Raw genomic sequence first — 132,372 nt, forward strand, 5'->3', positions numbered from 1 at the left:
TCTGTCCTCTCCCCCATGCTTTTCAACATTTACATGCAGCCGCTGGGAGAGATCATCAGGAGGTTTGGGCTGGGTGTTCATCAGTATGCGGATGATACCCAGCTCTACCTCTCTTTTAAATCAGAACCAGTGAAGGCGGTGAAGGTCCTGTGTGAGTGTCTGGAGGCGGTTGGAGGATGGATGGCGGCTAACAGATTGAGGTTGAATCCTGACAAGACAGAAGTACTGTTTTGGGGGGACAGGAGGTGGGCAGGTGTGGAGGATTCCCTGGTCCTGAATGGGGTACCTGTGCGCCTGAAGGACCAGGTGCGCAGCCTGGGAGTCATTTTGGACTCACAGCTGTCCATGGAGGCGCAGGTCAAATCTGTGTCCAGGGCAGCTGTTTACCAGCTCCATCTGGTACGTAGGCTGAGACCCTATCTGTCTGCGGACTGTCTCGCCAGAGTGGTGCATGCTCTGGTTATCTCCCACTTGGGACTACTGCAATGCACTCTACGTGGGGCTACCTTTGAAGGTGACTCGGAAACTACAACTAATCCAGAATGCAGCAGCTAGACTGGTGACTGGGGGCGCCCGCCGAGACCATATAACACCGGTCTTGAAAGACCTACATTGGCTCCCAGTACGTTTCCGAGCACAATTCAAAGTGTTGGTGCTGACCTTTAAAGCCCTAAACGGCCTCGGTCCAGTATACCTGAAGGAGCGTCTCCACCCCCATCATTCTGCCCGGACGCTGAGGTCCAGCGCCGAGGGCCTTCTGCCGGTTCCCTCATTGCGAGAAGCAAAGCTACAGGGAACCAGGCAGAGGGCCTTCTCGGTGGTGGCGCCCGCCCTGTGGAACGCCCTTCCAGCAGATGTCAAAGCGATAAACAACTACCTGACATTCAGAAGACATCTTAAGGCAGCCCTGTTCAGGGAAGTTTTTAACGTGTGATATTTTACTGTATTTTTGCTTTCTATGGAAGCCGCCCAGAGTGGCTGGGGAGGCCCAGCCAGATGGGCGGGGTATAAATAATAAATTATTATTATTATTATTATTATGGGATAATGCACATAGTGACTTGAGATCTCGATCACACGCAGTCTGTAGTCCGCTGGCAGTAGGAATACAATATGGGCATGTCTTTAAGTTAACATCTTACATTAAAACCTGACAGTACCAAATTATCGAAGGATTTTCACCAAAGCCAGACTAAACGTCTTTCCTTCTGCAGTGCTGGATGGCAGGTTGCGAGGAGTTCCCTACCAGGACAGACTTTGCTCGTGTGCTCAAGACATCGATTCCATAAAACGTATTTTGTTGCACTGTGCAAAATATGAGCAAGCCAGGGCTGAACTGATATTACCCTTGCTGGTACCTTTCCTGGGAAAATCAGAGGCTCACTATGTCAGGTTCCTATTGGAAGACCGGACAAATGCTAGAACATTAGCAGTGTCAAAATTTTTATCGGTGGTTGCAAGAACCAATGATCCCTATATTGTGAACAAAATGCTTGTTTAACCTGGAGGTAGGCTGTATGAATTGTGTATTGCTTTGTAACGATTTGTTGGGTCTCTGGACCGTAATAAAGATTGATTGATTGACAGCGTTGATTTTCTGCCCTTTAGCCAGAACAGCTTAAAAAAAAATTCATTCACAAACTTTTTATCGCTAATAATCAGTTAAATAGTTTGAGGATCTATACAACTGTGTAACATGCAGGAAACAGCATTTTTAGAGAAATCAAAGAGGAAAGTCGGGGGGTGGATGTGGGTGGGTTCTGTGAGGGGAGGGAGGAAAAATGGGGGGAAATAAGGATGATATGTTTCTGGAGAATATGTTTTGTTTTAATTTTCAAGAAAAGTTCTAAAAAAAAGAAAGAAAGAATTCAAGTCTTAAGAGAGCTCCTGCTTTGGGCATGTCCAAAGTCTGTCTTGGGGGCTTAATTTGGCCTGTTGGTCTGGTCGGTTTAATCTGGCGACTGTGACAGTTTATTTCCTTTGGTAAAATCCTAAAAATACCTCAACAACTCAATCCTAAAAAAGGTCAACAACTTTGGTCGGCCCTCATGGCCCTTCACTTCATCAAATCTGGCCCTCTTTGAAAAAAGTTTGGAGTTTGGACACCACTAGGCCATGAGGACATGGCAGCTCCTACCACCACTGAAGTCAAGGGGGAAAGTTCTCTTTCTGTCTCGCTCACACCTGCTTAAAGGGATCTCACCTGGTGTTGGAAGACAAGACTGGCCACCTGACTGATGCATGCTGGTCCCAGCTGCCTCCAGAGCTCTGGAGGAAGCGTCTCATGGGCTGACGGACCTGAGATTGACCTTCACGTTTCACCATTCTCAGGTTAGACAGTCCTTGACACGCCCCTCACCTGGGAAAGGGCTCCCTTTGTCCTTCAAGTGTGGTCACTGCGGGAAAACAAAGACATATTTGAAAGCATCCTAATTTGGAGAAGATGGGCTTACCAGATTTCAAAAACCAGGATGCCCCGAAAGTCATTGAGCTTTTGTTAAGAACCCCCGTCAAATGCCAAAAGAACCATGATTTTAAAATGGACTTGCCTAAGATCCAGGCCAAAGCACTGCTTTTCTGAAATTTCCTCTGGACATCAGGTCTGCCTTTAAAATCCCAGGAATAGTAAACAGCTTTGGAATAGCCTGGACAGGACACTTGAAATCAACCAAACCTGAGCTCTTAGCTCAGTCTATAGAGCATCAGACTCTCAGACTGAGGGCTGAGAGTTTGAGCCCCATGTTGGGCAAAATATTCCTACATTGCAGAGGGTAGGACTAGATGACCCACGTGGTCCCTTCCAACTCTACAATTTTATCATTATATTTATTAATAAAATGATCCACTGTTCTTCGCTGGTAGCTTACAATTCTCAGAACAACTAACGGTCAAACCCTTTTATTGATTCATTTGTAAAATACTTCTGTGCTGCAATTTCTTTAAAAATATCAAAGCGGTTTGCACACGGACAAAAAAAAAACCACGTAAAAATTTGAAATCATAGATCATCCGTTACAGAATATGTTTTCTTCATTGTCGGCAGGAACCTGGCAGCATAGAAAGGTTTTCAGCAAATTTGTGAGCAGGATCTGAGTTAGGAGCGACAGTAATTAGATTACAATACTGTGGTTATGGTTTAATAGATAGAAGACAGGGTGCGGCAGAAAGGGAGAAACAACAAGTCCATGGAAAACGGGGTGGGAAGTAGATAAAAATGAAATGAAAGACAAAGTTGTGTTTTGATTGTACAGTGGTACCTCGGGTTACATATGCTTCAGGTTACAGACGCTTCAGGTTACAGACTCTGCTAACCCAGAAATAGTACCTCGGGTTAAGAACTTTGCTTCAGGATGAGAACAAAAATTGTGCGGCGGTGGTGCAGCGGCAGCGGGAGGCCCCATTAGCTAAAGTGGTGCTTCAGGTTAAGAACAGTTTCAGGTTAAGAACGGACCTCTGGAACAAATTCAGTACTTAACCCAAGGTACCACTGTACATGTTAAGAATGTTGGAACTTAACAAAATGTTCCGTAATTGGAAAAAAAGAGAAAGGCTTTCATCAAATGTTCAAAGGTTAAAATAGAAAGTGTCTGGGTGCGCTGGGCTGTGGGTGGCAGGCAGTGTGCATGGCCCTGGCGCCGAAATTTGTGGGTGCACAGCCCCTTCGTGGGGAATTTTGTGGGTGCATGGGTAACTGGGGCTCCAAGATGTCGGCACCCATAGGTGCTGAATCTCTATTCCAGAGGGTGGGGCAATTGACATTCAGGACTCCATGTCAAATGAGCCTCACCAATGCAGGAGACAACGGCCGACGCCTCTACAGATCTCGCTGTTCAAGGTGGGAAATAAGAGTTCAGGCGGTCCCTGGTTTAAGTTGTTCAGGGCTTTGTAAATTAATACAAGAACTGTGAGCCTGGCTTGGTAGCAGATGGGCAGCCAGCGCAGCTGTTTGGAGTCCAGAATTGGCTTTCTGAGAAGAGGGACCATCTCTTTAAAGGCGGCGGGCAACACTCCATCCCACCCATGTGTGTTTACCCTTGACCCGTTCAGTCTGGATAGCTTTAGCAAGGTGGGATAAACAAGGATGGTGACAGCAGTCACGAAATTAAAATTCTTCTTGGGAAATTGCTTCTTGGGAGAAAAGCAACGACAAACCTAGAGAGCATCTTAAAAAGCAGAGACATCACTTTGCCAACAAAGGTCTGTATAGTTAAAGCTATGGTTTTCCCAGTAGTGATGTATGGAAGTGAGAGCTGGACCATAAAGAAGGCTGATCGCCGAGGAATTGATGCTTTTGAATTATGGTGCTGGAGGAGACTCTTGAGAGTCCCATGGACTGCAAGAAGATCAAACCTCTCCATTCTGAAGGAAATCAGCCCTGAGTGCTCACTGGAAGGACAGATCCTGAAGCTGAGGCTCCAATACTTTGGCCACCTCATGAGAAGAGAAGACTCCCTGGAAAAGACCCTGATGTTGGGAAAGATGGAGGGCACAAGGAGAAGGGGACGAAGGAGGAAGAGATGGTTGGACAGTGTTCTCGAAGCTACCAGCATGAGTTTGACCAAACTGCGGGAGGCAGTGGAAGACAGGAGTGCCTTGCGTGTTCCTGTCCACGGGGTCACGAACAGTTGGACACGACTAAACAACTAAACAACTACAACAATGAACAGAATGTTGGGACATACAAGCTGCAGTCACTGAAACCAATCCCACAGCACTGAGTTGACCATGCTTTTGGAAACCTTGCCTGGTGCTGCTGAATCTGAATCAATGCGGAGCTGATAAACTTTGTCCTCAAAGTGTTTAGCCAGCGGGTTACAGGCGGACACATTCGGAGATCCGCACTCTTAGTTAGGCGTGACCAGCATCCAAACCACCTGGGAAAACACTGCTAGCACTGGGTGTCTCCCAAAATATACAGTGGAGGATCTCTTTGCTGCATCGACAGCCTGATCATAGACTCATAGAACTGTAAAGTTGGAAGGGCCCATGGTGGTCATCTAGTCCAACCCCCTTGCAATGCAGGAAACTTTCACCCGACGTGAGGCTCAAACATGTGACCTTGAAATTAAGGGCCTTGTGTTCTACCAACTGAGCTACTCCAGGTTTATGATCCTGAAAAGGAGATCAGTTATCTCCAGAGTGAGATTTACCCCAATGTAATGGAAACAAGCACTGAAGAACTGACGCCTTTGAATTATGGTGTTGGAGGAGACTCTTGAGAGTCCCATGGACTGCAAGAAGATCAAACCTCTCCATTCTGAAGGAAATCAGCCCTGAGTGCTCACTGGAAGGACAGATCCTGAAGCTGAGGCTCCAATACTTTGGCCACCTCATGAGAAGAGAAGACTCCCTGGAAAAGACCCTGATGTTGGGAAAGATGGAGGGCACAAGGAGAAGGGGACGACAGAGGATGAGAGGGTTGGATGGTGTTCTTGAAGCTACCAGCATGAGTTTGAGCAAACTGCGGGAGGCAGTGGAAGACAGGAGTGCCTGGCGTGCTCTGGTCCATGGGGTCACGAAGAGTCAGACACGACTAAACAACTAAACAACAACTACAAAAATGGAAAGAAGAAGAAATTCCGATGAAAGAAGAATGGCAGACAAAATTAATGGACTATGCAGAATGGGAGAAAATGAAGGATTCGAAACCTGCGGGACCAGAGATTTACAGAAGATTGGAAGAAGTATATGAATTAGCTGAAAAGCAACTGTAATCAACAAATTACCCTAGTAGGACTACAAGAAGTTTTGTAAGGAGAAATATATGAAGCGTTACAAAGTAGAAAAAGATAGAGGTATTGGTTATGAGTTTGAAATATAATAGGGAAGAAAAGTAATGCATATTAGATTGGAAAATTTTCAGACAGGATTGATGGAAGTCAAAAAAATTGAATAAGATGTAAAAGTATGTTTAATTACTGTTGAAAATGATATGTTAAAAAACTATATATATATATATATATGCTTTCGTAGATTTCGTAGATTTCGTAGATTTTCACGGGTTCATATATATATATATATATATATGAATGAGTTTTACTTCACTGGGTACATTTCATTGCCGGTAGCTCCTCAATAAACCAATATCTATCTTATCGTTAACATCCTTGGGTAGTGCAGAAATGCACGAATAAAATAAAGGAATTGTAATAAACAGATATAGAACCTGCCAGGCACATTAAGAAAGGCATAGACAGACTTCAGAACTGTGGGTTCTATTTAGGGGTTATTGGGGGTTTTTTTGTTCCACTATAATACTGAGGTTGGTTAACCTGACCTGAGTATAAAACAGTGGCTTGGGGCAGAGTTAATTGCCTCTCCAGACAGTGTGTCTTACACCGGGATGACCTACACATGCAAGCAGAAATTTGAGTTTTACAGATCAGGGATTCTAAAAGCCTAATTTGGGGAAGGCTTTCTTTCTTCTTGTTGTTAAAGAAGTGGGAGACAAAAAACCTTTGCTGACCTGTACAATCCTCATATAATGTCTGTCTAGTAGTTTACGGATAGGGAAGGAATTCTATTCAGTTTCCATTTAAAGCCAAATGCATCAAATTCCCACTTTTTGAAACATCGAGAATCGAAAACACAGCCATCCTTCAAAACCCACACTTATCCAGATTTTGCAGCACAGATCTCCTGCCCAGCAGTGCTTACAAAAGTACTGCATAAATGTTTTTTTTTGGGGGGGGGGGGAATGTGTGTGAAGAAGAATCTGCTAGTGAAAATAACATACAGAAATGCATCACTGGACAATTAGATTATTTGCAAAAATGTATGTGTTAGTTGGTAATATCCCATGCAACAATGTGTGTGTGTGTTTTTTTTTAAAAGGGTAAATTCACACCAAAATGCTGAAGAATTCCCATGTGGTTTTTATTTATTTAAATCACAAATGGCCACAGAAATGCAGAGAAGTGAATTTCAGACTGGGAAAACGAGGCACCGAGAAAACTGAAATTGACAGAGCTTTCCATCCATATGGAGGGCTGGAACCCTGAACAGGAGCGAGTGCTAGGAGATGAGAATATGCAGTTGCAGATCCTATTTGTTTTGCTTAAATTGTAGATAAACAGCTGCTCTGGGGTTGTTGTTTTTTGCTCAGTTTTGTGTGTATGTGTGTGCATCATGTTTTACTTTGGTTGCCAATATTAATGTCTAGTTTTAAGATTTATTGTTATTGGGTTGCAGCTGAGGCTAGTCCAACTCAGAGTAGACCCATTGAAATGAATGAACCTAATGTCAGTGGGTCTACTCTGAGTAGGACAATCATTGGCTACAACCCATTATTACAAAACAATTTATTAATAGTCATTTACATGTTCCCCAGGACAATTTGCAACAAAACTGCCTTGAGATCTACGGGTGAAAGGTGGTATACAAAATAAATATAAAAAAAACAATAACAATAACAATAATACCTAAAACACCAGCTAAAATAGTTTTGAAAGCAGTACAAAAAACAATTAAAGATGGCTTTTAAAAACAATATAAAAAATGAGCACAAAGGCTCATTTTTCATTCAGTTGATAAATATTTGTATTTGCATTTCTGTATTTTTTAATATTTGTATTTCTGTTCTGTTCCTGGGTCTTTAATTTTTTTTAATTTAGATGCATTAATTTAATGCATTTGCACCCCCACCTGTCCTCAACAGAGCTCAGGGCAGTCCTGCGATCTTTGGATGAAGGGCAGTCAACAAATTTACCGTATTTTTCACCCTATAGGACGCACTTTTTCCCCTCCAAAAATGAAGGGGAAATGTGTGTGCGTCCTATGGGGCCAATGCAGGCTTTCGCTGAAGCCTGGAGAGCGAGAGGGGTCGGTGTGCACCGACCCCTCTCGCTCTCCAGGCTTCAGGAAGCTATCTGCAAGACTTGGGAGCCCGGCGGGAGCGGAGCGTGCCCCGGGCTTCGGGCAGATATCCGCAAGCCTGGGGAGCCCGTGGGAGTTCCCGCCTGGCTCCCAAGGCTTGCGGATAGCAGCCTTTTCTGGGGGCTGGGGTCAGGGGAAGCTCGGGCTCCCCCGCCCCAGCCCCGCGCCTGGGGGGGGGGAAATAATTTTTTTTCTTTATTCCCCCCCCAAAAAAACAACTAGGTGCGCCCTATGGGCCAGTGCGCCTTATAGGGCAAAAAATACGGTAATAAATAATCATGTTAATAATAAATGGTTCCTTCCATACCTCTTTGTGAGGCAGGTTAGACTGAGAACGAGGGACAGGCCCACAGTCCCACAGTAAGGTTTGTGGCTGGGTGGAGATTGTGGACTTGTGGATTTATCAGGAGAAATTTGCAGGCAAAACAAAGGACATTGGACAACTTCAGCATTTTATATTGCTTGCCGGGATCAGAGCAAAGACCAGCTTTAATCCTGAAAGCCTTTTCCGGCAACAACCAGCCAAATACTTCTGGAAGGCATATAGCTCAGGGGCGCATGCAGAGTGCTAGGTGCTGTCTGGTTAGTGCTGATCTCAAGACAGGGCCTTGTTGGTGGTGGCTCCCCATTTGTGGAACGCCCTCGCAGATGAAGTGCATAGCCTCCGACATTTCCCCAATGAAAACAGGGACACCCTATTCAATAATAATAACTATTATTATAATTTGCCTATTTATAACCCCACCTATCTGACTGGGTCGCCCCAGCCACTCTGGGCAGCTTCCAACATATATAGAAACATAATAAGACATTAGACATTTAAAACCTTTTCCCTATAGAGGGCTGCTTTCAGATGCTTCGCGGGGGTTTCTCCAATGGAAACAGGGACATCCTATTCCATACCCTCCAACATTTATCTGATTCAAATAGGGACGTCCTAAGGAAAAGCAGGAGATTCTGAGGTCAAATCAGAAACCGGGACGGCTTCTGTAAATGTGGTGTTGTCCCTGGAAAATAGGGACAATTGCAGGGGCTGGAGGTGCAGCCGCCTGTCTCCCTCATTTAACAACGTTCAGGATAAAAAAGGTACCTTTTTTCATATGTGGTGGACCTGCCCCAAGGTGAAAGACTTCTGGGAGAAGATTTATAATGAATTGAAAAAAATGTTGAAATATACATTTATCAAGGAACCAGAGGCCTTTCTTCTTGGAATAACAGGTTTGGAATTGCCAAAGAAAGATGTTAAATTATTTTTGTACGCCACAAAATTCGCTGCTCGAATTTTACTAGCTAAGAACTGGAAAACACAAGAAGTACCAACAGTGGAAGACTGGCAGTTGAAGATGATGGACTTTTTGGACCTAGCTGACCTGACTGGAAGAATCCGCGACCAGAAAGAAGAGGAATACCAAGAAGACTGGAAGAAATTTAAGGACTTTTTGAATAAATATTGTAATATAAATAATTAGAAGTCACTTGAAAGTACCAAATAGGCCTAGGACTAAATTAGGATGCAATTATATAAATGTGAATTAGATTGGTAAGAAAAGTGAATAAGATAGATAACAGTTGGAAATATTTTTGTTTAAGAATGATATTGGAAAGCTGTTACATGCAGATTCAAGGAAATTCAGAAGGGAGGGAATAGAGGAAGTCAACCAACATGTAATTAAGGTTGGGTTTTTAAAGGATTAAGTTCGTTTTTATTTATTTTTTTTGTATTGTGGTGGGTAGGATGGTGTCTTTTGTATAGTTTTCTTCTTTGACGTACTTTTCTGCTTTTGTTTTCTTTTTGTTTGTTGTTCTGTTATGTGGTGTTTGTTATAATTGTGGAAATATATATATATATATATATATATATATATATATATATAAAATATATAATAACATTCAGGATATGATTACCAGATTTTTTTCAATGAATCCGGGGACACTTTTATTTTATTTTTTGAAGCTGAGTAGCAACAGGGAGTCAGTAGTGGGGATGGTGAGGCAAAAGACCCTGGGCCCAAGCATATTGTATAAAGCTGCAAATCCCTTCTTTCGCATCCTGTGAAACATAAATGTGCAGAGTTTTAAAAAAACTGGGCAAGGGCGTGCCCCCTGCCCGTGATTCCTGAGCCTTCCCCAATCTCCTGCCCCCTTCCCCCTTTGTTTTGACAGATTGGGGAAGGCTCAGGAGTTGCGGGTGGGCAGCCGTTGCCCAGGAGGGGCGCAAGGCGCGCAGTCTCTCTGCCAGGCAAGGTGCAAAGCCCTTCTTTCGCACCCTGTGAAACATAAATGTGCAGAGGGTTTTTTTAAAAAAAACAACAACAACAACTGGGCAATGGCCGCCCGCCCGAGCCTCCCCCGGTCTGTCAAAACAAAGGGGGAAAGGGGGCAGGAGATCTGTACCGCTGGACGTCCCCGGTTCCCTTTTGGCAGTGGCGGCGGCAGCGCACAGCTCCTGAAGCCAGCCAGAGCCAACTGCGCTACCAGGCTGACTCCGGGCTGCTGAGGCTGCTGCTCCCACGTTTCCCGGGGACAGATTTGCAAATCTGGGGACATTCCGGGGATGGAATTTGTCCGGGGATAGATTTATGAATCCGGGGACTGTTCCTAGAAACCGGGGACGTCTTAGATCAGTAGGAATTTTAAAACATTCTTGTTCGCCCCAGGCATTGAATGGCTGAAAGGGAATGTCCCCAGAAACCTTCAAATTATATTAGCTGTGAGGGTATGTGGTTGTTTTAAAATGCTCTACAATTAATGAAAGAAAGAAATTTATAAATCTCCCTTCGTCAAAAGATCTCAGGGCGGTTCACAGAATAAAATACGAGATCAAGAGCAGTAAATAACTAAATCGAAACAACGAAATGGTAACCCTCCCCGCTTCCCGCAGATATATTTAAAAGGCTGTAGGATATTAATCAGCCAAAGGCCTGGTTGAAGAGGAATGTTTTTGCCCGGTGCCTAAAAATATCTAATGAAGGCACCAGGCGAGTCTTCCTGGGGCTAACATTCCACAAACAAGGAGCCACTGCAGAAAAGGCCCTGTTCTCATGTTGCCACCCTCTGGATTTCTAGCGGAGGAGACACGCGAAGAAGGACCTTAAATGTTCTTGGTTGTTTTTAAAAATATTTTCCATTTTGCTTCACAGCCTTGCTGTTTTGTCCCTCAGGCCTCTTTTAGAAATTGGTAAATATAAGCCCAGAGATGGAAAGAAAACAGAGTCCCTACCAGAGAAGAAGGGCAGATTAAGTTGATGGACTATGCCGAACTGGCCAAAATGACCAGAAGAATCAGAAATCAGGAAGACCAAACTTTTAATAAGGAATGGGGACAATATATACCGGTAACTTACCTGAAGGACCATTGCAAACAACTGAAATTATTAGTAGGATTGGAATAACACTTGTAGTTTAATGTTGAATTTTGGCTATAGTGGAGATTTAATAGATTTGGATTAATAGACAAGATGCAGAAGGAAAAGGTTAATATAAGGAAAAAAGAGAGAAGAGGGAAATCCAGGATATTCTGCCGAACTCTCTTTTTATTTTGGTTGCTTGATAATTGTAAATTTCAAAATTTGGAAAAACCAAATCAATTTTTAAAAAAAGAAATTGATGCTGATGATGATAATAATAATAATAATAATAATAATAATAATAATAATAATAATCAGCACCATTGCACTGCAGAAGCTCCTTGCTTTAATCCTCAGCATCCCTAAGGAGAACCAGGACTATTTCCTGCCTGAAACCCTGGACAGCTGATGCCAGTCAGTGTCAGACATGCTGAGCTACATGGACCCAAAGTCTAGTTCACTATAAGGCAGCTATGAAAAATCTTTTTAAGATTCCAGCAAGGCGTTGCCGACTTACCGGGCCTGTTTGCGCCAAGCATTGGGCATTCATGGGTATCCTGTTCATGCATAATGCCGGTAGGTTCCATCCCGTCAACTATTAGCTGCCGGTACACTAAAAACAGGTAGCCACCCAAGTAGCGAGGGCTCACCATTGCAGGGGGTTGGGCTGGATGACCCCTGGGGTCCCCTCAAACTCTACAATTCTACGATTTGAAGAAAGCTGGGAGAAGAAGGGCACTGAAGGACATTAGGGGGGGACTCCGCCAGAGGCTATCTAATTAAAAATCAAAGTTCGTTTCTCTTACCTGGAGATGCACATTGCGGGGGGAGCACACACCCAGCCAGCTTCTTCCTGCCTCTCCTTATCTCTAGCCCCCTTACCTGCTTTTATGAGCCCTCCGCAAGCCAAGGCGGCTCTTGCGACTTGCCACACCAACGACCGGTTTCCTGTTTCCTCGTTGAAACGTCTGTGCTGAAATTTCCATGACACCACTGGACAGAGCGAGGCAGCAGAAAAGGCCTTGAGAATGAAGGTTGTGTGTGTGTGTTTCTCAAAAGAAAAGACTTTTAAGGGGTGAAAGGAGGAGTTCAGGGCTCATTTGAGGGGGGAAGTCACAGAACGATGTGAGTTTCACTCTTTTCTTTCGTCAGCCATGTGGGACTGTGTGGTGCAGCACATCGCCTTGAATCACGAGGTCCCTGGTTCAGATCTTCCCTCCTTGAAACAGGAGGAGAGCCAGTATTTTCCTGCGCAGAGGTCTCCCACCGAGGGGGAGCACCAGACCTCCCTAAGGGGTTTCGTACCCTATGGGATGATTCATGTGTTTCAGGCCTTCAACGGTGATTCACCAGAAGTGCCTATTCATCTCTGATCGCGCCAGCTCACCAGTTCTCTGCATGAGGGGACTGGAATGATGAACAATGAAACAGGGTTTCGGGTTTGATTCATGCGCGACAGGCGACGGCTTTCGTTCCTCATAGGTCATGCGTGGTACAGCACATGCAGAAAGCCCCCCAGTTTGACACACACCCCACCCCAGCATCTTCAGTTAGAAAGGTCAGGTGGCCGTTGAGGTTGATGGCCACCACACAACACCTTGCAGGAACGAAATTCAGGGTTTATCGTTTGTGCAAAGAAGGACTTCTTATTTTCAACTCCACAGTGTTTTTCCCCTCAAACCTTTCCAGCTGCATTGTACAGTGGTACCTCGGGTTAAGAACTTAATTCTTTCTGGAGGTCTGTTTTTAACCTGAAACTGTTCTTAACCTGAAGCACCACTTTAGCTAATGGGGCCTTCTGCTGCTGCCGCCGCACTGTCGGAACACAAATTCTGTTCTCATCCTGAAGCAAAGTTCTTAACCTGAGGTACTATTTCTGGGTTAGCGGAGTCTGTAACCTGAAGCGCCTGTAACCCGAGGTACCACTGTAACCCGAGGTACCACTGTATCTTTATCTACAGTGGTACCTCGGGTTAAGTACTTAATTTGTTCCAGAGGTCTGTTCTTAACCTGAAACTGTTCTTAACCTGGAGACACCACTTTAGCTAATGGGGCCTCCCGCTGCCATCGCACAATTTCTGTTCTCATCCTGAAGCAAAGTTCTTAACCCGAGGTACAATTTCTGGGTTAGCGGAGTCTGTAACCTGAAGTGTCTGTAACCTGAAACGTCTGTAACCTGAGGTACCACCGTATCTTTATCTATTATAAAAAGTTTCTCTGTTGCAATTATTTTGTCGTTTTCGCTGCTTTCATCTCATCTCTTGCCCCCGCAATTTCATTTCATGACTTTTAATTTCTTGCCCTTTTCCTGGTCCCTTTCTACTGGGAAGTAACTGTGGGCCACGGCGTGAGGAACCAATGGCCCCCCCAGAAACTGTGGGATTCTAGAGGCCATCAGCCCCCAGCCATCATGGTCAATACACAGAGAACCACGGGCTCTCCACTCTTTTTCTATTGCAAAGCATGTATAGAATCATAGAACTGTAAAGTCGGAGGGGACCTCCATGGGTCATCTAGTCCAACCCCTTGCAATGCAGGAATCTGAACTAAAGTATCCATGGCAGATGGCCTTCCAACCGCTGCTTAAAATGCTCCAAGGAATACTCCAAGGAATGTATTTCAGCAGGGGGCCGGTCCACTGTCCCTCAGACCTTGTGGCGGGGCCGAACTATATTTTGAAAAAAATATATGAATGAATTCCTATGCCCCACAAACAACCCAGAGATGCATTTTAAATAAAAAGACACATTCTACTCATGTAAAAAACATGGCCTGGATCCGGCCCCTTTTCTTTTCTGGGAAAAGAAAAGGGGCCGGATCTTTCTTTTCTTTTCCTTTTCTGGGAAAAGCTGGATGTGCTAAATTTCCTTTTGTCTTGCAGTTGTGAAAAGCATAAGACCAGGGTGTTTGGGGGGGGGGGATGTAGCTGTGTTTATAATAGAATTTAAAGACCTCCCCATAACCTGTACTGAAGATTGGTCCTATTAGCTAATAGAAAAAGATCGTTGTTGAAGAACTTCAGAAAAATAGCTTTCCAAGTTCTACGGCATGGGTAGGCAAACTAAGGCCCAGGGGCCGGATCCAGCCCAATTGCCTTCTAAATCTGGCCCCCGGCCATGTTTTTTACATGAGTAGAATGTGTCTTTTTATTTAAAATGCATCTCTGGGTTGTTTGTGGGGCATAGGAATTCATTCATATATTTTTTTCAAAATATAGTTCGGCCCCGCCACAAGGTCTGAGGGACAGTGGACCGGCCCCCTGCTGAAAAAGTTTGCTGACCCCTGTTCTACGAACTACACTACGGAGGTAAACCTTATGCCTGCTAAGCTACTAACTTTTTGGCATGTTAGGTGCTTTTAAATCATCTAATAATTTTAAACATCTAATATTCAAGGAAGTTACTGATGTGTTCATTTAACATATTTTGATCCTGTCTTTTAATACGATTGTTTTCAATGCAGCTCCTAAATTACACACACACAAGAACCTAAAGTACAACAAAGTTGTTAAACAATAGAAAATGATGAATTCGCAGTTCCACCAAATTTATTTAAAGCAGCGGAACAGCAGTTGCTCAATAAAACACTAAAAGATGCCAGCAGGTAAAAGAACAGTATAGCAGCCATTGCAGTATAATGGTTAAAGTGTCAGCCCATGATCTGAAAGACCTGGGTTCAAATCCCTGCTCAGTTTCCTTATGGTATAAAAATCTCTGGAATTTAGTTATTGCAGAGCAAAGTCAGCAAATAGGTTGTGGGTCTCTAAGGGACAGGAAGAGACGACCCTGATAATGCCTAGTCCATTTAATGGGATTTCATTTTACAGAGTTTTCAGATTTACAGGCATGTCTCCCTGTGCTGTGAAGAAAGAGACAGTTGTCATTTATTTCAGACTGGGTGTTATTATTTGATATGTTTAGGTTTTGTGTGCTGCACCTTTAGTTGGATATATAATGCTATTATTATTATTATTATTATTATTATTATTATTATTATACCACCCTTTATTTTTGTTGTTGTTTAGTTGTCTCCGTGGTCCTATAATAATTTTACAAATATATTTTAAAAGAAATCATTTATATCACAGTTTCTAAGTGGCGTACATGGAGACAGAAAAGGATTAGAAAAGGGATATAGCATAAAATCGGTGAAAACCAACGAATAGAGAATTCGTTTAAAACCCTTCCTGAAATTAAGAAAAACGTCTTCACCAAACACGAGAAATTCAAGCCTGTCTGATCCCAGCCAGGAGGGAATCCCACAGAATTGGGGACCCACCAGGCGGCATGCATGGTTCCTGGTGGATATGAGCCACACATTCCAAAATTGGGGTGCCAGGAATAAGAATGGCCGTTCTTTGGTTACCATCTGCCCAACTTCAGTAGACGAGGACACCAGAGAAGAGAAATTTCTAGATGATTTTCACAAACAGGTTTGTTTTTAGGGCACATACCTGTCTTCAGAAGAGTCCTGCTGCCCCTTTTGTTACTGATCTAGTTGTGTCTCCCACATGAAAAAGAAATAAAGGGCAGCTTCCCTGGACTTTGGGGGTTAGGAACCTTGGAGTAATTGAGTAAATACCTTGGTAGTCATAACACATGAGCCATTCTCTCATCAAGCCACAATGTGCTGGGGAAACAATTCTAAGGGTATAGGAGAAGGGGGTGGGCAGGCCGGATTTAGGTTTGATGGGGCCCTAAGCTACTGAAGGTAATGGGGTCCTTTATATGTCCAGCTGTCCTTTGTCAACAACAAATTGCCACTGTTTTCTTGGGTTGAATATATGCTTTATGGTAATTCACGGACCTAATAGGTATCTAAAGCCACTTGCACATAACAAAATGTGTATTTTATCAAAGTAATTGTTGAACTGAAATGCAATTAAGAAGTATATTAATAGTGAAATATACTGCAAGACTGCAAGAAGATCAAACCTCTCCATTCTGAAGGAAATCAGCCCTGAGTGCTCACTAGAAGGACAGATCCTGAAGCTGAGGCTCCAAGACTTTGGGCACCTCATGAGAAGAGAAGACTCCCTGGAAAAGACCCTGATGTTGGGAAAGATTGAGGGCACAAGGAGAAGGGGTCAACAGAGGACGAGATGGTTGGACAGTGTTGTTGAAGCTACCAGCATGAGTTTGACCAAACTGCGGGAGGCAGTGGAAGACAGAAATGCCTGGTGTGCTCTAGTACATGGGGTCACGAAGAGTCGGACATGACTAAATGACTAAACAACAACAAGAGTAAAGGTAAAGGGACCCCTGACCATTAGGTCCAGTCGTGGCCGACTCTGGGGTTGCGGCGCTCATCTTGCTTTATTAGCTGAGGGAGCTGGCGTATAGCTTTCAGGTCATGTGGCCAGCATAACTAAGCCACTTCTGGCAAACCAGAGCAGCGCACGGAAACGCCGTTTACCTTCCCGCCGGAGTGGTACCTATTTATCTACTTGCACTTTGACGTGCTTTCAAACTGCTAGGTTGGCAGGAGCAGGGACCAAGCAACGGGAGCTCACCTCGTCGTGAGGATTTGAACCGCCGACCTTCTGATCGGCAAGCCCTAGGCTTGTGGTTTAACCCACAGCACACCCGCATCCCTCAAGAAGTATATTAATAGTGAAATAATTATTAAGCTCAAACCGTATGTAGGTTTTATTTTATTTGCTTTTTATCTTATATTTTGGAAATGTACATTCAGGTGTTTTTTTTCCTTTAATTTTTGTTTGGGGGGGGGCTCCCAAGAGAGTGGGGTGCTAAGCTATAGTTTGTTTAGCTTACATGTAAATCTGGCCCTGGGGTGAGTTGCTGGCAAGCCTCTGTGTTGCCAGAACATTTTTTGTCTTTTCGACAAGCCTGTCAGAGACATCATGGCTCTAGTCATGCTGATTTGAGTGAGTCTGGTCCAGTATGACTAAGTCAACACTAAGATCGTTGGGCTCTGTCTGCCTTGTCAATTACACATATGATCTCCTGATCTTGATGTTCAGGATATTACACAGTGGGAAGTGGGGGTCCCCAATGCTTAAGAGCTGGTGGTTACTGTTGTATCAGCAACATGGCAGGGGACAGTATTTGGGCCAGTCCTGTCATTGGGCATTGTCAGGCGGCAGCTGATTTTGGGTGTCATGAAAAGGCAGAAAACTGTTAGTTATAATTTGTTTAGTTTTGCTTTTTGCCAGTGAAGAGGAAAGGCATGTATGGGGTTTGCTGCCTTGATTACCACAAAAACTTCATTAGCATTGGGTGGGGGTAAGCAAATCTGTTTCCTTTCCATTTCTCATTTTTCCAAAGCAGTTCTTTCCCCCATGAATATTCCTGCTGAGAATTCCTCCCTATATACGTGTTGTTGGCTGCCTTTTTGCCTCATATACACAAAGCAGTTTTCCATTTTCATATGCGACTTTTGTGTGCATTTTTATGTACAGTACACTTCATGTGGTGATACGATACGATAATCTTTATCCCATACAGAACAAGGAAATGGGGGGGGGATCTACATAAGACATTCAAAACCAACAAGCCTGCTATCCCAACCTGCTTAGCCCCCTAAAAACTGTGATACCCCATTTTTAAATACAATATACTCCCATAGAGCCTCCTTACACTGCGTTTAAAACCAAAATTGCATTTGGATAGAAACTGTTTCTCAGGCAGCTAGTCCTAGTCTTTATAGCCCTGTACCTTCTTCCAGAAGGCAGAAGCTGAAAGAGATCATTTCCGGGGTGTGCACTATCCTGCGCTATCTCTGCAGCTTTCTTATGGCACCTGGAAGCATAGATTTGATCCAAGGTGGGAAGAGTGCACTCAATTATTCTCTCCGCAGTCTTTACAACCCTGGACAGCATTGTTTTTTCCCTGGCCATGCAGCTCCCAAACCAGACACAAAGACCCTAAGTTAATACACTCTCAACAGTACAATGGTAAAATGCCATCAACAGGTCCTTTGAGAGATTGTTTTTCCGGAGGATTCTCAAAAAATATAACCTCTGCTGTGTTCTCTTCATCAGGTCTTTGCTGTTTTCTCCCCAGGTATGCAAATTTGATATGCAAATTTAGGAAGATTTTGCTAACTGATTGACTGATTTCGTGACAGCAGTGCATGTCATTAACACAGGACCAACTCATAAGAAATCTGAGTTTCTTGATACTGAGGGTTGAAGTATTGCCAGCTTTCTGTCTCCCTCTAATACTGGCTTTTTGACAGCCACCTGCCACACAGAGGTTTAGCAGATGGAACTGCCTGCGCCATTTCTCTCTACAGCAGAAAAGACTCGATTTCCTGCCATTAAACAACTTAATTGACCTTGCAGTGTGGGAAAGGGGTTTGTGAGGGTGGTGTCAGCTGTAGATCTATTGATCTGGAGGGCGGAAAAGAGCATTTTGGTGCGTGGGCTGATGAGGGAGAAACCGAAATTGAATTGTGGGAGGGGTCACTCAAAGGTCTCCCAATAGATTTATTTGCAAGATCTCTTCAAGTATCTCTGCATGAATCATTGGGGAGAGTGATGGGCCGGATGTGGCGGAACATAGTTGAGTTAACATGGAAAATACTCAGCTGAATCCAACAAACTCAATGGGCATGACTGGCTGAAGCCCATCGATTAGTCCATTGATTTCAAGGATGACTTAGTAGTGCATGGGTAGGCAAACTAAGGCCCGGAGGCTGAATCCAGCCCAATCACCTTCTGAATCTGGCCCGCGGACAGTCCGGGAATCAGCGTGTTTTTACATGAGTAGAATGTGTCCTTTTATTTAAAATGCATCTCTGGGTTATTTGTGGGGCCTGCCTGGTGTTTTTACATGAGTAGAATGTGATGTGCTTTTATTTAAAATGCATCTCTGGGTTATTTGTTGGTCATAGGAATTTGTCCCCCCCCCCTTCAAAATACAGTCTGGCCCCCCACAAGGTCTGAGGGACAATGGACCGGCCCCCTGCTGAAAAAGTTTGCTGACCCCTGCCTAATCTGTCCCGGTTGCCCAACGCCAGGAACACATACTCTAGATTCACACACACACCCGACTGGACAGAGAGCCTGGAGATAGAGAATCTCTATAGACCACAGCAACTCCCTGACCCTCAAGTCTGGCCTGATGTTGCACTGAGTACCCAGGTGGGCACAGCTGGGTGAGACCAACTCCACCCTGTTCACCCACCTAGGTTTCAGTGATACATGTCAGATCAGTCTCCACATCAGTAATCAGATCATGGATGAAGGAGATTTTATTACAAACCGACCTGGCATTTAACAGCAGCAGTTGCAGTCCTGAGAGCTGGCTGATATGATTACCACAATCCCCCAGGTTGGAGGAGGGGCTGGCACACGGCACAATCACTAACTGCCTGGGCCGCGTGCCCCTTACCCAGCCTGCCCCTCCTCCCACAACATACCTCCCCCTACCCAGAACCACTGTAAGTGGGCCTTCCCCTGCTCTCCCCCCTCCTCTCCTCCCAGGCACATTCCACCAAGTGTCCTTAACTTCAGTTTTTTAAAAAAATGAAAACTCACCAGCATTTTAGTGCTAATTTTTCCTAATGCATATGCCTTTTTGCCTAATGCGTGCCCTTTTGTTGCACAGCAATTTCCCACCTGTACATTATTTTCACAGATATGTGCATTTTTTCATGTACACCTTTCCCTAATATACTCACGACTGGGCTGGAGAACTGCATTGCAAAATTCAGAGAAATGCACTTTTCGAGGGATGGCTGCGTCACAGTTTTATTTTTGTTTCAGAAAGTGTGAATGAGGTAGAATAGGCTTTGAATGGGAACTGAGTCAAATTTCTCTTCATCCCTAGTGGGCAATGGGGGTGAATTAGGCAGCTGTGATGGCAGGGTTTTGTCCTGAGCAGGACCTAGTAGTTGACGGAGGAGCAGAGCAAAAACGGGCAGAAAAATAGGATATTTGGGAATGCATGCATAAGGGGGCAGATACCCACAAGGCCTGCTTAAAGAATTAAGCTGACCTTCATCAGTCAGTTACCCTGCAGGGTTTTTGCAAGGATAACATGGGAAAGGACCTTGGGCCAGTCACTGACTCACAGCCTGACCTACCTTGCAAGGTTGTTGTGAGGGTGAAGGACAGTATTGAAATTTAATAAATAGTAATAAAATGGGGAGGGGGATAACTACGTAGGCCGCTTGGACCAACCTGTAGGAAAGATGGGATATGAACACAATAAATACGGTATTTTTCCATGTATAAGACTAGGTTTCCCCCCTAAAAAATAATGCCAAAAATTAGGGGGTGTCTTATACACAGATACATCTCCCCCCATTTTCTTAAATCTGAGTCCCCCCAAATACATGGGGCCATCTTACAGATGGAAAAATATGGTAAATAGATATTCTGAGCTCTGCAGAAGAAGGGTAGCATAAAACGAAAGGACCATGGTGCTGATAACACCAAGGTTGCAGGTTCGATCCCTGTATGGACCAGCTGCATATTCCTGCATTGCAGGGGGTTGGACTAGATGATCCTCAGGGTCCCTTCCAACTCTACAGTTCTATGATTCTATGATTCTATGATTCAATTGTCTTCCTGGGTGAGCTGCAGATTTGTAAGCTCCTTGGGGCAGAGGGCCTGGCTACCCATCCTTTGCAAATGCTGAGCAACTTCACTTTGATAAAGAGGAGCTGCTGGAGGTTCGTTGGGTTTACCTTACTTTAACCCCCTCCCCGAAACACACACACACACACACACCCTCAAGGAATGTGCCTGTTTGCATACTTTGTGAGGATGCAGCTACACAGCCGCACCCGCGCTCTATGGGGCCCAAGGCTTCCCTCCCTCCCTCCGCCCCACTTTCCTTCTTCTGAAATGCTCTGCTGGAAATTTTAGACCGACTTCCTGCCCGGACACAAAGAAATCGAGCCACAAGTGCCACAATCAGGTGCTCTTGAATGAGGGCCCCTTGGCAGCTAAAAATAGGCAGGTCCCAAGCCACAGATATTAAACCCGAGAGCATGTTTGGCCACCTTGCTGCTCTTTTGTTTGACAGGCGCGCCAGTCCGGGTTTTTACAGTTGAGGCGAAGCTTCACGTTCTTCGTCCCTCGTCACTCTCCCCCCCCACGCCCCCAGCAATGATTGTTTTTTCTGTGGGGTGAAACAAGCGATGGTTGCCTTGCCTTTAAAGGCAGGAGAGAAAGGTGCCGCTATCAAAATAGACAGACATTTGATCAGAAGCAAGGGGGGCTCATTGGAGGGGGGGCAGGTCTCCGAGGCAGAGAGTCTCCTTTCTTGCAACTTGAAGCCATGAGTTCGAGTCCTACCCTCCGGAACAAGCTTGTTTTCTTCTGCTCCGGAGGGCAGGACTCGAACCAATGACTTAAGAAGAACTTTCTGACAGCAAGAGCGGTTTGACAGTGCAGCAGTCTCCCTTGGGTGGGGGACATTGACATCGGTCCCTTGTCATGGTCAGATCACTCTCTGTTGAGATTTAGGCTGCCAGCGCGTTTTCCCCTCCACAAAGGCAGGGGACCTGGAGAAGAGGAGGTTAAGGGGTGATATGATAGCCATGTTCAAATATATAAAAGGATGTCACCTAGAGGAGGGAGAAAGGTTGTTTTCTGCTGCTCCAGAGAAGCGGACACGGAGCAATGGTTCCAAACTACAAGAAAAAAGATTCCACCTAAACATTAGGAAGAACTTCCTGACAGTAAGAGCTGTTTGACAGTGGAATTTGCTGCCAAGGAGTGTGGTGGAGTCTCCTTCTTTGGAGGTCTTTAAGCAGAGGCTTGACAACCATATGTCAGGAGTGCTCTGATGGTGTTTCCTGCTTGGCAGGGGGTTGGACTCGATGGCCCTTGTGGTCTCTTCCAACTCTAGGATTCTATGATTCTATGACCTATTTGGAAGGTCTGCCCTCGGAGGCTGATGGAGCCAGTGGGGTCTGGGGGGGGGGGTTCCAGCTGATATGACTGGTGCCCCTGTCAAAGCCCTGGCCGACCTCTGGAACACCTGAATGGCTCAAGCCCTGAGCACCCTTTCCCACTTCATGGAGCCCGTTTTGGCCCCCTGGTATTCTCCAGAGCTGAGGGAGAGGAAACAAGCTGGGAGACTCCTTGAACGCAAGTGGAGGAACCATCTGAATGAATGCAATCAAACACTGCCACTAGCCTACCATGTGGCAGTGAGGGCAGCAAAGACGGCACACTTTGTTGCCTCCACTGCATCCTCATTATGTTGTTCGGCAGAGCTTTTCCGGGTTGTACAGGGCCTTTTACAGGCTGGCCAAAGGAGGTGGTAGAACCAATGGTAGTTCGCTATGACCTGTTTGCAAAGCAATTTGAGGATAAAATTGCTTGCATCCACCAAGACCTTGACTCTGCTGTTATAGCAGATTAATCTCACGGGGTGTCCCGAGCACAGTCTAGTCCTGTTGTGTTGGATGAGTTTCAGTGGGAAAGGCTCGAGGATGTGAACAAGGTGCTTGGATCAATCAGGGCGGCCAGTTGCGCTCTAGGCCCTTGCCCCCTTGACTGATAGAAACTAGCAGGGAGGGAACAGCTGGCTGGGCCAGGAAGGTGATCAATGCCTCTTTACGAAAGGGTGTGAGTGGTCTCTGCCTGTTTGAAGGAGGCAGTGGTAAAACCACTCCTTAAGAAACCTTCCCAGAATTCGGAAAACCTAACTACCTACCTCACTAAGGGGCGCAGGTGGCGCTGTGGGTTGAACCACAGAGCCTAGGACTTGCTGATCAGAAGGTCGGCGGTTCGAATCCCTGCGACGGGGTGAGCTCCCTGCTCCTGCCCAACTAGTTGCTTGGTCCCTGCTCCTGCCCAACTAGCAGTTCGAAAGCACACCAGTGCAAGTAGATAAATAGGTATCTCTGCGGCAGGAAGGTAAATGGCATTTCTGTGTGCTGCTCTGGTTTGCCAGAAGCGGCTTAGTCATGCTGGCCACATGACCTGGAAACTGTACGCTGGCTTCCTTGGCCAATAAAGTGAGATGAGCGCTGCAACCCCATAGTTGGTCATGACTGGACCTAATGGTCAGGGGCCCCTTTACCTTTACCTTTTAACTAACTACCAGACAGTTGCTAACCTCCCTTTCTTGGGCAAGGTTCTGGAGCCAGTGGCTGCAGACCAGATCCAGGCACTTTTGGAAGAAACCGATTTTCTGGAGCCATTTCAATCGAGGTTTAGGCCTGGTTTCGGCACAGAAACTGCTCTGGTCTCCCTGTATAGTGTGCTCCATGAGATCTCACGAGGTTTCGATGAGATCTCATGAAATTTTGGTGCCGCTTCTGCCGCCAGAGGCTGCTGCCTCACCCATTCATTCATTGCCCCTGGTGGCAGTTTGCCTAGAGCTTTGGCAAAGAGATTTTGCTTTTCCCCAATCTCTCCTACCTGAGATATTTTGAATAGAGATGCCCGCGGTTTAGCTTCAGCCGCCCTCAAATGCCCAAACTCTTTTTCATTCCTTTCTGAAGCCCTCTGGATGACTTTAAAGCTGCTGGGTCCCCTTTTAGTGCAAGCGTACGTATATTTGTAATGTTGTATCAGCCACTTTTGAAAAAATGCTCCAAGCCACGTGCACAAATATATAAATTGCAGTTTAAAATATAATGAGATTTAAAAACATACACGATAATACTAGCATCTTCGATATGTGGTCATTGGTAGCACCGCAGTCATTCTGCAAACTTGTAAATTTAACAAAGAAGTTTTTCCAACTGGCTCTCTCCCCTCCCCCCTTTTTTTCTTCATGCTGCAGAATATATATTGGGTGTTTAGGTCTGCAGGTAGAAATATGTGTTTGTTTGCTCAGAGCTTTGTGAGTGTCCATTTCCCCTTTCATGTGCGATGTGCTTTTCTCACACCTTCTCCACTTACGCTACTCCCACACACGATTCTTTCACATACTGTCACCTAGAGAAGCGTCCGGTGGGGGGGGGGGCAGGGGCACGCGCAGATAATGACCCACTTGCAACAATGCTTCTAACTTCCTTCCCTTCACAAGCTGGAACCTGAACAGAGGCTAGATCAGCAGGCCTTTTGAAATCGCATTTCTGTTAGTTGTTTCTGGTGCTTGTCTAGTTTGCTTGTTTCAACCAAAATACATTTGGAGTGGGGGGGGGAAGGTAATGGGTGCGTCTTGTCCCATAATAAAATACTCTCTCATCCAGGGCCGTCTTTACCCGGGGGTACAAGGGGTGTGGAGCACCTGGGCCAAATTCTGGGTAGCTGAAGCTACCTAAGCTCTTAACTATCTACCTGTTATGAAATAAAAAATAATTTTGATCAAGCTGACATTCAAAGCTGGCCGCCGCCACCTCCCCCCTAGCCGCTTTCTCCTCCCCGGAGTCCCGCCTTGCATGGAGAAGTGTTGCTCTCTTGCCCGTCGTCGGCGCAGCTGCTGTGTCCCTCTTCTACTCCTGAGGAGCTTTTAAAAGCTCCTGAATGTGAAGCTGCGTCCCTTTGCGGAGCTTGGGCACCCCGTTTTTGAGGGACGATGGCGGCGAGACTCGGAAGAGCAGGACGCCGCCAACGCCAACGCCATGGCCTCACCTGCTACCATGGAAAAGTATATCTTGGGTGTAGACATGGGCAGCACTAAATTTGTGGGTGCTGGGCAGATCTTTGCACCATGGCGGTGGATATGCTAAAAACGGCCCTACTCTCGTCACACCTCCTCTCTCCGTAACACAGCTGTGCACAAAGAGCCCTGCTATAGGTGTATAATGAAGGCTCCAGGTGAACTTCCCTGGGGAGAGCGCTCCACAGACATGGAGCCACTGCAGAAAAGGGCCCGTTCTCGTATTGCTCGCTGGATGTGCCCGAAGCCGTGAACAGTGGCAGACCCTCCAAACGTTCCTATTTTCCAGGGACATCCCTGATTTAGAGAAGCTGTCCCGGTTTCTTATTTGATCTTGGAATGTCCCACTTTTCCTTAGGACATCCCTTTTCATTGGAGAAATATTGGAGGGGATGGAGTTATCTGACCCCCAAGCCATCTGAAGGCAATCCTGTATAGGGAAGTTTTTTTAAAAAATGTTTACTGTTTTGTTTTTATACATGTTGGAAGCTGCTCAGAGTGGCTGAGGCAACCCAGTAAGATGTGTGGGATATAAATACAGTGGTTGTTGTGGTTGTTTTTTAGTCGTTTAGTCGTGTCCGACTCTTTGTGACCCCCTGGACCAGAGCACGCCAGGCACTCCTGTCTTCCACTGCCTCCCGCAGTTTGGTCAAACAAATACAGTGGTACCTCGGGTTAAGAACTTAATTCATTCCTGAGGTCCATTCTTAACCTGAAACTGTTCTTAACCTGAGGTACTTCTTAGTTAATGGGGCCTCCCACTGCCGCCGCACGATTTCTGTTCTCATCCTAAAGCAAAGTGCTTAACCCAGGGTACTATTTCTGGGTTAGCAGAGTCTGTAACCTGAAGTGTCTGTAACCTGAAGCGTCTGTAACCCAAGGTACCACTGTAGTATAATTATCCTTAGGACGTGATCCCCATGTAAATGGGTGGTTGCCTGTAATTCCAAATAAAGTAATAGATATCAACATTCTGATCCACATGTAAGTCTGGGAGGTGCTGTGTGGGTCTGTTTCTGAATTTGCAAGGATCAAATTCTTCAAGCATCCCTAATTATTATTAAAGATGGAAATGTTTGAAGTTAGGTTGTCTCTGAATCCCAGATACTGGAGCGAAATCAACTAGGGATGGTATATGCTTCGAATTATGTATTTAAATGTGAATTTTCGTGCAGAATGAGAAACGCCACAGATTAACTAGGAAGCAAGGTGGAACAGACTTACAAATAAACATGAATGGATGCAAAAGTGAAATAGACTAAAGACAAACCGTCCCTGCATGTAATGGCTAATGATAGTTTCTCCTTCCACTCCCTGAAAGCCAATAGTGACATGCAGTGGCCAGAATACTGGACTTGCAAAGGCACAAATCCTTGCTGATCTATAAAGCTCATTTGGTGACCTCATTGGGACAATCACAAGATCTTGGCATGACCTACCTCACAGGGTTGTTGTGGAAAACAAAAAGGGAATATAATAATAATAATAATAATAATAATAATAATAATAATAATAATAATATAACAACAACAACAATGACAATTTATTATTCATACCCCGCCCATCTGGCTGGGCTTCCCCAGCCACTCTGGGCAGCTTCCAAAAAAATATTAAAATACTGTGATACATCAAACATTAAAAGCTTCCCTAAGCAGGGCTGCCTTCAGATGTCTTCTAAAAGTCTGGTAGTTGTTGTTCTCTTTGACATCTGATGGGAGGGCGTTCCACAGGGTGGGCGCCACTACTGAGAAGGCCCTCTGCCTGGCTCCCTGTAACCTGGCTTCTCGCAGTGAGGGAACCGCCAGAAGGCCCTCAGAGCAGAAGAATGGGGGTGGAGACGCTCCTTCAGGTATATTGGACTGAGGCTGTTCAGGGCTTTAAAGGTCAGCACCAACACTTTGAATTGTGCTCGGAAACATACTGGGAGCCAATGTAGGTCTTTCAAGGCCGGTGTTATGTGGTCTCGGCGGCCACTCCCAGTCACCAGTCTAGCTGCCGCATTCTGGATTAGTTGTAGTTTCCGAGTCACCTTCAAAGGTAGCCCCAAGTAGAGTGCATTGCAGTAGTCCAAGTGGGAGATAATTAGAGCATGCACCACTCTGGCGAGACAGTCTGCGGGCAGGTAAGGTCTCAGCCTGCGTACCAGATGGAGCTGGTAAACAGCTGCCCTGGACACAGATTTGACCTGCGCACCTGGTCCTTCAGGGGCACAGTTGCCCCATTCAGGACCAGGGAGTCCTCAACACCTGGGATGGAACCAACCATACAAATGGCATATTGAAGAAAAAGGTAGGATTAAAATGTAAACAGACATGCTGGTGCTCAGACCAATGATTTTTCTGGCCTCACTTTGCTATAGCTCCAGAGAAGCATATTTATTGACAGTCCTTTGGGATTTGTGGGAATACAGAGAGCTGTGGGCGCTGTCGCAAAATGGCTGCTATGGAGGGGGTAGCTATTCACAAAATGGCTACCCGTCACAAAAACCTGACGGAAGGCAAATGGATCCATTTCTAGGTACCAAAACCCAGCGCAACAGAGTGATAAACATCAACCCAGCCCCAGAAACAAAGAGAGAAACCCAGGAGAGAAAGAAAAAACAAATTAGTCCTAAATTAATCCTAGTGACTGCTGCTGTCCCTCACAAAATAACATTTTTTTCTGTCCCTCCCTCTTTGCCCTCTAACACATTTTCTCCAGGCACTTTCCCTCTTTCCTGCCTGGCTACCCGGGTGCCAAAGCCAGGCTGGCAAAGTTCACAGGGTGGAAGGAGGAAAGAGTGACGCCCATTTCACTTCCTCTCTGTTCTTTTTATGGCTGTGGTCAGAACCTCCCCACTTCCTTTTCCATTTTTTTAAAAATAAAACCCCCACAATCATCAGCATTTTTTAAAATAAAAATATATATATAATATAACGGATATTTTATTTTCCACAGCCCTGTAAATACAAAGAGAAAGTAAGATGGTATTTGAAGCATAGATAGGTCGTGGTTATATTATTATTTTCTATTTCTCCCCACTTCCAAAGGAGATTAAAAAAAATGTGGGAGGAATTGCAGAGGCCTCATAGGTGCTGGGGGAGACCATCTCAGGTGCAACGGTGCTCATGTGCACCAGGTTGGCAATACCAAGATTAGAGAGCAGTTGATTTCAAAGGGCTTCACTTCTGTGGCAGAAATGACTGGCAGAATCCGAGACCTGGGAGAAGAATCGGTGGAAGAGGACTGGAAGAAGTTCAAAGATTACCTGCAGAAATACTGCAAAGTTTATGAATGTTAAAATGATGTTGGATATGAAAATGATACAGTTTGAAAAAGTATGTAAAAATGTAATAGTAAAGGGTAAAAGACTAAAGCTATATTATGTCAAAAGTAAAACAATATGTTAAAAGTGTTTAAAATACAAGGAGGAAGACCGGAGACATGAGTTTAATAATTAGAAATAATTAGAAATGAGTTCTAAAAGAGGGTAAGGATTTGCTGTATCTGATTGGGTAAAGAGGAACACAAAAAAGGGAGGCATGAGGAAGTCAAGAAAGAAGGTTAACTAAGTATGAATTTAAAAATTGGAGTTTTTCTTTTTCTTTTTAGATTGGTGTAATTTTATTTTTCTGTATTTTTTATTTTTCTGTATTTTTGACTATGTTTGTTTTTCTTCATTTGTGTTGTTGTTATGTGTTCTTTTTTCTGTAAAAGCTTAATAAATATATTTTTTTAAAAAACAAAAACCGAAGGGCTTCACTTCTGAAATAACAGAGAGCCACCCTTCCAATTCTTACACCTTTTGGACTACACCTGTGCAGGTGCATTATCTAGTCCAAAACCCTGCAATACAGTGGTATCTCGGGTTAAGTACTTAATTCGTTTCGGAGGTCCGTACTTAACCTGAAACTGTTCTTAACCTGAAGCACCACTTTAGCTAATGGGGCCTCCTGCTGCTGCCGCGCCACCGGAGCACAAATTCTGTTCTCATCCTGAAGCAAAGTTCTTAACCTGAAGCACTATTTCTGAGTTAGCGGAGTCTGTAACCTGAAGTGTATGTAACCCGACGTGTATGTAACCCGAGGTACCACTGTATATAAAAGGACGTGTAAAATTTTCCCCTACCTGTACACAGTCTCTGTATAGGATATTGACCATAATGGATGCTTCCGCTGGAAAGAATAGACTCTCTCACTCTGAGCTATATATGGAAGAGCTTGACGGCTTGGCCTCTCTGAGATCTCTATCTGCCGCTGTTTTCACTATCAGCACAAATCTGGGTTTTCTGGTCACTCGCCAAGGGAGGGGCAGGGTATGATCATAATCGGGGACTGGGTTCGCAAGGACGCCCACACGCTTTTTCCAGTGTGGTGGGGCAGCTGCCACAACCAGCAGAATGCTCTCAAAGGTCAGCCCTTTAAGGCAGGGTTGGTCAGGAGATGAGCGATGCAGCAAATTTAAAATTGCACCGGAAAGTTTGCAAGATGAAGAGCTTTGCTTAGTGGTAGAGTATAGGCATTGCAGGCAGACAGTCCCCGATTTAATCCCCGGCATTGCCAGCGGAAAAAGAGGTACAGTGGTACCTCGGGTTAAGTACTTAATTCGTTCCGGAGGTCCGTACTTAACCTGAAACTGTTTTTAACCTGAAGCTGAAGAAGATTGGAAGAAATTTAAGATTTATCTACAAAAATATTGTGATTTAGAGGAATGTTAATAAGGATGCTTGGTTATAAATAATTGGCCATCACTAAATTGGATCGGAAATTGACGATAAATGAGATTAAGAGAAACAAAAATTTGTTGGAGAATTGTTACACCATATTGAATTGAGTGGTTATAAATTTGCAAATAAGATGATAATTTGCTTGAAAAAATTTATTAACGATGTAAGTGGGAGCGGGAGACGTGAAGAAGTCCAAAGAAGTTATGAAATTTTGTTAAAACAAAGCAATGCTGTTTATTATCTTTGTATTTCTTTTATAAAAAACCCTAATAAATATTTTATATATAAAAAAAAATAACCTGAAGCACCACTTTAGCTAATGGGGCCTCCTGTTGCTGCCGCCACGCGATTTCTATTCTTACCCTGAAGCAAAGTTCTTAACCCGAGGTACTATTTCTGGGTTAGTGGAGTCTGTAACCTGAAGCGTATGTAACCTGAAGGGTCTGTAACCCGAGGTACCACTGTACAGGGTCTGTAACCCGAGGTACCACTGTACTTCAGCCTCTCAACCCAATACAGTGGTACCTCGCAAGACGAATGCCTCGTAAGACGAAAAACGCGCAAGACGAAAGGGTATTCGTTTTTTGAGTTGCTGCGCAAGACGATTTTCCCTATGGGCTTGCTTCGCAAGACAAAAACGTCTTGCTAGTTTGTTTCCTTTTTCTTACAACCGTTAATACCCAGGGAATCCGCGCTCCGTAAGACGAAAAAATCGCAAGACGAAACAACTCGCAGAACGAATTAATTTCGTCTTGCGAGGTACCACTGTATTGGGTTGAGAGGCTGAAGTACAGACAACCCACCTGAGACGTTAAGGAAGTTCCAGCCAGAAAGAGCAAAAAATTCCTTGAGACAGAATTGCTGAGAAGTAAAAGGAAAATACTGTCGAAAATGTATAAGATATTATTAGAGTGGAATACAAAGGATGAAGAGGGGGAAAGTGTTATGATTAGATGGGCCCAGGATTTGAGACATAATATTGACTTTGAAAGGTGGGAAAAATTGTGCACAAGAACAATTAAATTCAAAGCATGTGTGTCACTTAAAGAGAACTTAATGAAGATGATGTATCATTGGTACATTACGTTGACTAAACTTACTAAAATGTATAGAAACCAAGATAAAAACAGTTGGATATGCAAAGAGGAGGGGAATTTCCTTCATATGTGGTGGATTTGTACTAAGGTGAAAGCTTTCTGGGATATAATATACAATGAGTTGAGAAAGGTTTTTAAATATAACTTCAACAAAAAACCAGAGGCATTTTTGATAGGGTTAGAAACGTACTGGGATCCAATGTAGATCTTTTAGGACTGGTGTTATGTGGTCCAGGCAGCCGCTCCCAGTCACTGCATTCTGGATTAGTTGTAGTTTCCAAGTCACCTTCAAAGCTAGCTTGCTTTCACATTTTTAAAATTGCTATTTTTATGTTTCTCCTGCTAACCATCCTGAGCCCCATTTGGTTGATATAAATTTGGATGACATGAATTTAACAAACACATGGAAACCCAGTAGTGCACTCAGCATATAAGGGCAAGGCAGGATCCCTACCTGAGACCCCAAAGAGTGGCTTTGGTGGAACAGTTACCTGGCTCAGAGCAAGACTTTTTCACAGGTACTTTTTGTCCCTTGGCTAATCTCATCACCGCATGGAAGCCAAGCCAAATTGTGTGGAAATACTGGTTCGGGACTTGATATAATCAGAGAGATGGTTCTGGTTCCTGTTTTCTAGGGCTCCTTCTCCAGAAAGCCCTTCTCAAATTTGGCCTATTTGAGCCTCTTTCCAAGCTAGAAACAGGATGGTGCCAGAGAGTTCTCATGAATACAGCCATCTTGGAGCATCACGTGACGTGTCATGTGTTGTTCATTAGCCCATTGGCCACATCCAAGATGGCAGCACTGCTTGTCACAAAGCCCCAACTGCCATCTTGAGTGGGTGTGCTCTAGCAGAGTATAGGTGCCCATTTCACATCAAAATGGAGGCAAGCAACCTAGCTAGCCTTGTTTTGTACCCAACTGATTAGTCCTGCAGACATTACGAGATTATGACTCCCATCATAATCAACACTCTTGACAACCATATGTCAGGAGTGCTCTGATGGTGTTTCCTGCTTGGCAGGGGGTTGGACTCGATGGCCCTTGTGGTCTCTTCCAACTCTATGATTCTATGATCATACCTCATTATTGGCTTTGATGACTGGAGCCAGTAGGAGCTGGAATCCAAAAACATCTGGGAGAGCGGAAACAAGTTCCCTACCCCTGAATTATCTACCACTTTCATTCCCTTAGCAAGGTACCCATGTTGTGAAAGGTGTTGGGATTCATCTGCTTTGACATTGCTCCTAAAACAACAACTCCTGAGAACGCTTCATCCTCCAGCTTGTTTATATTTCAGAGTGTGAATCACAGAGCCCATTTGCAGGAGATGCGGAAGGCACAAACAATGTGAAAACATACCCAAATCAAGTTTCACATGGCCTGGAGTCTCACTGAAAATGTTGTTGCTTTTTAAACTCGATGCACCAGCTTCCATGTATACAGCTACCGCCGCTGCAAACAGTCTGGCCAGAAGCTTAACTGGTGGATGAGTGCACTTAAAAAACTTTTTTTTTTTTACTAACTGCATCAAAACTGCAATGCACAACAGAATTAACTGCTCAATTACAAATCATGGTATTCCGGAAAATGGGTCATATGAAAAATACTCCTATAAAGGATTACGGTTAAGTGGAAGGTGTTGCTCTTAATTAGAGTTTTTACTCTGCATTCCATAATTCCCTAAAGCTTCTCCATTCCTCCGCAGCTTTATTCCTGCTAACTCTTCTGTACATAAAAGCCATTCTCTCAATTGAGGAATGCCTTTCGATTTCCAGTACAGCTGTACCTCGGAAGTCGAACGGAATCCGTTCCAGAAGTCCGTTTGACTTCCAAAACACTTGGAAACCAAGGCGTGGCTTCCAATTGGTTGCAGGAAGCTCCTGCAGCCAATCGGAAGCTGCCGAAGTCGCGCTGGATGTTCGGGTTCCAAAGGACGCTTGCAAACCGGAACACTTACTTCTGAGCTTGCGGCGTTCGGGAGCCAAAATGTACGAGTGCCAAGGCGTTTGGCTTCCAAGGTATGACTGTATTCTATATCCTGTATAAACTATTGAAGCTGCAAGGCTCATATGACACAATGCTTCTTTTTCTCTAAGGGTTATCCCATCTGGATAAGACCGTTTTAAAAACGGTTGAGCTGGCTAAAAGTGTTGGACTGGGACCTGGGAGAGCAGGGTTCAAATCTCCACTTAGCCACTAGCTGCCTTTACTGCCTCATCAGGAAACGAAAGTTGGGTCTGTGGCCGCATTAACACAAAAGATGGTTGAACTGCTGGGTTAGTCGGGCATGATTGACACCAGTCGTCAACAAGACACTAGAAACTTAGCTGAAACATTCTCTCTTTTTTTTAATAAAATAAGTTATAGTAAATCTTTAAATTAAAATACATTGCCTCTAGGCTCAGAAATGCTCTTGAGCACGTAAAAAAAGGCAGCAAGCATCTCTCGTCATCCTCTCCATTTCCCAGAAAATATGCTCTCAGCCACGGCCTCTGATGGAAGATGAGTAAGAAAAAACTGTGGTGCAGTGCGATAGTCTCTTTGCAAATGTTTGGGGGGCGTTTTGGGGGGTTAAGGTGCAGTGCAGAAGCCTCTTTCCCTCCAGAGTGGTTCCTTTACAAAAGAGGAGCTTGCTACGAGTCCAGGAGGTCTTCCTCATCACTCCAGTCGGGAGGCGCATCCGTGCCAAAGTATCGGTCTCCAAAATTTCCTAGAGGGAGGCAGGAGGGAACGGGAATTAGGAAGAGCTACGAGAAACCCTTGTGGACGTAGGAAGTACGCTGAGCTCTGTCTGCACTATTCAGAGATGTACCCGGAACGTTCCCGTCTGGCAAAAATCCCAAAATCCTTCTGCTCGATTCTCATTCTTGAAACCTGTTTCATGCGCGTTCAGCAAATCCTAGAGATTTGCTTTTTTTTTTTTTTATAAATTTTTATTGGGTTTTCAAATTTTTAACAACAAACAACACATATGACTTCCCCCCACCCCCCCACATACATCCCACTTCCCCCATTTAATTCAGCAAGTTCTTATTCCTCTCTCTAAACTTAATCTCATTATTCTCCAACTTAGTTCATCTTATTAAACCCCATATTATTACCCTATCTTCTTATATGCAATAAATCCTTTTTTCTAAGATCAATCAAAATTTATATACCAATCTCCCCTTTTTTATATTAAAGTATAAATCAAATTTACAATATCCAAAAATCATAAAGTTTTTCAAAAATCTGTTTTCCCCCCTCCCTCCCTGCCCGGGTATCTGTTCCTAGAGATTTGCCACCTTCTCGAGGTGGTGGCAGGAGCGTGCTTGAAGCCTTGCCCACTTCTCGGGTGTTAAATCTGGCAGAGGAGAGTCTCTTGGATATTTCCACCACCCGCGGAAGTGTGGGGAGAGCTGGCCAAGAAGAGGGCTTTTTCTGAGGCAGACCCTAAATGGTGGAACTCCCCACAGAGATGAATCTCCATTGTCCAGCTTTTGTCATATGCCGAAAAGAAGTCTGCTTTGTGGGACCCACTGGTTTGCCCTGGTTGGAATTATTTTTCTTGTTTTTACCATTATTATTATTATTATTATTATTATTATTATTACATTTCTACGCCACCCATCTGACTGGGTTACCACAGCCACTCTGGGTGGCTTCCAACAATTGCAAGACCACAGTGAATCATCCCTAGCTAACAGGACTAGTGGTCAGGGATGTTGGGAATTCTAGTCCCAAAACATCTGAAGGGCCGAGTTTGCCTATGCCTGCCTTATTCAAACTGTCTGCAGCTAGGAAATAAATAGTAAGGATGGGGCGGTATATGCAAAAAACCCCAAACAAAGCAATGCTAGGAAACAAACCCTTATTTTCTGCATCAATGGTGGTGGTTAGGAATCACGGTGGACGCTCGGGTTGCGAATGTGATCTGTGCGAGATGCACGTTCGCAATCCGCAGCGTTCGCAACCCACAGCGGCGCGCCTGCGCATTCATGGGTTGCGATTTGGTGCTTCTGTGCATGCGCAAAGTGCGATTTAGTGCGAATGCGCAACCGCCGAAACCCGGAAGTAACCGGGTACTTCCGGGTTTCAGTGGGTCCGTAACCCCAAAAAATATGACTGTATATTATTGCTTGCAAGCAGCTCTGAGCCATCAGAGAATGAACAACTCAAAAGCTTTTCCAGGGATCCGACAACCGTAAGAACATAAGGAAGAGCTGGTTGCTGGATCAGGCCAATGGCCACTCCAGTCCAGCATCCTGTTCTCACAGTGGAAACACACAATTGGGATCTGAGCAGAAGAGAACCTCTCCCCTCTTGAGGTTTCCAGTAACAGGCATTCAGAAGCTTCGCTGGCTCAAGACCAGTGGCAGGACCTCCTAACCCTGGCCACTCACCAATACCAGGGATGATGCGGAAGAGGTCGTTCACTTTCTTGTCCACGGCGGTCGTGATTATCTTCACCTGCGGGAAGGCGTAAGCGACAGAGTGGACGCCCATCTCGGCCATCAGCAGGGAGAGGAGGAATATCTTGTCCTCTGGGACGTCGTGGTCCTAAGAGAAAGAAGAGGGTTTCGGCCACTTAGTTTCACTCCCCAGCTTGCCCTTTGGGCCTCTGGGTGTTACGGAACTACAACTCCCAGCAACCCTGGTCACCGGCTGTGCTTGCTAGGGCTGGTGGGAATTGTAGTTCAGCAACATCTGGTTTTCCCACACCCAGCTTATGCTTCCGGTGGATGGTCAGATGAAATACTCAGATGAAATACTCAGTGCTGTTACCACTGCCCTTCCCTCCCTCCCAACAGCCTCTTTCCTTCCTTCCCAACAGCCTCTTTCCCTCCCTCCCATCAGCCTCTTTCCCTCCCTCCCATCAGCCTCTTTCCCTCCCTCCCATCAGCCTCTTTCCCTCCCTCCCAACAGCCTCTTTCCTTCCCTCCCAACAGCCTCTTTCCCTCCCTCCCATCAGCCTCTTTCCCTCCCTCCCAACAGCCTCTTTCCCTCCCTCCCAACAGCCTCTTCCCTTCCCTCCCAACAGCCTCTTTCCTTCCCTCCCAACAGCCTCTTCCCTTCCCTCCCAACAGCCTCTTTCCTTCCTTCCCAACAGCCTCTTTCCTTCCCTCCCAACAGCCTCTTTCCTTCCCTCCCAACAGCCTCTTTCCTTCCTTCCCAACTGCCTCTTTCCTTCCTTCCCAACAGCCTCTTTCCTTCCCTCCCAACAGCCTCTTCCCTTCCCTCCCAACAGCCTCTTCCCTTCCCTCCCAACAGCCTCTTTCCTTCCTTCCCAACAGCCTCTTTCCTTCCCTCCCAACAGCCTCTTTCCTTCCCTCCCAACAGCCTCTTTCCTTCCCTCCCAACAGCCTCTTTCCTTCCCTCCCAACAGCCTCTTTCCTTCCCTCCCAACAGCCTCTTTCCTTCCCTCCCAATAGCCTCTTTCCTTCCCTCCCAACAGCCTCTTTCCTTCCCTCCCAACAGCCTCTTTCCTTTCTTCCCAACAGCCTCTTTCCTTCCCTCCCAATAGCCTCTTTCCTTCCCTCCCATCAGCCTCTTCCCTTCCCTCCCAACAGCCTCTTTCCTTCCCTCCCAGTAGCCTCTTTCCTTCCCTCCCAACAGCCTCTTTCCTTCCCTCCCAACAGCCTCTTCCCTTCCCTCCCAACAGCCTCTTTCCTTCCCTCCCAATAGCCTCTTTCCTTCCCTCCCAACAGCCTCTTTCCTTCCCTCCCAACAGCCTCTTTCCTTCCCTCCCAATAGCCTCTTTCCTTCCCTCCCAATAGCCTCTTTCCTTCCCTCCCAATAGCCTCTTTCCTTCCCTCCCAATAGCCTCTTTCCTTCCCTCCCAACAGCCTCTTTCCTTCCCTCCCAATAGCCTCTTTCCTTCCCTCCCAACAGCCTCTTTCCTTCCCTCCCAACAGCCTCTTTCCTTTCTTCCCAACTGCCTCTTTCCTTCCCTCCCAATAGCCTCTTTCCTTCCCTCCCAACAGCCTCTTCCCTTCCCTCCCAACAGCCTCTTTCCTTCCCTCCCAATAGCCTCTTTCCTTCCCTCCCAACAGCCTCTTTCCTTCCCTCCCAACAGCCTCTTTCCTTCCCTCCCAACAGCCTCTTTCCTTCCCTCCCAATAGCCTCTTTCCTTCCCTCCCAATAGCCTCTTTCCTTCCCTCCCAATAGCCTCTTTCCTTCCCTCCCAATAGCCTCTTTCCTTCCCTCCCAACAGCCTCTTTCCTTCCCTCCCAATAGCCTCTTTCCTTCCCTCCCAACAGCCTCTTTCCTTCCCTCCCAACAGCCTCTTTCCTTCCCTCCCAATAGCCTCTTTCCTTCCCTCCCAACTGCCTCTTTCCTTCCCTCCCATCAGCCTCTTTCCCTCCCTCCCATCAGCCTCTTTCCCTCCCTCCCAACAGCCTCTTTCCTTCCCTCCCATCAGCCTCTTCCCTTCCCTCCCAACAGCCTCTTTCCCTCCCTCCCATCAGCCTCTTTCCTTCCCTCCCATCAGCCTCTTCCCTTCCATCCCATCAGCCTCTTTCCTTCCCTCCCAACAGCTAAGTCAAAGCTGTCCCACACCACCTGCCTCCCTTACCAGCAACACCCTCACAGCCATCATGGCTGCCGCTCCTGTAGAGACCGTACAGTCCATGAGGATCACGTGATCTTCACTGATGTCCTTTGGAAGCCTCAGATAATGCAGCTGGAGGAGGGAGAAGGAGGAAGGGAGCGTTCAGAGATGGCAAGCAGGGAGGGAAGTGTCCCCAGCAGGACTGCCCTGCTCATTCCTTGCATAGGGTCACTGTTGGCAACCCATATCCCCCAAGACAAAAGTTGGCGAGTACCATCAAGTGAGCCCAGAGGTGGATGTAGACTAGGCCAGTCTTCCCCAACCTGGTGCCCTCCAGCTGTTTTGGCCAACAACTTCTGGAAAGCTCTGGGTCAGAGAAAGCTGCAAAGCATGGCATGGCATTGTCGGCAATATTAAGTTTTATTCATGCCCACTGTACACCACTGCCCAAAAGGTCCCAGGACGGGTTACAAAAATATCAGAATTAAAGACTGACAATGGTATCCAAATAATATCAGCGCAATGCTTGGACAACAGAACTTTCTTCCTATGTGCACCCAGCGCCCTTCCCAAATCTGCTCTGGATGGGTTGGGGGAGCCCCTGGAACAGATTAAGGGGGTGCAAGGGGGAAAGGGAAAGGGAGAAAAGTTCTCTTGCAGGAGCACAGATCCTTGTGCTGAAAGGACACGTTAGCCGGATACAGCCCCAAACTCAGTCTCATTAAAATCATAAAATAACAAGCCACAAAACTGACCAATAACCGTATTAACAGGACCACAGTGCGGAGCAACAATGCCTTGAGTTTTGAGGGTTTGGGATACCGCCAGAGAGGTGGCCAAGTAGCTCAGGCCACTACCAAGCCCTTGCCCCATACCAGGCCTGGACATTTACCTCTGGCTCCCCTGTATACCGGTTGGTCTGGATGAGGATGGTGCCAATCCGGACATCCTTACAGACGGCCCGCAGCGCTGGCTCCATGGTCTCCCCAGCCCTCAAAATGGACACGCCAGTAATCTGGAAGACAGAGGACAAGGTGAAAACCTGCAAGTATAATTCCTCCAGCTCTCTACTACCAGTGTGGTGTAGTGGTTAAGAGCGGTGGACTCGTAATCTGGTGAACTGGGTTCGATTCCCTGCTCCTCCACATGCAGCTGCTGGGTGACCTTGGGATAGTCACACTTCTCTGAAGTCTCTCAGCCCCATTCACCTCACAGAGTGTTTGTTGTGGGGGAGGAAGGGAAAAGGAGATTGTTAGCCGCTTTGAGACTCCTTAAAGGTAAAGGGACTGCTGACCATTAGGTCCAGTCGTGGCCGACTCTGGGGTTGCGGTGCTCATCTCACTTTACTTCCCGAGGGAGCCGGCGTACAGCTTCCGGGTCATGTGGCCAGCATGACTAAGCCGCTTCTGGCGAACCAGAGCAGCGCACGGAAATGCCATTTACCTTCCCACCAGAGCAGTACCTATTTATCTACTTGCACTTTGATGTGCTTTCGAACTGCTAGGTTGGCAGGAGCAGGGACTGAGCAACGGGAGCTCACCCCACCGTGGGGATTCGAACCACTGACCTTTCGATCAGCAAGTCCTAGGCTCTGTGGTTTAACCCACAGTTCCACTCGCATCCCCTTGAGATTCCTTAGGGTGGTGGTAAAGCAGGATATCAAATCCAAACTCTTCTTCCTCTTCTTCTTCTATCTCACCATTCTGCATTTCTTAGAACGTGGCTGGGCTAAGTAAAAAGAATCACCTCCAGGGTGATCAGGCTGTGTCGTTGCCATAAATGAATACAAAGGAGTCGCTGCCTTGTTCTTCCGTTTTCAGGCGAAGTTCTGTGGAGTTGTGTTCATGCCTGCCTTCGACAAATGACTGAGCTGAAAAAGCTCCGCTCCATTTCAAAGTGGTGCCCAGACGGGGTTCAGTTCGAAAAGGGGTTCATCTGTAACGTCAGCCATCTCTCATTGCAAGTTCCAAACCCTTTCCAAGTAGAAAGCTTCTTTCCTTTGAGAAGGGAGGGGGTAGCTGGTGGGGAGGTGGGCTTGCCAGAGACAGGAGACCTCTTTCCATTCAGTTGTTAAGTGGAAATCAGGCTGCAGAATAGTACAATTTCCCCAGGACAGTCATTTCCTGCTGGCAAGATTGGTACTTGGAGTTACTCTGCCTTCTACATTGAGTTGGGAGGCAGTGGAAACGGCAGTCCCATGATCCCTGGCAAGAACTGTCAGTGCATGCTTCACCCTCTGGTAGTGTGGGTTTGTTAAGGGACGTGGTTGGCGCTGTGGTCTAGACCACTGATCCTCTTGGGCTTGCCGATTAGAAGGTTGGCGGTTCGAATCCCCGCGAAGGGGTGAGCTCCCGTTGCTCTGTCCCAGCTCCTGCCAACCTAGCAGTTTGAAAGCACACCAGTGCAAGTAGGTAAATAGGTACCGCTGCGGCGGGAAGGTAAACGGTGTTTCCATGCGCTCTGGCACTCGTTACGGTCCTTCGTGCACCAGTAGCAGTTTAGTTCCGGAAAGCTGTCTGTGGACAAACGCCGGCTCCCTCAGCCTGAAGACGAGATGAGCGCCACAACCCCATTGTCACCTTTGACTGGACTTAACAGTCCAGGGGTCCTTTACTTTTTTTTTAACCTAGTGTGGATTTGTGTGTGTGTTTTCTCTAAGAATACTTGATCAAACGCTGAAATCTCCCCACCGCTTCACTCTAAGCATTCTCGAGAATTATTCTTTTTTTAAAAAACAACAACCCAACACCAATGTTTTTCAGGAAGACTTGGTGGGAGTTTGTCATCCTGCCCAGCTGTTCTCCGATAAATTCAGGATCCTGGAAAAAGAGCCTTTATTAAGGTATTACCAAATGCATTTGAATTGAATCAGTTAATTAATTTTAAACCGAGTGAAGCTAGGCAATTAATCAATGAGAAAAAAATCTTTTAAACAGCAGAAAACCTTTCTCTTGCTACAATATCCTATTGCTTCCTTCAGTTGTTGGTGGGATCTTCTCAACAGAAACTGGGCCTGTTCTTTCCTTTTGGGGTTTGCGTCAGGTTTAGTTGGGAATTCCATTCCACCCTTTGCTGCAGATATGTGGGATTGTTACATGTCACATGTCTGTTTACATTCCAGCACAGATTGCTAGAGTCCCGTGAGTGGAACATCCGCTCTGTATTGCTTTTGTTTTCTCTCTCTCCGAGAAGAACGACAAGGAGAGAAGCCATGTTTTTCTTTGTCCTGATTTATGTATAATAAATGCGTAGTTTAGTATAGTATCCATGCCTCGAGCCTGATCTGTTGTGTGTTTACTCTGCTGAGTAATGTGTGCTCTTGCAATAGCATGAGTCGCGGACGCACGTTGGATGAGCATGACTGATGGATCTCCACAATGGCAAGGCTGAGAAGGGACACGATCCGGCGGGGGCCAAGCCAGCTGGCTTTCCATCCCACAGTCCCAACACTCTCCAGATGCACCAGACTCAAGGATGCTCAGACCCAGATGTGTGCTATTTTTAGAAGAAAGCTGTCCCAAAGCTATTGAAAACTACTGGATGTGCAGATATAGAAACCCAGGGGTCACCATTGTGACACTGACAGGTGCAGGAGTGACTGTCAGCACAGCACCTGTCAAAGGCTTCAGCAAATATCCCCTCAAAACACCGCAATGCAAAAAGAGAGAGTTAAGATTTGTCCCAAATAGAAGATGCCACACGCAGAAAGCCGGAACTATGAATCAAAACAGGAGCAGGTTTCACACACCCCTGGTTTTATCAGGACTCTGCTTTGAGAATCCTCTGCCGGCAACACTTACTTGCTTCCCACTGTAATTTCGGCCTTCATAGTCGTGCCCTTGCGGGGTCTGAACTGTGCAGGTCTGGAAAGGCAACGGCACACAGGAATTAATAGAGAATTTGGGCAGGGACAGAGTCCAAGTGAGAGGTACGTAGCTCATCAGTGGCAGAAAAGCAGAATAAATTAAGCAAAACAAACAGACGTGTGCATTTTTAAAAAACAACTTATGCAGGCTGCAAATCCAGGTTTCCTTAGAGCAGAATGGAAGCGCCCATCGCTGAAACCATTTCTATCCATCTCTCTTCCCAGGCCACAAAAAGGGTGCAGAGAGAGAGGGTGAGGTTCTAGAGGATTTTGTGAGCAAGGAAGGTCACTTTTGGGGCATAATTAAGTTTAGCCTGATATTGCTTCTTTAAACTGTGTTCAGCGAGAGAAGAAAACTCATCTCTGGACTTGAATGCCACTCCTTTTGTGGTATCGCCTACCCTCGAATATTCTTCTTAGATTTAGAGCTAAATGGAACTTTTTCCAGGTCCACCTTCTAGCTTGAAATCCATGATTTCAGGTGGGGCAAACCTCACTCCCCGAAAGCCCTCCAACTCTGCTTTTCTCATAGCTGTTTCACAAATCACCTCCCTGCCTTGCATTCTGGTGCCAAATCAGTCATTTGCCCTCTGTATTTCACTCAAGTGATCCCAAGCCATTGGAGATTATGCACCGGAGGCAACATTGCAATAGAATGCAACCAATCAGATTTGGCGGCCTGCACCTGTTACTTAAGGGCAGATGGGCGCCATTTTGAGCGAGGGCAATGCCACTTATAGAGGCCACATGGGTGATCCCAAACAATCAAGAGGATGCAAAATGAGCACACTGCCTGCTCCCTCCCAATGATTCTGCGACAAATCACCCAAAGAGGCAGGATCCTCTTTCAAAAGAGTCCTGATCCCTTTCAGCTCAGCCATGGTTTGGAACAGGAGTCAGCAAACTTTTTCAGCAGGGGGCCGGTCCACTGTCCCTCAGACCTTGTGGGGGGGCCGGACTATATTTTTTTTGGGGGGGGGAATGAACGAATTCCTATGCCTCACAAATAACCCAGAGATGCATTTTAAATAAAAGGACACATTCTACTCATGTAAAAACATGCTGATTCCCTGACTGTCCACAGGCCGGATTTAGAAGGCGATTGGGCCAGATCCTGCCTCCGGGCCTTAGTTTGCCTACCCGTGGTTTGGAAGACCGCTTTGATCAGCCTACCTGGAAAGGCAGGAAGGACAGTGCATGTTCAATCAGGAGACGCATCAGCCGTTTGGAGTAGAAGATAAACTCATCCCGACTTGTCTCCTTGTCCCTGAAAGGGTAACAAAGAGGAGAGAAGGAAGGCGTTAGGTTCATAGAATTATAAGAGTTGGAAGGGACCCCTGAGGGTCATCTAGTCCAACCCCCTGCGATGCACGAATCGCAGCTAAAGCTTCCATGACAGATGACCATCCAAACCTCTGCTTAAAAGCCTCCAAGGAAGGAGAGTCCACAACCTCCCGAGGGAGACGGTTCCCTTGAAAAACTGCTCTTACTGTCAGAAAGTTCTTCCTGATGTTTTGTCAAACTCTCCTTTCTTGTCACTTGTGTGGCTGAGCACAGGAAGGGGGGGGGGTCTGGAGGCAGATGCTCAACAGGCAACAGTTTGCTTCCTTCTCTCAATGGAGTAAGCGGCTTGCCAGGAGCTCTCCGTGGTGCTGAAAAGAACTTAGAACAAGGCGCCCAACTCACCGGATGATTGTGTGCATGCCTTTCACTTGCGGGGTGTTCTTCAGCACACTGAGAGTCTTGGGGAGAGGGTGGCATTGGTGGGCAGAGGCCAGTGCTGCCCTGAAGACAAAGAGGAGAATTAAAGTCAAGTTAAAGGCTTCTTGGGGGAGTCCTGCTTCCTCCCCCAGCTAGAGAAGAGAAGCCACCCCAAAGATCCCACAGCTTTCCTCATCCGAACAAACCACACAGACCTTTTGCCATGGCTAAAACGCCCAATGGACAGGCTCAATGGGGAAGGGAATCTTGTGGGATGTAAAACTGCCGTCCAGTACAACATTCCTACCCAGGTGGCACTGTGGTCTAAACCACAGAGCCTAGGGCTTGCCGATCAGAAGGTCGGCGGTTCAAATCCCCGCAACGGGGTGAGCTCCGTTGTTCGGTCCCTGCTCCTGCCCACCTAGCAGTTCGAAAGCACGTCAAGTGCAAGTAGACAAACTCTGGCTCCCTCGGCCAGTAAAGCGAGATGAGCGCCGCAACCCCAGACTTGTCTGTGACTGGACTTAACAGTCAGGGGTCCCTTTACCTTTACCTTTACCTTTCAACATTCCTACAGTAGACATGTTAGGGGATGATTTGTACCACTCAGGAGAAGACTTCCTGTTTCCTCCTGAACTGGGACAGATTTCCACTAAATGTGACGTGAAGAGGGGGTGGTCTGTTGTACTAGCATGGAGGAGCACATGGCCTCCATGTTCTGATCAGTGTGTCTTCTCCATTTTGTATGTTGCTGTGTGTTAGTCGCAGTCACTTGGAACTAACTTCTATATGGAATAGTTCTAGTTGGTATGTAACCTAAGCCTGCCTTCAGGGACATGTCTGTGAACCTGAACGGATCTGTGAGTAAACTACTTTTATATTAACGCTAATCAGATTCTTGTGTTTATTCTTTTTAAGAGGGGTTTTACCAGGAAAGAATCTTTTAATAGGAAAACTCAGATGAGTCAGCAACAAGCTGATCGCTGCGTAATTTAAAAAGGGGGATGTTTGGAACTCTGCTAGAATATGGAACTTGCCTGCGCAAGTTAGGAAGGATATCATGAAATAATATATCCTCTCCTGCCTCCCTAATCATCCCCACAAATCTTACTCCCGGCCACCTCCCTTGAGTAAGTTATTGGCAGCGCTTAGCAGGGAGCCGTGGCTGAACTTGAAACATGAGGTTGGGCAGGGCGGAACCAAGGAGAGCCTGCCGGATCAGGGCCAGGGCCCATCTGGTCTGGGATCCTGATCTCACAGTGGCCAGCTAGATGCCTCTGGGAATCCTGCCCAGGGATCCGAGCAGATGACCGACTCTCCCCTCCTTTGGTTTCCAGCAACTGGGTTTCAGAATATTGCTGCCTCCAACTGTGTGGTCAGGGCACTGGCAACCTTTGGGACGAGGGGCAGGATATAAAATACCGCATTTTTTGCTCCATATATCGGTGTGCACCAATCCCTTTTCCTCTTCTGGCTTCAGCAATAGCTGCGCAGCCTGCATTCACTCCATAAGAAGCACACACATTTCCCCTTACTTTTTAGGAGGGGGGGGTGCGTCTTATAGAGCAAAAAATACGGTAGATAGATAGATGGATGACAGAGAGATAACAAGACTGGTGACTGGGAGCAGCCGCCGAGACCACATAACACCGGTCTTGAAAGACCTACATTGGCTCCCAGTACGTTTCCGAGCACAATTCAAAGTGTTGGTGCTGACCTTTAAAGCCCTCTACGGCCTCGGTCCAGTATAATAAAGGAGCGTCTCCACCCCCATTGTTCTGCCCGGACACTGAGGTCCAGCGCCGAGGGCCTTCTGGCAGTTCCCTCGCTGCGAGAAGCCAAGTTACAGGGAACCAGGCAGAGGGCCTTCTTGGTAGTGGCACCCGCCCTGTGGAACGCCCTCCCACCAGATGTCAAAGAGAAAAACAACTACCAGACTTTTAGAAGACATCTGAAGGCAGCCCTGTTTAGGGAAGCGTTTAATGTTTAATAGACTATTGTATTTTAATATTCTGTTGGGAGTCACCCAGAGTGGCTGGGGAAACCCAGCCAGATGGGCAGGGTATAAATAATAAAATTATTATTATTATTATTATTATTATTATTATTATTATTATTTCAAAAGCAGCCTAAGGGGTGGAGTTCTGTCTCCTGTGGGTGGTGGGGCGAAGGACAAAGCCTCGTTGCCAAAATGAAAACTGGGGCCCAGCTTCCTTAGTCGTTGGAGGAATAAAAGGGTCAGGATGAGTCACATCTGAATGACAAACTGGTGGTTTCGAGGAGCGGCCGGCAGCTTAGCTAGCAGCTTGGAGGAGGAAGAGGAAGGAGGTTCTAATTAGGACACCCTTTATTTGTTCAACGCCAGGCTTTTCACGTCCCCTATGTCTGTGTGGTTGGTTCGGGCGGACAAAGGGCCTTGTGGAGATCCTTTCCGCTCGCGGACTCACAAACGCGAGACTTAATTCAGGATGAGCGGGGGGAAAGAGGAACATTAAAACATGCACACGCAGAAAAGAAGCTGGTTAAAGGTTTGTGCCTCGCCAGTTTTGGGTCCAGGAGAAAGAGGTGCACACGCAAACACACAGAGAACCAATCACAAGCCAGTGGAACGAAAGTGGGTTAACCAGGAGTCAGGGAGATGGTACGGAGCTGTATGAATGCTTAGCAAGGAGCCAGAAACAGCCTCAGATTTATGGACATTTCAAGGGTTCTGGCGGAAGATCTCAAGGGTGCCCCTGTGCCCACGGGCGCCACGTTGTCAACTCCTTCATCACTTATTTGCTTTTGTGTGTGCGTGTGTATTAATTTGTTTCTACTAAAGGATTTTTAAAATAGCAACCATGGGAGACCCTGATCTGCATTGGGACCGTATTGGGAGGTAGAGGAACAGTTTATCCCTCAATGCTGCACCCCTGATTTATTTTTATTTTTTTAATCCCCAAATAGAAGCCAACAGAAGCTTCCCTTCCAGAACACTAACTGTTGGGGGGTATTTATTTGGACCATAGTAAAAGGGGGGGGGTTAAAGGTTTATTCCTCCATTGCGAGGGGTTAGACTGGACGATGCTCAGAATCCCTTCCAATATCCCATTTCAATGATTCTGTTAAATACTCCATCCATCCATGCCATGGTCCCAGTGCCAATTGCACTGGGATAAAACAGTAATAAAACAGCTTGGGGGCGGGGGGGGGGCCTTGATTCAGCTTAATGAGCGACAGCTGCTTGATCCCTCAAGACTGTTTTGTTAATAATAATAATAATAAATTTTATTTATATCCCGCCCTCCCCAGCCAAAGCCGGGCTCGGAGCAGCTAACATCAAATGTATAATACATTAACATAAAGTCAGACAATCAATTAAAATACATCCTCAAATCAGATCAGGATCAAAATAAAATCCAATCAGATGGCAACCCGCAGATTAAGGTTGGGGACCTTAAATGTTCACCAGGCCCAAGTGTTTGTGCTGAACTTATATGGGCCTGTGAGAAAAATGGAGAGGCCACTTTCATGCAAGTTCTTATGAAAGGGGAGAGGGGATCAGACTGTGCCTTGGCCAAAGGCCTGGCAGAACAGCTCTGTCTTGCAGGCCCTTCGGAAAGATGTCAAGTCCCACAAGGCCCTAGTCTCTTGTGACAGAGCGTTCCACCAGATTGGAGCCACAGCCGAAAAAGCCCTGGCTCTAGTTCAGGCCAGCCTAACCTCTGTGGCCTGGGACCTTCAAGATGTTGTTGTTGTTATTGTTGTTGTTGTTCTGCTGTTTTTGCGTTCTCATCTGTTCTTAATTGTCTTTGTTGTACATCGCCCTGAGATGGTTGTTTAGGAGGCAATTAGCAAATCAATAATAATAATAATAATACACCCTCCTGGCAAAATTGGGAGAAGTTCAAAGGGCAATCATAGATTGTTTGGAAAAGCGCAAATTGGGATGGGTTTGCATTGACATGTGACCCAGACTGAATTTCTGCCCCATGCCTTGTATCCTGGGTACCACATGACCCCCCCCCCAGCTCTCATATGTTAAGTTGCTCATTATGCTATAAACCTCCCAGTGGCTTATAGTTGGGGGGGGAGGTATATAACTTTCTTAATTAAAAAGAAACCCCCACCATAGGGGGCACGCCGACCCACACGGTAGACTCCTCATCATGCTGGCCTAGCCTTCAGCAAAAGCTCGACACTCGATTTAGTATTCAAACCAAACCAAAAGAAAAAAGAAAAATAGTAAGTTGGAGGGTGCAATTTGATCCTCACATATCCCAGCGGAGTTTCCTCTGTTCATCAGATGGGAGTTGTAGTTCAGGGATGAGCCAAGCAGGTAACAGACAACCAAACGCACAGAGAGACACGGAGAACCAAAGAGGGAGGGAAGAGAAAATAAAGCAAGGAAATAAGAGCACTTAATTTAAAAAGGGGGGGGGGATTTGCCCTGGAAAAGCATCTTGCATCTCTTTTGCCTGGATGCAGAATCCTTGACCTGTAACAAAGTCATTCATATGGCTGGGTGGAAAGAAGTAGGAACGCCTAGCTTTGGCATTGAATTTGTTACATGCGGCCCCTGTGAGGTTGCCTGCAAGGTCATGTGGCCCTCACGCTGGTCCTCACCAAACCTTGCCTGCTCCCACACCAACTTAGTCTCACAGGGTGTTTTCTGGCACAGCCTCTGAAGGATTGCACAGGGCAGAGAAGTTGGGAATTCTCCTGTGAGAACCTCTCAAGTGTATCAAGCGCCTTCTCGACGATTCAGGGCCATTACTGCCAAAATAACATCGCATTTGGAGGTCTGCTTTATTAAAATAACCCAGTAGCAAGCGTGTTAAAACGGAAAGAATGTTAAGAACCCAAGAAGAGCCTGCAGATTCAGGCCAGTGGCCCATCTAGTTATCTCCCGCTTGGACTACGGCAATGCGCCCTACATGGGGCTACCTTCGAAGGTGACTCAGAAACTGCAATTAATCCAGAATGTGGCAGCTACACTGGTGACTGGGAGCGGCTGCCGAGACCATGGAACACCGGTCTTCAAAGACCTACATTGGCTCCCAGTACGTTTCCAAGCACAATTCAAAGTGTTGGTGCTGACCTTGAAAGCCCTAAACAGCCTCGGTCCAGTATATCTGAAACAGCATCTCCACCCCCATCGTTCTATCCAGACACTGAGGTCCAGCTCTGAGGGCCTTCTGGCGGTTCCCTCACTGCAAGAAGTGAGGTCACAGGGAACCAGGCAGAGGGCCTTCTCGGTGGTGGTGCCTGCCCTGTGGAACGCCCTCCCAGCAGATGTCAAGGCAATAAACAACTATTTTACTTTAAAAAGACAACTGAAGGCGGCTCCATTTAGGGAAGTTTTTGATGTCTGATGCTGTATTGTTTTTAATATTCAGTTGGAAGCTGCCCAATAATTATTATTATTATTATTTAGTCCAGCATCCTGTTCTCAAAAGTGGCCAACCAGATTCCTGTGGGAAACCAGCAGGCAGGTTTCTAGCCCTCTCCCTGTCCTGTGTTCCCCAGCAACTGTTTCTCAGAAGAATTGCTGCCTCCGACCACGGAAACAGAACACAGCCACCATGGCTTGTAGCCACCAACACCCCCCTCCTCCATGAATCTGTCCTTTCTTAACGCCATCCAAATTAGGGGCCATCACTGCCCTCCTGTGGCAGGGAGTTCCACAGTTTAGCTGTGTGAAGAAGTGCTTTCTTTTACGATACGGTAATCTTTATTGTCACTGTCCCATACAGAACAACGAAATTGAAAAATCTACATAGGACATTCAAAAACCAACAAGCCTGCTATCCCAGCCTGGTTAGCCCCTAAAAACTCTGATACCCCATTTTAAAATACAATATACTCCCATACAGATTCCTTACACTGCGTTTAAAACCAAAATCGCATTTGGATAGAAACTGTTTCTCAGGCGGCTAGTCCTAGTCTTTCTAACCCTGTACCTTCTTCCAGAAGGAAGAAGCTGAAAGAGATCGTTTCCGGGGTGCGCACTGTCCTGCGCTATCTCTGCAGCTTTCTTATGGCACCTGGAAGCATCGATTTGATCCAAGGTGGGAAGAGGGCACCCAATTATTCTCTCCGCAGTCTTTACAACCCTGGACAGCATTGTTTTATCTGCCCTGACTCTTCCAACATACAGTGGTGCCTCGCAAGACAAAATTAATCCATTCGGTGAGTCTCTTCGTATAGCGGTTTTTTCGTCTTGCGAAGCAAGCCCATTGACAGCTTAGTGGATTAGCGCTATTAGCGGTTTAGCAGCCTATCAGCGGATCAGCTGATAAGCGGCTTAGCGGCTTAGGAAAAGGGGGGAAAGGGGGGGGAAACCCGCAGGAACTCGCAAGACATTTCGTCTTGCGAAGCAAGCCCATAGGGAAATTTGTTTTGCGAAGCGCCTCCATAACGGAAAACCCTTTTGTCTAGCGGGTTTTCCGTCTTGCGAGGCGTTCGTCTTGCGGGGCACCACTGTACAGCTTTATTGGAGGTCGAGGCCTGGTGTTATGAGAGTGAAAGTCTTTCCTCTTTCCCCCTCCCGTGCGTTATTTTAAGAACTTCTATCACGTCTAAAGCAGTCGCCTTTCTTTGCAGACGAGATTATTCTGCCTCTCCCTCCTTTTGCCCCTGAATTTTACACAGGTACTCGGCGCTTCCTGCCACCTCTTTGCTGTGTCTGACCGGTAGGGGAAAAAATTGATAAGCAGCCTTAAGCGGATGGTGTATTTCTTTCTCTTTTTTGGTCTTTTTCCTTTCCTCGTTTATCTTTTTTTAAAAAAATTAAGTCTCGCATTTGGAAACCAAATCTTCTGCCCCTCCTCCTCCTCATCAGCCTTCCTCCCCGGAGAACAAAAACGCTTCAAAAATGCTGGGTGACCAGCTCAAAAGACACACAAATCCCCACAAAAAAAGGAGGCAGGGCGGAAAATGTCACCGGTTCCTTTCATTGCGCTCTCGCAGAATCAAACAGGAAGCAGACAAGAGAAAAAGCGAGAAGACAGAGGAAGGGAGAGGAAGGAGCGCAGCCCAGCTGAGGTTTTTCAAACGAGGAGGAGGGCAGCCTTGAAGTGGCTTGACATTTCCAAGATGTGGGGGCTACTGTGCCCCCAGGAGCCCATAAGGAGGGCGCCTTGAGGGGATGAAGGCTCGGAGCTGAGGTAAGGCGTGGCAGATCCAAGAGGAGGGATCTATTTCTGGAACACCATCTCCTAAAAACTTTTTCTTCTTCTTTCAAAAAAGCAGTTCCAGACATATAGAAAAATGTGTGTGTGTGCTGAGAAAGCAGAAAGAGAAGTTGTCTCTTCTATTCGGCTGGGCTCCAATTATTTAAACGCTTTCTAACTGCTCCCTCCCAGCAATTCTATTCTTCGTCGGGAACGGAGATGTTCTGGACCTCCCCAATTAACTGGTAACTCGAACAGCATAAACAGGGACACAGGAGGCGCTGTGGGTTAAACCACAGAGCCTAGGGCTTGCTGATCAGAAGGTCAGCAGTTCGAATCCCCGTGACGGGGTGAGCTCCCATTGCTCGGTCCCTGCTCCTGCCAACCTAGCAGTTCCAAAGCACGTCAAAGTGCAAGTAGATAAATAGGCACCGCTCCGGCGGGAAGGTAAACGGCGTTTCCGTGCGCTGCTCTGGTTCGCCAGAAGCGGCTTAGTCATGCTGGCCACATGACCCGGATGCTGTACGCCGGCTCCCTTGGCCAATAAAGCGAGATGAGCGCCGCGACCCCAGAGTCGGCCACGAATGGACCTAATGGTTAGGGGTCCCTTTACCAAGCAGGATAAAATGGCCAATGGGTGACTGCAGGCTCAGGTCTGTGGAGAGACTGGGGGATATGAGGGGCAGTGGGGGCCGAAAGAGGGGAGAGTTGTCAGGTAGGGCGGGGGGGGCGTGGCTCAAGGGAAGGTCCCAACCCCAACCCCAGTCATGTCTCCATGGGGGACTGAGAAAGACCCCTGACTGAAACCCTCGATGTTTGATCTTTTATCAACAACGTGTTTATTTTGTTGGGAGCCGCCCAGAGTGGCTGGAGAAACCCAGTCAGATGGGGGGCGGGTATAGAAAACAAACATTATTATTATTATTATTATTATTATTATTATTATTATTATTACCTGCGCTCCCTGATTCTCCCCCTGAAAAGGCTCCTCCTTGTTTCGGGATGTTGGCTGGGTCAAGCCAGGCGGGAACCTTAAAATTCTTATCACAGGACCAACCATCCTTACCAAGTGGACTGCAAGAGCACTTCAACAAAGAATCTGAGGGCCTTGTCGTGCAGGGACTGGGGGCAGCGATCCCTGTAAGGGACGGCTGCATATCCCTGCATTGCCGGGGGGGAGGCGGGTTTGGTCTAGATGAGCCCCAGGTTTCCTCCGAACTCTGTGATTCTGCGATAACGCAGATAAGTGATGGCCCTTTGCCCCCTGACCATCAGATCTCTGTGCGTGTATCCGGTGACTGTGCTGCAGGAATTTTGATGTTTCAACACACAAATACGCACACACAGACACAAACACACAGCCTCAGCAAACAGTCAGCTTAGCAGCACCGGTTATTAAGATGCATTTTGGTCCTTGCAGACAGAAAAAGGAGGACACACAGAGAGGGAGAGAGTTAGGAGGAGCCCTTACCTGACGCTGAGTTCTCTCTGCCGCGGCAACACAAAGAACAGCGAGCAAACCCCGTATTAAAACATTGGAAACACCAGCAGGGCATTAAAGAGGCAAAAGGGGAAATAAAAACACAGGGAGACATGTTTTCCCAGGATTCACAGCACTTGGAGCAGTTAGCATCTATATTGTTATTATTATTATTTAAAAGCACCCGCTGCGATTTCAAATTTGCTCAGGGGGCAGCTCTCTTGGGGTGGGGGGGCGGGAGGCGGCTTTGCAAAGCGGTCGCGACTTAACCGCGCGACTACGCTTCCCAAATACCGCCACGTTTGGCAGGTTCCCCCCCCCCCGCAAAAAATGAAGCGTACATATTTAATCGGGTTTAGGATTTCGCTGAAATCTAATTTTTCTTACGGTGTCTCTGCGAGGGTTAAAAAAGTGTGTGTGGTGGGGAGAAAACAGAAGGGGAAAAATACGCCTGAACCCCAAACTGGTAAGAGCAGCTTCAGAATTGCCTGGTATGATTTAGCCCCAGAATTTAAAATTAGCATTTAAAAATAACTGTGAGGAGGGAGAGATTTTGGGGGGGGGGGTGCAGCCTGAATGGCGCATGTTGCAGGGATCCGTTGAATGCTCGCTCTGAACACCCACACGGTGCGCAAGCCCCATGGGCCGATGACCAAATAAAGACATCTTAAGTCAGCTGAAGCCACTGGAAATGTCAGCCTGCTGTTCAGCTTCAGAATCCATCAGATCTGCCCAAGTTCTGTTGTGGCAGCCCCCCAGGTTATGGGGTTTCCTCCCTGGGGATACTGCTCTGGCCCCATCCCTGGTGACTCTCAGGCAGGCAGAAAAGAAAGATTTACAGTGGTGCCTCGCAAGATGAAATTAATTCGTTCCGCAAGTTTTTTCTTCTTGCGAGTTTTTCGTCTTGCGAAGCACGGTTTCCCATAGGAATGCATTGAAAATCAATTAATGCGTTCCTATGGAGACCGCTTGCCAGGCTGGCGGTGCGGAGAAGGGCTTTTCTCCCCACCGCAAGCCTTCAGGACAGGTACGGGAACAGAGGGGAAGGCGCACAGCGCGTCTCCTCTGTTCCCGGGGCTTGCGGTGGGAGGAGGGTTTTTCCTCCCCACGCCAACATTCAGAACAGCATTCTGAAAGTTGGCAGTGGGAAGGAAAACCCTCCTCCCACCGCAAGTCTTCAGGACAGCCATCCGAAGGCTGGCACGGGGAGAAGATCTCTCCGCCCCACCGCCAGCCTTCGGAGCAGCCTTCCGAAGGCTGGCGGCGGGAGGAGGTCTCTCCGCCCCACCGCCAGCCTTCGGAGGAGGTCCGAGGACAGTGGGGAAGACGCGCTGCGCTTCCCTGCTGTTCCGGAGATTTCCCTATGGGCTTTCGTCTTGCGAAGCAAGCCCATAGGGAAATTCGTTTTGTGAAGTGCCTCCAAAACGGAAAACCCTTTCGTCTAGCGGGTTTTCGTCTTGCGAGGTGTTCGTCTTGCGGGGCACCACTGTATTTCACTTCAGCTCTTTGAAATTCAGCACTGAAGGTTTCAAGCCTGCTCTTCCTGGTTCTTTCATGCTCTTTGTTCAAATTTCTGCCACTGTTTAAACTGGTTTCCTGGTGTTTTCCTTTAAACTGATCTGTGGTGTTTCCACCAGCTGGCAGCAGGTACGAGAAGGCGCTTTACACACAAGACGTTTGCATAAATATTATCTCTGAAGAAGAAATCAAGTGGTTTTTGAGCAGCCTTCCTGAAGCTGTTGGCCTCTAGATATTTTGAACTATAACCCCCATCATCCCTGGCTGTTGCGTGCACTGGGAGTTGTAGTTCAAAAACATCTGGAAGGCCGCATGCTGGGGGGGGGCTATTTTAGGGGGTGCAGTTGAGTGCCACAGGCGTTTTAGTACAGAAGCTATGCCCTCCTGGGCATGGGAGACAAATGGTTTTGTCATATCCTCCCTGCTGGTATGGTTTAGTCCTTGAATTAAAAATTATGATTTCTTAAAACTGCAGTGCAATCAACTGAGAGCACCTTTCAGAAATTTGACCACAATGCTTTTTTGTCCATTGTTTGCTCCATATACTGAGCAGGCCCAAGTTGCAGATTTATTGCAATCCGCCCCCTTCTCCCCCCAAAATGAGTTGAAATCTTTTCCCCACCCCGCGAGAGCTGCAAACTGAGCAAAGAAGTTTGACAAGCAAACAGCTTTTTAAGAAATAAAACAGAAAACGGGGACGGGCGGTTGGAATAAAGACATCCAAATACCCAAACTGACAACCCGGTGGGCAACAGAGGATTTCATGCGGTTAGTTTGCAAGTGAGTTCTGGAGACCTGCCCCCTTCTTTGTCGCCTTTCGCCCCCTCCCCCCCCCCAGTCATTCGGAGGCAGGTCCCAAGAACCTTCTCAGACAGGACAAAAATTAACTTGCCACCTATATATGCATCTCAAGAGCGGGGCAGAGGCTCTTCGGTTCCTCCTTGGTTGTCTTCTAGATTACTGATCCTTTTTGATGGTCCCTAAATGGAGGGGGGTGTGCTGCTCCCCCCACTACAAAAAACTCCCCACTCCACTTCTCAGAAGGGTCGGAGTGCAGTGGGAGCAAATTCCCCCTTTCCTGGGATTTCCCAATTAGCCCAGTCCTTCTCAAATTCAGCTGCAGTGGCTTCCCGTATTGTTTATTTGCAAGGACAGAGAACTGGTGGCTCTCCAGATTCCCCCCCCCCAAAGGCTACAAATCCCATCAGCCCTGAGCACTGGCCAGGCTGACAAGGAATGATGGGAGTTGTAGTCCACTAGTATCTAGAGGCCGCAGGTTCTCCAAGCCCGACTCATTGCTCTCTGCAGTTGGGTCTGTTCCACACAGTTAGTTGATGTGGAGCTGATCCTCACCACAGGATGGTAGAATCTGATCCAGTGCCAAGAAGCAGTTTGATGTGAGCTCGGAGCTGCTGCCCAATCAAATACTATGCGGTCACACTCTACCTCAGTTGTGTTGGGCAGTGCTGCATAGTGGTTAGAGTAATAATAATAATGCCACCCTTCTGCTTTGGTCAGGGCCGTCTTAACCACAGGTGGCAGAGGTGCGGGGCACCCAGGCGCCAGACTGAGAGTCCGGGCCCTGAGAGTTGGAGTCTGGGGAAGAGCCCACCCATTGGTTGGAATGCCGCAGCGGGCTCTTCTACTGCGGGCGGCTCTGCGCCGTGAGTTCGGGGGTGAGCGAGCTAGCAATGTGCTGAGGCGGCCGGCTGGCTCCACCCTCCTGTGCACCTGGGACTGGCGTAGTAGTGCATGCTCTGGTTATCTCTCGCTTGGACTACTGCAATGCTCTCTATGTGGGGCTACCTTTGAAGGTGACCCGGAAACTGCAACTAATCCAGAATGCGGCAGCCAGACTGGTGACTGGGAGTGGCTGCCAAGACCATATAACACCGGACTTGAAAGACCTACACTGGCTCCCAGTACATTTCCGAGCACAATTCGAAGTGTTGGTGCTGACCTTTAAAGCCCTAAATGGCCTCGGTCCAGTATACCTGAAACAGCATCTCCACCTCCAACGTTCTGAGGTCCAGCGCCGAGGGCCTTCTGGCGGTTCCCTCGCTGTGAGAAGCCAAGTTCCAGGGAACCAGGCAGAGGGCCTTCTCAGTAGTTGCACCCGCCCTGTGGAACGCCCTCCCACCAGATGTCAAAGAGAAAAATAACTACCAAACACTTAGAAGACATCTGAAGGCAGCCCTGTTTAGGGAAGCTTTTAATGTTTAATAGGTTATTGTATTTTAATATTCTGTTGGGAGCTGCCCAGAGTGGCTGGGGAAACCTAGCCAGAATTGCGGAGCATAAATAATAAAGTATTATTATTTTTATTATTATTACACCACAAGGTGCCCGGCTTTGCTCCGACACCTCGGACTGGTTTGTTGCACTGGGCTCTTTATGCTTATGAGCAGAGATAAGTGTGGTGTCAGCTCTCTAAAAAAAAGATTGATAAGTCCGGGGAACCTTTCCTAAAAAAAGTCAACAACTTTGGGGTTCTCCCCCTAAAAAAATGTCAATAATTCTGGGAAACCTGGGGGGGGGTGCTGGGCAGATTTTTGCACCCCGGCGCCGCATATGCTTAATGGCCCTGGCTTTGGTTGCGCCAGCCTTGCCCCAGCCTAACAATGCCGGCAGATGTTGTTGGATTCCAACGCCCACCAGCCTCAGCCAACGTGGCCAATGGCTGGGGGGTTTATGGGTTGTTGCAGCACATCAACATCTGGAAGGGTCAAGGTTGGAGGAAGCCAGGGAGAGTACGTTGGATTAGGACTTGAGCCGGTTGGCATTTGGCTGCCCGCAAAGTCGCAGAGCTCTCTGGGCGATCTGGCGCCCGTGGCCCACCTCACAGGTGGTGAGGATTAAATGCTCAAGGAGTGTAGGAAAACAGAGAAGAGAACCTGATAGGTTGCCTTAGTTTGCCGGAGGAAGGGCGAGATAAAGACATGGTTTGCAGCCCTGCCCAGAGAATTTGCATGAGGACAGACTTCCCCAAGATGGCCTGAAGATGTCTGGAATTTGACCAGCTGGAGAAGGCAGCCTTGAGCGATCCCTTGTCCCCTTTGCTAGACGACTGGGAAGCATGGGCCAAGTATGGAGTCTGATCTTTTCAGCAGAATCTGAGGGTCTTTGGGACACGTTCTGGGAAGAAGCCGGGGATCCTTGCAGACCCCACCGGAAAACCCACCCTGGCAGCTCTATTTGCCTGAAGACGTGGAAGCAAAGGAGGGGCTTGAAAGAGTCCCCCTACCCAACCGGCACACCCAGTGTTCAGCCCTTCTTCCTGCCCCGTCCCAAGGCACTTCTTACCTCTTCCAACTGGCTGTGGACATGCTGCACGATCAGATCGATGGCGACGGTGTTCCCACTGCCTGGAGCGGAGCAGAGAGAGAGAGAGAATTGTGGATACCTGTTTCCTAACAGCTATGACCCGGGAAAGCCACTAGAGGGCAGCAGAACACAGTCAACCGGTATGCAAGCGAATTAACATTGCAATGTCTCTTACTTACAGCACCGTTTGCCAACGTGGTGCCCTCTGGCTGTTTTTTGGGATGACAACTCCCATCAGCTCCAACCAACTGAGACAGAAGGGATTTGTAGAATCACAGAATTGTAGAGTTTGAAGGGACCCTGAGGGTCATCTAGTCCAACCCTCTGCAGTGCAGGGACATTTCACCCAACGTGAGGCTCAAACCCACAACCCTGAGATTAAGATGCTCTACCAGCTGGGCTCTCCCTGCTGTCCTGGTCCATGACATGTAGTCCGAAGCAGCTGGAAGGAACGCTGCCTTGGACAGTTGCCGTCTTTTTCTCAGCCGGTAGAGCAGGAGACTCTTAATCTCAGGGTTGTGGGTTCGAGTTCCACATTGGTCAGGGGGTTGGACTAGATGACCCCCAGGGTCCCTTTCAACTCTACAATTTTATTATGTCTCTGTATATGCTGGAAGCTACCCAGAGTGACTGGGGAAATCCAGTCAGATGGGCAGAGTACCTATAATAATAATAATAATTATATCTCACCCTTGTTTCTGATTAGATCATCACTCATCCCTTCTTCCCTGGTGGGGGGGGGGAGTCATGCTTCGAGGAATCGGATCCCTCCCCCGGTGGCAGTAAATAAGCAGATCAAATGAAAGGAGCCTTCTTAATAGTTAGTTTCCTTAATAATCACAGTGAGAGACAAAGGAATGCATCTCTCTCTAGAAATGGCGTTGCTCCCAGTTAAGGTTTACCCCCTCCACCTCCATTAATCTACATCACTCTATGTTGGGTAATATGAATTTGTTGCCATTGCACTTTCTGTTCTATCATGCTCAGAGCCCGTCTAGTCTTAGGCGAAGGGGGGGTCAGGAACGCTTTCCAAGGACGCTGAACCTTCCAGCTGTCTCTCTCCTGGTGTTTTCTCTTCTAGCTATTCCTCACCCAGTATTTCCCAGCTTTCCCCCTCTAGGCTATGCCCACCGCAAACTGCTGTTCTAAATCAATACTGTCCTCCTGCCCTTGGGAAGGTTCAGAAAAAGGCCATTCCTCCTCAGTCCAGCACCTGACACTTATGTGGGCCCTGAGGCTCATCGTACCCATCATGTCTCACAACCATGGAGAGCCTTATTCTGCGCAGAAAACACACAGAATTTAAGCATTGGACAAGCTGTTGTCCCGCCAGGCGAGACCAGAGAAGGGACACCTACCCCGAGGGACGACAATGTCCGCCAGCCGCATGGTAGGCTGGATGTACTGGTCAAAGGCCGGCTTGACAAACTTGTTGTACTGCTTGATGACGCCCTCAATGTCCCTGCCGCGCTCGCCAATGTCCCTGCGGAGGCGGCGGACCAGGCGGATGTCAGAGTCTGTGTCGACGAATATCTTCATGTCTAGAAGCTGGAAGAAGGGAGAGGGGATGATGCACTCGCAGGTATTCCACTTACTGAATACAATGTGTTTCGAGGGAATCACTCATTAGGCCCTAAATGGCCTCAGTCCAGTATACCTGAAGGAGCGTCTCCACCCCCATTGTTCTGCCCGGACTCTGAGGTCCAGCTCCAAGGACCTTCTGGTGGTTCCCTCGCTGCGAGAAGTGAGGTTGCAGGGAACCAGGCAGAGGGCCTTCTCGGTAGTGGCACCCGCCCTGTGGAACACCCTCCCAGCAGATGTCAAAGAGAACAACAACTATCAGACTTGTTGAAGACATCTGAAGGCAGCCCTCTTTAGGGAAGCTTTTAATGTTTGATGCATTACTGTATTTTAATATTTTGTTGGAAGCTGCCCAGAGTGGCTGGGAAAGCCCAGCCAGATGGGCGGGGTATAAATAATAAATTATTATTATTATTATTATTATTATTATTATTATTATTATTATCTTAAGGTTTCCATTATTTCTGATGCCAACATTTCCAATCTGTGATCTTGCCCCCTCCCCCTGCTACAGGTCCTTTTCCAAATGGCTGCAGTCAACCTGCAAGAGCGAGACGAAGAAAAACCTGACTCGTCTCATCTCTCCTGCACCCCCATTTGTCCAACATCCCCCCCTCTGTCTCTACATGGCTTCCACCCCAAATTGGCTGGCGCCTACTAGCATAGCAATAATAATAATAATAATAATAATAATAATAATAATAATAATAATAGAAGGCTGCCATATTTCTGGAATTTCCAGGACATATCCGGAACGTCACTGGGTGGAATTTTCCAAAATTGTTTGAAAAACCCGACCGTATGGCAGTCCATATTGGAAATGTTGCTCTCTCTTTTTTATGAATTTCCTAAAAAATATATAGCTTATACAGTCATACCTTGGGTTGCAGGTTCTTCAGGTTGCATTTTTTAGGGTTATGGACCGCCGAAACCCGGAAGTACCAGAACGGATTACTTACGTGTTTCAGCAGTCGCGCACACGCAGAATCGCTAAATCACAACCTGCACGTACGCAGACACGCTGCTGTGGGTTGCAAATGCTGCAGGTTGCGAACATGCCTCCCACACGGATCACATTCGCAACCCGAGCATCCACTGTATATTTTGGGCAGGTTCCAACAGATATTAAAACATAATAACACATGAAACCTTTTTTAATAAAAATAAAAATGGGCAAAGTCGGGATGCTTGGATATCTGAATCTAGGGTGTGTATAATAAGGTTTGGACATAATTCTTTACATTCGGACAACTGAATTTTTGCATGACGCAACTTTTACATGAATGAATGCATGCATGAATTTTGCATGATTTTTTTTGCACGGCGAACAGTGGGATCTGCGTGTAAAGGGCTAGAGCAGGATTTTAGTCCCCTATCGGCTGCTTCCCCCCAAAAAAAAACCCTGCCTCCTTTACGGGGGCGGGGGAGAGGAAAAACAGATGGCCGAATTCTGGACTGCATCACTGCAGAATGAAGTGGCGGGGCCCATGCGACAGAAGTCTCCTCCACATCTATCCCACTGCGACTCAGAACAAGACACCAGGGAGAAGATTTCAATCCAGCCTTTCCTCTGGCATGCTGGCTTTCTAGGAGGATTTTATCTTATTGTATTAATTTTTATTTGCATAGAGAAAGAATGAACGGTGTTTGCCTACCCTTTGCAGCCCAGGCAAAGGTTGAGCACCCTAAGCAGGGCCATCTTAAGCATATTTGGCGCCGTGGTGCAAAGCTCCCTCTGGCGCCCCCCCCCCTTCCCAGTTTTTTAGGGAGGACGGCGCTGCCGGCGGGGCTGGAGGATGCCGGCAGCGGCTGGAAGAGGCCCTTAACAACATTGCAAACTCCATGTTTTAAAGGTGAGCAGTGTTAGGGGAGAGTTTGAGGTGCTCAACAGCAGGGAACAGCTGAAACAGGGGAGCTGAGAAGACTTGCTTGCAAAAGTGGAGCCCACCATGGAGCGCTTGGGCTGAGGGCAGGAATTGCCAAGGATTTCTCCATTCACAGATTTGTCTTTTAAGCAAGAAAAGCAGCCAAAAACCACCCTCTCTCCTCTCTCTAGTGCAAATGCTTCTCTGCTGACAATCCCCCAGTTGGCCACTGGAGGTCACTGTTGCCCCAAGATTGCCTGACTGTGAAACAGACCATTAAGGGAACATCCAGGATACATTACGATTTTTATTTGTGATCGTCTTATTATTTATTATTATTATTAGTAGTAGTAGTAGTAGTAGTAAATTGTGTTTTTAACGTTGGACACCACCCTGTGACCTTTGAATAAAGGGGCAGTATATAAACTGAAATAATAATAATAATAATAATAATAATAATAATAATAATAATAATAATAATAAAGCAGCAACAACAACAATAATCCTTAGGGAGCTGCAGGGCCTATGGTCACTCTTTGTGGGGAGACACGCTTTGTGCCCCAGGCCAGACCATTTGCCCACCTAGCCCTCCTCTGTCAACTCGGACCGGCAGCAGCAGATCTTCGAGGTCTCGAGCAGATAGAAATCTTCCCTGCCCCCTGCTACGTGAGCATTTAAATCTGGAAACGATTGGAATCAGGGACCTTCTAAGAAGAAGAAACAGACCCTCCCCTAAAAGGAGACCTCTGTCCCCCAATTTTATTTTACACGACTTCTATATACAGTATAATGGTTCTAGGGGTTGCTTGTGCGTAAGTGGCCGCCGCTCTTGGCTTGGTTACCTGGTTGAACCCTTTCTGCCTGGACAGCCCTTCACTTCGTGGCTGTCTCAGTCGCTGGCAGAATCCGCCAGTGGGCGTTTTTTGAATCTCTTCCAGCAAAGAAGTTCTTTGACGCCAAGTCTCCTCCTGCTCTCCCTGCGCGGAAGTCTTCTGCGCAGGGAGGGAGTGGGCAGCGGAGTACCCGTGCTCTCCCCGCTGGTTTCTGGCGAAGAGTCCTGGAGCCTCCTCTCCGATTCCCCCATCTGCCCCCCTTCTCCACTGGTGTAACGCTGATTTCCTTCCACAGTAGATGGGCTGCCTCCCTCCCTACTGGGACCCTCTCCGGCATCCCTCTGGAGCCTTCCCTCCGCCTCTGGCTCCGATGGCAGTTCCCTGACATACAGTGATACCTCTTGTTACGTTTGGTTCAGGTTACGTCTTTTCAGGTTGCGCTCTGCGGCGACCCGGAAGTACCGGAAAGGGTTACTTCTGGGTTTCACCACTCGCGCATCGCAGACGTGCAAAAATAACGTCACACACATGCGCAGAAGCGGCGGATCCCGTTCACAACCAGAGGTACCACTGTATAAATATGTATAAATACACTGCATAAATACAGTGGTACCTCGGGTTATAGATGCTTCAGGTTACAGACACTCCAGGTTACAGACTCCGCTAACCCAGAAATAGTACCTCGGGTTAAGAACTTTGCTTCAGGATGAGAACAGAAATTGTGCTTTGGCTGCGCAGCGGCAGCGGGAGGCCCTATTAGCAAAAGTGGTACTTCAGGTTAAGAACAGTTTCAGGTTAAGGATGAAGGTGATGGACTATATGGAACTGGCAGAAATGACTGGCAGAATCCGAGACCAAGGAGAAGAGTTGGTGGAAGAAGATTGGAAGAAATTTAAAGTTTATCTACAGAAACATTGTAAAATTAAGGAATGTTAGAAGGATGTTGGAATGAAGCTATGTGGTTTCAGCAGAAATGTTATAAAGGATTAAGTAAAAATGGATTGGTAATTAGTGAAAGAGGAGAATGTAAAAATATAGTATATCAAGATAAATTTTTTTAGGATAATAACAAGGATGGAAAGGATTTGCTGAAATATCTAATTGAACTAGAATACAAAAAAGGGAGGTGTGAGGAGGTCAAGGAAATAAGCAAAGGAAAGAAAGTTATGTATTGGTTGGATTTGTGTGTGTGTGTTTTTGTTTTGTTTTTTGTGTTTTGTTTGTTTAACTTTTTCTATTTTTCCTTTTGTAACTTTTAAAACTTTAATAAAATCTATTTTAAAAAAAGAACAGTTTCAGGTTAAGAACGGACCTCCAGAACGAATTAAGTTCTTAACCCGAGGTACCACTGTAAAAAAGAGGGGCACCTGAGCCCTGGCAAGGGCCTTCACCTTCTTTGCAAATAAAAATATCTATAAAAAACAGGGTTAATGGGCCATTTCTGAAACACCAGGGATCCTGCCATACCTTCAGGAGTTCCTTGTCTGCAAACGCCATGATGCCTTCAAATATGATCACATTGGCGCCGTAGAGCGTTTTCTGGAAAGAGAGAGGCACGCCATGAAGATCGGATAAACAAGCAAAACGAAGCAAAATATGGCTTTGAAAGGGGGGGAAAGTCCTCCTCAGGTGGGTTGCCAGTGCTTGCCGGAAAGGAGAGGAGTAGTGTGGCACATGCAACACGGTGGCGATTAATATACACTGAATAATAAATTATACATTCTTTATCAACCTTCCGAGAAAAATACAAAACATCAAACAAAGCCACAGAGACTTGCGAACTACCCAGCCTAAGATGAACTCATAATGTCTCATTTCAATAGATTTTTCAAATGCTTAACTCAGTCTTTTAGATAAGTTCATGAAGATACAGTGGTGCCTCGCAAGACGAAATTAATCCGTTCCGTGGGGCTCTTCGTATAGCGTTTTTTTTGTCTTGCGACGCAAGCCCATTGACAGTTTAGCGGATTAGCGCTATTAGCGGTTTAGCGGCTTTTAGCGATCAGCTGTTAAGCGGCTTATCAGCGGATCAGCTGATAAGCGGCTTAGCGGCTTAGGAAAAGGGGGGAAAAGGGGGGGGAACCTGCATGAACTCGCAAGACATTTTCGTCTTGCGAAGCAAGCCCATAGGGAAATTCGTTTTGCGAAGCGCCTCCAGAACGGAAAACCCTTTCGTCTAGCGGGTTTTCCGTCTTGCGAGGCGTTTGTCTTGCGGGGCACCACTGTACCAGCAAAAGGCAAGTTCGATGTTATTCACAATACCGAGAGATGCTAGTGGAGTTGTAGATAGATGTTAATGGAGTTGTAGACGACAGGGTGCAGGTGTTTTGCACCTGTTTCGCCCTTTCAATCCAAGTAATCAAGAGGCCCTTTTACTGGGGCTTGCAGGTAGCCCACTCCCAAGATAGTTTTCCGGGCTTCTTCAATGGTCTGGCACGTTGCCTGCAGTGTTTGCCCAACGGAGCCTGCAGTGTTGGCCCTCTTCTCCCTCGCAAGAAGCAGCAGTGGCCTGGGAGCCACTTCTAATCAGAATAGAAAGAGAAGGGGGAAGGGAAAGAGGGGACAAGGAGCTTCCAAGGGGGAGAGCGGAGGTTCGCTCGTAAGAAATATTGGATTTGAAACAGGCGTGAAAATGCTTGCAAGCAAGGAGGAGAGAGAAAGGAAGGAAGGAAGGAAGGAAGGAAGGAAGGAGCGTTCCCATCGGATGCCAAACAGAAAAACTGCTGTATTTTTCGCTCCATAAGACGCACCTAGGTTTTTTTGCTCCATAAGACGCACCTAGTTTTTAGAGTTGGAAAACAAGAAAAAAAACTATTCTGAACGAAACAGTGGATGTATGATTTTTGTGGTTCATGCTGTGGCCACAGACATGTGATTTGACGGTGAGTTTGGGGTAGCCCAATGCAAAAATCCTGAGGATCCATGTGGACCTGTGCTTTGTAACCAGATTTGTGCACCATTGCAGCCCCAGGAAACAGGGGGTGCGTGATTTTTTTGGTGCAGGCTGTAGCCATGGACATGCTATGTGATCTGATGGTGAATTTGGGGTGACCCAATGTAAAAATCCTGAGGATCCATGGGCTTTTACCTCCTCCTTCTCAGGCAGCCTCCGCTACCATCCCTTATCTCTCTTCCAATCCCAACGATCAGCTGTTTCCTTTCAACACTCCCTTCCCTCCTGTTTGCCTTAGTGTCTTTTCCTTAGCTGGAGCAGTTTTATGCTCCTCCTTTTCTTCTAATTTCTCTCCTTATTGCTTTAGTCTTCCTGTTTCCCCCTTTTGCAAGTTTGCTGTCTTTACCTCCCCCCTTTCCAGGCAGCCTCCTTTATCTCTAGCGTCCCTTATCTCTCTCCCCGATCAGCAAATGATCAGCGGCTTTGTTTCAACACCCACTTCCCTCTTTCAAAAAAAAGAGCATGATCTGCTTTTTGCCCCTGGGCAATTCAGCTCCAGGGACCACGCATTTGCTCCATAAGACGCACAGACATTTCCCCTTACTTTTTAGGAAGGGAAAAGTGCGTCTTATGGAGCAAAAAATTCGGTATATATGCATTTTAGAAAACCTATGAAGGCAGCCCTGTACAGAGAAGTTTTTAATGTTTGATGCTTTACTATGTTTATATATTCTGTCGGAAGCCACCAGTGTGGCTGGGGCAACCCAGTAAATAAATAACTAAATTATTACGATCATCATTATTAGGGGAGCTGTCAAAGGGAAGTGGCCTTTGGTGAGATCAGGTTTTATGCGAGGGATGGGGTGGGGCTGTGGTTTCCCTAGATGTTGATGGGCTCTCAACCTTTCCCAGCCCCCAAACCAAACCTGGAACCTGCGATTCCCCCCCAGCCAGACTGTAAGTACAGAGAAAAGTGTGGAGGAGTCAAGGCACATATGAACATAGGAATATATATTTTTGCATCGGATGTATGCAAGGATGTAAGCCTTCATCAGAATATGACTCCAGGCTGACCGCCAAAAGAATATGCAATCAAAACGGAATGACCTTCTGCGGCTTTTACAACTTTTCGTTGCAAAGAGCAGGGTGTTATCTCACACGAACAAAGGTGTTCTTGTCCAAACACGCCGAGATCACAAGAGCTGCGCTCCAAAAGTAAAGAACATCTAATTTACCGTATTGGCTCGAATATAAGCCGCACTTTTCTTTCCAAATTCCGACCGTGAAAAGTTAAAAGTGCGGCTGAAATTCACGACCTTAGAAAAATGGGCTTTCTCTTCTTTTTTCAAAACAATTTTTATTGAATTTTACTTTATATTCCACACAATCATCACGACTTCCCTCAACTTCCCCTTCTGGTTCTTTAAATATTTATTCCTCCTGCCTGTTTTACTCTACTTTAATTTTGCAATCTGTTGTATTTACAGAAATATTGCAAAGAAGTGGACTCACAAGCAGGATTTGGGTAAACACTTACAATTAAGAAAACAAAGATAAAATTTAAGGTGCAACAACTGGGGAAATAATAAAAGGTAAGGTGCGATTTGGGAAGTATGGCACAAAAATGACAAGAATGTAATAATCGTTAGGTAAAAGATTACAAAAATTGGCTTTCTTGATATTGCGGCTGAAACAGACATACGGTAAAATGGAACAGGTTTGAGTGCCTGAAGAATTTTAAGGGCTTATATTCGGATATTGTCTTTTTTCTCTTCCCACCCCCCTGGAATTTTAAAGGTGCAGCTTATTTATGGGTGCAGCTTATATTTGGGCCGATACGGTATGCGTCAAACCATAAAAGATTATTCAGCTACGATTGCAGGCTCAGTTGGCTATCAGTCATAGACTGCACTTGGATATCGAAAGGTTTAAGTTCTTGCATGCCTGTGTTGAGGAAATATATTATGTTCATCTCTAGACCTTGATTTCATTTGTTTATTCAGAGTCCAAAAGCACCTGGGCGGCCCCATAAACTCACTATCCCTGCCCTATGCAACAGCACTTCCCCTTTGCCAAGTGCCCAAGTATGTTTGTGTCTGTATTAATGAATTTATTATTATTATTTTTAATAATAAAAAGGGCACAGCTTCTTGCAAATGTTTGCAAGCACCCTCGTCTCATGATATAATAATAATAATAATAATAATAATAATAATAATAATAATAATAATAATACCACCCAGCCCATCTGGCTGGGCTTCCCCAGCCACTCTGGGCGGCTTCCAACAAAATATTAAAATACAATAGTCCGTCAAACATTAGAAGCTTCCCTGAACAGGGCTGCCTTCAGATGTCTTCTAAAAGTCTGGTAGTTCTTGTTCTCTTTGACATCTGGTGGGAGGGCGTTCCACAGGGCGGGTGCCACCACCGAGAAGGCCCTCTGCCTGGTTCCCTGTAACTTGGCTTCTCACAGCAAGTGAACCGCCAGAAGGCCCTCGGCGCTGGACCTCAGTGTCCGGGCAGAATGATGGGGGTGGAGATACAGATATACAGATGCATGTGAGTACACATGCAGTTTATTCATTTAAAAGTATTTCTAGACCGCTTACTATTTTAACAATATTTAAGTGGTGCACAGCAACGCAAAATTGTTTTATTATTGTGTGATTCTATTCCTGCAACCCAACCTGGGACCTTACCAGGTAAGAAATCTTTTCAAACAAGCAAAAATGTGTAACGCCAAAGGAACATATTTAAACAACTAAAATGCCCTGTATAAAAATACCACTATGGCGCAGGATCCAATCTTATGGATCAGGGGGAGTTTTGCGTTCTGCAAGTAACATCTCTGTTCCACCCCCGAGATCCACTGAAGAATGATAGAAGATCCGAAGTCATCCATTCTGTTACGGGTCTGGGTCATTCTGTGTGGTGTAGTGGTTTAGAGTACAGTGGTACCTTGGTTCTTGAACTGAATCCGTTCCGGGAGCTGATTGACTCTCAAAAGCATTCAAAAACCAAGGCATGGCTTCCAATTGGCTGCAGGAGCTTCTGACTCTTATGCGAAAGCCGCGATGGACATTCGGCTTCCAAAAAACATTTGCAAACTAGAACATTTATTTCCAGGTTTGTGGCATTCGGGAGCCGATTTGCTCAGGAGCCAAGCCGTTCAAGTACCAAGGTACCACTGTATTGGGGGGAAAGACCTGGGAGATGAGGGGTCAAATCCCTGTTGGAGGGCAGGTGGGATAGCAAAATGTTAATAAATAAATAAAATTCTACAGCTGAGCTGACATGCTCCCCCCCTCCCCAATTTTCACTGCACGCACTGGGAGGGATAAAATGATAAAAATGGTATTTTGGCAATTCTTTCAGGGGTGAGGAACGTACCAATAGTGGAGCGGGGAGGCAAGAGTGCCCCCCCAGCTGGGTGGCACCCCCACGTTGATTTCCCAGAATTCCCTCTGAGCAACCACCGGCATCGCTTGCAAGCCAGTTTCATTCCGCCGCCCCAAGGAAGGGGGCAAGACCTTAAGCCTCCTCTCCCCCAGGGATTTCGATTCCAAGCGGATGGACGCTAAATACCCCACAATGTATACCGTATTTTTCGCTCTATAAGATGCACTTTTCCCCTCCTAAAAAGTAAGGGGAAATGTGTGTGCGTCTTATGGAGTGAGTGCAGGCTGCACAGCTGTCCCAGAAGCCAGAACAGCAAGAGGGATCACTGCTTTTGCTGCACAGCGACCCCTCTTGCTATTCTGACTTCGCTTCGCTGGAGAGGCGCTGCACAGAGAGGGAGAGGTGTGCAGTGCCCCTTCAGCGAAGCGGGAGGAGAAACGGAGCCCCTTCCATTTCTCCTCCCGGTTTGCTGGAGAGGCGCTGCACAGAGAGGGAGAATTTTTTTTCTTTCTTGTTCTCCTCCTCTAAAACTAGGTGCGTCTTATGGTCGGGTGCGTCTTATAGAGCGAAAAATATGGTATATAATAACCCTTAAAAGACCACCTGAGGAGTGGCTCACCCATTCTTTCTTGCGGCTGTGGGTAGTGAAGTCGTAGATGGGAATCTTGACGCTTTTGCCTTGCTTGAGTTTCTTCAGGGTGGAGATGATCAGGTCGAAGTCAAAGGCGTCGGGGTGGTCGAAGTTGAAATCGTTGCTGGATGCCTGCTGCTGCTGCTCCTTAGTCAGGACCTGGCGGAGAAAGAAAGAGGGGGTCACCCTCCAAAGGGCAGCCGTGGGGAGGACAGGCAGGGCAGGGTGGGAAATCAGGGAGGAGGAAATCCCTTGGAAAAGGACCTCTTCTTCTGGTGTGGTTCTGTTACAAGACGGCCTAGAAGTGCTCCCATTCCCTGAATCTCTACGCTCTCTTTATTAAGAAACCAGAAGCATTTTTACTTGGCATTGTAGGAGATGATATTAACAGACAGGACTGTAAGTTGTTTTCATATGCAATGACGGCAGCAAGAATATTATTGGCACCAAAATGGAAGCAAGACGTTTTGTAAGGAGGACTATTTGAAATATTGCAAGAAAGACTATGAGGAGAATTATTAGTTAATGATAACTAAGAGTAACAGAGAAATTAAGAAATGCAGAATAAGTGAAAAAGAACATAAAATCCTCAGAGGTGCTGATGGAAGTCTAAAACATTGTATAAGATAAGAAGTTATGTTATATGACTGTTGGAAATGATATGTTAAAAAATGTATATATAATATAATATAATATAATATAATATAATATAATATAATATAATATAATATAATATAATATAATATAATATAATATAATATAATATAATATAATATATACAATAAAAATGTGTATATATATATAGATAGATAGATATAGATATAGAATCTCTATGCTCTCTTTGTAATACTGTTATGAGTTTGGGGTGGGGGCAAGTAGGCGGTATGCAGACCCCCTTCTACCCACTGGATCCAGCAAGGGTTAAAATAGAAGCCAGGCTAGCTTCCTGGGTTGAGGTGACAGCCTGGGTGATGAGCCATTAAAGGGAACAAAGGAAAGTGGATCTGTGAGAGATGGCAATTTTTTGGGGGGGGGGCAGCCTCCCTCAACTGGCTGCAAGTTAGAAAAAGACAAAAGTGAGAGTCGGGAATTGGCAATGATGCCACCTAGAAGTAAAGCTATGAGCCAGAGAGAGAGTCAGAGCAACTTTTGAGAGCAATGTTTTATTTCTCTTCAAATCCAAGGCTGTGGCTGTGGGAGAAACAGGACCCTCTTGAGGGAGTTCATACTATGAAGCCCTCCATCTTGACTCAGGCATCTGTCACTCACAGGTTTCCCTCCTCTGGAAAACATGTGTCCCACTTCTAACACCAGTGTTGCACGCAACGCCAATTGAGTGGTGTGAGATTCCAAGGGTCCCAGGCACTTGCCCAGGGTTTGTGTTTCCTTTTGAGAATGAGTACGTTTCCGAGCAGAATTCAAAGTGTTGGTGCTGACCTTTAAAGCCCTAAACGGCCTCGGTCCAGTATACCTGAAGGAGCGTCTCCATCTCCATCGTTCTGCCCAGACACTGAAGTCCAGTGCCAAGGGCTTTCTGGCAGTTCTCTTGCTGCGAGAAGCCAAGTTACAGGGAACCAGGCAGAGGGCCTTCTCGGTAATGGCACCCGCCCTGTGGAACACCCTCCCACCAGATGTCAAAGAGAAAAACAACTACCAGACTTTTAGAAGACATCTGAAGGCAGCCCTGTTTGGGGAAGCTTTTGATGTTTAATAGGTTATTGTATTTTAGTGTTCTGTTGGAAGCTGCCCAGAGTGGCTGGGGAAACCTAGACAGATGGGCGGGGTATAAATAATAAATTTATTATTATTATTATTATTATTATTATTATTATTATTATTATTATTATTATTACGAGGAACACAGGAGACTGTGGCGTCCTTATGATATATGGCCTATTTACACACACATATATAACCTGAGCCTGCAGTGGAGGGGCTCACAGTTTAACCCCTCGAAAGGGTCTTGTTTCTCTTTTGGATTCAAAGAGAAATCAAGTGTTGCTCTCAAATGGTGCCCTGACTCTCCTGCTCGCTGCTTTACTTCTAGGTCGCATCATTGACAATTCTCAACACTCGCCTTGGTCTTTTTCTAACTACCAGCCCGTTGACGGATTGGGGCTTCCCACCCATTGCCCATCTCACACACAGCCCCTTCCCTTTAATGGCCCATCGCCCAGGCAGTTGCCTCAACCCAGGAAGCTAGACAGGCTTCTATTGCTGGATCCCAGGGTAAGAAGGCTCTCTGCATAAAAGCCTGCTTCCCCCTCACCCCAAACCCATAACAATGCCACTGAGAAAGAGGGAGGAAAGACCGAAGGCAGGAGTTTTCTTCTCCCAAGGATCACAGAATTGTAGAGATGGAAGGGACCCCAACGATCATCTAGTCGAACCCGCTACAACGCAGGAATCCCAACTCAAGCATCCATGGCATATGACCATCCAACCTCTGCTTAAAAACCTTAAAAAAGGAGAGTCTACTGGATTCACGAGCTGGATCTGATCTTCAGGGCACAGGTTCACCACCTTAGAGGCCTAACAGAAATGTTTCTATCAGAAAACAGAGCTTTAGAGCACAGTATTGATGGAAGAGAAAACTAAACGCATAGAGGGTTGTCTTACACCGATTCAGCCCATTGGTCCATCTAGCCTAGTAGTGCTCGCTCTGGCCAACAGCAGCTCTCCAGAGTCTCAAGGCTCAGAACGCTCATTCCCGTCGCCTGCTACCCAATTCTTGCTGAATGGGATTCGAACCCGCGACCTTCTGCATGCCAAGCACCCGCCCTCCCACTGAGCTGCTGAAGATGGAACAATAAAAGCAGCAAATGAGCTGTGCGTTCTGTTAAACAAACAGACCAGCTGTGATGACAAGATATGGGAGGATCTGATTGAAGGCACGGAAAGATAACTTCAGAAGCAATGATCAGCCGAGGAGCTAATTAAACTGTGTGGGCTTTGGAAGATTAAGCCTGACAACTTTGCAGAAAATTGGGTGGCCTCTTAATTAGACTCATAGGCAGGAAGAAACTGAGGTGGGTCCATTGTCGAGGCTGAAATCCCGGGACAGATCATTGTCCTGGAACCCTTCTTACCAAAATAGGTGTTGATGGTTTAATGTATTCATTCATTACATTTATCGTATTTTTCGCTCCATAAGATGCACTTTTTTCCTCCTAAAAAATAAGGGGAAATGTCTGTGCGTCTTATGGAGCGAATGTGTGGTCGATCGCTGGCTCCCTTTCCAGCCCCGGCCTCTCCTGGGCAAGGGGAGTATGATGGCCTGGGATTCGGACTCGGATGCTGAACCTGAGGAATCCCAGCCTGCACTGGATTCCCTGCCTCCAGAACCAGCTGAGCCAGGGCTGGGGCTTGAGCCTGAAGGGTCCTCACCTGTGCTGGATCCTCAGGTGCAGGCACCAGCTGAGTCTGCTCTGGCTCCTGAGGTGATGGAGGACCCATTGCCTGCAGGTGCTCCCCTCTCAGCCCCGTCAGGGGAAGCTGAGGTGGCCTCTGGGTCCAGTAACACTCCAGCCTCTCCTGAGCTGCAGAGGCTCAGGGCAGAAAGGCGGAGGGAACTAAGTTCCCGCAGGAGAAGTGCTTGCCTCCAGGCCAGGAGAGGCGAGTCACCTGTGGACCGGGGCCGCCCTATGCCTTGGGGCAGATAAAAGCCAGCCAGCCCCAGTCCCAGGTTGTGGGAGCAACGTTGTTGGTAGCCTGTTCCTGCCTGCACCCTGTCCTGCTCTTCTGCCAGAGTTCCTGACCTCACCCGACTCCCTGCCTTGGACCCCGCTACAGCTTTGACGGACAGCCTCCATACCGCACCGTCGACCTCGGACTGGACTCGGACCTTGACTCTCGGTTAGCCCCCGGGACCAGCACAGTGAGCCTTCATCCCCTGCCTGGGAGAGGCTGCGCATGGCTAAGGCTCCCCCAAGAGCCACACTCCCTTTAAAGAGCACACGGAGTGTGTGTGCATCTCTTGGGGGCTTTTCCCCAAGGAGGGAGAAGGGACTGACGGGCTGTCCTTCTCCCTCCTCCGGGAAAAGAACCCCCAAGCCGCACACAAGCTCCACGCGGCTCTTTAAAGGGAGCGCTGAGCAGAGCCTCCCGCCTGCATTCGCTCCATAAGACGCACACACATTTCCCCTTACTTTTTAGGAGGGGAAAAGTGCATCTTATAGGGCAAAAAAATACAGTATATACAGCCAGGGCGCTTCTTCCAGCTGAAGAGAAAAGGCGTGAAACAAATGTCTCTGAATAGACAAATAGGATGCCCTGCTCTAACACTTTTACCTCGTTCCCTTTCCTAAAAGAAGAAAATTAAACCGAAATGTAGGTTGTGATGCTGAGCTCTGCCTCTCTCACCTTGTAGAAGGAGTCCATGGAGAGGAGAACGACCCAGGGCACGTCCAAGGCCTCGATTATCATCCTGGCCACAGTGGTCTTCCCCGAGGCGCTGCCTCCGCCAAGACCTGGGTCGGGGGTGCAGGAGGATGTAAAGAAATCAGCTTAGTTTCAGCTCCGTCTGTTTATTAAAAAGATATTTTTGTCAACCTTCCTTTATCCTGACAGATCCCAGGGCAGAATAGGAAGCCTTTTTTTATTTATTATTTTCTTTATTAAATTTGCATACTGCTCTTCATTTTTTTTTGCAGAAAGCAAGCACAGGTGGATGCTTGTGCAGATAGAGCTGCAAAGAGCCGAGGCTGCAGCCTTCGCTTCTTTTATCGCTTTTTGTATATAATTTTATTATGTTTTCTGTTTTCTGTTTTACAATTTAACATTTTACATCCTTAGGGTATCAATGACTTCTCTTCTGCTCTTTCCATGGTTCATTTCACACATCATAAACCCCTGCATATTTTACAAAAAAACTATACTATTCAGTATTCCATTATTACTTCCATCAAAACTTATTTACACTGTTGAATTTATCTTAATGCTGCCAATGTTTTCAGCTGTACACAATTATTTCCCAACGTTTTCCCATCCTCTTTAAACACATGTTCTTCTTCTTCTCTTATTCTATATGTAAAGTCTGTGAATTGTGCACATTCTGTCAACTTAAGTTGCCATTCTTCTTTGGTTGGGACCTCACTCGTTTTGCATTTTTGGGCTAACGAAACTCAGGCCACATAGTAAGGGGAAATGGGCCGCGAAACACAGGCAGTAGTAGCATACATAAAAAACCGTTTTTGACACCTGGGAATTTCAGTCTGAATTATCCCCAACAGAAATGACTCTGGTTTCGGGGGGAAAGTACTTTTAAACGCGCCCCCCAATTCATTATGTATCATTTACCAATGCTCTTTTACCCTTTTACAACTCCACCACGTTTCAATCTTTTGTTTACTGATGGCTCAGTTCTGGGAGTCTATGCCTCCCTCCCCGCTCCCCCAATATTGCCAGCATATTGAGGAAGCAACTTGCTTATCTGAATCTCTCTCTGGTCCCAGTTCTTGGACTATATCAACAGGCAATAAGTTAAAGAAAACCGGAATGCATTGCTGGTTGTTTAAGAGCAATGTGTTGAGTTGTACTTGCAACTTTTTTTTTACTTTTTTTTTGCAACGAGTTTAAGACAGTTTGCAGTAAACTTGGGAACACTTTCTTGCCGTGGAGAGTTTATTGACCCATACTGTGCACGAAGTCAAGATGAAGGAATTCTGCTCACATAACTCTAGAAGATGAACTGCCTCTTTCTTCTATGCTGGTTAAACATCTGCCTTACATCTGATAAAGATCCTCTCCTCAGCGAAGTTTGGTTAGACCCCTTTCTTTCCCCAGGGCTACAACAGTTTAATAAGAAGGTACAGCAACTCGGGCTGTCAGTGGAACTTTTGCGATCGATGTCCCTACCATCTGCCAAGGCTATAATAAAAACTAGGTTGTGGGATATTGAACACCAACAACTAACAGTAGCAGCAGAGAAAACATGTTCCCCTCTTTCATTTTCAACTTTCTTGGGCACATGAAACTAACCACAATTACCTTGAATTTCTGCTTAACCCTCAAGAAAGAAGGGCATTTTCGCTGGCCAGGTTTAATTCAAATCCATCCAACCTCCTTTGGGGAAGGTTCTCAGGCAGGGTGGAAGGAGAAAGAACTTGCCCAGGTGAAGACCACCTGGTGGAAACCCTCACACACATGGTTCTTAACTGTAAACTATATGCTGATCTCCGTCAGCAATTTCTGGATCAACTCTGTATCCCCAACTGGAAACCAGAGTTGGAGGTCATACATTTTCTATTACTGGGGAATGATCAGGAGCTCACCAAGTTAGTGGCTAAATATCTCTATTTGGTTTGTTGTCGTCGAAATACGCTGCAGATGTCTGATCTCCCTGGGGACCTGGAGATGTGACAATAGACTGCTCTGCTCCTTTCTTTTAGCAAATGTTTGTGCCCCTGGGGAAGTGGTATGTATGTGATGCAAATATAAGGGACACGGGTGCTGCTGTGGGTTAAACCACAGAGCCTAGGACTTGATGATCGAAAGGTCAGTGGTTCGAATCCCCGGGACGGGGTGAGCTCTCGTTGCTCGGTCCCTGCTCCTGCCAACCTAGCAGTTCAAAAGCACATCAAAGTGCAAGTAGATAAATAGGTACCGCTCCGTTGGGAAGGTAAATGGCGTTTCCGTGCGCTGCTCTGGTTCGCCAGAAGCGGCTTAGTCATGCTGGCCACATGACCCGGAAGCTGTATGCTGGTTCCCTCGGCCAATAAAGCGAGATGAGCGCCGCAACCCCAGAGTTGGCCACGACTGGACCTAATGGTCAGGGGTCCCTTTACCTTTTACCTTTATGTGATGCAAATAAAAGGTTTGGTGATGATGATGAACTGCCTCTCCATCTTATTCCCAAAACGCGACCGGCCCTCAGTCCCAGAGCGAGGTGTCTTACCGATGACAAAGGCCTCTTTCGACTGCGCACCATGCTCGTTGTACCAGGGGGGCCGGCCGGCTGTGTAGATCGTCCTCTTGCTCGTCCGCAGCAGGGGCGGCTCAGACTTGCACTGGCTGGTGGTCCGTTTCCGCGGCGACCTCGTGGAACCCACTGCGGGGAGCAGCCTGTCCAGGGATTCGGCGCTGCTGTTGCTAAGGAGACAAGGAGAGGGAGAAGTCTGGGCCTCCATCAGCGAATGAGGTGGGAAACCTACCTCACAGGGCTGGTGTGAGGGATTAAAAGAGGAGGGAAGGAGATAACCACGCATGCCGCCTCAAGCTCCTTAGCAGAAAAAGGCAGAGGTGTAAAAGGTGTAAGGTGTAAAGGGCAGAGGGCCTTCTTGGTGGTGGCGCCCGCCCTGTGGAACACCCTCCCACCAGATGTCAAAGAGAAGAACAACTACCAGAATTTTTGAAGACATCTGAAGGCAGCCCTCTTTAGGGAAGCTTTTAATGTTTAACAGACCACAGGAAGCTGTGCCTGGAGGAAGAACTGAGGGGAGAGACTCCATCGGCCTTGCTCTACCCTCTGCTTCTCAATGTGTATTGTATTGTTTTATGTACTGTGGCTTGCCATTGTTTTATTGATTATAGTTTAGATATTATTGTAACTGCTGAGTGGATTTCTGTTTAACTTTTATATGTTGATCTAATTATTTTATACTTTTCTAATGATGAATGTTACTTTTTTGATGTAGGCTGCCTATTTTAAAGTTATTTTTTTATCACATTTCTGTATTGCATTAGATTGTTATAAGATGTACATTTTTTGTTTCTTCAGCTTGTAAACCGCCTAGAGTATTGTAAGATAGAAAGGTGGTATACAAATTAAAAAGGATGATGATGATGATGATGATGATGTATTTTAATACTCTGTTGGAAGCCGCCCAGAGTGGCTGGGGAAACCCAGCCAGAGGGGCGGGGTATAAATAATAAATTCTATTCTATTCTAAATGTAATGAAACAAACAAATTTGAGCCTGTGCAGGTAACAGGGTACCTTTAACAGTAGGGAGTACCATTTTAAGTGGCAAAATAATTTTTCTGCTAATTTCTTCAGAGAGTTTTTTTTAAAAAAAATAAAAGTAAAGTTTTTGGGTGTGAGGAATTAAAACCTGCTATTATTTTTGTGTCTGGATAAAATTTAGATTGGTAAGTCTACGTCTCATGAAGCACAAAAGCTGTTTCAGTAAGCCAAAGAATTTCAGTTTTGCCTTCTGAGAACGTCAGGTGATGCTGAATCGTAACAATAATAAATAATAATAATATTAATAGATAATATAATACTCTGATTGCAAGTACTTGGCAATCAGTTTTAAAGATTTCCATGCAACTTTACACACGTTTTACTTTTACCAAGCAAACCGAAATTATATTAATTTAATCAAAATATCTTTTGAATTCCTGAGCCATGTTACAACTTTGTCTGTTTGCTTTTGGAATTGCCCTGTGACCCTCAAAAGAAGGGCAGTAGAATTAACAACCTGATCTCCTCAGTGGGGCTATTAAATTATTTGCAGCCTGAACTGCTTCAGGTGAAGGGCTCAAATCATCCAACATGTCAGCCCCAGTGCTACAATTCCCAGTGGTTTCACCATTCATCCCTCTTCACAGGGAATTCTGGGAATTGTAGCTCTGGGGAGGGGACTGGGGAATCTCCTGACAACTGAGCACACTGAACAAACTACAGCTCCCGGGATACTTGGGTGGCCGTGGGGAAGCCATGACGGTTTAAAGCGGTATCATAGCGCTTTAAACATACGGTGCGGATGAAATTAAAAAATTCTGGGAAATGATATTTAGTGAGTATCATTTACGCCAAAGAATAAATGGACATAAATCCGACATCAGGAACCACAAGACAGAAAAACCAGTAGGAGAACACTTCAATCTCCCAGGACATTCTATACAAGATCTCAAAGTAGCTGTTCTATTACAAAGGAATTTCAGAAATAGACTGGAAAGAGAAGCTGCTGAATTGCAACTTATCACCAAACTTAAAACTATGGAGAGACCTGGTTTGAATAAAGACATTGGATTCTTATCTCATTATACATGACAAAGCCATTTTTCACCTTCTCACCCCTTGCTTTTTCCTGTTAGACCTATTGCAGTCGTTAAGAGTCGTCAACAGGCTCATCGCAGCTATCTGCCAATCACCCATTCCCACCACCCTTCTGAGTAATACCCCTCCCCACCTTCTCACTATATAGAAAGGTCCGGTGACTTCTGTTTCAGTGTATCTGAAGAAGTGTGCATGCACACGAAAGCTCATACCTAGAACTAACTCAGTTGGTCTTTAAGGTGCTACTGGAAGGAATTTTTTTATTTTGTTTTGATATTTAGTGAGTTGAAGAAGATGTTCAAAATAACATTTACAAAAAAAAAAACCGGAGGCATTTTTGTTAGGGATTGTAGGACAAGACCTGACAAGGAAAAGAAAGAAATTATTTATGTATGCAACAACAACAGCAAGAGTCTTGATTGCACAAGGATGGAAGAATGAGGAAACCCAGACCAAAGAACAGTGGCAAGAGAAATGAATGATGTTACCGGTATGTACTGAGTTGAATAGGATCCAAAATGCAGCAGTCTGATTGGCCCTAGAACAATAGGATTCAGAATGCAGCAGTCTGATTGGTCCTGGAACAGTAGGATTCAGAATACAGCAGTCTGATTGGGCCACAGGAGCCACCCAATCCAGCTCCAGCTGGAAGTGAATCCACAACCTGATTGGCCTACAGGAGAATCCCGGAATTAGCCAATCACATGCAGCCCATTGTGTAAATAATGTATATAAAGCAGATATTGTGGGGGAACTTCCATTCCTCCTCACCACTATGAGCTGAATAAAGAGCATGAAATCCACTCTCGACTCCGAGTATATTTCAAATGAACTATGCAGAACTGGCGAAATTGACATGCAAACTACAAGACAAGGACAACTGCGACTTTAAAGAAGAATGGGAACCTTTCAGAAACTATTTAAAAAGACAACAAAATGAACTGGACTCCTTGGCAGGTTGTGAATAAACATACACAAATTTATGGAGGGTCAACATAGTAGATAGATAATATCAGGATGTATAAAATTTTATAATAGGCAGAAGTTAAAACTGGTTGAGAAATCAGAGAGAGGAGGTGAGGGAAGTCGTAGGCATTTGTTGGGGAGGTGGTAGGGAAAAATGGGGGGGGGGAAATAATGATGATTTGTTTGAATAGTTTGTTATGTGAAAACTGGTAATAATTTAAAAATAAAATACGGTGCGGATGCTATCTTGGGGGCCAGAAAAAGCCCCCGTTCTTCTGCCACAGAGGCTCTTGCAGCTTGTATTTCGAACCCTGCCCTCTGGCCGGCAGCTGAGGGGGCAGAGAGGGACACAAACGGCGTGTTTGGCACCGACGTGGCCATAGCAGCCGGACCGCGGCGCTGCGATGAAGCTCTGCAGGCTACCGTCTCTCTGATATTTATACGATACGAAGCACTTGGCAAAGGTCAGCGAAGCAGGCTCTCTCTCTCTCAGCCATCAATCCCTGTGCGGTTTTGGGAGCAGGGCAGATAAACTTCCTCAAAGAGCTCTTTCGCGGTTGGCAAACACAGGGCAGGCACGCAGCCACCCCTCTCCACCCCCAATGGACCCAGGCCAGCGGGATAAGCCGCTTGGAGCAAAACAGCAGCTCATTGAGCCGGGGACAGGACAGGACAGGTTATTTATAGTTGATCTTTTCCCCTCAGCCGGCCTCTCTCTGCTCCGCCTCCCATTTTCCACCCTGGGCTCACATCCTCTTGCCAATGCACTGATGGCGACAGCAGCACTGCAAAAGCGGGACTTGATAAGAGTTCCCTGCAAATGAAAGCAGAGGGGGGGACCCCTCCCCTTTGCATACAGGTAAGGCGATCCAAACCCTCCCCCTACCCAGTAACTGCGGGGAAAGTTTCTCCCCTTTCCAGGATTATCTGGAAGTCAAAAATGTGGTCTCCAAGCCCAAGGTCAGGCTGAAATATTGAAGAGAAGAGGTGGTTGGGATTGTGTTCCTAAACCTGGGGTTGTTTTAGGGTGACATCCTTTTCGAAACTTGAACTGGCACCTGTGCATTTAACAGCAGCCTACCGGGTGGAAATTGGACCGGTGAAGCTTTTGTCTTCTGGACAAGAGAAGCTTCACCTGTTTGGTTTCCACATGCCAGGCTGCTGTGAAAAGGCAGAGGAGCAGTAGGAGAAAAGATAGAGAGGGGAAGTCTTCTCTCTAGAATGGAAGTTCTCCCAGCTGTGGGGCACGATCCTATCCCGGTCATGGGACTGTAGGATTTGAAATAATAATAATAATAATAATAATAATAATAATAATAATAATAATAATAATTTTATTTATATCCCACCCTCTCCAGCCAAAGCCAGGCTCAGAGCGGCTAACAACAATAAAAGTAACACAGCATTCTAAAACCAATTCATTCTAAAATCAATTCAAAATCAAATTAATGGCAACCATTGGGCTAGACTTCTGTGAGGATTACCAAAGGAGGGAGTCAGACTGTGCCCTGGCCAAAGGCCTGGTGGAACAGCTCTGTCTTGCAGGCCCTGCAGAAAGATGTCAACTCCCGCAGGGCCCTAGTCTCTTGTGACAGAGCCTTCCACCAGATCGGGGCCACAGCCGAAAAGGCCCTGGCTCTGGTTGAGGCCAGCCTAACCTCCCTGTGGCCTGGGACCTCCAAGATGTTTTTATTTGCAGACCGTAAGGTCCTCCATGGGACATACCAGGAGAGGCGGTCCTGTAGGTACAAGGGTCCTAGGCCGCATAGGGCTTTAAAGGTTAAAACCAGCACCTTAAACCTGATCCTGTACTCTGCTGGGAGCCAGTGCAGCTGGTATAGCACCAGGTGAATGTGATCCCACAATGAGGACCCCGTAAGGAGTCTCACCGCGGCATTCTGCACCTGCTGGAGTTTCTGGATCAGTCTCAAGGGCAGCCCCACATAGAGTGAGTGGAGCTTTCACTACACTGGTACAAGAAAATCACCCATGGTTTCCAGCGATGACAGGGGGCGTGCCGGCCACTTTTGCTGCCATTTTCTGGTTGTGGGTTTCCAGGGTCAACCTGTCAAGCAGCCATTGCTGGCTCTCTTCTCCATGAATTTGCAGTCCCACCACATGGGCATGGAAGCAGCGTCTGTCTCCTCCTCAGACATAATCGGTGTATAGGACAGCTCTGCCTATTACATTAAGGACAGGTCATGTGTTTGGGTTTCAAAGTTGCACAGGGAGTACCAAGGGAAACAAAAGCAGTCACGAACTTCCCTCCCCACTTCTTATCTGGTTGCTCAGGTTTTGCAAAGCTGGCCAACCGTCTTGCAAAGTGCTCCCCCTTGCCTTTGATCTAGGAAACTCTACACCTGGAAAGCTCCTGGTAGGAGTTCCCTGGGCTCCATAACGAGTTACTACAGTGGTACCTCTGGTTGCAAACGGGATCCATTCCAGAGCCCCACTCACAACATGAGCAGAACGCAACCCGCGTCTGCGCGTGCGTGGGTCGCGATTCGCCGCTTCTGTGCATGACATCATTTTGTGCCTCTGTGTATACGCTTCAGGTTACAGACTCCACTAACCCAGAAATATTACCTCGGGTTAAGAACTTTGCTTCAGGATGAGAACAGAAATCGTGCGGCAGCAGCAGGAGGCCCATTAGCTAAAGTGGTGCTTCAGGTTAAGAACAGTTTTAGGTTAAGTACGGACCTCCAGAACAAATTAAGTTCTTAACCCAAGGCACCACTGTACATAATAATAATAATAATAATAATAATAATAATAATAATAATAATAGTTGGAATCTCCTTTCTTGTGACTTGAAGCCATTGGTTTGAGTCCTAGCCTCTGGAGCAGGAGAAAACAAGCTGCCTCCGGCCTTCCATGTGAAAGCTCTTGAGATATTTGAAGATGGATACATGCAAAACACACAGGGCCAACCAACCCACTTATAGAGACAGCTTGAGAGCCAGGGGTATTACACAGAATACAGAAGGGGAGCTCAGCGCCAGCAACCTTTCCAAACCTGCCAGAGGGGAGCAACGAGAGCAACACGTGGCACCCTGACAGGAGAGATTAAAAGGGATCACCTCACCAGGCTGGCATCGGACAGCCACCTTGCCCACCCCAGCACTCAGACGTGGAGGGCAATTAGGGAAAAGAAAGAGGGAGCCCCTCCCCACTCTGCTTGTGGTCTTGGTGCCGGCTTGAAAACCCAAACTTCTGGCTGGATGCCGAAGGAAGTGGCTCTGCAGTTGGAGAGTGCTTTCTAAACAAATTGTCCTGCTTCTCTGATGAGCAGAAGGGTGAGATTATGACGGTGGTATTCCCAGACCAAGGACAAAGATTGTACACCTTCTGAACATTAACACGCGAGCATCCCTTTTCGAGTGCGCACTCATTTGCTGCAACATGCAAACACTCTTCGCAGCCGCATTTCACTTCAGGGTCTGCTCCAGCAGCTGCAGGAGAAGGGGAGTTGGCTGTCCGTCAGAAATTGCAGGACTCCCAACTTCCATCAGCCCCAACCAGCAGGATAAATAAGGCAGGGGGGTAAGAGGGGGTTGGAATCCAAAGGCTAGCCATCCCTTGTTCACAGTGTGTTGATACTGCCCATGGCCACAGACAAAGAGCTCCTCCACTCTGTTGTTTCATGAGAATAGTCCTCTTCCTGCACCTCCTCCATTAATTCTCCAGTGTCCGTATGATGTTCTTCTCCAGATCACTGCCTTCCCACACTTTCTCCTCCTTCGATCCAGATTTTCACACAAGCCTCCTTTTCGGAGCGTCTACCCAGACATCGAATCAGTAGCCTGGCCTCCACTGAGAGCTACCCGAGGGACCTTCCAGCTTTGTCTTCTCGTAACCACTGGAGAGGACTGGGAAGTGACTAGGGCCCAAGAGCCAGAAAGCAGAGTTGTCGCTATGGTCCCTTGGTTTGTGTATACTATGGAGCAGTAATAATAAATTATTGTACCCATAACAGCTACGGGTGGCTACTAGCCATGAGGGATATGCTCTGCTGCCACAAACAGACTTTGATCATCTTTAGTAATACGGTGCCCAGAGCGAGGCCAAAATTTGGTGCCCCCAAATGAATCTTCTCAATTATGGGTGCAGTGGTGCCTCTGGTTGCAAATGGGATCCATTCTGGAGGCCTGCTCACAACCTGAGAAGAACGCAACCCATGTCTGCGCATCTGCACGTGCGCGGGTCGCAATTCGCTGTGTCTGCGCATGCATGCGATGTCATTTTGCAAGCGCAAGCAGTGAAACCTGGAAGTAACCCTTTTCGGTACATCTGGGTCGCCGCGGGAAGCAACCTGAAAACGCGCAACCTGAAGCAAACGTAACTTGGGTTGACACCTGGCTTGAGAGCAGTACATGTGAAAAGGATCTAGGAGTTTTGGTTGACCACAAACTTGACATGAGCCAACAGTGTGACGCGGCAGCTAAAAAAGCCAATGCAATTCTGGGCTGCTTCAATAGGAGTATAGCATCTAGATCAAGGGAAGTAATAGTGCCACTGTATTCTGCTCTGGTCAGACCTCACCTGGAGTACTGTGTCCAGTCCTGGGCACCACAGTTCAAGAAGGACACTGACAAACTGGAACGTGTCCAGAGGAGGGCAACCAAAATGGTCAAAGGCCTGGAAACGATGCCTTATGAGGAACGGCTAAGGGAGCTGGGCATGTTTAGCCTGGAGAAGAGGAGGTTAAGGGGTGAGATGATAGCCATGTTCAAATATATAAAAGGATGTCACATAGAGGAGGGAGAAAGGTTCTTTTCTGCTGCTCCAGAGAAGCGGACACGGAGCAATGGCTCCAAACTACAAGAAAGAAGATTCCACCTAAACATTAGGAAGAACTTCCTGGCAGTAAGAGCTGTTCGACAGTGGAATTTGCTGCCAAGGAGTGTCGTGGAGTCTCCTTCTTTGGAGGTCTTTAAGCAGAGGCTTGACAACCATATGTCAGGAGTGCTCTGATGGTGTTTCCTGCTTGGCAGGGGGTTGGACTCGATGGCCCTTGTGGTCTCTTCCAACTCTATGATTCTATGATTCTATGAAATTGAGGTATGACTGTATTCTCAATTTTGCCTAATAATAATAATAATAATAATAATGCGTTCATACCCTGCCAATCTGGCTGGGTGGCCCCAGCCACCGTAAGCGGCTTCCAACACATATAAAAACATAACAAAAGGTCAAATGTCAAAAACTTCCCTATACAGGGCTGCCTTCAGACTGCACCACCCTAAATCTGAAGCTGAGCGCTACAGTTCTGAATACTAGTTGATGGGAATCACAGGAGGGGAAAGTGGTTTTGTGTTCAAATCCTGCTTCTGGTTGGCCACTGTGGGAACAGGATGCTGCGCTAGGCGGGCCATTGGCCTGATCCAGCAGACACTTATCATAATAAATAGCCCACAGTTTGCTACCGTCTGGTGTCCTCCATCAACAGCAGCCTAAGCTGGCCGCCTCACTCTGCCTAATGGTCCCCCACTCCTGGCACCCCTGTTTTTAAAGGGTGGTGTCAGGGGACTGCCATCGGAACAGGGAAGGGAAGCTGAGGGGCAGTTGGGTTACAGGGAACCTCCAAAAATCTTGAGAAGTAGTTCCTCTTCCTGTGGTGGAGAAAGCCCCAGCTCCAGTGGGGGAGAGGGGAAGGGACCAGAGGATGCTGCTGGGAGCCTCAGCACCGCTCCTGGTCACCCACCCTGCGCAGAAGTGTAAAATGCAAAGAAGGAAGGAAAAGGCTGGGGGTGACTAAGGTATTATGTTGTGGGAGGACCCAGAAACGATCAATCCCGGATTCTGCTAGCGATTGAGGCAGACATGAACTTTGGGGTTCTGCACTGTAAATAGTTTGTACCAAAATAAAAACCTGTAAAAGACAGGTCGGAGCCCTGACTGGTTACTCACGAGCAACCACCACTGCCATCTGACAGGTGGTGTTTTGGTTTTTTTTAAAATAAATATTTTATTAAGTTTTAGAAGAACAACAAACATAAGAAAAAACAAATACAAATACACAAAAATACAAAGTTGTAAAATACATAAAAAATAAAGAAAAATTAGTCTCAAAAAAGAAAAAAACACATTTCAAAGAAAAAGAAAAACACATAAATCCCTCTTTTTGCTTCTCATCTTTAATTCACTTACTTTCTTGACTTCCTCACATCCCCCTCTTTTGTATCCCTGTTGCTAATTAATTCAGCAAATTCATATCCAATTTATTTGTCTAATTATCCGACCAATCTTATTTTTAACCTCGTTGCTAGAACCCCTTCAGTTCCTTTCAATGCCATTAACTTTCAAAAATTTTACAATATTTCTGTAAGTAAATTTTAAATTTCTTCCCATCTTCTTCCACCAACTCTTCTCCCTGGTCTCGGATTCTGCCAGTCATTTCCGCCATCTCCATATATTCTATTACTTGCATCTGCCATTCTTCCAGAGTGGGTAGGTCTTGTGTCTTCCAATGCTTTGCGATGAGTATTCTTGCTGCTGCTGTTGCATACATAAAAAAATTCCTGTCCTTCTTTAACACCAATTGGCCGACTAAGCCCAGGAGAAAGGCCTCTGGTTTCTTGGGGAAAGTGTACTTAAGTACCTTTTTTAGTTCATTATATATCATCTCCCAGAAAGCCTTAATCCTTGGGCACGTCCACCAAAGGTGAAAGAATGTACCTTCTGTTTCTTTACATTTCCAACATTTATTATCGGGCAAGTGATATATTTTTGCAAGCTTGACTGGGGTCATGTACCACCTGTACATCATCTGACAGGTGGTTTTTAAGCACAATGCTGGGGACCCCTCACAATTTGCCAGGGCAGCTGCAGGGCATCAATGTGAGCGCACCGCAGAGGCGCCTTGCAGCTCGCACTTTGCTCCTAGCAACATCGATCCGCTGGAATATGGAACCAGGCACTGGGGGGCGGGGAAGCACACGCGCATTTCACCTGCAAAATAACCACCAACCGGCTCCCTCAGAGAGGCAGAATAATGCTGCGGCGGCAATTAACAAGTGTGCTTTGTTCCCAGAGTGACGCTGACATGAGCAAGCGACGACAACAACAGGAGGGAGGGAGGAATAAGGCAGGAATCCATGACGCTCGGTGGTAGCTGTTATTCATGCGCAAGGAGTTTGCTTCTGCTGCATTTGAACATCGGAATCTCTAGAGGGACACAGAGGGGACTTTGGGCACCTCGGCTGCACCAATATTTACAGGTAATTTGTGTGAGGTGCCTTTGTCCCTGTTGCTGCCCCTACTTCCCTCTGGTAGCCGGGTGGGAGAGCTGAGGGGCGGGGAATTCACACCTGACAAGCAATACACCCCCTTGGTTTCAGATAGTACACGGGCAGACGAGTCCAAAAAGCCCAGGACACAAATTTTCATGCCCTCTGGCAACCATGGTGGCTCATTTCTCATAAGTAATATATTTGGCATTAACTCTGAAAGGGTATATTCGATTCTGTCCAAACTAAGCCTCCTACAGCAAAATATACATCAGAACCGAGAATATGCTGAACGACCTGTTCTCCAAATTAACAGGGAAATTTGGTCAAGATTCAGGAGACACCAGCAAGGTTGCCGAAAATTGTTGTCTCCACTGCCAAAGGAGAAAGCAAGGGGATGAACTCTGGTATCAGATGCAAGCTCAGTGGAAACCCATAAGCCAAATACACAGTGAAAAAAATAGCTATTCATCAGAGAGTTGGAAGGTATGGCGTTCACTAGGGCGAAGTAAAGTGATATCTTTAAAAATACTGTTATTTTTCCATCTTGAAAACAGGGATGGGAAGAAACAACAGAAACACAAGCAAACACACACACAAATCCATAGACAAGCAGGATCTGCAACAAAATGTTGCAGTATGGAGTGTTTCTGTTCCTCCAGGATACTCCATTCCATTCCCCCTCCTCCTCAGTTTTCCGTTCCGTCTCAACCACAATCTGTCAGCATTCTGCAATAAGTAAGCATGCCCAGTTCCTCATTTGGTTGTATTGCCCTTCCCCCACCAACTCCTGACTTTTTTTTCTATTGCAAACTTTGGGATCCCCCAAGTTTGCAGATACCTCTCTCTTACGTGTGTGTGGGGCTATTCTGACTACACAAGCAATGGCACTCACAGCTTGAACATCAGAATTAGAGGGAACAATCATTCTCCCCACCCTCTGAGATTTAATCCGGAATAACATCCAAACCCCTTTACCATGCACCTGTTATCATCACTACAGCGCAGAATAGTCTTTCGGCTCAAATGATGCATCAAAACCCACCTTTCATCTCCCCAGATAGCTCATAGGTCCAGTAAGGGGCAAGTTAAGAACCTTCCCACCTGCTTCCGATTGACCAAAGGATGCATGTTTTATTAAGAGCACGTTCTCCCGCGGAAACACGTTTTGCTCCCTAGTTACCATTAAGGGGGTGGGGCAGTGAATCAGTTCACAAAGGAAAGAACCAGCCCAAGTGAATGAAAGGCACCCCCCAAAAAAAAATCCCAGTTGTACGCACACCCCCACATTGCACCCTCCCAATATCTGCGAAACAGCCAGTTCTCTAATGCCCTGCTCCTGAAATCTCCAAAAACAAGTGTTTTGTTTTGCAATCCAGAAAGCGGATCTCCCCTCTCCTCTCTTCGCCACCCCCTCCTCTGTTTCCTAAGCCTTCTAAAAACTCGTCCATCCTGCATCCGAGAGTTAATTTACATCCGGAAGGGGGGGGGGACAGGACAAAAGCACTCACCTGCCTTCAGGTCCGAGGGCCCAGCAGCCAGAGATCCTGACCCCCGAATATACAGGGGATCTGTTCATCTCCCCCTAGCCAGAGAAGGGTCTGGGGTGACTGTGGAAGTGGCAGAAAGGCTTCAGGTGTTTTTGACTCTGGGAGAGCTGGCTTGTGGAGTGTGTGTGTGTGTGTGTGTGTGTGTGAGTCTCATCGCAGCCTCAAAGACTTCAGAGTCCCTAGGAAGTTGACTACATGCATTCTGGCCTTTACAGTGAAACGAAACGTGGGTCTCGCCACTCTGATCACAAGAGGAGGAAAGGGGGTAAAATACCACGCGGTGGCTTGGGAGAACCTACAAACTGGTAGTGTTCAAGGAGACCCGAAAAAGTCTGGTGTGGTGTCAACAGCGAGAGAAGGAGGGAAAAGAGAGCCCTGCCCGGGGAACGAGAGAGTAGCCAACACGCATAAGAGGATAGCTTAACCTAGAGATTATGTTCATTACCTGATATTAATAGCACTGACTTTGTAAAGAGAGGAGGAGTCGCACGGCACAGCCTCCGAAGCAGCCCCTCTGCTCCAGAGGCACCAAAACATGGCTGGCGTAAGGCCACAGGCAGCCGCTCCTGACATTTGGAGCGTGTCCGGGGCCTGGCGGAGAAGGGCAATGCACAAGAGAGGTGGGCATGGGAAGAGGGGGCAGAGGAAGGCTTTTCTTCCCTCCTTGGCATGAGAACGCCGGTGGAGCTGAATGCCGGAAGATCCGGGACATATAAAAGAAAGAGCATGAACTGTGGAACTCACTGCCACAGGACACAGGGGTGGTCAACAAATCAGATCGCTTTAAAATAGGATGAGACAGCAATGCTTATGAGTCGGAGGCAGCAATGCTTATGAGTACCAGCTGCTGGAAGCCACAGGAGGGGGGAACGCTCTTGGGTTCGAATCCTGCTTGTGGGTTTCCCACAGGCATCTGGTTGGGTCACCGTGAGAACATGATGCTGGACTAGATGGGCCAAGCTGGCTGGGGCTGATGGGAGTTGTAGTCCAAGGCACCTGGAAGGCGCCAGGGTGGGGGAAGCCACCGTAGTCCTACACTCCCAGATCCCAGGTGCTAATCTCAGCTTGTAATTATCTTGATGCAAAGCAAATAATTAGTGCAGGAGCAGCTAATCTGCCCTCCTCCAGATTTTGCGGGACTAGAACTCCCATCATCCATGAACATTGGCTGGCTGGCGGAGATGTGAGTTTTGGTTCTCTCTGTTTCTCAAAGCTCTCCATGCAATAATTTAAAAAAAACCATGAAAATTAGTCTGCATTTTAGTGTGAATTTCTCCTAACAAGCATGCTTTTACAGTGGTACCTTGGAAGTCGAACGGAAGTCGAATGGAACGGAAGTCAAATGGAAGTTTGTTCGACTTCCAAAACATTAGGAAACCAAGGTGTGGCTTCCGATTGGCTGCAGGAAGCTCCTGCAGCCAATCAGAAGCTGCAGAAGCCCCGTCGGACGTTCAGGTTCCAAAGAATGTTCACAAACCGGAACAATCACTTTCGTGTTTGCGGCGTTCGGGATGCAAAACGTTCATCTTGCAAGTTGTTCGAGATCCAAGGTACGACTGTAAATGCAGTTTATCATGCACATTTCCAGAAGCAATTTTTCCTTCTACAACATATTGCAATATGTTATTTTCCCTGATATTCTCTCTCTCTCACACACACTTCCTCCTAACGGATGTGCTTTTGCAAACATTGCTTGGTTGGAATTTTGCATTGCAAAATTCGGGTAATTTCAAAGCTGGAAGGATAACTGTTTTGGAGAGTGCAAAGCTGATAAGTCCACCTTCAAATGTGCCTTGAGTCGAATTTCTCCTCCATGCTTAGCCTCAGGTTAAGCTACCCCAGCCTTGGATGTTCCCCCTTGGGGTGGTTGCATAAGCCCCAACGTAGGCTGTCCATCTGGGCCAGCAAGACGTCTAAGAATAAACTCCCCTCATCGCCACCCGGTGCAGGTTCCTCACTCTGCACTCTCAGCAAATTGACTGGCTGCTTGCCCTCTCGGATAAGTTACAGCCATCACATGCCCCGGGGTCTGTTGTGGGAAACGAAACCCATCAGATACAAAGGGTGGATCTGCCTGAGAGGATGGGAATGCATTGCGGTAAAGAGACAGAACGGCAAAAGGGGATTCCCGCAAGCTTTCCCCTAACTGTTGGTACCATCCCACCATTGGCACATTCAACTGGAGATACATTTTGAGAGCCCTGACAAATCGGGGTTCCAGTTCTACAGAAAGTCTTTTGCACACAGAGTAGATATGCCCACAGATTCTGTTCCAAATAAATAAATGCAGATTAGCAACAAACCTAGACAGCATCTTAAAAAGCAGAGACATCACCTAGCCAACAAAGGTCCGTATAGCTAAAGCTATGGTTTTCCCAGCAGTGATGTATGGAAGCGAGAGCTGGACCATAAAGAAGACTGATCGCCAAAGAATGGATGCTTTTGAATTCTGGTGCTGGAGGAGACTCTTGAGAGTCCCATGGACTGCAAGAAGATCAAACCGATCCATTCTTAAGGAAATCAGCCCTGAGTGCTCACTGGAAGGACAGATCCTGAAGCTGAGGCTCCAAGACTTTGGCCACCTCATGAGAAGAGAAGACTCCCTGGAAAAGACCCTGATGTTGGGAAAGATGGAGGGCACAAGGAGAAGGGGACGACAGAGGACAAGATGGTTGGATAGTGTTCTCGAAGCTACCAGCACGAGTTTGACCAAACTGCGGGAGGCAGTGGAAGACAGGAGTGCCTGGCGTGCTCTGGTCCAGGGGGTCACGAAGAGGCGGACACGACTAAACGACTAGACAACAACAACAAGCAGCAAAGTGGTGATCCTGTTCCATTTTTAACAAAAAAATGCTGCATTTTTAATGTTGGCTTATTTTCATCCCTCAGAAGTTAATAAATTTTTCCTGCCATCTACAAAATAAAAAGAAAGTTGTAACTATCTCCACCATGGAGTCATGGTCTGATATTGTTGATAGCCTGTTGTGCAGCTTAAAAAGCTAGTTGTTTGGAAAACTGAAGCCATGCTTCACCTATTATATCAGTAGACTTCTCCCTGGTGCCAATTGGGTGCTGAGAAGGAGCAGGCCCCTTTGAGGATGCCTGTCAGAGCCCTGGCTGTCCAAGCAAACCGAGCTGCCGAAAACGGGGACTAAGGAAAAGCTGACCAGGTTGTTGCATGGCAAATCTGCTTGTCTCACTAGTACCATTAACTACTTATGAGTTGGGTTGAAGAAAGAGTTCAAAATTTATTTACTGCAGTAAATAGGTTCAGCGCAGTCACTTCCACAAAGGCTGAACGGGCGTGTGTTACACACACACACACACACACACACACACACCAGACCTTTTATAGGGTTTCTTCTTTGGCAATCCCTCGTAGCCGAGTAAGATTGTCTTCCATAAACACGGTTTTAACAACGAGTCCGTAAGTGACTGTGGAGGCCAATTCTGGATCCACACGTCCTTCCACAGTGGGGACATTGGTTTCTGGGTGGGAGTTGATCACGGTGAGGGTTTGCCAAGCGTGCCTTCCTCTTAGCACGTTTCTCTCATGTGTCCTGAGTTCGAGTGTCTTCAAAGCCTATGACACCTTTGGTAAAGGCTGTTCTCCAATTGGAGCACTCGCAGGCCAGTGTTTCCCAATTGTCAGTGTTTATACTACATTTTTTTAGATGTGCCTTGAGAGAGTCTTTAAACCTCTTTTGTGGACCACCAGCATTACACTTTCCATTTTTAAGTTTGGAATAGAGTAGCTGCTTTGGAAGGCGATTATCAGGCATCCGCACAACATGACCAGTCCAATCATTGCTTCAACACCAGTGATCTTTGCTTCTTCCAGTACACTAACATTATTTTGCCTGTCTTCCCAAGTGATGGGTTTGCAGACAAAGAATTCATATAAAATCCAATCAAAACGCTGCAAACATTAGCAGAGGATAGTTGGCAAAAACTCATTGGATACAACTTTCTGGGTGTCCAGCCTGCACCTGAAGTGTGTCCAGCTCTTCTAGGGCCCATCACTTCTAAACTTTTGAAGCCTACATAGATACAAGCCTACATACTAAAGAAGGGAGAATTGTAGTCTGAGATTTATGTTCACCTAGATAACAAGCCTACATAAGGGGAGTCGTACTTGGTAAGCTGGCACAGCCAAACTCCCATAATTTTACTCTTCAGAAGTTCCCTCCCCAAATGCCTTATCTTTGGTATTTCCAGCAACCAAGCAGCAACTAGGCTATGCGTCTTTTATGAACAAATGGAAACTATTATGAACCAATGATTTTAACAGAATGCTAATATCTCATTCAGTTGGGGCTTTTTATAGGTTTCTCATACAAAACATATTTTGGGGGCCCTTGGGGTGTCCCCCAAGTTCAATGCCAGGAAGCAGCAGCAAGTGTGCTAGCAGTGATGTCTCACACTATTGTCTCATCCTTTCCTGTACTCTTCCTCTTCCTAAGCAATACATCAACGACATCAGACTTTGCCAACCTGATGACCTCCAGACATTTTGGAGGACAACTCCCATCAGCTGTGCTGGCTGGGGATGATGGGAGTTGTAGTCCAAACATCTGGTTGGCGAGACCTGAACTAAGCGGCCTGTAATTACCAGTGCTGAAGCAGCGTTCCCTTTTGGGACAGCTGTCAATCTCCTTTCCTCGTTTCGTCCATCCATGGCCTGGAACTGGAGACAGCCTACTTTGAAACCCAGTTTTTGGATTTTTGAACAAATGTGCAACTGTTTTGAACTTTACTGCGTCATGTTCCCTGGTGGCTCATGCAAACTGCTATTCTGAATAACGCCTTTGATTGGCAGGGCAGGGCAGGGGGCCCTTGGGTGAGTTTATGGAACCAAGGCAGCAGTACCTAAAAAAGTTTGGAAATTCAATTGCTCAAATACTTGATGTCGTCTGGTCTGTCTACTGATTGACCAACCTCACATGACTAGGCCAACTAATGTGGAGAAGTACACAATTGTGCAATTCACACCCGTGATGAGCTACAAAGATGATGAGCTATGCAAGAAACACAATCTATGGGGGGAGGGATATTAACACATATTAACACATCTTTTGCTAAATCAACCCAGAACTCTAGGGAAGAGCTGTAAAGTAAAGGTAAAGGGACCCCTGACCATTAGGTCCAGTCGTGACCGACTCTGGGGTTGCGGAACTCATCTCGCTTTACTGGCCGAGGGAGCCAGCGTACAGCTTCCGGGTCATGTGGCCAGCATGACTAAGCCGCTTCTGGCGAACCAGAGCAGCACACGGAAACGCCATTTACCTTCCCGCCGGAGCGGTACCTATTTATCTACTTGCACTTTGACATGCTTTCGAACTGCTAGGTTGGCAGGAGCAGGGATCAAGCAACAGGAGCTCACCCCGTCGCGGGGATTCGAACCGCCGACCTTCTGATCGGCAAGTCCTAGGCTCTGTAGTTTAACCCACAGTGCCACCCGCGTCTGTGGCTATAAGGTGACTACGTTATTTAATGTAATTCAGATTTTTTTCCCTGCTGTCTTTGTAGCACTGAAGTGACTCCCCTAGGGCGCAATCCTGGGCAGTGTGTCCAGAGGTCCTGGTCTGTCCAGACGACAAGACTCCCAGCCACTCTGGGTGGCTCCCAACAGAATATTAAAAACACGACTAAACATCAAACATTAAAAACTTCCCTAAACAGGGCTGCCTTCAAATTTCTTCTAAAAGTCAGATAGTTGTTTATTTCCTTGACATCTGATGGGAGGGCATCCCACATGGTGGGTGCCACTACCGAGAAGGCCCTCTGCCTGGTGAAGACAATGTTATTCTCCTAATGCTGCTAATTTTGATTGCTACCATTATTAATACTTATAAACAGGTAGCTCATAAAAATATTAAGTCTATGTACAATGAAATCGCTCAAACATCATAAAACTATTAAAACACAGAACAAGCAACTAACACTACATAGAGTCATAGACTCCAACACGGGGCTCGGACTCACAGCCCTGAGATGAAGAGCCTCGTGCTCTGCCTGGTGAAGACAATGTTATTCTCCTAATGCTGTTAATTTTGATTGCTACCATTATTAATACTTATAAACAGGTAGCTCATAAAAATATTAAGTCTATGTACAATGAAATCGCTCAAACATCATAAAACTATTAAAACACAGAACAAGCAACTAACACTACATAGTGTCATAGACTCCAACACGGGGCTCGGACTCACAGCCCTGAGATGAAGAGCCTCGTGCTCTGCCAACTGAGCTGAATCGTATCAATTCTTCAATAACACTTGGCAAAAGAAACACATTTTCAGCTGAAAATGAAATATCAGGGCTGTGGGTGTCTGGCAGACTTCCTTAGGAGCAGTGTTGCAAATTTCTGGTGCGGCTGTGCTAAATGCAAGGTCACACTCTCGATGTCCCTTTGCTGATAAAGGTTCTCTGTCGGGGACGGCAAGACCAGTTCTATCCTGAAACCAGACCGAAATGGGTCAAGATAACCTGTATCTTCCAAGCGTGTCTCTATCATTGTGCTGCGACTACTTTCTTGATCGCCTTGTACTCAAAAGGAATGTTGGCAACTGGGCAATCAACAGTCGCCCCAGTTTCATCCAAAGTTGTGTTCTTTAGGAGCGGTCACGCAACAGCCTCCTTTAAAGCCAGAGGCAATCGCTCCTCCTCACCACGAGACATTTACCTGAAACAGCACAGTCAAAATTCCCAGGTGAGGTTTCCTAAGCCAAGAAGTGCTGTTGATTGCATCAGTATTTTGCAGGGAGAGATTGCATGCCAAATCCTCAAAACATAAAAGGTGACTGCCATCCAATTAATGAAACAAGAGGAGCAGATGAAACGCCGAGCCAAAGATGCCACTCTGAATTCAAGCTGATGGGGATTGCAAGAGAAGAGAATGCTCTTGTTTTTCTCAGGTCCTTCTTGCAGGCTTTTTAGAGGCAGCTGGTTGGTCACTATAAGAACAGTGGACAATATGGACCACTGGCTGGATCTAGCAGGATGGCTCTTCTGATATTCAGAAGTGCCTTTCTAATAATATAGGTGTTGACCTTTAAAGTCCTAAACGGCCTCGGCCCAGTACACCTGAAGGAGCGTCTCCACCTCCATCGTTCTGCCCGGACACTGAAGTCCAGCTCCGAGGGCCTTCTGGCAGTTCCCTCACTGCAAGAAGCGAGGTTACAGGGAGCCAGGCAGAGGGCCTTCTCAGTAGTGGCACCCTCCCTGTGGAACGCCCTCCCACCAGATGTCAAAGAGATAAACAACTACCTGACATTTAGAAGACACTTGAAGGCAGCCCTGTTCAGGGAAGTTTTTATTGTGTGACATTTTAATGTCTTTTTAACCTTTGTTGGAAGCTGGCCAGAGTGGCTGGGGAAGCCCAGCCAGATGGGCAGGGTACAAATTTATTATTATTATTATTATTATTATTATTATTATTATTATTATTATTATTAACTCCCCCCAAAGCCTGCGCAGAGAGGGTATGTTTTCAGCCAGGAAACAAAGCGATATCACAAAGAGCATTCCATGAAATCAAGGGCATTTGGTTTTATTATGGATTCATGCATGTCTGCTTTCACTGCTGCCGTTTTGTGAGTTGAGAGTTTAACGTTCACGACCTTGGACTGTGACTTTTAGCGGCCTTGAAAGTTTTTGCCAAACAACAAGATACAAAACAACAACAACAACAAACCCACACTCAATTCCTCTGCCTCCAGATCCATTTCAAAAGCACTCAATACTCAACCACTTTGTTTGTAACGCACTTGCGAGAAATCAATATTGGCATCCCCTGTTTTCTGGAACTCCCAGCCTATTAATATTAACCTCCTTTGTACTGTTTTCAGGGCCAGCTAAAAAGTGCTTTTTGAGCCTACTGAGACTTGTGCATTTTTTATGGTGCACATTTGTCTTTAAAAATATAGGATTTTTCCCTATACTGTGATACATTTTATTACGGCCAGGTGTTTTCAAAACGTGTTTTGATCTCAGCAGTATTTGCTTGTGACTATCTTACATCTTTTAAGTGAACCGTTGAGGGAATGATATTATTTTGACAAAGTGATATATAAATCTTGCTAAATAAAAATCAAATAGATACCAAGACTAATCACTCAGTTCCTTCTTTCCCAGTTAACAAAACCAAAGGATGAGTTGGAAGATTCCACCATATCGCCAAAATCAGAGAAGGCCTCTCTGCCTTGTGAAACCCTTGCCTATGAAGGGCAGAAATTTGCTTGCCCTCAATGGGTGCCCATGGTGGGAAGAGAGAAAAGGGGGAAAATCCCAACTTTCATTTGAACGCCCACCCCCTTAATGGTAGCGTCTAGTGCTCTTCTTCTGTTAAAACATATCTTCTTCTTTGGCGAGTAAGATAGTCTTCCATAAACACGGTTTTAACCTTCAGTCCGCAAGAGACTGTGGAGGCCAATTCTGGAGCCACACGTCTTTCCACGGTGGGGACATTGGTTCCCAGGCAGGAGTTGATCATGGTGTGAATTTGCCAAGCGTGCCTTCCTCTTAGCACGTTTCTCCCTTTCGTCCTGAGTTCAAGCATCTTCAAAACCCATGGCACCTTTGGTAGAGGCTGTTCTCCAATTGGAGCGCTCGCAGGTCAGTGTTTCCCAATTGTCGGTGTTTATACTGCCTTTTGGTTTTTTTTATAGATTTGCCTCGAGAGTCTTTAAACCTCTTTTGCTGACCACCAGCATTACACTTTCCATTTTTAAGTTCGGAATAGAGCAGTTGCTTTGGAAGACGATCATCAGGCACCCGCACAACATGACCAGTCCAACGAAGTTGATGTTGAAGAATCATTGCTTCGACACTGGTGATCTTTGCTTCTTCCAGTACACTGATATTAGTTCACCTGCCTTCCCAAGTGATATGTAAAATTTTTTGGAGACACCATGGATGCAATCTTTCGAGGAGTTGGAGATGGTGTTTATAAGTGGTCCATGTTTCACAAGCATACAGTAAGGTTGGTTGTGCAATAGCTCTGTTCTCCAAATGGAGCGCTCGCAGGCCAGTGTTTCCCAGTTATTTGTGCCTCGGGTTCAGTACTTAATTCGTTCCGGAGGTCCGTTCTTAACCTGAAACTGTTCTTAACCTGAAGCACCACTTTAGCGAATGGGGCCTCCTGCTGCCGCTGCGCCGCCGCTGCACGATTTCTGTTCTCATCCTGAAGCAAAGTTCTTAACCCGAGGTACTATTTCTGGGTTAGCGGAGTCTGTAACCTGAAGCATATGTAACCTGAAGCGTATGTAACCCGAGGTACCACTGTACTGCTTTTTTTTTTTTTTAGTTCTGCCTTGAGAGCATCTTTGAAGCGTTAGAACATTTACACTTGCCCCACAGAACTACCCTCCTTCCTCCTTCCTCAAATCTGCTTGAGTATTAGTGGGCATCCCCAGAGCTGATTGGGGACGCGGCGCGGGGCAGGATTTCATTGAACAAGAGACTTTGCCAAATTTTTTAGCATTTGTAGAACCTGAGATACGAGAGCAAATTCTCCTTTCATTGGGGTCGGGTAGGAAAACTAGCCCACTCTCCCCCTTTTCCCCCTCCCCAGTAAAAAATCTGTGGGTGGCAATGCTACTGTCCCAAATATGCCTAACTCTGAGCTTGCCCCATTTTGTTCAGATGTTTCCACAAAGCTTATGTTGGCTGACCTGTCCTTTATCCAAGAGGCACAACGCGTTCTAGTTTATGCAGGAGAACAGAGGTATGCTTGGGTGTGACCTACAGATGCAACGAATGAGTGTAACATCTTGGCCTCACTTTTCCATATCTAAAAAATGGGAACACCGATTCCAAATCGCACAAAGCATGTGGGAAGTAACTGCGTGGGGCAGCTTGATATGTGGATCAAATGACATTCACCATAATGTATAGGACAACTACAAATACTTGTTCGAAATGTAAAGAAAAAGAAGGCAATTTTTATCATACGTGGTGGACTTGTAAGGTAAGAAAAGCTTTCTGGGAGATGATATATAATGAAAGGAAGAAAATGTTTAAAATAACTTTTGTTAAGAAACCAAAATTCTTTGTTAAGAAACCAAATCAACAAAAAATAACTTTTGTTAATTTCTTTTCTATTAGGAATTACAGGTACAGTGGACGCTCGGGTTGCGAACGTGATCCGTGTGGGATGCCCATTCACAACCCACAGTGTCCACAACCCGCAGCGGCATGTCTGCACCTGCGCGGGTTGCGATTCAGTGCTTCTGCGCATGCGCAAAGCGCGATTCAGTGCTTCTGCGCATGCGCAACCGCCGAAACCCAGAAGTAACCCATTCTGGTACTTCCGGGTTTTGGTGGTCCGCAACCCAAAAAAACACAACCTGAAGTGACTGTATCCCGAGTAATGACTGTACTGATATCTTAAAGGAACAGAGGAGACTTTTTATGTATGGAACAACAGCTGTCCGGACATTACTAGCCCAGAGATGGAAAGAAGACAAAGTCCCTACCAGAGAGGAGAGGCAAACCAAGCTGATAGACTATGCCGAGATGGCAAAACTGACTGGAAAACTTGGGAACCAAGACGATGAAAACTTTATAAAAGAATGGGGAAAATTTATAAGTTACTTAGGAGACCACTGTAAGCAGATGGAAACATTAGCAGGGTTTTGATCTCACTTGTAGTTTAGCAATTACCACGGACAATGTGGTTTGATATAAAAATTGGAGTATGAAAGAATATGCAGTAATAAGTGTTCAAAATGGGACCACCACGGGGTGGATGGGGCGGGGAAGAGTCCGGAGATTTGGAGGAATCTCTTTATATGAATATACTTTTTTATTCTTTGTTTACAACTTTCTGTTGGAAAAACCAATAAAAATGATTTTAAAAAATAATTATGATGTTCACCGTAAGATTAAAAAAAAATCAGCATAGTGTCTACTCACGGGGTTCTACTTTGTTGCACAGAGGTTTTCCCCACATCAGGATCGGAACTGAGCAAGACTGTGTGACGCCGGAACAGGGAGCCTCTGTGGTGTAATGGTTAGTGTCAGACTGGGACCAGGGTTCGAATCCCCCCTCCACCATGAAGCACACTGGGTGACCATTAGGAAGAACTTCCTGACAGTAAGAGCTGTTCAACAGTGGAATTTGCTGCCAAGGAGTGTGGTGGAGTCTCCTTCTTTGGAGGTCTTTAAGCAGAGGCTTGACAACCATATGTCAGGAGTGCTCTGATGGTGTTTCCTGCTTGGCAGGGGGTTGGACTCGATGGCTCTTGTGGTCTCTTCCAACTCTATGATTCTAGGATTCTATGACCTTGGGGCAGTCACCATCTCTCAGCCTGGCCTACCTGACAGGGTTGTTGTTTTGAGGATAAAATGGGAGGGAGAACCACATAACCCCACCTTGAGCACCTTGGAGGAAAAGGTGGTATATTAATAATAATAATAATAATAATAATAATAATAATAATAATAATAATAATAATAATACCCTGCCCATCTGGCTGGATTCTATTAGCAGCGTTTATGGGGGGTTTCTTTTTTTTAAAGCGTGTGAGTGTGGATTTAAATCCTGCTCCCCACATAGTTCGTTTCCTTCATCTTTGCAGCCCCAGGCACCTGTTTCCTGTTTTCTTTTCCTGAGCAGAGATAAGCGTGGTGTTAGTCCCCTAAAAAAAGGTTGATAACTCTGGGGGACCTGGGCGGACGGCGCCGGGCAGATCTTTGCACCCCGGCACCACATATGCTTAAGACGGCCCTGGTACCACTGTACATTTCCCCCAGTGAGAGTTGGTGAATCGTGGCCCTCTCTCCAGTCGAGCTGCAGGGTTTACATCTCCCCCTAGTGGCGCAAGAGCAACCGGGCACCTTCTTCAAAGAAACAAAACAAGGGACGCCAGCCGCCCTGTCTCCAGTAAACACATGCTCAAGCAACTGGGATCCTCACTTGCCACACGCAAAAATGCAGACTCACGGCAGCTTGGCACCAACCGCAAAAGATAAGCAAGGAGTGTTTGCCTAGGCTAATGGTTTGTATTGAAAGCAGCGCCGTCCAAATAAGAGTGGGTGGAAAGGACACTGTCTTGTTGAACAGCACATTAATCTCAGCGAAGGCTCTGGTCCTCATGGAGGGAGTCAAGCTGTGGCTTGAAGCTTGAGTCACAAAGGGTCCGTGAGAGTCATCTAGCCCAACCCTCTGGCCCAGGCAATGCAGGAATCTTTCACCCTTCTTGAACCCGTGCCCCTGAGATTAAGAGAATCTCGTGCTTTTAGACTGAGCTATCTGGGCTGCATCCCGCCTCAGAATGCACATAGAGGCTCGCATGATTAAATTCTCCTTGCTAGAAAAAAATAAAAAAATAAAATACAATTCCCTGCAAAAAGAAACTTAGCATGTCCAGGAGAAGGGCTGAGATGCTAGCTTTCTATGAGGTGGGGAGATGGTGTATGGCCAGTAATGCAAACCCTACCGGCAATATGAAGTGGTACTGTCAGGACACTGGTTTTACTATTTCAATGAGAACTAGGTCTCTGTTTCAGGGATCAACTTATATTTTCTTGGGCATCGCTGCCTTCTCCAGACAGTGCTCTAGAGGCAGGGAGAAAGCCGTTTCACCCCACAAACTGACCACTTCACAGGTTCTGCAATCCATATGAAGCTGGTGCCATCCAGTGGTAGCTTTACATGCAAGATCTCCATGCATGTAGCTATAGATGGGCCATCACATTCAAACACCGAGAGAACAATAATGCAGGGCGTCTGCCTCTCGTTGACGACTTGGAAATATCCCTCCCCCTTTCCGAGCAAACACAGTTGAAAAATTGCGAAGGGCCAAACAAAACTGATCTGTTTACAGGATCTGTCCAGAGGCCTGCCAGCGTCTCTGCTCTCGTTGCCAAAAAGCAAATATTAAAAATAAGCCAGCAGCAGGGAAATGCGATTGCATGCTTTGGTAAGAGAAACAATATCCAGGAACACTTGTTTCCAAAGTCGTTCTTGCAATCACAGAGACTCGGCATGCTTTCTCAGAAGGCCCATAGCATGCAGTGGGTCTTACTTCCAGGGCAGGGTACATGGCTGAATCCAAGCCTAAGATTGCAATAAGGTAACCATGCCAATAATAATAATAATAATAATAATAATAATAATAATAATAATAATAATATTTATTTATTTTTACCCCACCCATCTGTCTGGGTCTCCCCAGCCACTCTGGGTGGCTTCCAACAAAACACTAAAATACAATAACCTATTAAACATTAAAAGCTTTCCTAAACAGGGCTGCCTTTAGGTGTCTTCTAAAAGTTTGGTAGTTATTTTTCTCTTTGACACCTGGTGGGAGGGCGTTCCACAGGGCGGGTGCCACTACCGAGAAGGCCCTCTGCCTGGTTCCCTGTAACTTGGCTTCTCGCAGTGAGGCAACTGCCAGAAGGCCCTCAGCGCTGGACCTCAGCATCCAGGCAGAACGATGGAGGTGGAGATTCTCCTTCAGGTATACTGGACCAAGGCCATTTAGGGCTTTAAAGGTCAGCACTAACACTTTGAATTGTGCTCGAAAACGTACTGGGAGCCAATGTAGGTCTTTCAAGACCGGTGTTATGTGGTCTCGGCGGCTGCTCCCAGTCATTACCTACAATGGGCCTACCTTGAGTAGGGCAAGCATTGGACACAGTCTTTCACTGCCTTTAGAGTAGGCAGCATGGCAATTCAGTGCATAGAACCATCAGTAAATATGTCACACTCCAGTCAATAAGACCAAAATGCAGCCCTCCTAGTCTCAAGTGCCGACAATCTGAATTTCAACAGTGAATGGGAGAGCAGAACTGCAAGAACTGAAACATCTTAAAGGAACTTTCCAGGGAGATCTGCCGGGAGGAAGATCTCCTGCACAACGCCTGCTAAACCAGGGGGATTCATGGGCGGCTGGGCTCCAGCAGACCCCCTGTTTGTTCCAGCATGGCTTGCTTCAGAGAGATGTTCCATATGGACTGGGAACTTGGAGGCTAAGTGGAGCTCCACCCAATCTATCAACGGGCTATTTTTAACTGAACTGCATGGAATTCAGAAATTATCCCTCAAGGAAATGCTTCTGTTTTCAAGGATGTTGCTCCCGCCCCCCCCAGCATTCAAATTGCAGACTATTGTTGCTTAGAAAAATGTGTTTTATCTCCCCAGATAGCAGACCAGCCAGGATTTGGAGCGACGCCTTGAAAATGTATTTACACGAGGAAAAATCTGCTGAAACTAAATTGAAAATTTGAATACAGAAAAGGGAGATGTGAGGAAGTCCAGAAAGAAAGCTGTATGAAATTAAGAATTGAACTTTTTAATTTTGTTTGATCTTTGTTTTCTATTGTTTATTGTTTGTTGTTGTGTTGTTTTGTTTTTTGTGTTATCATAAAATTTGTTGAAACTTTAATAAAAATTATATAAAAAAAAGAAAAAAAGAAAATGTATTTACACGAAAACCATCGGAGATAAGCTTTGGGTTCTTTTTCCTTTTAAAAGCCAAACGTTCTCGAGAAATTGGATTCCTTTCCCGTACAACACATCCTTCTCTTCTTCTGCAGTGGTGCAGCATATACCTTGCCTACCTCGCAGACTTGTTGTCAGGCTAAGACAGGGCTCCAAGCTCTGGAGAAGAAGAGCTGAAGGAATAATAGGTCCGTACTGTAACTTGGCAGGAAGTTAGTCAATGGTTTAGCATTAGCTTCTTGAAAGCATTGACGTTTTAGCCAGTTGCTGGTCTTCCCCTGCCCTCCACACACCTGTGCAGCTGTTCAAAATCTTGCACGAACCCAGATATGGAGGCTAGGGGAGATGTTGAGCCTTCTTATTTCACTTCTGTTTGTGGGGTTATTTATTAAATATAGCACAGCACTGTCACATGCGTGGCAAATCCCTCAGAAATATGATTTTACTTGGTGGCATCTGTAAATACAGTGGTACCTCGGGATGCGAACGGGATCCGTTCCGGAGCCCCGTTCGCATCCTGAACATAACGTAAGATGTGACAGCGCATGTGTGCGTGCACGGATCGTGTTTCACCGCTTCCGCGCATGCGCGTGACGTCATTTTGAGTGTTTGCGCATGCAAGAGGGCAAAACCCAGAAGTAACACGCTCCGTTACTTCCGGGTCGCCGCGGAGCGCAAACCAAAAGTGCTCAACCTGAAGCGTATTTATCCCGAGGTATGACTGTACAAAAAAAGGGGGGGATTGCCTATCTCTTTCATTGCACCATGCAAGTTGTATTTCATTCCCCATTTGTAGATTCATAATTGCATCATTTTCATTCACTCTTGATATTACTTTTTCTTTTGATTTCATTATCTAAAGCGCCTCTCGTTGAACTTAGTTGTTTTGCCTTTCTCTTTGTGTGTGCTGTCTGTTTTTTGTCATTCAGATATATTCTTTGTATGTATGTATACAGAGACGGACAAACTCCCAGAGCACTGACATAGTGCTGGAAGCTTCCTCTGTTTAAACTTTGGGTATGGTGGGGGCAGGACACACACTCGCCTTTGGCTTGTTGGCCAAAATGTGCAACTCCAGAGCCCTGTGTGTCATATTCAGGACAACGTTACAGATAGGTAGCCGTGTTGGTCTGCCATAGTCAAAACAAAAAATTCCTTCCAGTAGCACCTTAAAGACCAACTAAGTTAGTTCTAGGTATGAGCTTTCGTGTGCATGCACACTCTGTGTATCTGAAGAAGTGTGCATGCACACGAAAGCTCATACCTAGAACTAACTTAGTTGGTCTTCAAGGTGCTACTGGAAGGAATTTTTTGTTTTGATTCAGGACAACATCACAGGTGTTTTCAGAAACAGGCAGGCGTGCAAGTCAGCAACAGGTTAAAACTGCCCATGCTTCTCAGAAGGCTAATCCCCACAGTGGATTAAATTCCAGACCTACAGCGGCAAAACAAAGCGAAAGCCCAGCCTAGCTGACAGTGTTAGGAATTCAGATATATAAGCTAATCGCCAAAGGCACCTTAAACCTAGGTTACAGACACCAAAAAGGAATGTCTGGGCAGCTTTTCGTGGTGAAATTTACCATTATTATTTTTTATTATTAATAATTTCATTTTTATACCACTTTATATTTTAAAGGGGGAAAAATCTCAAAGCGGTTTACAACGCATGAAAACATCAAGTGAAACGATCCAGAAGAAAACAAATTCAAGCTTCAAGGAAAATACTCTATTTTTCTGTATATAAGACTAGGTTTTTCCCCTAAAAAATCATGTCAAAAATTAGGGGGCGTCTTATACATGGGGGCGTCTTATAGACCGAAACATACGGCATTTCAGATCCTTCCCTAAGTGACATTTGGATTTCCCCCCATATTGATTCACTTGCTTGATTTACAGAGCTGGCCCACAGCAGAATAACTCTAGGAAGGCAGAGTGGTGTAGAGGTTAGAGTGTCAGACTAGGACCTGGGAGATCAGGGTTCAAATCCCCACTCAGTCATGAAGTTTCACTGGGTGACCTTGGAGTCGGTCGTAACCTCTTAACCTACCTCACAGGGTCGTTGTGCGGATTAACTGAAGATGGGAGGTGAACCATGTTTTCCATTGAGATATGAATGCAACAAATAAGCTCTTCTGCTGACCTGCTTAAGAAAGCTGGAGGGACCAGCCAGATGCAGATGTCCGTCGCGAGCCTGGGACCCAGAGATCTCCACGTGGTTGCAATTTGACCTGTGCCAGTCGCAAAATGAGCCTGGCGAATTTCTAACACTGCTAGTTGAGCACTGCATTCGCTAGAGCTTCCTCCAAACGAACAACACCCATAGCCATTTGGAATTACTCTTTGCAGCTTGGGAAGGGACTGGTGACCTCAGCAGATAATAATAATAATAATAATAATAATAATAATAATAATAATAATTTATTATTTATACCCCGCCCATCTGGCTGGGTTTCCCCAGCCACTGTGGGCAGCTTCCAACAAAACACTAAAATACAATAACCTATTAAACATTAAAAGCTTCCCTAAAGAGGGCTGCCTTCAGATGTCTTCTAAAAGTTTGGTAGTTATTTTTCTCTTTGACATCTGGTGGGAGGGTGTTCCACAGGGCGGGCGCCACCGCCGAGAAGGCCCTCTGCTTGGTTCCCTATAACTTGGCTTCTCGTAGCGAGGGAACCGCCAGAAGGCTCCAAGTGAGCTTTTCGGTGTGAAGCAGGCCCGTAGCTAGGAGGTGGTGAGGTGGGCCCCTGCCAGGGGCACAGGTGATTGGGGGGCGCAAAATGGGCTAAAAATATGTCCATAAATATAAGTGTTGATTATTGCCTCATAAGAAATGGTTTTAAACAGAGGGTGAATTGAATGGGGGGTGGGGTTGGGGGAGAGGCAGAAAGAAAAGCTAATAAGAAAAGCTAATGAACTACAGAGCCTAGGGCTTGCTGATCAGAAGGTCGGCGGTTTGAATCCCCAGGACGGAGTGAGCTGCCATTGCTCGGTCCCTGCTCCTGCCAACCTAGCAGTTTGAAAGCACGTCAAAGTGCAAGTAGATAAATAGGTACCACTCCGGCGGGAAGGTAAACGGCGTTTCCGTGCGCTGCTCTGGTTCGCCAGAAGCGGCTTAGTCATGCTGGCCACATGACCCGGAAGCTGTATGCCAGCTCCCTCGGCCAGTAAAGCGAGATGAGCACCGCAACCCCAGAGTCGGCCACGACTGGACCTAATGGTCAGGGGTCCCTTTACCTTTACCTAGGGGCGCAATCTGGACGGTTCTGGCAGGGGCGCAAGATCACCCAGCTACGGCTCTGGTGTGAAGAGAGTTTGCGGCAACAGAAAGAGCAATGTTTGACCTCAGCGGTGGTCAGTATTATTTGCTTGTTTAAACGCCTATCCTATCCCAAAGGTCGGCACCGGATGAGGACAAAGATATATACAACCACTCAAAACTTGCAAACACAATTCAAAGCATGTCAAGTCTGCTGTCGTGACATTGTGGCACTATAAAGACGAACAGATTTTAAATCGGAATAAGTGTGCTACATCTGATGAATTGGGTCCAATCTGCAAAAAAAGTTTAATCCTTAATAAAACTGACTAGTCTTTAAGGTGTCAAAAGTTACTGGTATTTTTAGAAACAAAAGTGCCCGGTTGTTTTCGACATGTTATGTGAAATTCAGGTCTCCTAGCCTGTCTAAATCTCTCCTCCTAAATTCCTGCCTAAATTCCTCTTCTTCCTAGGCCCTTCAAGAAACTCCCTGCACAAACCCTTCGCCCCCCCATAAAGTATTTCAGGGGGCTGCCCCCCCCCCAAGAAAGTTGATGGGCATTGCCATTCAAATTGTCTATGTGGCTTGTGATCCATTATATGGGGCAGGGCTTACACGCCTCCCCACCCCCACCCCGCAAATATTTTATCTAAGTTGTCATCCTGACTGCTGCCCCCACCTTGGGCTTCTCTGCCAAGGCACCCAAAGGACGGTCCAGGGAGTGTGAGCCAGAGGTGAGAGATGCATTTTTGGCGCCCCTCTGGGCCTCCATCCTTGGCACGCACAAGGTGGGGCCAACTTGAATAAAAGCTTGAGGGGGGGCAGGTAAACCCCACCCCATGTAATCAATCACATGACGCAACGCATGCACATCATTTGAATGGCAATGTCCATCAACTCTGGCGGCATTTTATTTTATTGGGGGGCCAAAGGGACCTTGGCCCCTAGGAGTTGGTTCCTATGTTAGAGACCAGGCACCCCCAAACTCAGCCCTCCAGCTGTTTTGGGACTACAATTCCCATCATCCCTGACCACTGGCCCTGTTAGCTAGGGATGATGGGAGTTGTAGTCCCAAAACAGCTGGAGGGCTGAGTTTGGGGGTGCCTGGTAAGAGACCAAACTCGCCAACTCCATTGTATGCCCCCAATGGGCTCCTAGTCTTCCCACATAGTTCAGTCACTAGATCATGAAACTCTAAACCTCAAGGTTGTGGGTTCGAGCCCCAGGTTGGCCCAAATGATTCCTGGCTGGGGGGGTTGGACAAGATGACCCTCATGGTACCTTCCAACTCCATGACCACTGAGCCCTTCCACATGCCAACTACTGAAACCCAAAGAGAGGCAGTGCTCAGGTGCGCAACGGAAGGTGCCAGGGGGCAAAGGAAATATTTGAGCCCCACTCCCCCCCCCGCCCAAGTTGATAGGATTCAAATGGTGTACCTGCTCCACGATTATATTGGACAGGGCTTACCCCCCCCCCCCGATGTTTTATTCAAGTGGGCACCGTTGCCAGGGCGTCCCTCTAATTCGGCATTTTCTGCGCCAACGGGAAACCGCTCTCCTGATGGGATCCGCTCCCCGCAAATCCCGGGAGATGCCGGGGATTGAACCCGGGACCATCCGCGCAGAAGGCGGGCGCCCTGCCAACGAGCTCAGCCCGGCCGGGGCTCCGTTTTCCGCGCATCCAGCCGCCCCGGGCGCCCTTCGCAACCAGGCGCAACGGAGCGCGCCTCTCCCCGGGGAACCCCGGTGCGGGAAGAGCCACCTGGGCTCCCTCCCTCCCTTCCCCCCCCCCACCCAAAGGTGCGCGTCTGCCAAAGGGGGGGGTCTCTCCTCTTACCTGTCGCCCCCGAGATCCCTGCCTCCCGCTTCGCTCTCCGCCGTCCCGCGCCCCGCATCCGCGGCGGTTGCTGCAGCCATTGCGCCTCGCGATCAGCTGTTCGGAGCGCGGAGCGGGGAGAGGCAGAGGGAGACAGAGCGAGGGGAGGCCAAGCGGCGGCGCGCCGCGCGGCACCATGGGAGTTGTAGTTCGCCAGGCGGGCCTCGCTCCCCCGATGCGATGGCAAGAGGGAGCGCAAGAGGACTACAAGCACCCGGAAGCTTTGCTCTCCGGTGCACGACGGGAACTGTAGTTTGGTGCGCCTTGGGAGGGTCTCCAAAGCAGAGCTTTACGCAAAGGGAGAGAATAGAAACTGAAAGAGTTCGGCCTTTGCAGAGGAATTAGTTGGGTAGAAGAGAATAATAGAAGCCAAATTTGGAAGGCACCACCGGGGTCATCGCTATTCCAAGCGATTTTATTAAGGATTAAACTTTTTTGCAGATTGGCCCAGTTCGGGATTCGAACCCATGACCCTAAGACGACGCGTCTCCTGCTCTGCCGACTGAGCTACTTGGGTGCTTCTTGGTTCCGAAAGGCAGATCGGCGCATCATTGCCTGACATTACTTCTGCTTAAATAAATGCCAACGTCAAGCAGTTTATCGTTCTGTATTTTAAGGAAGGGCTGAGCTTAAAAAGATATTTAGAGCTTTAGCCACCTATGTACATTTCCTCAGAAAGAAGATCCACTTAAGTCAGTGGGGCTTACTCCTAGGAAAGCCTGACCTCACCCATGGGCATAGTCAAGGCGGGCAGAGGGCATGGGAATCGTGCCTCCCACCAGATCAAGTAAAACAATAGAAATACTTAACTAACTGACCAATCACGTCGGTTTTTGTGCCCCCATCACAAAAAAATAAATACAAATCAGTACAAATCTGAGGCTCTACCCATTTGCATAGCCAAGGGGGGTGGGGGCAGGGAGGCAGCTCCCCCCCCCCCTTAGATCCACAAATACTATTGAAAAGCATAGAAAGTGCTCAGTTATCTGATGTTCTGCCCCTCCAGCAGAAGCCTGCCCCACCTCAATGTCCTATTTACGGGGTATTTTTACCTGTGATTTCCCAAGAAAGCTCAACAGCTTTGATTTCCTAAAAAAAAAAAGCCCCCCCCCCAAAAAAAACTAGCTACGCCCATGGTTCTACTCCTAACAAAAGCCCAGCCCCCTAACAAAAAGTCTGGCTGTGCCCAGGGCCTTACCCATCAGTGGCATGGCCCCCGGCTGCCTCCACAAAAGTTACCCAATTTCAGATGGAAAACTGTTCTTCACCCCTGACTTTAAATAATGTGCTTTTTATATGAGAACAAGGCGTTTTCTCTCTCCCTGCCACCTTAAATTTTTCACCACCGATGCAGCCTTGGAGCAGTCCTTATCGCGGAGCAAACTGAAACTATTAGTTTGATTAGCCTTTGTCCAGCTTCCAGCTTCCACCTCTCTTTCTGGCATTCCTTGAAATTGCCTTCCATTGTTTGCCTTTCTCATCCAGGCACAAACATTCCCAAGGCCAGCAGAGGATGACCTCCTGTTTCCTATTGAAATACCTGCTTACCTGGATCTGAAAATCTCCATATGATTCCCAAAAGGTAGCCAGGTTATCGATGATGTACGTACAATGAATGGAAAGGGGTGTTCGAAATCACTTTTGTAAAAACCAAACCAAACCAGAAGCTTTTCTTTTAGGAAATAGAGGGACAGAAATAGCTGCTAGTTGCGCAAAAACGAAAAGAAGCAGAAGTCCCAGCAAAGGAAGAATGGATACAAAAACATATGGAATATGCAGAAATGGCAAAACTTACCGGAAGAATAAGAGATCAAGATTACAAACTTTTTAATAAAAGAACGGAAATGGTTGGTTCCAAATTGCAAACAGATAAAAACATTGGTGGTATTACTGTAATAACCTGCAGTTTCATAAGAGTATATATTTAAGGTAGATGATTAAATGAGTAAATTAAATGAATTTGGATATGCAGGAGATATTTAAAAATAAATTTTAAGGAACCACAGGAGGGGGAAGGAAATGTTGAAATGTTAGATTGATTGTACAACTAATGAAATGTATAAACTTGAAAAGTATAAATAAAACCTTGAAAAACAAAACAAAAGATAGCCAGATTACATATTGCAAGGAGCCTTGGGCTGTATAACAAATCTGTGAATCTTTAATAATAATAATAATAATAATAATAATAATAATAATAATAATAATTTATTTATACCCCGCCCTTCCCGGTGCAAAAACCGGGCTCAGGGCGGCTAACAACAAATTTAAAACACTTAATTATAAAAGCAGCATAAAATACAGTATAAAAACATGAATAACAATAAAATTCAAAATTCAAAAATCAATTAGATAATCCCCAGGGCTAGCTGGCTGAATTGGTCCTACTTGGGCCAGCGAGGAGGCCAGGGGAGAATTAGCTGTGGCTTCTCAGAGCGAGTGATCTTCATAAAAGGGGAGAGGGAGGGAAGCGAAGGGAAATAAAAGATCAGGCTGAATTCAAATTAAAGGCCAGGTGGAATAGCTCTGTCTTGCAGGCCCGACGGAAGGAGGTTAAATCCTGAAGGACCCTGGTCTCCAGGGACAGATCATTCCACCAGGTCGGAGCCATCACTGAAAAGGCCCTGGGCCTGCATGACTCTTTCATCCTTAGGAATGGTTTATGCTTTGCTTGGCATTACAGATCTCAAACCTGGGTCAAGAAGATGAGTGGGTTTCTTATCAGCAGGGAGAAGGCAGAGCCCCTCTCCGCCCCCCGTCCCCGCTGAATCAGAGCATGCTGACTTTGGCGGAGTACTGTTAGGTCCCCTGCGCCAGTGTATTTAATTCCCACCTGCAGCACCACTGTGCTTTGAATCACAGAACTGTAGTTGGGGGGCACCCCAGGGGTCATCTAGTCCAACCCCCTGCAATGCAGGAATATCAACTAGGCTAGTACAGTGGCAGAACAGCTGCTTTGCAGGCAGAAGGTCTCGGGTTCAACCATAAGGCAGCTTCTTATTTTCCTAGGCCGTTAAATCCCAGCAAGGATGTTCCTAAGGAGGAGAGCCACCAAAACCAAAAAAGGATTTTAACTAGGATTTATATATTGTAATGTTTGAAGTATGAATTTGGAATTATTGATTATGAAAAGTATTTTTTTCTCTTCATTCTTTTTCTTTCTTCTTTCGTCTTTCTTCTTTTCTAGTCTACATTCTGGAAAATTGTGTAGATAAATGTTTTTATATATGGTTATGTATTGTTTCTATTTCTTTTTTTTTTTCCTTTTCTTTTTTTTGTAACATTTAATAAAATTAATTTTTTTTAAAAAAAAAGTCTATAGATCTATCCAACCTCGTCAACTGGAAATTATGTATGAAAGCTGTCAAAAACCAGGTTCATGTAACGCCTGAGACCAGATAGCTCAGATGGTTAGAGCATGGTGCTGATAATACCATGGTTGGAGGTTTGATTCCCTGTATGGGACAGCTGCAAATTCCTGCATTGCAGGGATTGGATTACATCAGGGGTCAGCAAACCTTTTCAGCAGGCGGCCGGCCCACTGTCCCTCAGACTATGCGGGGGCGGCCGGACTATATTTTGAAGGGGGGGGGAGAACGAATTCCTATGCCCCACAAATAACCCAGAGATGCATTTTGAAGGACACATTCTACTCATGTCAAAACACGCTGATTCCCGGACCGTCCGTGGGCTGGATTTAAAAGGCAATTGGGCCGAATCCGGCCCCTGGGCCTTAGTTTGCCTACCCATGGATTACATGAACCTCCAGGTGCCTTCCAGTTCTAGGATTCTAATAATAATAATAATAATAATAATAATAATAATAATAATAATAATTTATTATTTATACCCCGCCCATCTGGCTGGGTTTCCCCAGCCACTCTGGGCGGCTTCCAACAAAACACTAAAATACAATAACCTATTAAACATTAAAAGCTTCCCTAAACAGGGCCGCCTTCAGATGTCTTCTAAAGGCCTGGTAGTAGCTTTTCTCTTTGACATCTGATGGGAGGGCGTTCCACAGGGCAGGTGCCACTACCAAGAAGGCCGTCTGCCTGGTTCCCTGTAACTTGGCTTCTCACAGGGAGAGAACAGCCAGAAGGCCCTCGGCGCTGGACCTCAGTGTCCAGGCAGAACGATGGAGGTGGAGACGCTCCTTCAGGTATACTGGACCAAGGCCGTGCACCAAGCCACCCACTCTGGAAGCTGGGCTGGGGCGGGGTGGTTAGCCCCCAGTTCGGGGGCGTCATCTGGTCCCACAGTTATTTTTTTCTGACCAATTTGACCAAGATTTTGCCAATTTGGGTTGCAATGGGGGGAAAGAAGCAAACAAGGGCTATATCTGCTGTTGCTCCATCTTTTCCATTGCCACCAAAATTGCTGAGATCTTCTTGGGCTGGTGGGGAGGAAAAGAACTGTGGTCTTTGGAGGGCTGGCTGCTCTAAGCCTCAACAGCTTGTTCGACCATGGAAAAAGTGCTTGCGCAATGAACTTCTTTCCATTCTGGATGATTCAAGCTAAGTCACCATCACAGGTTAGTTTGTCGTGGAACTTAATTCCGTAAAACTTTCCACCCGAGACCTTCGGTGTGTTTATTATGGGGAAGTAAACATGACCAAATCATAGCATTGGAAGGGACCCAAGGGTCATCTAGTCCAACCCCAATGTTTAGAGGGAAACTATTTCATCTGAATGGTTAAACCATCGCCCAAGCACAGCTTGCCACCAGTCCATTCATTTTAAGGCAGCTCCATTCATTCCAATGGGGCTTGAGCACAAAGACTTCTTCCATGGTTTATGGGGTTCCCATGAAGTTGGTACAACCTATTTAGAGTAGATTGACGTGATTTGAATAATAGCTTGATGGATTTGTAAAATTGATATGTCATATATTCTTCCCTCTCAAGCTGCGTAAATATATATATATATATATATATAAATACATATTTTGTCAGTTTTTTATATATGCTAGTAGATACATATGTTAGAGACAACCTAACCGGGTGCGTAATGCATGTTTATTTGTTGTTATATTTATATTGTGCTTTTCCTCCTAGGAGCTGCATGGTTCTTTCCCTTCTCTATTTTATCCTGTGAGGTAGGCTAGGCTGAGAAAGTGTGGCTAGCCTAAGGACACTCAGTGACCATTGAGCCCTGGTCTCCCAGGTCCCGATCCTGCATCTGAACCACGACCACACAATGGCTCTCTTGTAGGTTTTAAGTGATTGTTAAATGTGCATCTATTACGTAACTTTTCTTTCTTTAAAGGAATCCCCGTGATGTTATCTAGCCCAGTGGATTGCAAACACTATTCTGAGAAATCTTAATGGCGTTCCTCAGTAACATGCCGTGTATCACAAATTCCTCATTCACAGGAGACACTTCTCTGAACAATAAGCTTGCTCACCACTATCGCCACAGTTGCAGGAGCACAGCACCTCCCCTCACTGTTCCTCAGCTTAGCCAATCACAGCCAGAGGTCTCCACCAAATCCCTTTAGAAGTGGGGAAAACTTCTGGCCTGGGTGCCCAATGTGGCCCCTTAAGCCTTTTCACCTGGCCCTTGGTGCTGTCTCCCATGGCAATAACCACCAGCCCTGCTTCACACCTTCCTTGGGTGCCTTTGCTTGGCCGAAACACGTCCTTGAATTCTGATAATGCCTTTTGCTTGGTGGGTGGAAGATAAGGAGGCGAGTGCAGAAAGTATCCTACTGTACAAAGGGGACATTTATATCTGCTGCTGGCCTTGCCCGCCTCTGCCATGTGGCCCCTGGAAAGTTGCCCAGAAGAGAATCCGGCCCTCGGATGGAAACAGAATTTACCCCACCCCTTTAGGAAACAGGAGCACAGGAACCTTTCTACATATGTAGTGGGAGTGCAAAGAGATAGTGGGATTCTGGGAAAATATCTATAATGAACTGAAAAAGATGTTTAGATTTTCATTTGAAAAAAACCCAGAATCCTTTCCCTTAGGTATTGTGTCAGAGGAAATAAAAAGAACGGTCAGACCAATATTTATGTATGCAACTACAGCGGCAAGGTTATTGATTGCCAAAAATTGGAAAAGCAGCAGCGTCCCAACTAAAACAGACTGGTTATCTAAAATGATGGAATACTTCCATATTGCTGAACTAATAGGGAGGATAAGAGGAGATATGGTACAAAAAGTGAATAAGGAGTGGGCTATCTTTAAGGAATACATCAAAATTTATGTGGAAAATGTAGGATTTCTGACAGATACTGAGTGAATCCAGAAAATGATTAGAGTGAAAGGAGAGTAAAGTTAAGATAAAAGAAGAGGTTAAAGAAATAATGAAACGTGTTTAAGCTAGTTGGAAAAATAAAGTAGCGTAACAAGAATGGCTGAAAGTCAAGTCACTTGGTGGGTGTCTGTGTGGGGTAGGTGTGTAGGTATGTTGATATGTATAGTATAGGTAGGTATTATATAGAGTAGTGTAGGTATGTTTTATGTTATGAAAATTACACGTGTTGTGTACGTGTATTGTGTAAATGTATATGTGTTTTAAAAGGGTAAAGGGGACCCCTGACCATTAGGTCCAGTCATGACCACTCTGGGGTTGCGGCGCTCATCTGGCTTTACTGGCCAAGGGAGCCGGCGTACAGCTTCCAGATCATGTGGCCAGCATGACTAAGCCGCTTCTGGTGAACCAGAGCAGTGCACGGAAACGCCGTTCACCTTCCCGCCTGAGCAGTACCTACTTATCTACTTGCACTTTGACGTTCTTTCGAACTGCTAGGTGGGCAGGAGCAGGGACCGAGCAACGGGAGCTCACCCCGTCACGGGGATTCGAACCGCCGACCTTCTGATCAGCAAGTCCTAGGCTCTGTGGTTTAACCCACAGCGCCACCCGCGTCCCCCATGTATAGTATAGGTAGGTATTATATAGAGTAATGTAGGTATGTGTTATGTCATGAAAATTAGGTAGTGTGTTGTGTACGTGTATTGTGTAAATGTATATGTATGTGTTTTATATGTTAATAAAAAGGGGGGGAGGAAACGGGAGCGCTGGGCTGCATTGTTATTCTCGTCTCCCTGGCTGACCAATGACCCACAAGATGCAGAGTGTGGAGACTTAGTCCCCCCTGCCCTCAACCCCCCCCCCCAGATCTGCTGAAGATATTTATATAGCACAGTTGTGTCCCCACATAGGGGCCTAGCAGTGGGGCGAGGCCTCAGAGGGGGAGCACCAATGTGGAGCTCCTGATCTCTGCAGCTTGGAGCGTTCAGTAAATTATTCCGCCAAGCTTAGCTGTCAACTTACAGATTTGAAAATAAGGGACCAGCAGCCTCGAAAATAAGGGATCAGCAGTCAAAATAAGGGATTTTCAGGGCACAGGTATGTTCAGTTTCTGAGCCCCTCTGAGCCAAAGGCAGAAAGCCCAGGCAGCAGCCAAATGAAGCCTCGTTAATAAGGGACAGCAGCGGGACATGGCGCTGGGATAAGGGACTGTCCCGCCAAATAAGGGACGCTTGACAGCTATGCCGCCAAGTTGTGAATGGGGTTGAGGTGTCTAACCAGCCACTGGGTTTCTGGAGCCCAAAACGTTCGATCTCTCCCAAACAGACTCTTATTACACACATGCCAGACATTTGTCAAGCAGAATAGGCGTTCCTGCAAAAGGAAGGGTGCTCTCTGCTTGATTCCGGAACAAGAGAGTCCTCTGTTTTTATATACACGCCCTCCCTGCTGATAGAATATTATCTGCTGTTGCAGGAAAGACACATGCCGCCAGCTGAAGTCAAGAAGGCAGCAGGCAACACAGCCTGCTCTCTGGTATCTCTCTGACTGTCAGCGCAGCTGTCCTGGGGAGCCATTAATAGCCTCTCGTGAGGGCACAGGAAGACCAGCATGCAAATTAAGGAGGCACAAGGATTTGAATAATGGAAATTTCACTTTGGCAATGCAAGACATCCTTTTTAAAACTCAGGCCACCTCCACCGGTTGTCCGGCTCTCAGAATTTCTCTGGTATTTTGGAGAAGAGCACAGCAAAAGGGCAAGGCAATGGTTCCCTCAAATGTACAGCTGGACTACTGCAATGCAATGCACACGGGGCTGGGAGATGGCCTGGAAACTGCAGCTTGTATAAAATGCAGCTGCTATGAAGTAGTAGGAGGGAATGTATCTCGCCTGAGTTGAAAGAACGCCAACAGCGACTGGTCTGCTTCCAAGCACAATCTGAAGTTGGATTGTTCTTCCTTTGCTATATTTGCAATTATAATAATAATAAAAAATAGGGTGGGGGAACATAATCCAAAGTGCATGTTCTTGTTTTTGAAGCTCAGCATGGCTTCGCTTCCGGGTAACCAAATGAATACTTATTTACTCATTAAATTTATATGGTGCCCTTCATCCAAAGATCACAGGACAGTTCACACCACGAAGCTGCAAAATAAGAACACGAAATACGTAACAAAGAACAAAACAAGAACAAATCAATATCCCCCTTCCCACAATAATATATATATTATATTCTCTGTGAGTGCCTGGAGGCAGTTGGAGGATGGAGGGCGGCTAACGGATTGGGGTTGAATTCTGACAAGACAGAAGTACTGTTTTGGGGGGACAGGGGGTGGACAGGTGCGGAGGACTCCCTGGTCCTGAATGGGGTCACTGTGCCCCTGAAGGACCAGGTGCGCAGCCTGGGAGTCATTTTGGACTCATAGCTGTCCATGGAGGAGCAGGTCAATTCTGTGTCCAGGGCAGCTAGGGAAATTTTTAATGACTGATGTTTTAATGTATTTTTAATTTCTTATTGAAAGCCACCCAACAAGGGAGGGGTATAAATTATGATTACAGTCATACCTCATGTTACGTTTGCTTCAGCTTGAGCGTTTTCAGGTTGTGTCCTGCGGCGACCCGGAAATACCGGAAAGGGTTACTTCCGGGTTTCGCCGCTCGCGCATGTGCAGATGCGCAAAATGATGTCATGCACAGAAGCAGCAAATAGCAACTGGTGCACATGTGCAGACACTGGTTGCGTTCTTTTCAGGTTGCGAATGGGCCTCTGGAATGGATCCCGTTTGCAACCAGAGGTACCACTGTATTATGATTATTATATTATATACATAGGCATCCATCTGTCTTGGGAGACAATGGAAGAGGACACCTTTGGGAGTGAAGTCAAACTGTCTGAGAGTTACAGTACCTGCTGTGGCTGTAGAGACTGATGCAGGAGAGAGATGTTTTGTTGCAGCTGGGGCAGAGGAAGGCGCCCGGTTGTGTTGCTGCAGACACACCATGACGTTTCTTCTTTCTGTGCTCCTCCCAGCCGGTCATTCTTCCTCTAAGGGCACAAAGGACCCCTAGGTGCATCTCTGCTTCTGTGAAGCATTGCCATTCCCAGATTAGAGAAAGGCCAGTGCCTTTCATAGAAACATAGAACTGTAGAGTTGGAAGGGACCACGACAATCATCTAGCCCAACCCCTGGCTAGACAGTAATCTTTTGCTGAAGGTGGGACTCAAACCACAACCCTCTACCAACTGAGCTATCCCAGGTGCAAAGCTAGCAAAGACCACACAGCTAGAGCTAGCTTTGAAGAAGCGGAGAATTGAGATTTCTTGTGACCAGTCACTGTAGCCTTTGTGCAATGCCTTAGAAGCTGTGTCAAGACCGCCACCCAGTGGCCTGATGGGAATTGTGAGAGAGACGTCTTGAATGCGCCGACAAATGCTTCTCATGAAACAGGCTGTTTTCCACGAAAGCTCGTGCCGCACTTAAGAGCACAAAGGTGAGAACATACAGAGGAGAAAACTCTTGTTTCCTTAAAACTGCATTTTCTTAAAGACCCCCATTTTCGTGGTAGTTTTTAGGTTGGCACAAAAGCACAGACATCTCCGGCAAAGGAATGCAGGGAATCCTCTACGTGGAACTATTTAACTTAATCGTTTGTTCTTGGATAAGAAGGGAATCCAGCTAATGAATAAGTTAATGAATCAAGAGGTACTGGGAAAGGATGTTGAAGTTTATAGATTAAAAAAGAAGACTGCCCCTGCTATGGCCAGCACATGGACTTGACAGAATAATGCGGGAATCAGTGATGGATAACCACAATGCGCCATTGCAAGTTAATGAATAAGAGCACTATATTGAGGAGTTGAAAGGTTCTTGGCACACATGTAGTTTGAAATCTTTGTGTAAAATCTGAACATCTGACTGGCTTAGATTTAATGGAGTGGGTTGTAATTACTATGTAGTAATTACTATGTAGTCTATTGTAACCCCATGATTGGCTGATGGTACTTCATAGAATCAAAGAATTGTACAGTTCAAAGGGACCCTGGACCCTGGAGATCAATCCCCTCTTTATTTTGCATATCCATTACACACCCAGCCAACTTTGTGCCTATTGATCGAATCACCGATTGCCACGATCCCTCACCTTGGAGGAATGCCCTCAGCATGAGGAGAAATTCTAACCTGCCTGCTCTGTGTAGCAGTTTCTCAACTTAGGTGCCTTCTATGTGTAAAAGGTAAAGGGAACCCTGACCGTTGGGTTCAGTCGTGGCCGACTCTGGGGTTGCGGCGCTCATCTAGCTTTATTGGCCATGGGAGCTGGCATACAGCTTCCGGGTCATGTGGCCAGCATGACTAAGTTTCTTCTGGCGAACCAGAGCAGTGCACGGAAACACCATTTACCTTCCCGCCAGAGCAGTACCTATTTATCTACTTGCACTCTGACGTGCTTTCGAACTGCTAGGTTGGCAGGAGCAGGGACCGAGCAACGGGAGCTCACCCCGTCGTGGGGATTCGAACCTCCGACCTTCTGATCAGCACACAAATGGCAAGCAAGCCAAATAAATATAACTCTCTTTATTTAAACCAGTATTACAAGGTAAGGTTCAATCTCTCCATGGAAAACACTGCAAAGTAAAAAATGAGAACTTGCAGCCCATTAAGAGTGTAATCTAAGGTGGTACCTGCAGTTTGTTTTTTCTTTCCTTTTGGTACGTCAAGTCTTCTATATTCTTTCACGTAGAAGATCATAGAACTGAAGAGGCGGAAGGGACACCGACGATCATCTAGTCCAGGCACCCCCCAACCTGTGGCCCTCCAGATGTTTTGGCCTACAACTCCCATGATCCCTAGCTAACAGGACCAGTGGTCAGGGATGATGGGAATTGTAGTCCAAAACATGTGGAGGGCCGAAGGTTGGGGATCCCTGATCTAGTCCATGGGTAGGCAAACTAAGGCCCGGGAGCCAGATCTGGCCCAATCGCCTTCTAAATCCAGCCCACGGATGGTCCAGGAATCAGCAAGTTTTGACATGAGTAGAATGTGTCCTTTTATTTAAAATGTATCTCTGGGTTATTTGTGGGGCCTGCCTGGTGTTTTTACATGAGTAGAATGCGTGCTTTTATTTTAAATGCATCTCTGGGTTATTTGTGGGGCATAGGAATTTGTTCATCCCCCCTCCCCCCAAAAACAGTCCAGCCCCTAAGGTCTGAGGGACAGTGGACCAGCCCCCTGCTGAAAAAGTTTGCTGGCCTGATTCTAGTCCAACCCCCTACCATTCAGGAACATGCCCCATACGGGGATCAAACCTGCGACCTTGCTATTACCAGCACCAGACTCTAACCAACCGAGCTATGCAAGAAGCCTGGTGTGAATGGAAAGGCCTTGTGTAAATGCTGACAGCGGTAATAGAATAGATTCCAATTTTCTTTTCAGTGCTCTCTGCAATAATTCCTGCCCCCTCCCCTGAAAACCCCACGGTGGTGTATGAAATTTTTGCGGTGCCATGGTCAGCGTCAGAAAGAATCGTCAGTCTTTGCCAGATTGGCAAGCTTCCCAGAGGCACAGCAAACAAACAAGTGCTTGGCATTAGGCAGAAACATTTCTGTGCCCTCCCATCCATGCCCCCTTGTTGCGAACGACAGGAACAACATCTCCCGAGAGACCCCTCTCGTGTTCCCAGTTCATCCCCAGGAGAGCTGCGAGCTCCAGTCATCTTCCACCTGATGCTGCCGCCTCAATGCCAACACATCAGGCGCTGCTGTTTGGCTCCAGCCACCCATTCCCTGATGCGCCATGTTTATTCCACAAAAACAGCTTTGGTTTTTACAACTACAGGCTTTCAGGACAGCTGTCAGGCTTTGGCTGCAGGAAGCAGATGGAAAAGCCGCATCAATTTTGTCTCTCGAGTGCTTCTCGTTCTTCAACCAACAGCGTAAACACAGAGGGGTTGTAAAAAATGTAAAAGGTGACTTACACATGGAATTTGCCGCTAGAAAACTCTACCAACAGCTTTGCCTGCATTTTGCACCATTTTTTAAAAAAAAATATTTGGGTGGAAATAGGCCTGGTTTGCGGAAATCATTAACCATGGCTTATTAAACAATAATTTATGGAACTCTGGCTTAACATTATGTGTGAACCCTGCCCAGTTTGTTTACTGCCAACAAGCCACCGTCTGAAACCATGGTTGGTTGTTGGCTTACAAGCCTTTAACTATGGTTTGGTGAACCTAGCATTCTTCATTAACTATGGCTTGTTTGATCACCCCACCCTGGAAGCTCACCAAACTACATTAAGCATAAGGCAGGAGCAGATGGAAAATAAAGCAAACTTTTTGTCTGTTTGTGGTTAATCTGTGATTTATTAAACATTATTATTAGCATTATTTGTGATCCAGACCATAATGTTGCAAGGATTTCAGCGGGATTTCAGCTCTCTATAGCAGCAAGGAACCTGTTCACTTTACCAGCTCAACTCAAGATACAAAATGTGCCTAATTTAAATGGCAAGACGCGTATAACTTTGAATGGCATGTGGTGAAACACTTGGATTTGCAGAGAAACAGCAAACCAGAGATCCATTCTTTTCTGACGTATGGCAATTTCGTCCCTCCTCCTTTTAAGGCAAACCATGGTTTGCAATTTCATCTTAAGGTAAAGGTAAAGAGACCCCTGACCATTAGGTCCTATCGTGACCGACTCTGGGGTTGCTGCGCTCATCTCGCTTTATTGGCCAGGGAGCCGGCGTACAGCTTCCAGGTCATGTGGGCAGCATGACTAAGCCGCTTCTGGCGAACTAGAGCAGCGCACGAAAACGCCGTTTACCTTCCCACCAGAGCGATACCTATTTATCTACTTGCACTTTGATGTGCTTTCGAACTGCTAGGTTAGCAAGAGCAGGGACCGAGCAACGGGAGCTCACCCTGTCGCAGGGATTCAAACTGCTAACCTTCTGATCAGCAAGTCCTAGGCTCTGTGGTTTAACCCACAGCGCCACCCACGTGATTTCATCTTAATCAGCTTGAAAAACTCGTTCCCAATCCTTTGGAAACAAGCAGTTCAGAAAATCCAGCAAACGATGGTTGACTTCAGTCCACGAATGACAGGTGTCCATCAAGTGGGGAACAGAAAGAACATGGATGTGATGACCTTTGAAGGCTCCTCCGTTGTTTAGTGTGGGCTTCCCCAACTTAGGTCCCTCAAGAGATTTTGGACTACAACTCCCATCATCCCTGACCATCGGCCATGATTGGTAGGATTTGCAGTCCTACACAACGTAAGGGCACAAGGTTGGAGAATAATTGCTTAGTATTATGTGTGAATCAGCCCTATAACTGGTAGTTGTATGTGAGGTGAATGCATTAGCAGATGCCACCTTAAAATACTTCCTGAAAGTTGTGAATCAGAGCACAATACATAATTGTGCATAAGGCTCTTTGGGTCAAGCTCTGCCACGCTTTCTTTTCACCAACAAGGAAACTCACGCCAAGTATGAAAAAAGGCAATAAACATTTATTTCATACAGCTGTGGGTTGTTGTTGTTTTTTAAATACATACAGTACATAGATTTCTCCCTTCAAGGGTTTTCAGTGGCGCTGATATTAATATTTATTTTATTACAGTACTCAAGCTGAGGAATTATTTTGTCAATGATTACCAAAAGGACAGGTTGTCACAAATCAGAAGTCTATAAGAGAGTTTACAGTTAAAACATTTTTTAATTTTTTGTGTTGGATTTTTTTCTTTTTCTTTTTTTGCAAATAAACACTTTTTAATATATATTTATATATATTTATTTATATATGGTTACAAGTGATAGACTGAAAATCTTTTTTTTTTTTCCCCTCCCCATTCTAACTTTTCAAAATACACTTATGCATTAATGCCTGGCATCAGAAGGAAGAAATAAAAAGACCAAAAAAAAAAAAAAAAAAAGGAAAAAAAAAAAGGAAAAAAGAAACAATTCAAAACAACATTTGGAGATGCCCGGGAATGGGTACCACGAAGAAAGGGATGCAGTGGGAGGGGAAAAGGAAAGATGGTTTCGTATATATGGGCGAGAATGTATCGCGGGGGCAGGCCTCCTTGGACGCATGGAAGCACATGAGTGTCACACCAAAGCACAGCTTCCATTGCCTCCCCTCTCCTCCCGCCATCTCTCTCACAGAACTGCCCCTGGTCCACTTTGATGGGGGTGGCAGATGTGTGTGCCCACGCGCCAGTGATGGGAACCATGTTCAGGGTGATTGTCTTTAATTCCGAATGCATCGCTCTAGGAAGTGACGTTTGATCTCCGTAGGTTTGGAGAACTGCAGTAGCAAGATGATAAATTCCTCCACACACACCCCACCCCGCTCTGTTGAATTATACTGGTATGCTAGCTTTGTATGCGGCAGTCTTGTCCTCAACTTAAAATGCTCCTGGTAAGGAGGAAAGGCCCTTGGGTCTTTCCTAGGTTGGTCTCTCCAAGAGCCCATGGCAAGAACAGGGCCCAAGCACATTCTGATGGATGCATAGGACTGTTTCTCCATCTGTAGCCCTTATCGTGGCATCGAGCACAAAAGCACATTGTGCCATCCGATTTGAATACGACTAACAGTCCAGTCTAAGGCAGAATTAGAAGCTTCAGCGCTCCTTGATTTCACTGGGCTTAGAACCAGTCTAACTCTGCATAGGGCCAGGGTGCCCCATTAAGTGTGTTGAATTTCAGTGGTGTGCAAAGATTCTTTGGGCACATTTGCCACTTACCCCATTAACGCGGAGGACCTGATTGTCAAGATAGCTGAAAAGCTTCGGTGTGGCTTCAAATAGCTGTTTTCTCACCTGCAAGATGTTTCTTCAGCAGAAGTGGACATCCAAGTGCCATAGGGAGAAATTCAGTGCAACCACTTCATTTTACAAAAGCAATTTTTTTGAGATCACTTTATGTGGCAGAGCTAAATGCAACTTAAGCTGTGGGAAGCCGCCAACTCAATTGATCCCTCCTCCCCAACCCTATGGTTTTCAGATGTTTTGAGAGCTCTGTACGCAACAGGGTCATTTGAAAAGTTCAGTAGAAATCCAACAGTTCGCTTTTTGAAGACTTCACCTTGGCCAAATGACCAGTGGTGCAAACCGCCATCCCAAAGCGACTGAGAAACTTGACCACTTGGTGAGAAAGCAATGGTGTGAATGGACGCACTTTAGCATCAAGGAATAAATTAGGGTTTACCCCTCCCCTTTGCAACTCCTGCAATAAACAACTTCGGCACTTTTGACGATTCGGTTTTTCTGTTGGGTTCAATTGCAATTCAATTGCAATTCAATTGCAATTCAATTGCAATTCTTGCTTTGCTTCCATGTTAATAAATTTAGCGGCTAACTAACCCATATTCCTGTGCACTGAGTGAAGAATCATGGGAGAATGGTGCATTTTCTAATAGACACTGTACCAAACATTTTATGCCCAGGAAGAGAGATGGATGGTGCAGGGCAGAACTGACTGTGCTGTCTTTTACAAGCCCCCGCCCCAGGGGAAACACTAGTAAACTATCGCTGAAGTAGTTTATTGCGGTAGTGGCAACAAAACCACCACTAATTTAACACAAACCACAGCTGGTCCGGTGAGAATCCTCTAGCAGTTAAGATTATCTCCAGCTGTGCCATCACGAAACAGCGTCAACCTGGGAAAACAGTCTTACGCAGAGCTGATAATAAACCTTCATTACGATATCCAACCTGTCCTTTGAGGAGCTTAAACGTTCTTCCCTCTCCAGTACACCCTCACAACAAGCCTGTGAGGTAGGTTAGGTTGAGCGTGACAATACCGGGTCTAAGATGGTCATGGCTGCGTGGAATTGTGAGCCCATAGCATCCACACAAGCAACACTGCTAAGGGTCTGAAATCCTTCCGGCCTCTCCCTGGCTTGCCTCCATGCAAGTATTTCATGCTGAGAAAACATCATCTCACATAAAGTTAATATAATTGCTGAAGTTGCACTAGCTACTCTCCTAACAGGAAGCTCCTCTATCACAAGCTTTCAGCTTTGCAGCTCAGGTTTGCAACTAAGGTTGCTGGGAAATTGGGAGCCCAGGCCACCCTATGGAACTTGTAAAGGATTTCAATTGACCGTCCAAGTCTTACTAACTTAGGAAGACTGATGTTGTACTTGTAAGCTCACTCCCAAAACATTTCACATGGTCTAGGGGTGTTGTTCTGTTCGGGAGTGACAGCGCTGTAGATCACCTTCCCCTGTCCTCCCTTAATTTATTTCTTTTTTAATGACTGAGCGTGCTGCAATTCTATGATTCTATGAATCAATTAGTCCATGTATCTCAGTACTGTCTACAACATCTGGCAGCGGCTCTGCAAGGTTTTAGGCAGAAGCCTCTCCCGATCCTGGGTTTCACCCTGGGACCTTCTGCATGCAAAGGAGATACGTCTAACCTTCCCCAAGGGCACAGGGCAGGTGTGAGGTCCCAGCCATGCGAGACTCATCTGCTATGGTCCCCTTGCATGCAGGTTTCTCCAGAAATGCTAGCTTCAGCTCCTGGTGGCAACAAACTGAGCTTTCAGTGTCAACAGCTGACGTTCAAAGCCAACCACACTTCACAAGGGGTATTGCACCCCCCTCGGCAGCTCCAGCGCATAACCAGCGCTCTAAAGTGCTCAAGTACAGCCACAGCCAACACACAAAAACGCATCTTATGACATCCGAGGCCTGAGAGCAGCCGGTGGTATGAAGTGGGAGAGTCCTGACATGAGGGGGATGACTATACCACTTCAGGCTGCAGGTGCAGGAACCGACTTTTGAACGCTCCCCTGCGCTTTCGAAATGACGAAGCCATGGCCTAGAAAAGGAGCAGGGTAGGGAGGGGAAGCTAAGCTAGAACCCCCAACTCCATGTGTTTTTATATGAATTTGTATGCTGCAAGCCCACTCTGGCTGCATATACAGTCATACCTCGCGTTACAGCTGCTTCAGGTTGCGTTTTTGTGGGTTGCGGACTGCCAAAACCCGGAAGTACCAGAACGGGTTACTTCCAGGTTTCAGTGGTTGCGCATGTGCAGAAATGCTAAATCGCACTTTGCGCATGTGCAGAAGTGCCGAATCGCAACACGCGTATGCGCAGACGCAGATTGCGAACGCTCGGGTTGCGAACGTGCATCCCGCACGGATCACGTTCGCAACCCGAGCGTCCACTGTATTTATTTTGTAAGGAAAAGCGTAATAATCTTTCTAAATAAATAGCAAATAAATGAGCTGTGAAGTGCTGCTTCTTTGCCTGCAAGGAGGTTTTGATTTCTTTGCTTTGACGGAGAAGAGGATTCAGAACTGGCCTCTCTGGAGGCAGAAATCTGCCTGAGGTCATCCTCGCTCCAGGTCTGCCTACTTTTGACAGCCAGCAGTTCACCCAGGTTCTACGGGCAAAGACTCCCCCATGACTAGCTACCTACGGCCTACTAACTTGAGACGGCAGAGGCCAAACCTGGAACGACCTTCTGGAAGGCTGCAGCCCATTCATTCTCTTCCTTTTCTAGCTGCATCTGCAAAATGGGCAGAAAACAGTACAGGACACCTTTCATGGGGGAAGGAAGGCCAAAAGCTGGCGATTTCTACCTGATGCCCTCAATAATCCTAAGAACGCAGGTGTGGGCATGCACAATGAATGACCATCTCAAAAAAGAAGTTGCGAGCATTTCTGCCAAGATCAGCTGATGCTGCAAAGAGCATCTCTGGGTGCACACAGGTGAATGCACATGTATGTTTGAGCTCCTCCAACCTCCCTCTCAGCAGCAACATCTGAATCTGCACAAGTCTTGGGGAGCAGTGGAACAGGGTGGGTTGATTCTAGAAACTCGGGGGGGGCAGAGGGCTTAAAAAACATATAGGAATGCTCATTGCCTGACGCTATATTCCCTGAAACTGAAATTTAATGCCTCACTTGCTAGCTGGTCCAGAAATTATTTATGGCAGTGGCTGCAACACAATTTGCGGAGAAATGACGGCGACCCAGTATGAATGGCGTGTTCAGATGGAACAACCCGCCACACATAGAGTTGTGTTGTGACTGCAGCAGTCGCAGGGAGAAAAGCTCCGGCAGAACTTTTCTGAGGTCAAATGTGAGAACAGGATCAAACAGGACGAGAGGTTGCTGCTCACGGTGAACCCTGAGCAACATTGGTTTTCATTGTGTAAAAAATAAGCTCCTGGCCCTCATTGAGGCAGGAAAACGAAACAAAACCCTGAAGTCATTTAGAGGCTTATGAGCCAGAGGAAGTTTGGGTTGCACTGGCTGGAAAATGAGGTAGGAGTTCTTCTTCCAGATCCCTCCCCCACCCCAAAACAGCCCGTCATATTTTGAACCCATCCACCCACATTAGCCCCTTCCCAGTGATGCATTGCTCCCAACCCATGCTTTTCAACATCTACATGCAGCCGCTGGGAGCGATCATCAGGAGGTTTGGGCTGGGTGTTCATCAGTATGCAGATGATACCCAGCTCTACCTCTCTTTTAAATCAGAACCAGTGAAGGCAGTAAAGGTCCTGTGTGAGTGTCTGGAGGCGGTTGGAGGATGGATGGCGGCTAACAGATTGAGGTTGAATCCTGACAAGACAGAAGTACTGTTTTTGGGGGACAGGAGGCGGGCAGGTGTGGAGGATTCCCTGGTCCTGAATGCGGTAACTGTGCCCCTGAAGGACCAGGTGCGCAGCCTGGGAGTCATTTTGGACTCACAGCTGTCCATGGAGGCACAGGTCAAATCTGTATCCAGGGCAGCTGTTTACCAGCTCCATCTGGTACGTAGGCTGAGACCCTATCTGCCTGCGGACTGTCTCGCCAGAGTGGTACATGCTCTGGTTATCTCCCGCTTGGACTACTGCAATGCGCTCTACGTGGGGCTACCTTTGAAGGTGACCCGGAAACTACAACTAATACAGAATGCGGCAGCTAGACTGGTGACTGGGAGCGGCCGCCGAGACCATATAACACCGGTCTTGAAAGACCTACATTGGCTCCCAGTACGTTTCCGAGCACAATTCAAAGTGTTGGTGCTGACCTTTAAAGCCCTAAATGGCCTCGGTCCAGTATATCTGAAGGAGCGTCTCCTCCCCCATCGTTCTGCCCGGACACTGAGGTCCAGCTCCGAGGGCCTTCTGGCGGTTCCCTCACTGCGAGAGGCCAAGTTGCAGGGAACCAGACAGAGGGCCTTCTCGGTGGTGGCGCCCGCCCTGTGGAATGCCCTCCCATCGGATGTCAAGGCGATGGACAACTACCTGACATTCAGAAGACATCTGAAGGCAGCCCTGTTCAGGGAAGTTTTTAATATGTGACATTTTAGTGTATTTTTTATCTCTGTTGGAAGCCGCCCAGAGTGGCTGGGGAAACCCAGCCAGATGGGCGGGGTACAAATAATAAATTATTATTATATTATTATATTATTATAACCCTTCTTAAATCTAGTTTAAAAAATAAATAAAAATCCACAAATGTTCAGACTGGGGCAAAATAATCTGTGCACAGGAACGCATGCGTAAATGTGTAAAGTCTCCACACTTTATTATTTCAGTTATTGAAGATATATTTTCTCTTCCTGTTATTTGGGCTTTTTCTTGTGTTTTTCTAAATCTAAGTGCAAGCTTCTATGTCCTTCGCTTGGAAGGGGGTTAACAGCACAAGAGCCACACGGTTCAGGAACAAAACGTTTTGTGAACCGGCCCCTTTAGCCCCAAGACGCACGCCACTCAAACTTCAGATCTGCCACCTAGCTGTATCTGTTTAAGGCACCCTCCCCCATTCTGGTGCCCTCCAGATGCCTGGACTCCAAATTCCATCGGCTCCAGCTAGCTGGGGGAAGGCTGCAATACATCTAGTTTCTTCAGGACAAGAGTCCAAAGATGCTGATGGCTTTCCCTGGGAGGATGACGCTCTATGGCTTTAGATTTTCCCCCCCAAAGAGAGTTATTGCACAGTCTGGGCCATTTCCTCTTCTGGGGGGCTACATCCCAGTGGTAGGTGGGGGAGGCCCAGAAGCAAAAGTAGGCTAGTTCCTACACACACACACACACACACACACACACACACCCTTTATCCTCCACCCAAGATGCAAAGCTGGGCCCAAGAGGTGTGGCCTGTCGAGAGGGGCGTGGCCTGGTGAGAGTTCCTGAGGACCAGATGGAGGGGCCTGGATACTGGGCCCCTGGACCCAAGGCTCCTCACCCTTGGCCTAGCGGGAGACTCCCAAGAAAGAAAAGTGTTGGAAGATTGAAGCATCATGTTGGACTGGTTGGGCACAGAGGAGCGGGAGGAGGAACCAGCTGGGGAACCCTCAAGGGATGATGATGATGATGATGATGATGATGATGATGATGAAAAAGCAGAAGAAGTAGTGGTGTTTGGACTTGATATCCCGCTTTTCACTCCCCTTAAGGCAGCGGTTCTCAACCTGTGGGTTCCCAGATGTTGTTGGACTACAACTCCCATCATCCCTAGCTAGCAAGGCCAGAGCTCAGGGATGATGGGAGTTGTAGTCCAACAACATCTGGGGACCTACAGGTTGAGAACCGCTGCCTTAAGGAGTCTCAAAGCGGCTAACATTCTCCTTTCCCTTCCTCCCCCACAACAAACACTCTGTGAGGTGAGTGGGGCTGAGAGACTTCAGAGAAGTGTGAGTAGCCCAAGGTCACCCAGCAGCTGCATGTGGAGGATCAGGGAAGCGAACCCGGTTCACCAGATTACAAGCCCACCACTCTTAACCACTACACCACGCTACAGGGAAGAAGGCGGATCAGAGCCCAGGGAGTGGTGTTGGGACTGGGAAGAGGAGGTTCCAGAAGCCGAAGAAACAGACTTCCACGATCCAGGCTCACCTCCTCAACCGGGTGCTCTTCAGAGATTGTTGGACTCTGGCTCCCATCATCCGCCGACAACATGGTCAGGGATGATGGGAGTTGTAGTCCAGCAACATCTGGAAGGCACCAGGTTTGGGGAGCATGGCCCAGATCATTCCTCTGGATCACACGTGAGCTAGTGTCGAGGGCCCTTCTCGACTTATCTCAAGCTCACTCGGCACCCCCCAATCAAACATGCAACTCGGATAAACAAACAGGAATGAGATGTTGGACTGGGTGACTCACAGGGGTCCTGAACTGGTTCATTCTCCGTACACCACTCGAAATCAACAACAGGTTGAGGTGAATAGCTTTTCATTAAGAAAACTGAGGTAGCAGGAGTGGCTTGGAGGTGGTTCTTGGGATCCAAAATTGGGAGGGATACTCCCAGGGCATGCATGAAGCGCCGGCACGCATTCCACAGCAGCGGTGGTGGCATCGTCTCTTGGTCTGTTTCTTGCCATTCCTTGGCACGCCAAATAAAAGAGGGGAAAACAACCCACCAAATAAGCCAGGGACAGGGAGCATTTGCACTCCAGTTCCCATCAACTCCGGCCGGCAAGGGTGATGGGCACCGCAATGCAACAGCCCCTGGAGAATCCCAGGGTTCCTACACCTGAAATAAGCTAAGCAGAAGAAGAGGTACGTTACATTAGCGTGAATGGCTAAAGGGCTGAACTGCTAACTTTTATTCCAACAAACCGCAACATTCCTTTTATTACAGTATTCCATCTATCAAAATGTCACATGACAGTAAGCTTTTGAGTTCAACAGAACTCTTCGCCAGCCTGCATGTTAAGCAAGGTGGGAGTTGGGGGTAAGAAACAAACTGGCTCGTTACTGAAGCCCTAATGTCTGCAGTAGGCAAAAATTCATTACTGCGGTATATTCTTAGGAGGGGCAGGGCTGTGGGGGTTGTCACAAAAAGCTCCCACGTTTCAGGATTTGCCGCTTGCAACCCTGGGTGCTCCCCTCCAGGTTACAACCCCATTCATCCGAAGTACTCATGAAATCGAAACTCTGCTTACGGCTGCAGTTCACTCTCACTTCCTTTTCACCTAGAGACATTTTGGCTGTTCTCACTAACAATCCGTTTGCACCAGTCTATAAGCAGAAATGCACAAGAGCAAAGGCCTGATTTTGCATTATTTTTTCCCTGAATTCCCAGGAAATGAATGCCTGTGACGCGAATGCCTATCGCACACAACCAGTGAGAAAACGTGCAGTCCGACCCAACCGGCAAAGTCTATTTTGCAGCCTCTGGAGGACACCAGAAATATGTCACTCGTGCCTCTGGAGACGAGCTGTTGCCATGATATCTCCATGCATCAGTAGACGAGATGTACTCTAGGGAGGCTACATTTCCGTCCCAAAGCCGTAAATGGAAGGGATCTTGCATTAAACAAATAAGCTATGAGTTCCCAGCTCAAATCTCAGCACAGCTATGAACTCACTGGCTTGGCTTATTAGACTAGCTTCTTGGTCTTAACCTCCCTCTGCAATAAGGAGATAATAACATTGGCGACTTGTTGTTTGGATTACTTGAGATAATGCAAGGGCTTGAGAGAAAAGCAAAGCATTGCACGGCCCTGGAGTTTGTCTAGCAGAAAGCGTAACCTTTGCAAACACGTCCTTGGAAGCATACAAAACCATTTCCATTCGCTGCATTGCCCAGACCTGACTTTATCATCAGCAGGACACAATGTGAATGAACCAGCTCTCTCCCATTCTATGGAAGGATCCTTGCCTAGTCGCCTGCAGCCCGACTGTTGCTCGCCATAGGTGAATGGGGTAATCATGGATGCTAGAAGTAGGGGTGGACAGAGTAGGGGGTTATATTTGGGACTGGGAATCATCTGACATCAGGGTACAGCACCCACACACACACGTTGGCTTGTTCTCGGCTTGTCCTTCCAATTATTCTGGAACTACACAGCAAAGGGGAGTAAGGAGACTTTTTAAAGTCAGGAAAAGCGAAGAAGGAAACAAGCAGGAAGGAAGGAAGGAAGGGACTCTGGTGGGATGGAAGAGCGAGGCAGCCTGGGCGGACCATGGATAAGGAAGGATGCAGCAGAGCAAACTTGCGACTTCCTGAATGCACAGATGATGCTATACCACCAAACTATTCATTCAGACAGTCCGCACTAAAGTCAAGGAATGGTTCTCCCAGAGTGGCACAACCACAGCAACAGCCCCCTGGCACAGGAATTGCTGCCATTTACCAGGAGGGGCAAGGCAGCGAGGTTGCCCAAGCACAGAAGAGGCAATCTGGTGCTTCATTGGGGCAACTGCACAGCGTAAACCTCAGCATCACGGCCAGCCAAGCAGTAAGCAACAGTGGCGCTGCTGCCAGGAGGCTATTGCTGTGGACCAGTGCTGCCCTGCCAGGTGAGCCAGTCTTATTAGGCCTGGCGCCACGGTCAGGTAGGATGGCTTACCCAGCTGCCAGGTTTCCAGGGTTAAAAGGCAAGATATTATCAGCTGCTATTTATCTCTGGCTGCCTTTGGCCTACGAAAACAACCTTTCCCCCTCCACCCACTTTGTTCTTTACCAACCGTCTGCTAAAACCACAGGTAGCAAATCTATAAAGTGAGGCTGTGGAGCACAGAGGACGGCTTTGGCTTGCAAAGCGAGAGCTAATTATATCTGCGGCATTTGCATCCGAGCACATCTTTGTAGTTCTGTGCTTTCCCCTTTCCCCACCGCTGCTAAACCCGTTTCCACATGGTAAACAATCAATCTGGGGAGGGGAAGCAAAGGGTTTAAGTGCTTTAAGGAGGGATCGCGGATCCACCTTTACAGTGGTTTCTCCAGTGGTGGCAAAACTAAGACATTCCCCCCCTAGATTGATTTTTGATTTTTGATTTTATTGTTATTTATGCTTTATACCGTATTTTATGCTTTTTTTTTGTAGCATCAATTAAGTGTTTTAAATTTGTTGTTAGTCACCCTGATCCCAGTTTCCTGAACCGGGAAGGGTGGGGTATAAATAAAAATTCATCATCATTATTATTATTATTATTATTATTATTATTATTATTATTAAGCCGCCTGAGGCAAAGGACAAGATGGCGGTCTCTTCCCAATTCCATGTATGGAAGGCGACTGGACTGGCTGAACACCAACAGTGGAGATGGGGCAGTATCCTTTTCTATAACTGAGGGAAGCAGGTTAGTGTAGAACACCCAGGCTACGTGGCACCCACAAAAACACTGCTTTTCCCACCTGCCCAATGGTTGGGCTGGTCCTGACCAAAGGTCACTACCTCATCTGATATTTTGAAAGAACCTCCACTGCCTCTTCTCTTCTCTTTCCTTTTTTGTGCAAAAGCCTTTTGAAACGAATATATCCATTTATTTGTTTGCAAGCAGCAGCAACCTACCCACAAGATCCCTCCCCCCCCATCATATGGGTGGGATAGCAATTAATCGCCCCTTTCCCCACCCAGTGTTGCTCCTACCGTGAGCTTGAGAGCCCTCCCCTCATCCCCTCTGCATCCCCCCCCCCAAAAAAGTGCTCAAAATATGGTGCCACAACTCTATAGACTACCCTGCAGGATTGTCATACACTTCACTCACCCCCACCCACCCCCACCCCCACCCCCGGGCATAACTGCAGTGCGCTACTCTGCAGGGCTGACGTAACCCATACTCTCTCATCCACCATGTCCCATTCCCTATGGTCCCAATACGGGTATGCGAATACGGATATAGAGAAACAGCAACCCTTGTTCCCACAGAAGGAAACGTAGTACAGTATGGTATTTGAGAAAGCTGTGGTTTGGAGGGGGGGTGGATTAAAAAGTTGAAGCCATGTATTTCATGTTATGTTTGCTTTATGTTACGTTCTTTCAGGTTATGTCCCGCGGCGACCCAGAAGGGTTACTTCCGGGTTTCGCCACTTGCGCATACGCAGAAGCACAAAATGACATGTGCATGCGCAGAAGCGGCGAATCACAACCCGTGCGTGTGCAGACACGCTGCAGTGGGTTGCGCTCTTTTCATTTTGCGAACGAGCCTCTGGAACGGATCCCGTTCGCAACCAGAGGTACCACTGTAGGGCCATTTTGAACTGTACAATTTTTAAAAGTGTGGACCTTAAGACGATTAAAGCGTTCTCATGAAAATGTAGTGTTTGAATGTGGCCAAACACCTGCTTGGTGCAGGTGCACCTGCCTGCCACCCTGGGCTGGCAAAACTGTGCCAATCCTGGCTGCCTTGCAAGAACACTGGGTTGCGGCTGCATCTGGCGTGGAGCAGTCCTCGGGAGATGCATAAGCAAGCTAGATGTCCCTCGCTTAATTGCAGGCTCCAGGTCTTGAAGCGGGTGGCCCTGTTATGTAGATCTGGTGGTCTACCGCTGAACTCTGCTCCCTTCCTCCTCCTTCCTGCTTTTCAAAGACTGCGAGACTTTTGCAAAAAGAGGCAGCTATCTTGTTAAAGGTGACGCAGTTGGTAGGTCTTGCATCTGTGGCTTCTCTGAACTGAACCGGCCAAGGAAAAGCTTCTCTGTGCACAAAAAAGTAACCAGTGTCTTGGTTCCAACAAACCCAGGACTTTGAGGGGCTTGATTAAATAAGTGCAAGTCCTTCTGACTGGGCAAAATGCGGAAGTTTTAATTCAGCTGCCAAGACAGGCCACGCAGCCTTAGATTTCCCCAGGGAGCCAGCCTGACAAAGAGTTAAGCTGACACTTCTAGGCATGCCGTTAATGATTTCCCCGCCCCTCTGAAATTACTGAATGAGGTCTTTCCAGCGTGAAGACTATGAACTGGTGGAGAGAGAGAGAGAGAGAGAAATAATGGCAGGAGCTTAATTAACAAAAAAAGTTTACCTTCTGAAATTCAATGGGAGAGGGGATGGGAGAGATCATTCGGCCTTGTTATTCATTAGGCGGTAGCTTCCATCCCAAGTTTTCCCTGTGCTAAAACCATTAAATTAGATATTACCTTGACGATAGCGTCAAAGGCCGGAGACAAGAAATCGTTCAAAAGAGCAGAAGGCATGGAAGGTGTTCTGGAGATACTGCGGCCTCCTTTTACCCTGGTGCAGGAAAAGCATTTCTGTCATGCTGCCATTGCCCTTGTCTGCACATCACTCTAAAGCCAGCTTCACTAACCTGGTGCCCATCAGCCCTGGCCAGCTTGAAGGGACCACTACGGATCTCTAGCGCACTTTCACATGAACCCCAGGACCATTTGGAAAATAACGGGGCAGGGTGGGTGCACAAACTGTGGAACTGAAACCAGGGGCAGGGGGGTGGAGTAGCTTGTGTCTTCAGCAGTGCAAGCTTCAAAAAGCAAACAAGGCTAACAAACAAGCAAATTGATCCTCCATAAGCACTTCTGCCTTGTTGGGTTGTTGCAACTACAGAGGTCAAGTGGGTTGCACATTTAATTCAGAAGGATGCCATCTTAGCTGGTTAAGGGAAAGAAACTAGGAGCCCAAGATGAGGAACATCTAAAGGAGTTGGGCATGTTTAGCCTGGAAAAGAGGAGACTGAGAGGAGATATGATAGCCATTTTCAAATATTGTCACATGGAAGATGGAGCAAGCTTGTTTTCTCCTGCTCTGGAAGGTA

The 132,372-nt window shown here is 46.6% G+C and overlaps 1 protein-coding gene and 1 long non-coding RNA gene across 7 annotated transcripts; one reads left to right on the top strand and one right to left on the bottom strand.

Moving 5' to 3' along the window:
- Positions 1-32,891: 32,891 nt before the first annotated feature.
- Positions 32,892-86,669, bottom strand: UCKL1 (uridine-cytidine kinase 1 like 1). The gene is given in 17 exon segments (XM_081867769.1): positions 32,892-33,273; positions 34,946-35,102; positions 37,117-37,224; positions 37,985-38,107; positions 40,893-40,955; positions 42,131-42,224; positions 42,644-42,742; positions 51,284-51,300; positions 56,114-56,175; positions 57,493-57,682; positions 61,881-61,952; positions 67,325-67,495; positions 71,699-71,805; positions 74,232-74,425; positions 86,527-86,568; positions 86,570-86,627; positions 86,630-86,669. Coding segments are annotated over 17 exon segments (1,659 nt in total). The 5' UTR covers positions 86,655-86,669; the 3' UTR covers positions 32,892-33,196.
- Positions 77,985-100,269, top strand: LOC309345159. Of its 6 annotated transcripts, none has more exons than XR_014158026.1 (3): positions 77,985-78,161; positions 84,336-84,522; positions 100,231-100,269. It is a non-coding gene; the product is annotated as an uncharacterized lncRNA (long non-coding RNA). The 6 variants fall into 6 exon arrangements; XR_014158027.1 differs by lacking the exon at positions 100,231-100,269 and adding an exon at positions 92,700-93,248; XR_014158028.1 differs by lacking the exon at positions 100,231-100,269 and adding an exon at positions 91,619-91,640.
- Positions 100,270-132,372: the final 32,103 nt, after the last annotated feature.

The sequence above is a fragment of the Podarcis erhardii genome, assembly GCF_964252035.2.
Source record: "Podarcis erhardii genome assembly, chromosome: 6".
Lineage (NCBI taxonomy): Eukaryota > Metazoa > Chordata > Lepidosauria > Squamata > Lacertidae > Podarcis > Podarcis erhardii.